Here is a 135,864-nt window from a genome sequence, read left to right as displayed (position 1 = left end):
GCCCAGTACATCACTGGGGCTAAGCTGCCTGCCATCCAGGACCTCTACACCAGGCGGTGTCAGATGAAGGCCCTAGAAATTACAGAAGACCACAGCCACCCCAGTCATAGACTGTTCTCTCTGCTACTGCATGGCAAGCGGTACCGGAGCGCCAAGTCTAGGTCCAAGAGGCTTCTCAACAGCTTTTACCACCAAGCCATAAGACTCCCGAACAGGTAATGAAATGGCTACCCCCCACCCCCTCACAAACACTTGTTTTACACTGCTGCTACTCTGTTTATCATGTATGCATAGTCACTTTAACTATACCTACATGAACATATTACCTCAATTAGCCCGACTAACCGGTGCCCCCGCACATTGACTCTGTACTGGTACCACCTGTATATAGCCTCGCTATTGCTATTTTCACTGTCATTTTACTCTTTTTTGTTATTTATTTACCGCTCTATTGTTTACCTAATACCTGTTTTTTACTTAAAAATTGTACCGTTGGTTAGGGCTTGTAAGTAAGCATTTCACTGTAAGGTGAAACACCTGTTGTATTCGGGGCACGTGACAAATAAACTTTGATTTGATTTGACTTAGAACAGCTGTAGCCAGGGGCAACTGGTTGGGAACAGGATGACTTAGGTGGCCCAGACAGAGATATAAACAGAAGAGTAGATGATGGAGAGACACCAGACAAGACACAGAGACGGCAACTGTCAATCAAACAGGCTAAACGTCAGTTTAGAGATAAAGTGGAGAAGCAATTGAATGGCTCAGACACGAGACGTATGTGGCAGGCACTACAGAAAATCACGGACTACAAAAGGAAAATGAACCACGTCGCCAAGACCGACGTCTTGCTTCCGGACAGGCTAAACACATTCTTGACACGCTTCGAGGACAATACAGTGCCACCGGCATGGCCTGCTACCAAGGTCTGTGGGCTCTACTTCTCCGTGGCCGACGTGAGTAAAACATTTAAACGTTTAAACCCCTCGCAAGGCTTTTAACCTCTTGCGGCATCCCTAGCCGTGTCCTCAGAGCATGTGCAGACCAGCTGGCTGGTGTGTTTAAGGGCATATTCAATCTATCCCAATCCCAGTCTGCTGTCCCTACATGCTTCAAGATGGCCACCATTGTTTCTGTACCCAAGAAGGCAAAGTTAACTGAACTTAATGACGATTGCCCTGTAGCACTCACTTCTGTCAAGGATCATATCACCTCCACCCTACCTGATACCCTAGACCCACTTCAATTTGCTTACCGCCCCAATAGATCCACAGATGATGCATTCACCATCACTCTGCACACTGCCCTATTCCATCTGGACAAGAGGAATACCTATGTAAGAATGCTGTTTATTGACTATAGCTCAGCATTCAACACCATAGTACCCTCCAAGCTCAACAATAAGCTCGAGGCCCTGGGTCTGAACTCCGCCCTGTGCAACTGGGTCCTGGACTTCCTGACCGGCAGCCCCCAGGTGGTAAAGGTAGGAATCATCACCTCCACTCCGCTGATCCTCAACACTGGGGCCCCACAAGGGTGCGTGTTCAGCCCCTTCCTGTACTCCCTGTTCACCCATGACTGTGTGGCCAAGCACGCCTCCAACTCAATCATCAAATTTGCAGATGACACAACAGTAGTGGGCTTGATTACCAACGATGAGGAGAGGTGATTTCTCTGGGAGTGTGGTGCCTGGAAAACAACCTCTAACTCAATGTCACAAAACAAAGGAAATGATTGGGAGATGCACCTGGAGGGTGCACCCATCTATCTACATCGACGGGACCGATGTGGAGAAGGTGGAAAGCTTCAAGTTCCTTAGCAAACACATCACTGACAAACTGAAATGGACCACCCACACAGACAGTATGGTGAAGAAGGCGCAACAGAGCCTCTTCAACCTTAGGAGGCTAAAGCAATCTGGCTTGTCACCTAAAACCCTCACAAACTTTTACAGATGCACAATTGAAAGCATCCTGTTGGGCTGTATCACCGCCTGGTACGGTAACTGCACCGCCCGCAACCGCAAGGCTCTCCAGAGGGTGGTGCGGTCTACCCAACGCGTTACTGGGGGCAAACTACCTGCCCTCCAGGCAGTGGTGTAAAGTACTTAAGTAAAAATACTTTAAAGTGCTACTTAAGTCGTTTTGGGGGGTATCTGTACTTTACTATTTATATTTTTGACTACTTTTACTTCACTACATTCCGAAAGAAAAGTATGTACTTTTTACTCCATACATTTTCCCTGACACCCAAAAAGACTAGTTACAATTTGAATGCTTAGCACTACAGGAAAAAGGTCAAATTCACACACTTATCAAGAGAACGTCCCTGGTCATCCCTACTGCCTCTGATCTGGTGGACTCACTAAACATAAATGCTTCCTTTGTAAATTATGTCTGAGTGTTGGACTTAGCCCTAGCTGTCAAAAAAAAGTTATAAAAAAATAATTTTTGCTGTTTGGTTTGCTAAATATAAGGAATTTGATGTATAGCATTTACTTTTACTTTGTACTTTTACTCAAGTATGACAATTGAGCACTTTTCCACTACTTTACTTAAGTACATTTAAAATCTGATACTTTTAGACTTTTACTCAATTAGTATTTTACTGGGTTACTTTCACTTTTACTTGAGTCATTTTAAATTAAGGTATCTTTACTTTTACTCAAATATGACAATTGAGTACTTTTTCCACCTCTGCCTCCAGGACACATACAGCGCCCGATGTCACAGGAAGGCCAAAAAGATCATCACGGACATCAACCACCCGAGCCACTGCCTGTTCACCCCGCTATCATCCAGAAGGCGAGGTCAGTACACGTGCATCAAAGCTGGTACCGAGAGACTGAAAAAAAGTTTCTATCTCAAGGCCATCAGACTATTAAACAGCCATCACTAGGACTAGAGGCTGCTGCCTATAGGCATAGACTAGCAATCACTGGCCACTTTAAGGAATGGGACACTAGTCACTAGTCACAAGGATTGCATATCTGGCATTACTCATCTCATATGTATATACTGTATTCTATACTATTCTACGGTATCTTAGTCACTTAAAAATGTTTCCATATCTGGCATCACTCATCTCATATGTACAGTTGAAGTCAGAAGTTTACATACACCTTAGCCAAATACACTTAAACTCAGTTCTTCACAATTCCTGACATTTAGTCCGAGTAAAAATGCCCTGTCCTTAGGTCAGTTAGGATCGCCACTTTATTTTAAGAATGTGAAATGTCAGAATAATAGTGGCGAGAATGATTTATTTCAGCTTTTATTTCTTTCATCACATTCCCAGTGGGTCAGAAGTTTACATACACTAAATTAGTACTTGGTTGGATTGCCTTTAAATTGTTTAACTTGGATCAAATGTTTCGGGTAGCCTTCCACAAGCTTCCCACAATCGCCAGCAGCATACCACCCTGCATACCACTACTGGCTTGCTTCTGAAGCTAAGCAGGGTTGGTCCTGGTCAGGCCCTGGATGGGAGACCAGATGCTGCTGGAAGTGGTGTTGGAGGGCCAGTAGGAGGCACTCTTTCCTCTGGTCTAAAAAATATCCCAATGCCCCAGGGCAGTGATTGGGGACACTGCCCTGTGTAGGGTGCCGTCTTTCGGATGGGACGTTAAACGGGTGTCCTGACTCTCTGAGGTCATTAAAAGATCCCATGGCACTTATCGTAAGAGTAGGGGTGTTAACCCCGGTGTCCTGGCTAAATTCCCAATCTGGCCCTCAAACCATCATGGTCACCTAATAATCCCCAGTTTACAATTGGCTCATTCATCCCCCTCCTCTCCCCTGTAACTATTCCCCAGGTCGTTGCTGCAAATGAGAACGTGTTCTCAGTCAACTTACCTGGTAAAATAACGGTAAAAAAAAAAAATAATAATAATAATAAAATAAGTTGGGTGAATTTTGGCCCATTGCTCCTGACAGAGCTTGTGTAACTGAGTCAGGTTTGTAGGCCTCCTTGCTCGCACACACTTTTTCAGTTCTGCACACAAATTATCTATAGGATTGAGGTCAGGACTTTGTGATGGCCACACCAATACCTTAACTTTGTTGTCCTTAATCAAATTTGCCACAACTTTCGAAGTAAGCTTTGGGTCATTGTCCATTTGGAAGAACCATTTGGACCAAGCTTTAACTTCCTGACAGACGTCTTGATATGTTGCTTCAATATATCCACATAATTTTCCTATCACATGATGCCATCTATTTTGTAAAGTGCACCAGTCCCTCCTGTAGCAAAGCACCCCCACAACATGATGCTGCCACCCCCATGCTTCACGGTTGGGATGGTGTTCTTCGGCTTGCAAGCATCCACCTTTTTCCTCCAAACATAACGATGGTCATTATGGCTAAACAGTTTTACTTTTGTTTCATCAGACCAGAGGACATTTCTCCAAAGTGTACGATCTTTGTCCCCATGTGCATTTGCAAACCGTAGTCTGGCTTTTTATGGCAGTTTTGGAGCAGTGGCTTCTTCCTTGCAGAGCGGCCTTTCAGGTTCTGTTGTAACTTGTTTTATTGTGGATATAGATACTTTTGTACCCGTTTCCTCCAGCTTCTTCCCAAGGTCCTTTGCTGTTGTTCTGGGATTGATTTGCCCCAAAGTACGTTCATCTCTAGGAGACAGAACGCGTCTCCTTCCTAAGCGGTATGACGGCTGCGTGGTCCCATGGTGTTTATACTTGCGTAATATTGTTTGTACAGATGAATGTGGTACCTTCAGGCGTTTGGAAATTGCTCCCAAGGATGAACCAGACTTGTGGAGGTCTACAATTTATTTTCTGAGGTCTTGGCTGATTTCTTTTGATTTTCCCATGACGTCAAGCAGAGGCACTGAGTTTGAAGGTAGGCCTTGAAATACATCCACAGGTACACCTCCAATTGACTCAAATTATGTCAATTAGCCTACCAGAAGCTTCTAAAGCCATGACATCCTTTTCTGGAATTTTCCAAGCTGTTTAACGGCACAGTCAATGTAGTATATGTAAACTTCTGACCCACTGGAATTGTGATACAGTGAATTATAAGTGAAATAATCTGTCTTTAAACAATTGTTGGAAAAATTACTTGTGTCATGCATGAAGTAGATGTCCTATCCGACTTGCCAAAACTATAGTTTGTTAATAAGAAATTTGTGGAGTGGTTGAAAAACGAGTTTTAATGACTCCAACCTAAGTGTATGTAAGCTTCAGACTTCAACTGTATATACTATTTTCTATACTCTTCTACGGTATCTTAGTTCCTTAATAATGTTTACAAATCTTGCATTACTCATCTTGTATGTATATACTGTATTCTATACTATTCTACTGTATCTTAGTCCGTTCCGCTCTGACATCGCTCGTCCATATATGTATATATAGAAGTTAAATCATTCTTTCTTAGATTTGTGTGTATTGGGTATATGGTGTGTAATTTGTTAGATATTACTCGTTAGACAATACTGCATTGCACCACCGTGCTACAAGTTTGGTTACAATACAAATATCCGTGTGATTTGTGCCAGACGATGCCCACATTGTTTATTGGTAAATTGTTTGACATACTAGTCTAGAAAATATGGCATTGAAAGACCTTGCTCCATAGATGCCATATCATAAAATTCCTCATTTTATGGTCAAGCCACTGTCTCACACCAGTCATCTTGTGTCCAGTATTCATGGAAACAGCTCTGATGATAAACAGATGGTCTGTGGAATTCAGAATCCTTTGGATGCCAATACCCCATTTGAAGTTAACATTTTTTTAAATAATTAAGGTCAGGTAGGCGATTTGGTTATGGTTTATTGTAGGGACATCCCAAAGATTCCAGATAGCACTGACCATAAACATATAGGAGCTATGGATGCAAGGACTAACGATCCATTAAATAAAAATGAAAGTTTTAGCCATGTTTTGAGGGTTGTTTTTTTTCAGTTAACCTTTCTGGCGCAGGCGTTCCGCTAGCGACCCACCTCGACAACATCCGGTGAAATTGCAGAGCGCCAAATTCAAAATACAGGAATAGTCATACTAAACATTCATAAAAAATATAACTGTTATACATCGGCTGAAAGTTGAACTTCTTGTTCTTTGTCAGATTTCAAAAAGGCTTTACGGCGAAAGCATACCATGCGATTATCTGAGGACAGCGCCCCGCATACAAAAGCATGAAAAACATTTTCCAACCAAACCGATGCATCACGAAAGTCAGAAATATCGATAAAATAAATTGCTTACCTTTTGAAGATCTTCATCTTTTTGCAATCCCAAAGGTTTCAGTTACACAATGAATGGTCGTTTTTTTCGATAAAGTCCTTCTTTATATCCCAAAAATGTCCATTTTATTTGGCGCGTTTGATTCAGAAATACACCGATTCCAACTCGCCCAACATGCCTACAAAGGATCTACTAAGTTAACTGTAAACTTGGTCCAAACATTTCAAACAACGTTTCTAATCCAACCTCAGGAACCCTAAAATGTAAATAATCGATCAAATTTAAGACGGAATAAACTGTTTCCAATACCGGAGAAAAACAACACGGAGCGAGCTCTCATTCACACGCACCAAAAGACTAGAGTCCACCTGAGTGACACTTTGAAAGAATACAACTACTTCTATATAAATAAAATATTAAGAATACAGAACAATTTCTAAAGACAGTTGACATATAGTGGAAGCCATAGGAACTGCAATCTGGGTCCTAATAATTCAGCTTCCCCATAGAAAACATTGGAAAATCCAATGACCTCAACAACAACTAAAAATCCTGGATGGATTGTCCTCTGGGTTTCGCCTGCCAAATCGGTTCTGTTATACTCAAAGATAGTATTTTAACAGTTTTAGAAACTTTAGAGTTTTCTAATCAATACTACCATGTATATGCGTATGCTAGCTTCTGGGCCTGAGTAACAGGCAGTTTAATTTGGGCACCTCAGTCATCCAATCTTCCAAATACGTCCCCCTATCCCTAAGAAGTTTAAACAGGCCTATGTTTGGTCCTGATGGGGCAGAACAGTTCAACTAAGCTCAACAATCCTTTATAACTTATTTTATTCAAGAATCAGAAGCGTTTGGACAAGAAAATGTTGAGTAATAACTGCTGTGTCACATACATTTCTGTCTGTGAACAGTGAGTTTTTGGCCGCATGGTGGTGGAAGGTGGAGACAGGAGAGGCTGACGGGAAGACAAACAAGAAAATTGTCGAACACATCCCTTTACATGGGGTTTAAGTGAGGAATGGGATAAGCTGGAAACACTAATCACTCAACCTGTAGAAGTTTTTGTTTATTTTTTATAGATTTGCCTTCAATGATAGACAGCAGCTGATTCATTCACCCATTTACCACCGGTCCTGGCAACCCATCATTATGCACACCTGCGCCCCATCATTAGGCACAAAGGACTTCATCACTTCCCTGATTTAGTTCCCCTTTTATCTAGCACTCTGTAGCATTACTCTTCAGGCAGTATTGGTTGTTTTCTTGTCCAGACGCGTCTCTTGTTTTGCATCTCTCCATGTTCGTTATTATTAAACTCACCAACTGCACCTGCTTCCTGACTTTGCAAAACGATTTATTGTTTTGTGGTCGACCACTAGCTAGATTAAAATAATTCAGGTAGATAAAGTTACAGAACCACGAGACCATATGTACAAAAATAATTGTATGCGTTACTGTAATTCAGAATTTAGTTGCCATAGTACACATGAAAATAAATGTATCATTGACTCGCTCTTTGTCATCTCCGCTCGAGACCAGATGAGTTTGCACAAGTTATTTTGTGACTCACTGGACATAGCTAGTGTAGCTAACTGCTGTGACTATTAGCTGGCTATGTTAACAGGGTGCTTTCTTGCCTAGTCTTAGCTACAGTAGACTACTGATTTACAAAAAAAAATATTAGCTAGCTCAATTAGCTACCAAATGTCACATAGCTAGCTACCTCTACCCTAAGAGTTAGCTGACGTTAACGGAGAAACTTTGACAACTATGACCAGTCCAAAAATGAAGGTAGCTACAATGTCACAAACTAACTACTGCTACAAAATACACTACAAATACAATAGCTACAATTACCTAGTTTGACCTTTTTGGTATCTCCTCCTGCTGGCCTCGACTGTTAAAACTTCTTAAGGCTAGGCAACATCCGCTGAAAAGGCAGAGCGCAAAATTCAAAAATATTTTTTGGTAATATTTAACTTTCATACATTCACAAGTGCAATACACCAAATAAAATCTTAACTTCTTGTTAATCTACGCATCGTGTCCGATTTCAAAAAGGCTTTACAGCGAAAGCACACCATATGATTATGTTAGGTCAGAGCCTAGTCACCAAAAAACATACAGCCATTTTCCAGCCAAAGAGGAGTCACAAAAAGCAGAAGAGAAATTAATCACTAACCTTTGAAGATCTTCATCAGATGGCACTCATAGGACTTCATGTTACACAATACATGTATGTTTTGTTTGATAAAGTTCATATTTTTATCCAAAAATATCAGTTTACATTGGCGCGTTATGTTCAGTAATGTTGTGCCTCGAAAACATCCGGCGAATTTGCAGAGAGCCACATCAATTTACAGAAATATTCATAAACTTTGATAAAAGATACAAGTGTTATGCACAGAATTAAAGATATACTTCTCCTACATGCAACCGATGTGTCAGATTTCAAGCTTAATGGAAAAAGCACACCATGCAATAATCTGAGTACAGCGCTCAGACACAAAATCAAGCCATACAGATACCCGCCATGTTATGGAGTCAGTAAAAGTCAGAAATAGCGTTATAAATATTCACTTACCTTTGATCTTCATTAGAATGCACTCCCAGTTCCACAATAAATGTTTGTTTTGTCCGATAAAGTCCATCATTTATGTCCAAATACCTCTTTTTTTTTTTGCGCGTTTAGATCACCAATCTGAATTCACACGGCAAGTCCAGGCGAAAGTTCAGACAAAGTCCAAAAAGTTCTATTACAGTTCGTAGAAACATGTCAAACGATGTATAGAATCAATCTTTAGGATGTTTTTATCATAAATCTTCAATGATCTTTCAACCGGACAATACCTTTGTCTTTAGAAATGAAAAGGAACGCAGCTCGCTCTCACGGCCGCGCGCATGATTTAGCTCATGGCCTTCTGCCAGACCCCTTAGTCAAACAGCTCTTATTCGCTCCCCCTTCACAGTAGAAGCCTGAAACAAGTTTCTAAAGACTGTTGACATCTAGTGGAAGCCTTAGGAAGTGCAATATGACCCCATTTACACTATCTTGGAAAGGCAATGAGCTGAAAAACTACAAACCTCAGATTTCCCACTTCCTGGTTGGATTTTTCTCAGGTTTTTGCCTGCCATATGAGTTCTGTTATACTCACAGACATGATTCAAACAGTTTTAAAAACTTAAGAGTGTTTTCTAATCAAATCCACTAATAATATGCATAGATTAGCTTCTGGGCCTGAGTAGCAGGCAGTTTACTCTGGGCATGCTTTTCATCCGAACGTGAAAATGCTGCCCCCTATCCCAAACAGGTTCAAAGTCAAGCGGCGAGGCCGGCTTGAGCTACAAGGCAGACGGCTCGAGCAGCACAGGTCACCGCTGCTGGATCGTGTGTTTTTGGTTCCTTTAGAGATAATGCTAGCTCCCTATTAAGGATACTTCAGCAAGCATTGATGTTGGCAATAGACAATTTTGAAAATTACAATCACAGATTTGTAAAACAATGTGAGGTCTCAATCTTGAATTAAACTTAGTCTACATTCCGGTTCAGCAAAAATGTGGCATGCAACCTTGGGTTATGACAAACACTGTGACAAAGTTACACAGTTGGTGATACAATTCATAACTTACCTAGTTTAGATCCTCTGTTTTATTTTCTTCCATCTTATCAGAATGTGCAGGCAGCCCTGCTACTGTCAAAAGTTCCATGCAGAAATGTTTTCGATGTCTCATAAATATGAGGTGTGCAAAAATAATAAATGTGACATTAAACAGACACCGTTATCCATGCATTAATATTCTGTTCGTGGTCCCAGGAATTGAACCCACAATCATGGTCCTTATTTATTTTGTTAATATATTTTTTATTTAACTAAGTCAGTTACGAACAAATTCTTATTTACAATGACAGCCTACCCCGGCCAAACCTGTATGACAGTGGGCCAATTGTATGCCGCCCTATTGCATCCGACCCAATCACAGCCGGATGTGATGCAGCCTGGCTTTGAACCAGGGACTGTAGTGACGCCTCTTGCACTGAGATGCAGTTCCTTAGACCGCTGTGCCACTCAGGAGCCCAATAGGCTATAGACTAAATATGTAACAGTTTAATAGGCTATTGCAATAATTCAACATGCATGGTTGTAGGCTGCATCACCCCTTCAGCCTAGGTAGCAGATTATCACAGTGCAATGAGGAATGTATTATTGTTAGTACACAATTATTGTCTTGGGTAAACTGCAGTGATGTAGACTAATTTGAATAAGAACTCAAATGTCCTTTTGTATTTATTGCCGAAATAAAGCCCTGATTATACAATCATTTGAATCAGATATGGGTTTATTCTCTACAGTTTACCGGGTACTGAAAATTACATTAGGCCACTCATATGGTGCATTTTGTCAGGATGTGTCAGCGTTTAGAGCTAGGCCTACCAGAGAAAAATAGACTATATATAGCCTATGACACTGATGTGCCATGGATCATGTATCCAAAGTTGTCCTTTAATTAATGTGGCCACCAGCATATGCCTAAAAATTGTGTGGAGTTCCCCCTCCAAAAAATCTGGAGTAAAATCTAATTCATTTGTAGCATAGATTCTCTAGTGTATCCTTCTCCATCTAATAGCCTAATGGTCCGAATTTTAGCTTGCAATTTCGAGGTTAAATTATTTCCTTCATTTGTTTTTTATTCTTCCATCACCTTCCGAATAAAAACCTCAGATGTCCCTACTTCTGAAAAAGTTAATCAAGCCAGATATGCTGAAGTTGACTCGGCCCGAGGACAATTAGCTGGAACCCGAGAGTAATATCATTCTGCCGGACTCGGGAAGAGTATGAAGCCCCCCGTGTGCAAGTCGATGTCGAGTCCCCCGACTCTCAAATGGAATAGGCCCGAACTCACCATGTTGACTGGGAAATGTTCTAATTTCTCAATGTTAATCTCTGTTGAAATTCTGCTCTTTTTTTCCGGGGGAGGATGCCCCGGACCCCCCTACTGGCTTTGGCCCTATATTGGCTTCTAATCCTAGAATTAGCCATGCTGGCAATTCATGTGTAGTGAATTTTATCCCCGAGAGCCTGTTTGTAGACAGACTGAATGGGTTATAATGTTGTACAGCAAGATTGGGCCCAACTAGTTAGGCAGTATGTTAAGTGGGGGAGTATCATAGTACAGCTTTGCTACCTCAGTAGTCACAATTTTGTATGAATCGGAAAATAGCTAGGTTGAGTTACCTTTTTCACCTGCTTTTTAAAAAGAGAGGTTGGAATCAAGTATGATGCCTATGTACTTAAAATCAGACACCACTTGGAGCTTCTCCCCTGACACACAGACATCTGGCTCAGTTGTCCTCTTTGTGAAGAACATGCAGACTGTTTTTTCCCACATTGAGATGCAAACATGAGTCACTGAGCCACTTTGTAACCTGGACCATTACAGTAGTGAGTTGCATGCACATATCACTGTATCATCTGCATACATTTGAACTTCAGACCAAGCATAGACAGAAGGCAGATCATTAATGTACAGTCTGGCTGAATAGGAGGGGCCCCAGTATTGAGCCTTGGGGCACGCCCACATCATAGAGTGGGCGACAGCTCATTGCTAACTGACACACTGGGTTGTCTTCAAGGTATGATTCCATCCACCTCATTCCTTTCATTGTTTACACATTCCTGGGGTCTCTTTAAGTGAAAGTGGACCTATTGGTGAATGTGATGAAAGTGATTATCTTGATATGAATATGGTGCTTATTACCTATTGATGAGGAACAATGGTCCAGAATGGTACATTCAGGGATTGATGGTGTATGGAGTTGTATTGAGGTTAAATATGTATAATGTTGGCCTCTCTCCTCTCCCCTGATTATTGAGAGCCTGTTCTGTTCTGCTGGGAGATTTAACCCACCTGCAGTCTGCGTGTGGTCGACGTATTTGCAAAGCCCAGTGATGCCCAACAGAGCTGTGTGTCTGTGTGTTCAGCTGAGCCTCTGTATTGGCAATTTTCCAGCTGGCATTTGGTTCCTTTTCAACAAACGAAAAAAAGAACTGCTTCCATTAAAGATGTTGAAAGACATTGCATGACTGTGCTCTCCTCGTCACCAGTGTTGTTTAAAAACCTTTTGTCGCATAACTTCAAATTGAATGTTTGTTAAAAAACATTTTGACCTGTTGAACATTTCATTGAAGTGCTTTTGAAAAGTGTATTTTTGTAATACAATCTTTTATTAAGCAGTTATTTGTTGGAATAAAATACCATCCACCTTTGTTACTAAGACAAAAGCCAGCAGACTTAGGGCTGTTGTAGCAGTATATTGTTTTGGCACAGTTTTCCAGAACTGAGATTGATTAATAGGTTCTCATATCAATATGTATACACCTATACTTATTGGTACTGTATATCTGTCATTTAGGAATAAAGAGTATCATTTTACTACTGTAAGCTATATAACAACATTGTCTCAGCGGGCCTAATATGACAGTTAAATCTGGTCTCCCATTATAACCTGGTCGTGTTGACTGTTAACTGTTTCCACCATCTGTGACTGAGCATCAGCTCGCGCTGGTTGTCACGGTGTAGGGGAGATTCCAGGATGGGATTGGTCGGATTCCAGGATGGATGAGTTCATGGATATTGTCATGGTGGACCTCGACAGAGACGAACAAATGGGCCTTTTGACAGACGTAGCTCCCCGACAGAGGAAGAGGAGATTGACAGCCCTATAAATGTAACAAACGATAAATGCAAATCGGGTTAATCGCAGGATTTGCTGCGATTAATCACGATTTATTGCAAATTCAGAATTTGCTTAAAAGTAAGCTGTAATTTAAGATTGAAAATCATTACAATCATTTTTGTCTTGATTTGGTCCAAAGTAATGCTTAGCAAAATCAGGTCAATTGATAAAGCACACTTTATTTAACTGTTTTTAGCTCTCTGAATGATGATTAGTGTATTTCAAATCCTTTCAGACAATACGATTAATCACGGAAAAAAATATGTTGCACTAAAATTGCACAAAAGGTTAACTCAAGTTGACAGCCCTATTTGTTGTTAACCATAATTGCCTTAGTATTTACTGAAGATTACAAAGTAAATGGTTATGTAGTAATTGCTGGGGAAAGGAATTGGATAATTCATTGAGGTATTGTACGAGTCATCTCTAAGGTAATAAATTATTGTTTTCCATTACTATTCATGCGCTTTGGCAAGATTAAATGTTATTGCCAACAAAATACACAATAAAGAACTCACCTCTCCTGTGGCTTCTGATATCCATTTCCCGTAAAACCTGTTGAGCGGAAGATAAGCAATATGTCGGAATTCACACAACAGTAGGCAAATCACAATATCTCTCGCAGTGAAGTCACAACTTTTCTCTTATAGTGAAGTCACAACTTTTCTCTCGCAGTGAAGTCACAACTTTTCTCTTATAGTGAAGTCACAACTTTTTCCTCTCAACTTTATAACTCTCCTTAAAAACACACTCACTGTATCATGATAAACCCCCACTTCACAAAAAAAAAAAAAGCCTTACCTGTGTGCAGGGATAGTCACATAACAGCTGAACTGCTGCTCTGAAGAGGGATGCTTGTGCTCTCTCGGGATGAGTCTTGATTGAGGGAGAAGCTCTCACACACAGACACGCACGCCAAAGTAAAATCTTGGTCCTGTTTACAGGTGAAGCTATCCCATCACTCAGAGTTGAATCAGCAGCGATGTAAGTGAATGTGGTGTTATGTTGAACAGGTGCATCTTACAGCTCTACGCAGGTCAAATCTGATTTCCTGTCTAATTGTCACTCCCTCCCGCTCTCCCTCCGGCAGGAGAAACTGGTGTCACAGCCGCTCAGCTCAAGAGATAGCGGGGGGGGTGGGCGAGAGCAGATGGGGAATTATCCACCTGAGAACGCAGACAGCAGTTAACATCTATTTAAAGAGAGTATGGATATTGAGATTCTTGAGAAACCCTGGCCTATATAAAAAGGCAATGTTCCCGCGTTGGCAGAGACTGCAGTCACGGTAAACGCTGCGTGTATGTCAGCTCAATCGGAAATGACCTTTAAATGGCAAAAACGCACTATGACGCGCAATTCCGGCGATACGGATTGAATCAAGCCCTAGGTTTGTTTCGTTTGAGGAGTGTGGACATAGATCTGAAAAACAATCAGAAAAAAACAAAGGAGATCTTTGATTGGACCTTTAAAAAAAAAAAAAACCAGTCAATGGATCATCAACACCAGTTAACATAATCATTTCTAAAATGTACAAAGCATAACGGTGAAAGCAATGAAAAGGGATATTGTCAGGCTGTTCTACCCTGATCCAGAATTTAACCCACCATTATCATACACGAGTGCTTTAAGGGTTGCCATCTCTCCAACAATGGGCTCCCGAGTGGCGCAGCGGTCTAAGGCAATGCCTCTTGAGTGCTAGAGGCGTCATTACAGACACCCTCGTTTGATTCCATGCTGTATCACAAACGGCCGCGATTGGAGAGTCCCATAGGGCAGAGCACAATTGGCCCAGCGTCGTCCGGGTTTGGCCGGCGTAGGCCGTCATTGTAAATAAGAATTTGTTCTTAACTGACTTGCTTAGTTAAATAAAGGTTAAAAGAAAACTACTTACTGTAGATGAAGACCATGCCAGAATGTACATGTTATTGAGCTGTGTCATGAGTAACACACTGCACATTTTTATTGACAGAGGTTCTCATTGCTTCTTTCACTAAAATGTAACATACTGCACTGTTAAGTTGTTTTAAGTAATTTTTTAAAATGTATTTTCCCCCAGAGATGACAAGCGCTATTGTCACACAATATACAGCGGGCCAGTCACAAAGCACTGGTGCAGAAATACGTAGTGGTTTTTCCAAACAGGCAAATCATACATAAATTACAGAGCAAAAAAAAGAAGAACAGAGAGGTTGAAAGAAAATAAGAAGTTAAGCTGGACACCAAGACATTTCTCCTATATTAGTTCGGTTTGTGAAAATTTGGCAAGGAACCGAGAGCTTACCTGAACATGTGACCTTATAGCTTTTAACTATGGCCCAGGGTTATACCTGGGTGTTGAAAAATGATAGTGACGATAATCATGACAACGTACAACCATTTTAACGTTAAAAAACACCTTTGAATAAACAAAGAGATATTTAGACTCAACAACAATACATGTGATGCTCTTCTCTATGGTGCTCTACAGAAAACAGCTGTTTCAAATCTGTTATAATGACTTTCCCCCTTAAATATATACAGCCGAAGTCTGACTTTAAACAGGAATGAATATTTCCCACATTATTTTAGACTATTCCTTCATACCAGTCCTTTCCCCAGGATAAACAATTGAGAATGGTAATTAGGTGATAATAAAAATAATAAAAAACCTATATTTCTGCTAGCAACAGTATTAAATAAAGACACTACTCAACACATGAGGGTGCTGAGTACATCTGCATGCTGACACTACTTAGTATGCTGACATCTCTATCAGTGTGATCACTAATCCATTCCAGGTGGATCACATTTTTGTTTCAGCCCAGCACTAACACACCTGATTCAACTAATCAATGGCTTGGTGACTGGTTGAGCAATTGAACAGTAGAATCAGATGTGTTAGTGTTGAGCTAGAACAAAAATGTGCACCTCAAGAATAGAAACACTGTTCTATAAGATCTGTACAGGAAACTCAGGGTAAACTGGATGATAGTTGTGTCATGCAGGGATGGATGATGTCAGGTTTAGAAGAGTGCAGTGAGCTACAGGGATCTTATTTACCTAATGTGGGGCACTATTGGCTTATCCTTATCTTTTACAGGTCCTGGGTGAATAAATTGGGAGTCTTGGGCACACATTGTCCAAACAGTGTCCATGGGTGGCAAACCAGCACAGCCAAATCCAGCCCAGCCAAGCCATGCCAAGCCTGGCCATGTCCGGTCCACTCCAGTCCATCCTAGTCCGGTCCATCTCAGCCAGACACTGTCACTTTAAGGAGACCAGGTACAATGCCATCGTCAGACAGGTTATCGCCACAGCATGGTGGAGTCTAGTCCCAATCACTGCAGCTGAAAGACGAAAGAGAGAGGGAGGGAGAGACCAAGGAAGACAGAAGGGGGAGAGAGAATGGGGGTGCAAGAGAGAGAGAGATACAGAGAGGGGAGAGAGATACAGAGTGGGGAGGGATGGACAGATAGGGGGGAAATAGAATGGGGGAATGAGGGAGAAAAAAACAGTAGATCAGAAGTAGGAGTAAGTGGACCTCTCTGCTTCAGACTATGATGAAACTGTAGCATAGCTTTTTGGCTGTAGTTAGAAACAAACCCAGTATTTATATCCCATTCTTCTATTACATAGATGGAAATTGCTGCTTGATTGATTGATGGCTTACCTTTATAGAACACTCCCCACACACCTTTCTTTTCTGAGAGTAGCCAGCTGTTGAGGCGAGGCACCTTCTTGAGGTATGCACATGTACAGATGAACAGAATCCCAAATACCACAATCCCATCCAACGAGTACACTGAGGAGAAAAAACACATCATTTGGTCTGAAGATGACATCTGGAGATATGGATGGTGGTTCAATTATCAAAGATGAACTATCATTGCCTTGGATAGTTGAATATTTTATTGACAACAATAGATTGACAGATTGTATCTTGTTGTAGCTAGCACACAATCACTTCTTGATGTGTACAGCAATGGTAAAATACCATTGCCAGTGAAACCAGATTGACAGCTCGGCTACACTTGATACCTGTGTGATTAGCTTGCTAGATACCTAGCTATGTCAACATCAATTACAAAAGCAGGGTTGCATAAACGACAGTAATAGCTACGTGAAACATGTCACAACATAGATAGCTAGATACCAGATGGACGTATTAGAATGCAAACTGACGATGCACTTTTCAGTTCATAAATCAAAATGTTACGAAATTGATGTTGACTAGCTACAGTACGGTCTGTAGCCACGTCTACAGAACCATATGGTAGCTAGCTAGCAAAGTAGCTGGCACAATGGTAATGAATCGAATCACAAAGGGATAGCTAGCTAACTGAAGCTACAGTACATCGCTAACGTCTGCTTCTTTACTTTGAAAACAGTGCATCTCCTGTAAGATGACCTATAAAACGTCACATTAAACTTACCATTTGTCATGTTTGCAGTTTGCTGTTGTCCAAGACTGTGTTGAAGTCTCAGTTATTTTCAAAGGTCCATGTTGTTGTCAAACGGTGTCCTCCTTTCCTGTGTTAGTCAGCAGCATGACCAATCGAGCGACAACTAATGGATGGAAAACAAATGACATATCCGGGTTCATCAGGACAGAGCAATGGAACTCAGATATTGGGAGTGACAAAGCCAAACCAAAGATGGTTTAGAAACTCTGTGGACAAACTGGGTTAGTAATGTATTTTTCTTAAATGTTTAAATGTTTGTATTTTTAATCTACTGTCTCCTCCACATTAAAGGGACAATTCACACCAAAATCAAAGTTGGTCAGGTGATCTTTGTCCCAGCCAATTGTGTATCAAGGAGAGATGCAGTATATTGAAAAATATTGGAGGGTTATGGAGCTTCACAGTGGAGTGTCTGTAAGAACACTAGGATCTCAGTGCTCTATCGTTGCACCCATAAAAATCTGTCAGTTTAAGCTAGAGAATCTGTGTTGTTGCATGGGCTGCGTCTCAATCCACTTAATCAGCCTTCCACAAATGTGGTGGACGGTTTGACCCACTAACTAATATGGCCACTCTATGGAAGGAAGAAACGCTCACAAAGCCCAGGAGGACTCGTATGAAGGTAACCTGGTACTGGTTTAAAAAATGAATGGAAGTATGGAGGTTGAACAGGTTTTTGCTGCCGAGTAGGAAAAATCTGAGTCAGTAAAAAGAGCAAACTTTCCATCACTAATTGGAAGCATGTGAGCCTAATTAACATGTGTTGGGGGAGGACGTTAGCCCCGTACGAACCATCCTGATTTCGCGAGCTCAAATTCTGTTTTGCTCTATCCGTGTAGCGAGCTAGTGAGATCAGGATAGTTTGTATGAGGCTAGGGGGACATACAGCCCCTGTAGAAACCTGGAAATGGGGGTGGTTGGTGGAAATGTGTGGAGGATTTTCAACATACTGCATATAAAGCTAAACAAATAGGGTGTAATGAGTGTCTTTGATATAAATGTATATGTATGCTGTAACCTAATTAAACTAACAGCTAGGCCTATGATTACTGCAAGTAAAAATGTATGCAGCAGGTTTGTCCAGATGGCAATTCAAAATATTGGGGAAACATCAAGATAGTAAGGCCATCATAACACTGTGATATATTAAATAAGCCCAACGGGTCAATCACTATTGCAAACGTAATTTTTTTTCAACATTTCAACACAGAGTTTCTAAACCTGTCTTTGATTTCAACATGTAGCCTACAGTAAAAGGCAAAGGATATCAGGAATTACCACATATTTCAGTGGGATTTCCCCATCTGCCAAACTCAAATCACGAGAGATGTGTGAATAGGGACGGGGTAGTACTTCAGGGCTTATTAAAACCGATTCTGTTGCAAAACGTTTCTTAAACGGAAGCAACCTGAACAAAATGGGTAGGGCCCTACCTGAGTTTGTTCAATAGAAAAACGTATTTTTTTCAACTGTTTGGACTAATGATTACACCCAGTTCACGTTCCGTCTCAACACAGTCAGGTTTGAGTGACTAAAGCAACCGACAGACAAATGTCGAGGAGTAAAATTGGGGGAGGTGCAGCTGTGACAGCCGAAAGTCAGACACTAATGTGGGTTTTCAACATGGCAGTGTTGCAATTGTTTATACAAGTGTTTTACATTGTACAGCCAATTAGCGAGAGAGAAACTCAAATATCACCGTTATTTGTATATATCCACTGTTCGACATGAATGGCAGCAACGTTGGTTAATTCGAGCCTCCCATAATGCAGGGATGGCTGCAGGATGAAGTTGGTGAAGAGCCTAGAGATAGATAAGGGACTTATCTTTATATTTGTAGATATATACATTTTGTATATATACTTTAAAATGGCAGAAGCATGGTGGAAGCCCTCAATGTAGGCCGTCATTGTAAATACGATTTCTTTCCGACTTGCCTAGTTAAATAAAGGTTCAATAAAACAAAAAAATGGGGCTGACAATGCTAAAATATCCCTTTGGCCACTAGAGGACTCTATTGTCCTCTATGGTGAAGAGCAACTGCAAAAACTTGCATTGACTGCAGTCAAAACGTCATGACCTTTGATCGCATGATTTTTGTGAAATTCATGTAGGCGCAAATCGATTTTTTAAAACCACATTATGCAATGCATTTTGAAAGTCGACTTGACGAAAGTGATCCGCTGAACGTACCCATAAACAAGATCGGAATCTGCAGAGAGGAGAAATCAATCATAGCTCACTGTGTTCCGGCTCTGCGGTTCTCATGTGGTGCACGGGATAAAGTTTGCACAGTCCGGAATGCGCGAGACCAAATTCGTCTGTCGGTTGGGTCAACAATAGTTATCGTAGTATTGAGTTTTAGGCACCACCAGCATCACTAGTACCACGCAAACGAGGAAACCGAAGTTACGACGGGCTTGTTTGTCTGCATTCTGCAGGGAATGTCTCACAAGGAGAGACCCACTTTCTACCGACAGGAGCTCAACAAGACGATATGGGAGGTCCCGGAGCGGTACCAGACCCTGTCCCCGGTCGGCTCGGGAGCCTACGGATCCGTCTGGTAGGTACCTTTCCAGTAAATCAACAATATCTACGAGAACTAGAGCCTGCTTAGTAAACTCTGCTCCGTCCTACGAAAGATATTCCATCCATATTACAAGGATCTTAACGAGAGCTACTATAGAGTTACCCCGTTCATAGTCGCTAAATGCTTATGCCCCTATTGAAGGTATAAATATTCTGACGGAGGTTTGCTTTCCCTTGCGGTACAGTTTTGGAGAGATAAAAAAAAAAAATAATCACATCAGTAAAAAAAGGTTAAATTACTACACACTCAAGCCTTTTAGGGGCGTAAGTAAGTTTTTGTTGGGGGCTCACCTTGTCAGCAGAGAGAAATTGAAGTTTTAAAGTAAATTTCCTGCAATTCTACACATTTTGCCAAAGGCGTAGAGAACATTTTACAGTTTTAAAGCAAGTTTTCTGCTATTGTACACATTTTGTCATTTGGGCAGAGAGAAAATATATCAATTTTATAACACATTTTATGCAATTATACTAATTTTGCCATGGGGCAGAGAACAAAATTGCAATATGTAACTTTTTGGGAGACCTGACCAAATTTACATAGAAATGTGAGATATAGATCTGTCATTTACGTTGAAAGCAATTTTAAGAAGTGGTAGATCAGTTCTATGTGTTTCTATTTCTATGTTTCCCTTAAGTTTTGTTTTTGCCTCTTTTACTTTCGATTTTCTACACCAGTTTCAAAAAGCTGAAAATACAATATTTTGGGTTATGGAAAATATATTTCGTAGGGATTTAGATGGTACAATGATTCTCAACATATCAAATGTTATTTGTCACGTGCCGAATACAACAGGTATTTAACCTGACAGTGAAATGCTAACTTACAAGCCCTTAACCAACAATGCAGTTTTAAGAAAATTACCAAAAATATTAATAAAAAAAAGTAACAAATAATTAAAGAGCAACAGTAGAATAACAATATATACAGGGGGTACCTGTACAGAGTCAATGTGCGGGGGCACCGGTTAGTCGAGGTAATATATACATGTAGGTATAATTATTAAAGTGACTTATGCATAGATAATGACATAGTGTAGCAACAGCATAGAAGAGAGGGAGAGGGGGGTAGCCATTTGATTATGGGTAGCCATTTGATTAGATGTTAAGTAGTCTTTATGGCCTGGGGGTAGAAGCTGTTTAGAAACCTCTTGGACCTAGACTTGGCACTCGGGTACTGCTTGCCGTGCGGTAGCAGAGAGAACAGTCTATGACTAGGGTGGCTGGAGTCCTTGACTATTTTTAGAGCCTTCCTCTAACACCGCCTGGTATAGAGGTTCTGGATGGCAGGAGGCTTGTCCCCGGTGATGTACTGGGCCGTACGCACTACCCTCTGTAGTGCCTTGCGGTCGGAGGCCGAGCAGTTGCCATACCAGGCGGTGATGCAACCAGTCAGGATGCTCTCGATGGTGCAGCTATAGAACCCTTTGAGGATCTGAGGACTCATGCCAACTCTTTTCAGTCTCCTGGGGGGGAATAGGTTTTGTCGTGCCCTCTTCACAACTGTCTTGGTGTGCTTGGACCATGTTAGTTTGTTGGTGATGTGGACACTCAAACTGCGCTCAACCTGCTCCACTACAGCCCTGTCGATGAGAAGGGGGGCTTTTTTGTCACATAAACTGAAATTAGGCAAACTATTAGAATTTTAACAACCACGAAATGGTGGGGCGATTTCTGCATATTACACCTATAAAGCCAATTTCCTGTAATTCTACACATTTTGCCATGACTTACAGTGCTTTGTAAGTATTCATCCCTCTTGGCGTTTTTCCTATTTTGTTGCATTACAACCTCTAATTTAAATGGATTTTTATTTGGATTTCATGTAATGGATATACACAAAAGAGTCCAAATTGGTGAAGTGAAAGGAAAAAAATAACGCGGTACACAGCGTTGTACGAGATCTTCAGTTTCTTGGCAATTTCTCACATGGAATAGCCTTCATTTCTCAGAACAAGAATAGACTGACACGTTTCAGAAGAAAGGTCTTTGTTTCTGGCCATTTTGAGCCTGTAATCGAACCCACAAATGCTGGTGCTCCAGATACTCAACTAGTCTAAAGAAGGCCAGTTTTATTGCATCTTTAATCAGCACAACACTTTTCAGCTGAGCTAACATAATTGCAAAAGGGTTTTCTAATGATCAATTTAGCCTTTTAGAATGATAACCTTGGATTAGCTAACACAACGTGACATTGGGACACAGGAGTGATGGTTGCTGATAATGGGCCTCTGTATGCCTAAACAGATATTCCATAAAAAATCTGCCGTTTCTAGCTACAATAGTAATTTACAACATTAACAATGTCTGCACTGTATTTCTGATCTATTTGATGTTATTTTAATGGACAAAAAAATTGCTTTTCTTTCAAAAACAAGGATATATCTAAGTGACCCCAAACTTTTGAACGGTAGTGTGTGTATACATGCATACATACATAAATAAACTCAGAAAAAAAAGAAACGGCCCCTTTTCAGGACTGTCTTTCAAAGATAATTCGTAAAAATTGTAAAGGGTTTAAACACTGTTCCCCATGCTTGTTCAATGAACCATAAACAACGGTCGTTAAGACATTAACAGCTTACAGATGGTAGGCAATTAAGGTCACATTTATATAAACTTAGGACACTAAAGAGGCCTTTTTACTGTTTCTGGAAAAACACCAAAAGAAAGATGCCCAGCGTCACTGCTCATCTGCGTGAACGTGCCTTAGGCATGCTGCAAGGAGGCATGAGGACTGCAGATATGGCCAGGGCAATAAATTGCAATGTCCGTACTGTGAGATGCATAAGACGGCGCTACATGGAGACACGACGGACAGCTGATATTCCTCGCAGTGGCAGACCACGTGTAACAACACCTGCACAGGATCGGTACATCCGAACAGCACACCTGCGGGACAGGTACAGGATGGCAACAACAACTGCCCGAGTTACACCAGGAATGCACAATCCCTCCATCAGTGCTCAGACTGTCCGCAATAGGCTGAGAGAGGCTGGACTGAGGGCTTGTAGGCCTGTTGTAAGGCAGGTCCTCACCAGACATCACCCGCAACAATGTCACCTATGGGCACAAACCCACCGTCGCTGGACCAGACAGGACTGGCAAAAAGTGCTCTTCACTGACGAGTCACAGTTTTGTCTCACCAGGGGGAATGGTCGATTCGCGTGTATCGTCTAAGAAATGAGCATTACACCGAGGCCTGTACTCTGTAGTGGGATCGATTTGGAGGTGGAGGGTCCGTCATGGTCTGGGGCAGTGTGTCACAGCATCAGACTTAGCTTGTTGTCATTGCAGGCAATCTCAACGCTGTGCGTTACAGGAAAGACATCCTCCTCCCTCATGTGGTACACTTCCTGCAGGCTCATTTTGACATGACCCTCCAGCATGACAATGCCACCAGTCATACTGCTCGTTCTGTGCGTGATTTCCTGCAAGTTTACATACATACAGGCATGCATACATGCACAGTACCAGTCAAAAGTTTGGACACACCTACTCATTCAAGGGTTTTTCTTTATTTGAATGATAGTGAAGACATCAACTATTAAATAACACACATGGAATCATGTAGTAACCAAAAAAGAGTTAAACAAATCAAAAAATATATTTTATACTTGAGATTATTCAAAGTAGCCACCCTTTGCCTTGATGACAGCTTTGCACACTCTTGTTGGAGCTAGAAACACAAGCATTTCGCTACACCCGCGATACACATGTTTAGCAGATGCTATGATACAAATAAAAATTGATTAGATTTTTTTGAACTATTGCACAGTGTAGCAATCTGCAATGTTTCAAATCCCAAAATCAGGCCAGGGGATACTTTGTTTCTCAGCATTTTACGATAGCTGCCTACGAAGTGTCAGTCAGTGTAAAAATGAGGTTACTGTAACCAGATTGCTGTGCTACGCACTCTTCTGAGTGGCTTGGGTCTGACTGTCTTTCAAACATCAGATTATCTTTGTTCTTGTGCAGATAGGTTTTCCTGGTGAACAACATCCTGTAAACAAAAATGGATTAGCCAGCTTTTTCATTTACGAGCATTTAACAGTCTAGACGAAAGACTTCAGTCGCCTATTCACTACTGCCTCTCAAGTAAACAAAAAGGCACCACTGAAATTGTTTTTGAGGAAGTGTTTATGGTGCAGATTGATATGGATGTTTATGCAGAAGCCTACTTATCGGTGGGGACGCAGTGCCCCGGTGCTGTCAGTGAGCATTGTCTTCCAACAGGTGGTGTCACTCCTACACGACGCTTGTCCCTACCCTAAACTCTATCCCTAACCATAACATTAATCATTTTAAATTTCAACTTCAGTGGGGTGACGTCAGAGTTGGATGTTCCAAGGATCCCAGATAGCAAGGAACCTCAACTGTCTGCAGGTTGAATCGTCACGCTATGACAGTGGTTACGCCCGGAAGGATTGCCGACGCTACCAACAGCACATAAACAACAACGTTAATGCATCATCTGTCAGTTGTAGAAACCCGAATATGTGTGTGTGTTTTGTGCCTATCCCAAATCAAAACTTTGGCATTCATGATTAGGCTACTGAATGAAAAACATTTTATGCATGATGGTAACAATGTAGGCTAGGCATACGGGTTGGGTATTCGATTTGCCCCACAAGATGTTGCTTGAACTTGGCTAAATCATTATGCTTACATCTGAATGTAATCAGAAAGTGGCTGAAACTGTACGGAGGTTTCTAGTTACATCACCTTGTGCCCAATAGCCCCTTGCTCCCTTCACATCCCTGCATGTTCTCGAAGCGCACTCTAAGCCAGGCCAGCAGGCAGTGTGACGGATAGAAAGTCACGTGGTTGCCGGGCAGAAAGCGGCCCCACCTCCCCAGTCAGTGGAGTAATGAGCATTCAATTCTATAGGCATCTGCTGCCCTGCCGGTGATGAGTCTGGAATGATGTCATCTTTTCCCGTTGTGTGTGTGTGTGTGTACACTGATGAGTCATAGCTGCGAGATTAGGTAGCCTAGTCTCTTCAGCTCTGTTTTGGTTGAGTCATCCTGCTGTAGTCTCCTTTTGACAAGAAGACTTCATTATAATGTAATTATAACACAGCCGCTCCTGTCCTGTGAGAGAATAGTTATTCCTCTGGACATGCTGAGTGTGTGTCTCACTGTTACGTTGTTTTGTACAGTAGCAGCTGCTGATGCATCATTTTGCTTTCAGTTGGAAAGCGATGAATTGATCCTTTTGTCACTAGATGGCCATGCTAGAAAGGACAAAGGTGACAATGGCAATATCATCAGCAATGGTGGAAAAAGTACCCAATTGTCCTACTTGAGTAAAAGTAAAGATACCTTTTTAATAGAAAATGACTCAAGTAAAAGTGGAAGTCACCCGGTAAATTACTACTAGAGTAAAAGTCTAAAAGTATAAATCATTTCAAATTCCTTATATTAAGCAAACCAGACGGCATTGTTGTTTTTTCTTTACGGATAGCAAGGGGCACACTCCAACACTGACATGATTTACAATTGAAGAATTTGTGTTTAGTGAGTCTGCCAGATCAGAGGCAATAGGGATGACCAGGGTTGTTCTCTTGATAAGTGTGTGAATTTGACAATTTTCCTTTCCTGCTAGCCATTCAAAATGGAATGAGTACCTTTTGTGTGTCAGGGGAAATTGTGTAAAAAGTACCTTATTTTCTTTAGTAAAGTAAAAGTTACCCCAAAAAACGACTTAAGTAATACTTTAAAGTAGTTTTACTTAAGTACTTTATACCACTGATCATCAGAAAGTGAGCAGAAAATATATGAGCTATTTGCACTTTAATTTGCGTTTAGGGTTAGTGGTAAGGGTAGCGGTAAGGGTTAATGTTAAGTTAGGGTCAGCGGTTGAAGGCTCTGAACTTCTGTCTCTGTATTATAGCCAAATATTGATGAGCTGCTGCGTCTCACATTGCGTCTCCTGGACAGTGCAGTTGCAGTAAATTGTGGGACACTGCAGTAGGTTAAATTAGACTTATAGTGCTGGCAGGCGTGAGCTAAAACGTTGTCATAGGACTACACTGCTCAGTGCTCTCAGAGCCTCAGAGTATACTCTATAGGCCTAAGTACTGTACCTTCCTGGGCGGTGCAGTGAAACATACTTTGAGAGTGCGTTGAGGTCGTTGAGAGAAAAGCATCGTTGAGAGAGCGCGGCAGTGCAGTACTGCATAATGGGAGAGTTGGGGGGTATTAATAGACTAGATATGTGCCTGAAATGGCACTATAGATAGTGCACTACTTTTTGACCAGAGTTATATGGTCAAGGAGTGTGCTATGTAGGGAATAAGGTGCCATTTGGGACACAGTCCGTCCTTCCAGTTGTCTTGGCTATTCCATGAGTCAGTTCCTGTAGTCCTGTCTGCAGTCAGTCAGTCGGTTGCCCGGCCAGTCGGGCCAATCAGACAGTTGTTCAGGGAAGTCAGTCAATCAGTGGCTGCGTTTTCTAGGTTTTACGTTTTTGCAGTCCCGCTGCTCAGATGATCAGATCTCACATCGCCTGGAGAAATGTCTAGCATATCACGTTAAAGTGGTTCCTGATACGGCGAATGGATCTTATCATATGCCCAGCAGGACTGCAAAGAAAGACAAGCTGGTAATGCCAAACCTTTCAGCCAGTCGGTGAGCGTTAATGTGTGTATTTGTTCCTGCCACCAGGCTGCCCCTCCCTCGCAGTCCTCGGTGTGAACTCTGCCTGACAAAGGAATGTAACGCACCATGTTAGGGATTCTAGATTCTACCCCATCTGTCATTCCAAGCCTTCTTGAGAAAGCCACTCCCATGTTTCTCTATTCCTGCTCTGTTCTTGGAATGGGTTCTTTAGAAAGTGGAAGTCACCCAGGAGTTCACGCAAAGAGTGTTCAGAGTTATTAATAATATAGATTGGTAAGACTTTACTTTAAGACATTTAAGGGGGGGAGGTTGTAAATGTTTTATTAAAGGTAGTTCATAGATAGTTAATAGTTGGTTAAATATGAAGTTTATAAAAAAATGTGTAAATAGATATTGCCTGGGCCTCATTAGAGTAGTTTGCTTTAGGTGTTGGTACAGTGGGTAGTGCTATGGCATGCAGTGCCCTCAGAGCCAGCCACTAAGCCAAGCTTACACACAAATGCATTTATAATACATTAAACAATAGTACTAAGATGACCACGGAAAAGTTTGCCTTCTTTGATAAGACCATATGTAGTTGTGGTAACACGTTTACTCTCAGAGGGGAAAACCAGCTTCTGTGCGTATCTGACTTCGTAGGAACTTGCTTCCTTGTTCCTTGGTATTTGGAGGGCAAACTCTACACGTAGTTGTTTAGTTTATCAGGATCCCATTAGCTACTGCACATGCAGCCGCTACTCGTCTTATGGTCCACATAAAACGTACCAATACATTACAAAGTGCAGAACAGTAATAGACAAGAACAATATGAGATAATAATACATTAAATAATTATAGAATTTAAAAAAAGTATATATAGGGAAGACACCAAGAGACAACAAAAATAATATTGACACACTATTCATATATACAGTACCAGTCAAAGTTTGGACACACCTACTCATTCAAGGGTTTTGATTTGTTTAACACTTTTTTTTTTTGGTTACTACATGTGTTATTTCATAGTTTTGATGTCTTCACTATTATTGTACAATGTAGGAAATAAAGAAAAACCTTTTGAATGAGTAGGTGTGTCTAAACATTTGACTGGTACTGTACATATTCTTATATACAGTACAGTTAAATTAGGTCTTTTCGAAAGAGGAGAGGTACTGTGATACAATATGTTTTTATTTGTTTTTTAAAGCTGAACTAGCTGTTTGCCTGAGTAACCACTGGTGTGAGGGCATTGCACGATGACACGACTATATATAATGTGACGCATTAAATCTGTTTTTGGTTATGGTACTGTGAAGAAACTCATAGTGGCGGGTCTGGTGGGGTATGTATGCCTGAAGTGTATGCAAATAGACTATAGAACTGGTTAGACATTTTCAACACACAAATGTTTCTTAAAAAGACTAGAAGGGAAGCAGTCAATTTCTCCTCAACCATGAAAGACTGTCATACATGTTGTTGATGTTAGTTCTGTGTGTGCAGTTAAGGGCAAGGCGTGCTGCTTTGTTTTGAGCCAGCTGCGGCTTTCTTAGGTCTTACTTTGCTGCACCTGATCATATTACCGGGCATTAATCAAGTTGGGATCTAAGCCTGAACAACTAGTACAGTTGTGTAAAAAAAAATGCATAACATCATTTTATAACAGACATGCCTCTCCCCATCTTCACAACAATTTTGTCAATATGACTTGACCATATTAACTGGACAGCCAGTGTTACTCCTAGGAGTTCAGATTCTTCAACTTGTTCCATGGTCACACCTTTTATATTCCTAACTCCAGTTGAGGTGTAGGTCTAAGAGTTATGCTTTGAACCAAATATAATACTTTTGGTTTTAGATGTATTTAAGGCCAGTTTATTGTTCTTTAGCCATTCTAACACTGACTGTAACTCCTTGCTAAGAGTCTCAGTGAGCTCACTGGCTCTAAGTGCTGATGTGTAGTGTGCAATCGTCAGCATACATAGTCATTTTAGCTTGTAAGACAAGTGGCAAATAATTTTGTAAATATAGAGAAGAGTAACGGCCCAAGGCAACTGCCCTGGGGAATAACGCACTGTACATTTCTGATGTTAGAGAAGCTTCCATTGAAGAATACTCTGAGTTCAATTGGATAAATAACTCCAACCATGTGATGACGGGTGACGTAAAGCCATAACAAGTGTTTTTTCAATAATAAGTGATAATCAATAGCATCAAAAGCTGCACTGAAATCTAACAATACAGCTCCAACTATCATCTGATTATCCATTTATTTTAGCCAATCATCAGTCATCTAAGTCAGTGCAGTACAAGTTGAGTGCCATTCCCTATATGCCTGCTGAAAGTCAGTAAGTAACTTGTTCTTTAACAAATATCATTGTATTTGTTCAAACACAATTCTCTCTATCAGTTTACTAAGAACAGTCAGTGGAATTACTTTCGCTTCCTTACGCTCCTATGGACACACAGGACATATGGACACATTTTTCCCATTTTTTATATATATATATATATATATATATATATATATATATATATATATATATATATATATATATATATATATATATATATATATATATATATATATATATATATATTTTTTTTTATATTATATATATCATATATATATATTTTTTTTTTTGTCACAATTTTTCAATTGACAATATGTCAACCAATCAGCTGAGCAGCCTGACTTGTTTGCCACTTTGCTCTTTTTTTTTCATCCTTTGAACCATGCAATTTTTAAATTCATCATCGGATCCAGGGGGCTCTAACAGTTCTCAGTGAGTTTTTTAGCAGCTGCATTTTTGTCGAACATTATGTCAAGAATAATTTTACAAATACTTAAAGTGCTGCATTGTTGGTCTGAATAATGTGGAAGGGCACAACTCCACATGGCAACAGGGTGGACATAGTGATTTTGGTGTTAGGGAATCTCTCTGCTGCTCTGGCTGCCACTTGTTGCGTTGCAGGAGCTACACACCCTCTCATTGCCATCAGATCAATATAACCTGTGTGAATTATGTGTTTAGTAGGTCTGTTTTAGGCTAGTGCTGTTTATTAATACTGGTATTTTAGTACCGTATTGTACTAAATACCTGTATTTATGCACGGACCGGTTTGGGTTTTTACTTTACCTTGAATAACGGTATTTCAATGTTTGATTTGTTAAATATGTTAAAGCACTCCGCCGCGTGTAATGTCAGTTTTTATGCTCCTTGACTCGTCTCGCCTTCCACACACAAGGAGAGCAGTTTTTCTGCTCTACCAGGTGTCAAAACCACTTGCAATCTTCATGGTCAATTCTGAAGATGCAACAAGGTGTTGGTAACACTGATGCTTCTTTCCATTTTTGCTTCTTAATATAAATCCACAAGAGTTCTATAATTACACTATTAGTTTTTGTATCTTACTGTCTGCAAAGAGCTAGTTTGTCTTTTCTTAGTAAGTTGTGGCTAAAATAAATTGTGTTAGCCGTTAATGCTAATCGCTAGTTAGCTAGCTAAATGTACTTAGTCAGAGCAAACATACTTAGCAAAAAAAAGAAACGTACCTTTTTCAGGACCCCAAAGATAATTTGTAAAAATTCAAATAACTTCACAGATCTTCATTGTAAAGGGTTTAAGCACTGTTTCCCATGCTTGTTCAATGAACCATAAACAATGAATGCACATGCACCTGTGGAACGGTCGTTAAGACACAAACAGCCTACAGACGGTAAGCAATTAAGGTCACAGTTATGAAAACTAAGGACACTATAGAGGCCTTTCTACTGACTCTGAAAAACACCAAAAGAAAGATGCCCAGGGTCACTGCGCATCTGCGTGAACGTGCCTTAGGCATGCTGCAAGGAGGCATGAGGACTGCAGATGTGGCCAGGGCAATAAATTGCAATGTCCGTACTTTGAGACGCTTAAGACAGCGCTACAGGGAGACTGGACGGACAGCTGATCGTCCTCGCAGTGGCAGACCACATGTAACAACACCTGCACAGGATTGTTACAGCGGGACAGGTACAGGATGGCAACAACAACTGCCTAAGTTACACCAGGAATGAACAATCCCTCCATCAGTGCTCAGACTGTTCGCACTAGGCTGAGAGAGGCTGGACTGAGGGCTTGTAGGCCTGTTGTAAGGCAGGTCCTCACCAGACATCACCCGCAACAATGTCACCTATGGGCACAAACCCACCGTCGCTGGACCAGACAGGACTGGCAAAAAGTGCTCTTCACTGACGAGTCACGGTTTTGTCTCACCAGGGGTGATGGTCGGCTTCGCGTTTATCGTCGAAGAAATGAGCGTTACACCGAGGCCAGTACTCTGGAGCGGGATCGATTTGGAGGTGGAGTGTCCGTCATGGTCTGGGGTGGTGTGTCACAGCATCATCAGACTGAGCTTGTTTTCATTGCAGGCAATCTCAATGCTGTGCGTTACAGGGAAGACATCCTCCTCCCTCATGTGGTACCCTTCCTGCAGGCTTATCCTGACATGACCCTCCAGCATGACAATGCCACCAGCCATACTGCTCGTTCTGTGCGTGATTTCCTGCAAGACCGGAATGTCAGTGTTCTGCCATGGCCAGCGAAGAGCCCGGATCTCAATCCCATTGAGCAAGTCTGGGACCTGTTGAATCGGAGGGTGAGGGCTAGGGCCATTCCCCCCAGAAATGTCCAGGAACTTGCAGGTGCCTTAGTGGAAGAGTGGGGTAACATCTCACAGCAAGAACTGGAAAATCTGGTGCAGTCCATGAGGAGGAGATGCACTGCAGTACTTAATGCAGCTGGTGGACACACCTGATACTAACTGTTACTTTTTGATTTTGACCCCCCCTTTGTTCAGGGACACATTATTAAATTTCTGTTAGTCACACGTCTGTGGAACTTGTTCAGTTTATGCCTCAGTTGTTGAATCTTATGTTCATACAAATATTTACACATGTTAAGTTTGCTGAGTTTAGCTAGCAAATACAGCCTGACACCCAGTTCTGATGTAGGCCTAGATCAGCATGTTGTTTGTGCAATGGTATATTCTAAATCGGAGAACAATAGGTGAGCATTAATATTTTAGCTTCATCAAAGCTAGCTATATCAAGTAAAAAAAAATGAGAGAAATATTGTGATATGATATTTTGGTCATTTGCCCAGTCCTACTTTAGGCTACATGGTATATGTAATGTGTCGGAAAATGTTTGTCGGGAAATGTCACTGCAGCAATAGGCTATATCTCTGATGAATATCAGATTTGTGTGTGTGTGTGTGTGTGTGTGACTCAGATGGGGCGAGGCAGAGAAGGGCAGGGCATGTTCAACACCTACTGCTCTCCATGTTCTGTATCAGGGTGTGGACATGGCATGTGCTGCTGAGGAATCACTGTAGCATGGATGTGTCACTGTGCGTGCGTATCATACACATCCTCCCCTTAGCTCCATACAGACAGACAGTAACATGGGTGAATCCTAAGTCATGCGTTGCTGTCAATGGGAGACTAGTTATATGACTTAAAGGACAACTCCGCCACTTATAACATTTGGGTTGTTATTATGAAGTATTTAGTGTCCTACACAGTTTGTGTAATTTTATGATTTCATGTCCATTGACTGTTTAGTGATTTGCAAAACTGCAAATTGCTTCTCTGTTGCGTTTTTCAAGTAGGATCCCTGAGATGACTAATACAAAAAATTCAGCGATCTATATAACCCGCCTGTAGATTTCTGATCGTATTGGATCTCCGTGCTACATACATTGCATTCATTAAGAATTCAGTCCCCTTGACTTTTTCCTCATTGTGTTACGTTACCACAGTATTCTAAAATGGATTCAATAGTTTTTTCCCCCTCATCAATCTACACACAATTCCCCATAATGCCAAAACAAAACCAGGTTTTACAAATGTGTGCAAATGTATTAAAAAAATCAAAATCTGATATTACATTTGCATAAATATTCAGACACTTTACTCAGTACTTTGTTGAAGCACCTTTGGCAGCAATTACTGCCTCAACTGTTTTTGGGTATGACACTAAAAGCTTGGCACACCTGTATTTGAGGAGTTTCTCACATTCTTCCCTGCAGATCCTCTCAAGCTCTGTCAGGTTGGATGGGGAGCGTGGCTGCACATCTATTTTCAGGTCTCTCCAGAGATGTTGATCGTGTTCAAGTCCTGGCTCTGGCTGGGCCACTCAAGGACATTGAGACTTGTCCCGAAGCCACGCTAGCGTTGTTTTGGCTATGTGCTTAGGGTTTTTGTCCTTTTGGAAGGTGAACTTTCGCGCCAGTCTGAGGTTCTGAGCGCGCTGGAACAGGTTTTCATCATGGACCTCCTTGTACTTTGCTCTGTTCATCTTTCCCTCGATCCTGACTAGTCTCCCAGCCACTGCTGCTGAAAAACATCCCCACAGTGTGATACTGCCACCACCATGCTTCACCGTAGGGATGGTGCCAGGTTTCCTCCAGACATGATGCTTCCCATTCAGGCCAAAGAGTTCAATCTTGGTTTCATCAGACCAGAGAGTCTCTTGTTTCTCATGGTCTGAGAGTCTTTAGGTGCCTTTTGGCAAACTGCAAGCAGTCTTTTACTGAGGAGTGGCTTCCGTCTGGCCACTCTACAATAAAGGCCTGATTGGTGGAGTTCTGCAGAGATGGTTGTCTTTCTGGAATGTTCCCCCATCTCCACAGAGGAACACTGGAACGCTATCAGAGAGACCACTGGGTTCTTGGTCAGCTCCCTGACCCCATAATGTCAAAGTGAAATTATGTTTTTCAACATTTTTACAAGTTTCCCATAAGGATCTATACGCTCTGCCCATTCACAAAAGGTGAACATTTTGAAAGGGTGACTACTTATAAGCAGTGTAATTCCATACATATACAGTTGACAATAATGTTTTTTTTAAATAAATTTTTGCATTCCAACCGGAGCATTCCTTCATGTCTGTAGAAGTTATGGAACGCAAGGCGATATCATGAGGAAAGCACGTGACCAGGAACTGGCAATCTGCCAGACCACTGACTCATTACCCTCCCATCCGGCCCCACAACACAGCATAAGCTTCATTCCACGTTCTACAGACTGACATCTAGTGGAAGGCGTAGGAAGTGGAAACAGATCCATATCTTAAAGCGAATTGAATCGGCGATGAGTTGAACATTGACCAGTCTCAGAATTCTCACTTCCTGTTTGGATTTTGTTTCTGGTTTTTGCCTGCCATATGAGTTCTGTTATACTCACAGACATGATTTAAACAGTTTTAGAAACTTCAGAGTGTTTTATATCCAATAGTAATAATAATATGCATATATTAGCATCTGGGACAGAGTAGGAGGCAGTTCACTATGGGCACGCAATTCATCCAAAAGTGAAAATGCTGCCCCCTATCATAAAGAAGTTTTTTACATGATTTTTAAATGACTACCTCATCTATGTACCCCACACATACAGATAATTAAGGTCCCTCAGTCGAGCAGTGAATTTTAAACACAGACCAGGGAGGTTCTCCTATGGTTCACAAAAAGGGCACATATTGGTTTATGGGTAAAAAAAAAAGAGCAGACATTGGCTATCCCTTTGAGCATTTTTTTATTTATCCTTTATTTAACCAGGTGGGCCAGTTGAGAACAAGTTCTCATTTACACCTGCGACCTGGCCAAGATTAAAGAAAAACAGTGCGACATAAACAACACAGAGTTACACATGGGATAAACAAACATACAGTCAATAATACGATAGAAAAATCTATATACAGTGTGTGCAAATGTAGTAAGATTCGGGAGGTAAGGCAATAAATTGGCCATAGTGGCGAAATAATTACAATTTAGCAATAAACACTGGAGTGATAGATGTGCAGAAGATGAATGTGCAAGTAGAGATACTAGGGTGCAAAGGAACAAAAAAAACTATATGAGACGATGCAGTTGGGTGGGCTATTTACAGATGGGCTGTGTACAGGTGCAGTGATCGGTAAGCTGCTCTGACAGCTGATGCTTAACGTTAGTGAGGGAGATATAAGTCTCCAGCTTCAGTGATTTTTGCATTTCGTTCCAGTCATTGGCAGCAGAGAACTGGAAGGAAAGGCGGCCAAAGGGGGTGTTGGCTTTGGGCATGACCAGTGAAATATAGCTGATGGAGCGTGTGCTACAGGTGGGTGTTGCTATGGTGACCAGTGAGCTGAGATAAGGCAGGGCTTTACCTAGCAAAGACTTATAGATGACCTGAAGCCAATGGGTTTGGCGACAAATATATAGCGAGGGCCAGCCAACGAGAGCATACAGGTCGCAGTGGTGGGTGGTATATGGGGCTTTGGTGACAAAACAAATGGCACTGTGATAGACTGCATCCAGTTTGCTGAGTAGAGTGTTGAAGGCTATTTTGTAAATGACATCGCCGAAGTCGAGGATCGGTAGGATAGTCAGTTTTACGAGGGTATGTTTGGCAGCGTGAGTGAAGGAGCCTTTGTTGCAAAATAGGAAGCCGATTCTAGATTTAATTTTGGATTGGAGATGCTTAATGTAAGTCTGGAAGGAGAGTTTACAGTCTAACCAGACACCTAGGTATTTGTAGTTGTCCACATATTCTAAGTCCAGAACCGTCCAGAGTAGTGATGCTAGTCGGGCGGGCGGGGGCGGGCAGCGATCGTTTGAAGAACATTCATTTAGTATTTTACTAGCATTTAAGAGCAGTTGGAGACGACGGAAGAAGTGACTGCATGGTGATGTCATTTATTTTACACTTTGGATGGTGTATCAATACACCCAGTCACCGCAAAGATACAGGCACCCTTCCTAACTCAGTTGCCAGAGAGGAAGGACACCACTGAAGGATTTCACCATGAGGCCAATGGTGTCTTTAAAACAGTTACAGAGTTTAATGGCTGTGATAGGTGATAACCTGAGGATGGATCAACAACTTTGTAGTTACTCCACAATACTAACCTAAATGACAGAGTGAAAAGAAGGACGCATGTACAGAATAAGAATGTTCGAAAACATGCATCCTGTTTGCAATAAGGCACTAAAGTAGTACTGCAAAAAATGTGGAGTATAACAAAACAAGAAAATCCCCAAAAACAAAGCAATTTGTTTGGGGCGAATTCAACACATCACTGAGTACCACTCTATATATTTTTAAGAATGGTGGTGGCTGCATCATGTTATGGGTATGTCATAGAAAGCCATTTTCAAGTCTCTCAATAGATTTTCAACTAAATTTAAGTCCAGACTGTAACTAGGCCACTCAGGAACATTCAATGTCATCTTGGTAAGCAACTCCAGTATATATTTGGCGTAGTGTTGTAGGTTAAAGTCCTATTGAAAGGTGAATTTGTCTCGCAGTGTCTTTTGAAAAGGATTAGACAACCAGGTTTTCCTATAGGATGTTGCCTTTGCTTAGCTCCACTCCTTTTCTATTTATCCTAAAAAAATCCTTAAATCAAATATATTTATAAAACCCTTCTTACATCAGCTGATATCACAAAGTGCTGTACAGAAACCCAGCATAAAACCCCAAACAGCAAGCAATGCAGGTGTAGAAGCACGGTGGCTAGGAAAAACTCCCTAGAAATGCCAGAACCTAGGAAGAAACCTAGAGAGGAACCAGGCTATGAGGGATGGCCAGTCCTCTTCTGGCTGTGCCGGGTGGAGATTATAACAGAACATGGCCAAGATGTTCAAATGTTCATAGATGACCAGCAGGGTCAAATAAAAATAATCACAGTGGTTGTCGAGGGTGCAACAGGTCAGCACCTCCTTAACATGGGTTTGTCATAAAATGCAAACAATAATGCAAAATATATCCTTATTTCAAAGCTGAGTGTCAGCAAAAACCATAGTCATTGCCAAAACTTCACTTCGTCTCCCTTGCATCAGTCACGTCTCTCTGTCCGTGTGTGTGAATGACATCATTAGGGCTGAGACAGCGTGCACTTTAAAAAAAGAGAGAGCTTCTTCTATGCAAATGCTGTTGGTCAGTACAATAAAATAAGTCTCAAATGGAAAGGAAACAGATTTGTTTTTCATCTGTAGCCCCATGAAATCAGCCAAAACACGCTCCATACACCTCTATGCATGCACACACTCCTATTGAATAGGCATTCACGTCACCAATACAGACTTACCATTTTAAGTAAATTATAACCGTTATGTTTTTATGTAGATTGGTTAGAACAAAGTCAAATTGGTTGTATAATTGATTCATTCATGCACACAAGGGTGTCTCAGAATTGACATCAAACATTTCAAATGTAGTGATATATCGATGTTAAAGGATCTGTCTGGATCAAGTGCCATTTTGACTGTGACTTTGGCTAATACGCCGTCTTTTTTTTGTTGCTTTGGTACCGTTTAGGTGTCGCGATGGTATCGCGATACTAAGCCTGGTATCGGTAGCGAAGTCGAATGATGCGCTGCGTCATTCGTGGGGGACGACGTACTGTCGCCTTGCTTTACATTTGCCATAACTGGGCTGTGTTACATGCGGCAGGAAGGGAGGGCTACTGCATTGATACGAAGCACTGCAAAATGCCCAAGGCTACAACAATCATGATGTTTAATAAAACACCTTTGTACAGCGCCTCTCCAGGTCCCAAGGACCACTTAACACAATATTACATTTGAATAATTGTTTATTTAAATTTCTGGTTGAAAGTAGCATACAATCGAAATAAGAGGAATGTAGTTTTGAATTGTTGCTGTAACGTCTTTACTGTGATAACAGGAATGTCATGTTATATCAGTAATATTATATAAGTGTATCTCTTGAGGTGTGTGTGTGTGTGCTCTTTGACACTGCGCAGCTCGTCATACGACGTGAGGTCGGGGCTGAAGATCGCGGTGAAGAAGCTGTCGAGGCCGTTCCAGTCCATCATGCACGCTAAGAGGACCTACAGAGAACTACGACTCCTCAAACACATGAAACACGAGAACGTGAGTTGACCCCGTCCACACACACACACACATCTCCCGGAGCATGCGAGTTAACCTTTCCTTGACCTTTTACTGATCTACCAGTCCAACTTTGCAAAAGTTACCGGTATTTTTCACAAGTCCCAGTTTGAGCCTAGAGGATTCCCTCCCTGCTTATTCAAGTTCCAATAACCCTCCAACCGGGATTTCTGAAAAATCTGCTGTGTGTGTACGCGCTCATGCATGTGTCTGTCGTCGCCATCTGCCTCCACTCTGGGTAAAGCTCACCTGACCTCAGAGTGAGAGTTACTGACTGCGGGTACTGTATCTGTGCGTTATGAAAGGCTATTGATTGCTATCTCTTAATCTAAAGAGCAGATGGAGTAGCCGTGTCTGTTTTTGTGTGTGTGTGTGTGTGAAGGGAGTAGAGTGGACGAAGTATGTGTTTTATATGATCCTCCAGCTCCTGTTGTAACCATGCACTGGGAGCTTCTCTCTGAGTGATCAAACAGGTCAGTGTCACATAGAACAGGTCAGTGTCACATCCATAGAACGACATTCACTTGAGCCGACAAAGGCCCCTGGCTTTTTTTAGGACGAGAAATGTCAAAGTGGCATTGACTAAATACTGTAGAATAGATTACAGTAGATACTTCTTTACTCATCTCATATATATATGTACAAATTATTAAAGTGACTCGTGTTCCATTATTTAAAGTTGCCAGTGATTCCATGTCTGTGTATATACGGCAACCCTAAGGTGCAGGGTTGTGTAGCTGGGTGGTACCCGGCTAGTGATGGCTATTTAACATTATGGCCTTGAGATAGAAGCTGTTTTTCAGTTTCCCGGTCCCAGCTTTGATGCACCTGTACTGACCTCGCCTTCTGGATGATAGCGGGGTGAACAGGCGGTGGCTCGGGTGGTTGATGACCTTGATGATCTTTTCGGCGTTCCTGTGACATCGGGTGCTGGGTGACCTGAAGGGCAGGCAGTGTGTCCCCGGTGATGCGTTGGGCAGACCGCACCACCCTCATGAGAGCCCTGCGGTTGCGGCCGGTGCTGTAGCCGTACTGGCGTTGATACAGCCCGACAGGATGCTCTCAATTGTGCATCTGTAAAAGTTTGAGGGTCATAGGGGCCAAGCTGAATTTCTGCAGCCTCCTGAGCTTGAAGAGGTACTGATGCGCCTTCTTCGCCACATTGTCTGTGTGGGTGGACCATTTCAGATTGTCAGTGATGTGTACGCCGAGGAACTTGAAGCTTTCCACCTTCTCTACTGTGGTCCCGTCGATGTGGACAGGAGCGTTCTCCCTCTGCTGTTTCCTGAAGTCCATGTTCAGCTCCTTAGTTTTGTTGACGTTGAGAGATTATTTTCCTGGCCGCACTCTGCCAGGGCCCTCACTTCCTCCCTGTAGGCTGTCTCGTCATTGTTGGTAATCAGGCCTACTACTGTTGTCGTCGGCAAACTTGATGATTGAGTTGGAGGCGTGCATGGCCACGCAGTCATGGGTGAACAGGGAGTACAGGAGGGGGCTGAGCACGCACCCTTGTGGGGCCCCTGTGTTGAGGATCAGCAAAGTGGAGGGGTTGTTTCCTACCTTCACCACCTAAGGGAGGCCCGTCAGGAAGTCCAGGACACAGTTGCACAGGGCGAGGTTCAGACCCAGGGCCCTGAGCTTAATGATGAGCTTGGAGGGTAGTATGGTGTTGAAGGCTGAGCTATAGTCATTGAACAGCATTCTGACGTAGGTATTCCTCTTGTCCAGATGGTATAGGGCAGTGTGCAGTGCGATGGCTATTGTATCGTCTGTGGATCTATTGGGGCGGAAAGCAAATTGAAGTGGGTGTCGGGTAAGATCTTTCACTAGCCTCTCAAAGCACTTCATGATGACAGAAGTGAGTGCTACGGGGCGATCGTCATTTAGTTCAGTTGGCCACCCACCAGAGTACCTTGACTTAAGTGGAAATGTTAGACTATTCTAGTCGTTCTAATTCTATGGTCACATCCCCTCTCTAACGTTGAGTCACCTATAGGAGAGCTAAGTTGTAGGAAGTGAAGAAGCCCCTCACCGCTTATTCAAACATCAGTCCTGCTCACTGATTTCACTCTCACGGTGGTATGGTGCTGAAAACCCAACACTTCACCCTCACAACCACTGGTTACATCCGATATTATGCCTGTTATGTTTGTGGGGCGAAGGGAAGTTAACTCTGCATAAACCAGTGGTGTAAACAACACTGCAGCAAATTTCTTCCTTCAGGGGTGTGGGGTTTCACTGAATGATTCAGTGGTGGTGAGGCTGAACACACTAGGTCAACTGCTGTGTGTCGTGGTCAAGTTGAAGATGATAGGAGGTTTGACCCAGAGTCTAACTTAAGAGGTACCATGCTGCTGCACCGAAAGCAAATACCACCAAGCTGTGGTTGTGTGTGGCAAATGGCAATAAATGAATCTTAATCTGACAATGCCGACAGTGGTGATTGTGGACATGGTCTTTTCAAAATCGAAATGTTATCTCTCTGTGACTTTAGGTAACTCTCAACTGCAGGCAACAGCAGGATACACCTGCCACAGAGAGTGTGTGGGTTTGAGTTGTTAACTTCTCGTTTGAGTTCAGGTAACAGTTAGCGCTTAGCAGCAGGTAAGGGAACAGTAGAGGAGATACATGTGTCAGTTTGATCACAGCTCTTGAGTCTTGACCCACTTCTTCTCTGTTCTTCTCTGAGTGAATTTCCCCGCTGTTGCCTGGTTACACTGCAGGCTGTGGTTTTTGGAAAGCCTGAGTCAGCCAATCACTTTTTGTTTTGGCTAGAGTCCACCAATCGCAGAGGGCTCTGCCCTGCGTGGACGGTGTCGAGTCGTGTTGTTACGACACCCACCCACATCAGTCAGTTTCTCTAGAGGGGGGCACACTGGGTCTGGCACCGATGTCCGCTTCCTCCCTCTGTCCGCTCTCCTCAACTCCTCTCTAGCCACCCACACAGTGCCTGCATGCTAGCTCTTCTTTCTCTATGCCTCTTTCCCTCTCGTTCACTCTCCCTTTCGGTCACGCTGGCTCTCGTTCTCTCTCCCTCTCTCTCTCTCTCTCCTTTTCCCTCTCATTCCCTTGTTCTCTGGCTCTCTCTTTCTGTCTATTGTATTCTGCATGATTTCCTGTAAAGTTCAGTCATCACTTTCTCCTGTGTTAACAGCAACACAAGACACACACACACACACACACACACACACACACACACACACACACACACACACACACACACACACACACACACACACACAAACTATGAGTGCATTAGCCTGTGTCACAGAGCCCTGACTGTCACTGTGTACTGTCTGTCCTGTGTTGAGAGCAGAACAGTGGTTCAGGCTCTGTTCCAAAGCTTTAGAACGACCTGCCATGACTGCATCCAAAAATCCATCAACTTTGTTTGATGAAACGTGATGTTGTTGGTTGTCAAAGCGACCTTTTATCTGATGGCTGTTAAACACAGTGAAAGACCATGTCAAGGGCAACGGGCGGCAGCACAGTCTCACACTACGAAGGCTCTACTTTTCTTTGCACAAAGACAAATGCATAAACCATTCTCTTCTGTGTGTGCGCTTTGCACATTTGCCTCAATCACCCTGAGGGATTTTAGCAGTTGGAAGAAGACCACATGTTGTGGTGTTTATTGTTTTGTCTGTAGTGTGAGCCTTTTCTGTAGCATGAGTTATGTTTGCAACGTGAGTTGTGTCTGTTGTATTTAGAATGTTGTCTAACCTTTGACCTCCTCTTTTCTGTCAGGTGATCGGCCTGTTGGATGTGTTTACGCCCGCTACCAGCCTAGAGGAGTTCAACGATGTGTGAGTAACATCTTTCTTGTTCTCTCTCTTGCTCGCCATTTCTAACCCCCTTGCTCTGGCATTTCAAATAGCTGTTGTATAGGAGTTCAAGTTGCCTAGCAGAACACATACAAATGTATATGTTATAGGGATGGGGGGGGGGGGACGATACGGTAGGCTTGGGCGGTTCCAGATTGTTGTACTGTCCATCTCTCATACCGGGATTTGTGGTATTACCAGCATAGCACACAAGTGGGCACTAAAAACACAATAAAAGCCCATTGGGCCTCCGTTATCAGAATGCTAACAAAATTGGCACAAACTAATAACGAAATCACATAGACTCTGTTAGCTAAATGCTAACGAGCGAAAAACTAACAAACTAATTGTGAAGACGGACAAATCCAGCTCCATAAAGTCATACAAGCATAGCTACAAGCGAAAGTGAACGAGATAAATTGTGCAAATGAACCAAGTTGTGACGCATGCTTTTTCTGAAGGAAGTGCAACATGTGTACATGGAGAAGAACTGAGGAGGGGGGGAAAAACGCTAGTAGGAAACGCAGGGGAAAAAATGACTCATCCAGAGCTCTTTGTCTTCTGGCAGGAAGCCGTTATCAGATATCTGATGGCAAACATTTAGTTGTGAATTGCGTACAAGTATAACTTTATCACCTCATTTGCGCCACACAGAGAGACTCTCCAATAGAAATAGAACGCTATGGATTTAGCAGCTCGCTTTCTCCCGTTGTGCTATTTTACAAACAAACACAGTGACTGGCTCAACTGTTTTGGGGATCTACCGTAAGCTTAATAATTTAAAGTAATGTGACCGGTGAAATGAAGAACGCAGTCTGCTTTATCTCCTTAAGGTATTGCACAAGTTGACTGCAAGGTAATAACTTAAGTAGCTACAAATTTTCAAATGTATTGAAAAGCTTTGGACTGTATTGAAAAACCATCCCGTGGCTATTTCCAAATACCCCGGTATACGGTTTATACAGTATACCACCCAAGCTAACAGTAGAGTATTGCGATGTTATTTTTGACGATTTTATGTCGATACTGTGGGCTCCATTTTAACAAACTTAACGCAATGGTACATCTAAGCGCTGGTGGTAGTGCCATAGGTTCGGGGATGTGTCAAATATTTTTGCTATTTTCACAACCGGAATTATGGGCACAGATGCTGGCGGTGGCGTGAAAGAGCTGCGTTTTGATGAATAAACAAGTTGTGGATGTGTCGAGGCTTAAAACTGGCCAATCAGAACGTGCTCCATGGCTAAATATGTGGTTGCTTCAAGTTGTGTATTTACAGTATTTTAAGAATTGCGTTGTCATCAACTCCAATTAGAATGTTAGTCCATTGTAGCCTAATTTGTTAAATAACCTACAGAAACAAAATAACAAAATGTATGTAAGCCTATCCCATCTTTGCTAAATCCACATTGTAAGATGTCCAATTGCATGACTTCAATATGGAAATATATTGTTAAACATAGCATTCGCTGTGATCTAGAGGCTAGGCCTACTGTAAATCAAATCAAATCAAATTTTATTTGTCACATACACATGGTTAGCAGATGTTAATGCGAGTGTAGCGAAATGCTTGTGCTTCTAGTTCCGACAATGCAGTAATAACCAACAAGTAATCTAACCTAACAATTCCATAACTACTACCTTATACACACAAGTGTAAAGGGATAAAGAATATGTACATAAAGATATATGAATGAGTGATGGTACAGAACGGCATAGGCAAGATGCAGTAGATGGTATAGAGTACAGCATATACATATGAGATGAGTAATGTAGGGTATGTAAACATAAAGTGGCATAGTTTAAAGTGGCTAGTGATACATGTATTACATAAAGATGGCAAGATGCAGTAGATGATATAGAGTACAGTATATACATATACATATGAGATGAGTAATGTAGGGTATGTAAACATTATATTAAGTGGCATTGTTTAAAGTAGCTAGTGGTACATTTTTACATAATTTCCATCAATTCCCATTATTAAAGTGGCTGGAGTTGAGTCAGTATGTTGGCAGCGGCCACTAAATGTTAGTGGTGGCTGTTTAACAGTCTGATGGCCTTGAGATAGAAGCTGTTTTTCAGTCTCTCGGTCCCTGCTTTGATGCACCTGTACTGACCTCGCCTTCTGGATGATAGCGGGGTGAACAGGCAGTGGCTTGGGTGGTTGTTGTCCTTGATGATCTTTATGGCCTTCCTGTGACATCGGGTGGTGTAGGTGACCTGGAGGGCGGGTAGTTTTCCCCCGGTGATGCGTTGTGCAGACCTCACTACCCTCTGGAGAGCCTTACGGTTGTGGGCGGAGCAGTTGCCGTACCAGGCGGTGATACAGCCCGACAGGATGCTCTCGATTGTGCATCTGTAGAGGTTTGTGAGTGCTTTTGGTGACAAGCCGAATTTCTTCAGCCTCCTGAGGTTGAAGAGGCGCTGCTGCGCCTTCTTCACAACGCTGTCTGTGTGGGTGGACCAATTCAGTTTGTCCGTGATGTGTACACCGAGGAACTTAAAACTTTCCACCTTCTCCACTACTGTCCCGTCGATGTGGATAGGGGGGTGCTCCCTCTGCTGTTTCCTGAAGTCCACAATCATCTCCTTTGTTTTGTTGACGTTGAGTGTGAGGTTATTTTCCTGACACCACACTCCGAGGGCCCTCACCTCCTCCCTGTAGGCCGTCTCGTCGTTGTTGGTAAACAAGCCTACCACTGTAGTGTCGTCCGCAAACTTGATGATTGAGTTGGAGGCGTGCATAGCCACGCAGTCGTGGGTGAACAGGGAGTACAGGAGAGGGCTCAGAACGCACCCTTGTGGGGCCCCGGTGTTGAGGATCAGCGGGGTGGAGATGTTGTTACCTACCCTCACCACCTGGGGGCGGCCCGTCAGGAAGTCCAGGACCCAGTTGCACAGGGCGGGGTCGAGACCCAGGGTCTCGAGCTTGATGACGAGTTTGGAGGGTACTATGGTGTTAAATGCTGAGCTGTAGTCGATGAACAGCATTCTCACATAGGTATTCCTCTTGTCCAGATGGGTTAGGGCAGTGTGGTTGCGATTGCGTCGTCTGTGGACCTATTGGGTCGGTAAGCAAATTGGAGTGGGTCTAGGGTGTCAGGTAGGGTGGAGGTGATATGGTCCTTTACTAGTCTCTCAAAGCACTTCATGATGACGGAAGTGAGTGCTACGGGGCGGTAGTCGTTTAGCTCAGTTACCTTAGCTTTCTTGGGAACAGGAACAATGGTGGCCCTCTTGAAGCATGTGGGAACAGCAGACTGGGATAAGGATTGATTGAATATGTCCTTAAACACACCAGCCAGCTGGTCTGTGCATGCTCTGAGGACGCGGCTGGGAATGCCGTCTGGGCCTGCAGCCTTGCGAGGGTTAACACGTTTAAATGTTTTACTCACCTCGGCTGCAGTGAAGGAGAGCCCGCAGGTTTTGGTAGCGGGCCGTGTCAGTGGCACTGTATTGTCCTCAAAGCGAGCAAAAATTTATTTAGCATGTCTGGGAGCAAGACATCCTGGTCCGCAACGGGGCTGGTTTTCTTTTTGTAATCCGTGATTGACTGTAGACCCTGCCACATACCTCTTGTGTCTGAGCTGTTGAATTGCGACTCTACTTTGTCTCTATACTGGGACTTAGCTTGTTTGATTGCCTTGCGGAGAGAATAGCTACACTGTTTGTATTCGGTCATGTTTCCGGTCACCTTGCCCTGGTTAAAAGCAGTGGTTCGCACTTTCAGTTTCACGCGAATGCTGCCATCAATCCACGGTTTCTGGTTTGGGCATGTTTTAATCGTTGCTGTGGGTACGACATCGTCAATGCACTTTCTAATGAACTCGCTCACCGAATCAGCGTATTCGTCAATATTGTTGTTGGACGCAATGCGGAACATATCCCAATCCACGTGAGCGAAGCAGTCTTGAAGCGTGGAATCAGATTGGTCGGACCAGCGTTGAACAGACCTGAGCGAGGGAGCTTGTTGTTTTAGTTTCTGTTTGTAGGCTGGAAGCAACAAAATGGAGTCGTGGTCAGCTTTTCCGAAAGGAGGGCGGGGGAGGGCCTTATATGCGTCGCGGAAGTTAGTATAACAATGATCCAAGGTTTTACCAGCCCTGGTAGCACAATCGATATGCTGATAGAATTTAGGGAGTTTTGTTTTCAGATTAGCCTTGTTAAAATCCCCAGCTACGATGAATGCAGCCTCAGGGTGTGTGGTTTCCAGTTTACAAAGAGTCAGATAAAGTTCGTTCAGGGCCATCGATGTGTCTGCTTGGGGGGGGATATATACGGCTGTGATTATAATCGAAGAGAATTCCCTTGGTAGATAATGCGGTCGACATTTGATTGTGAGGAATTCTAGATCAGGTGAACAGAATGACTTGAGTTCCTGTAAGTTGTTATGATCACACCACGTCTCGTTAATCATAAGGCATACAGCCCGCCCCTCTTCTTACCAGAAAGATGTTTGTTTTTGTCGGCACGATGCGTGAAGAAACCAGCTGGCTGCACCGACTCCGTTAGCGTCTCTTGAGTGAGCCATGTTTCCGTGAAGCAGAGAACGTTACAATCCCTGATGTCTCTCTGGAATGTTACCCGTGCTCGGATTTCATCAACCTTATTGTCAAGAGACTGGACATTGGCGAGTAGTATGCTAGGGAGTGGAGCGCGATGTGCCCGTCTCCGAAGCCTGACCAGGAGACCGCTTCGTTTGCCCCTTTTTCGGCGTCGCTTAGGGTCGCCGGCTGGGATCAGATCCATTGTATTGGGTGGAAGGCAAAACACTGGATCCGCTTCGGGAAAGTCATATTCCTGGTTGTAACGATGGTGAGTTGACGTTGCTCTTATATTCAGTAGTTCCTCCCGACTGTATGTAATGAAACCTAAGATTACCTGGGGTACCAATGTAAGGAATAACACATAAAAAAACAAAATACTGCATATTTTCCTAGGAACGCGAAGCGAGGCAGCCATCTCGGTCAGCGCCGGAAGTCACTCCGGCGCCGACACTGACTACAGTGCATTCGTAAAGTATTCAGACCTCTTGACTTTTCCCACATTTTGTTACAGTCTTATTCTAAAATGGATTAAATAAACAATCCTCAGCAATCTACACACAATACCCCATAATGACAAAGCAAAAACAGTTTTTGGGAAATTTTGCAAGTTATTTAAAATAAAAAGCTGAAATAGCACATTTACATAAGTATTTAGACCCTTTACTCAGTACTTTGTTGGAGCACCTTTGGCAGCGATTACAGCTTAGTCTGCTTGGGTATGACTCTACAAGCTTGGCACACCTGTATTTGGGGAGTTTCTCCCATTCTTCTCTGCAGATTTTCTCAAGCTCTGTCAGGTTGGATGTGGAGTGTCACTGTACAGCTATTTTCAGGTCTCTCCAGAGATGTTTGATTGGATTCAATTCCGGGCACTGGCTGGGCCACTCAAGCCACGCTTGCGTTTTCTTGGCTGTGTGCTTAGGGTTGTTGTCCTGTTGGAAGGTAAACCTTCGCCCCGGTCTGAGGTCCTGAGCGCTATGGAGCAGGTTTTCGTCAAGGATCTCTTTGCACTTTGCCATTCATCTTTCCCTCAATCCTGACTAGTCTCTCAGTCCCTGCCGCTGAAAAACATCCCCACAGCATGATGCTTCACCGTAGGGATGGTGCCAGGTTTCCTCCAGGCGTGACGCTTGGCATTCAGGCCAAGTTTCATCAGACCAGACAATCTTGTTTTTCATGGTCTGAGAGTCTTTAGGTGCCTTTTGGAAAAGTCCAAGCTGGCTGTCATGTGCCTTTTACTGAGGAGTGGCTTCCGTCTGGCAACTCTACCATAAAGGCCTGATTTGTGGAGTGCTGCAGAGATGGTTGTCCTTCTGGAATGTTCTTCCATCTCCACAGAGGAACACTGGAGCTCTATCAGAGAGACCATCGGGTTCTTGGTCAGCTCCCTGACACCAAGGCCCTTCTCCCCCGATTGCTCAGCCCTAGGAAGAGTCATGGTGTTTAAGAATGATGGAGGCAACGGTGTTCTTGGGAACCGTTCGATGCTGTTTTGGTGTCCTTCCCCAGATCTATGCCTCGACACAATCATGTCCGTAGAGCTCCGAGAAAATTCCTTCGACCTCATGGCTTGGTTTTTGCTCTGACATGCACTGTCAACTGTGGGACCTTATATAGAGAGGTGTGTGCCTTTCCAAATCATGTCCAATCAATTGAATTTACCACAGGTGCACTCCAATCAAGTTGTAGAAACATCTCAAGGAGGATCAACTAGAACAGGATCTACCTTAGCTCAAGTTTCCTAGCCAAGGGTCTAAATACTAATGTAAATAAGGTATCTGTTTTTAATTTTGACTACATTTGCGAAAAAGTCTAAAACCCCGTTTTCGCTTTGTCATTATGGGCTGTTGTGTGTAGATTGAGGAGGAAAAATATCAACGTAATCCATTTTAGAATAAGGCTGCAACGTAACAACATGTGGAATAAGTAAAAGGGTCTGAATAGTTTCCGAATTCACTTGAAATTGCGTTATGTCTTTAATGTCTGAGCCATGGATATGCCAAACGTTGTGAATAAGCCAGATTAAATGCACTATTGATGAGGCTTAAAATGAGAGTTAATCATTCGAATCAAATTCGAATCAAAATAAAACAACTTGTTTTAAATTGTCTATGTTTAAATACAGTTACAGGCACCATAATTGCTCCCCGTGGGCATATACTATTAAGACTATTGAGGCTTTTACGCACATCAAAAATAAAGAATAATGGGAGCTGGCTAAAATAATGATAAAAAGGGGACGTCCACTCACTGTTTTGCTGCTCCCAAACTTGATCTTTCACTAAAGCTTTGGTGATTAATAGTTATTTCAAAGCACTCTCACGAGCCAAACCCTTTATTGAAAGTCTGCTATTTGGCATGACAAAAAAAAAAACAGCCTTCATTGAGGGGAGGCTATGATTTCTTGTTTTTCGTTTCATCATTGGAGTCTGTTTCTGACCGTTTGAGCAGACACATGCACATTTGTGGCCTGCTGGAGGTCATTTTGCAGGGCTCTGGCAGTGCTACTCCTTGCACAAAGGCGGAGGTAGCGGTCCTGCTGCTGGGTTGTTGCCCTCCTACGGCCTCCTCCACGTCTCCTGATGTACTGGCCTGTCTCCTGGTAGCGCCTCCATGCTCTGGACACTACGCTGACAGACACAGCAAACCTTCTTGCCACAGCTCACATTGATGTGCCATCCTGGATGAGCTGCACTACCTGAGCCACTTGTGTGGGTTGTAGACTCCGTCTCATGCTACCACTAGAGTGAGAGCACCGCCAGCATTCAAAAGTGTCCAAAACATCAGCCAGGAAGCATAGGAACTGAGAAGTGGTCTGTGGTCACCACCTGCAGAATCACTCCTTTATTGGGGGTGTCTTGCTAATTGCCTATAATTTCCACCTTTTGTCTATTCCATTTGCACAACAGCATGTGAAATTTATTGTCAATCAGTGTTGCTTCCTAAGTGGACAGTTTGATTTCACAGAAGTGTGATTGACTTGGAGTTACATTGTGTTGTTTAAGTGTTCCCTTTATTTTTTTGAGCAGTGTATATATATATAACTATCCCTGGTTCACCCTACATGAGCTGTAAAGCACTTAGCGGTGTTTACTGCTTGCAATTTGTAGTACTGGTAGAGACATCTCTCTCTACACCAATTGTGTTTCCCCTAGGATTTTTTTCAGCAGCGGTTGTGGGTGGCCAATGCACTGTTTTAAAGCACATTTCCTGCAATCATACAAATTTTGCCATTACTTTTTTGGGGTTGTGATTGGCAGGTACCTGGTGACCCACCTGATGGGGGCGGACCTCAACAATATCGTCAAGTGTCAGAAACTGACGGACGACCACGTTCAATTCCTCATATACCAGATCCTCCGGGGTCTCAAGGTAGGCGTGTGTGTGTGTGTGTGTGTGTGTGTGTGTGTGTGTGTGTGTGTGTGTGTGTTTTCATAGGTGCAGGTATAGGTTTTCATAGGTATGCAGTTGTAAATAGTTGTCTGTTTTTGTTTTTGCAGTATATCCATTCAGCAGACATCATCCACAGAGTAAGTTACATCAAACTTACAGTACCAGTTAAACGTTTGTACACACCTACTCATTCAAGTTTTTAAAAATTGTATTTACTATTTTCTACATTGTAGAATAAGAGTGTGCAAAGATGTCATCAAGGCAAAGGGTGGCTACTTTGAAGAATCTCAAATCTAAAATACATTTTGATTTGTTTAACACTTTGTTGATTACTCCATGATTCCAAATGTGTTATTTCATAGTTTCGATGTCTTCACTATTATTCTACGTTGTAGAAAATAATAAAAAAAGAGAGAGAAAAAACAAAGAAAAACCCTTGAATGAGTAGGTGTGTCCAAACTTTTGACTGGTACTGTACGTCGATCTTTACGTCAAGATGCTTGCAGTTGTCGGAGGGTGAAAACAGGAATACCTGACAGTGTTATTAGTGTATAGTCAATACCTGCCTTTATTTTCCTCTCTCTCATTCCCCTCCACAGGATCTGAAGCCCAGTAACTTGGCAGTGAATGAGGACTGTGAGCTCAAGGTGAGGAAAGTTTTTCGACCCATTATACCAGTCTGCCTAACTAAAAGGGATGGTTCAACTACCCTGAACTGCTTCTCCTCTCCAGCTAGGAAGAGATTTAATTTTATACAGTATTCAACACAACAGTCACCAACATGAAACATACAGTATAACTCAATCAATTACAGTTGTTAGATATTTCGTTCAGACTGATGAAAATGCACGCATGAAGTGGTGGGCTGCTCATGAAGTTGCTACTTGCAAAATGCTACAGTCTACCCACTGTATTGAGCTATTTTCTGCATATGCGATGTTCTATCGAAGGCCAAACCCACCATTTGTGTGCATGGCCAAAGGGCTTTACTTTCACGTCATCTAAGCAGAGCACCGCTTGGAGTTTGCTAAACGGCATTGGCACTTGGATTGGAACCAGTGCTATGGTCATATGACATGAAAATATACGTATTTGGCCACGTACACCGGTGGTGGGTTTGGCCTTCAAAAGAACATTGCATATGCAGAAAATACTCATCCGTACTGTAAAATATGGTGGTGGATCTTTGCTGTTATGGGGATATTTTGTGTCCACTGGTCGCGGGGCCCTTGTTAAGGACAATGGCATCATGAACTTTACCAAGTACCAGTGTACATTTTAGCTAAAAACCTGGTTACCTTTGCCAGGAGAATTAAACTTGGGCGCAATGACTCAACACACCTCCAGGCTGTGTAAGAGCTTTTTGAACAAGAAAGAGAGTGATGGAGTGCTGCATCAGATGACCTGGCCTCCACAATCCCCCAACCTCAACCCAGTTGAGATGGTTTGGGATGAGTCGGACTGCAGAGTGAAGGAAAAGCAGCCAACAAGTGCTCAGCATATGTGGGAACTCCTTCAAGACTGTTGTAAAAGCATTCAAGGTGAAGCTGGTTGAGAGAATGCCAAGAGTGTGCTGTCATCAAGGCAAAGGGTGGCTACTTTGAAGAATCTCAAATATATAAATATATTTTGATTTGTTTAACACTTTTTTGTGTTTCATAGTTTTGATGTCTTCACTATTATTCTACAATGTAGAAAATAGTAAAAAATGAGTAGGTGTGTCCAACCTTTTGACTGGTTATTTTTATATATATAAAGTTGAAGTCGGAAGTTTACGTATACTTAGGTTGGAGTCATAAAAACTTGTTTTTCAACCACTCCACAAGTTTCTTGTTAACAAACTATAGTTTTGGCAAATCGGTTAGGACATCTACTTTGTGCATGACAAGTAATTTTTCCAGCAATTGTTTACAGACAGATTATTTCACTTATAATTCACTATCACAATTCCAGTGGGTCAGAAGTTTACTTACACTAAGCTGCCTTTAAACAGCTTGGAAAATTCCAGAAAAGGATGTCATGGCTTTAGAAGCTTCTGTTAGTCTAATTGACATAATTTGAGTCAATTGGAGGTGTACCTGTGGATGTATTTCAAGACCTACCTTCAAACTCAGTGCCTCTTTGCTTGACATCATGGGAAAATCAAAAGAAATCAGCCAAAACCTCAGAAAATAAATTGTTTACCTCCACAAGTCTGGATCATCCTTGGGCGCAATATCCAAACGCCTGAAGGTACCACGTTCATCTGTATAAACAATAGTACGCAAGTATAAACAACATGGGACCACGCAGCCGTCATACCGCTCAGGAAGGAGACGCGTTCTGTCTCCTAGAGAGGAATGTACTTTGGTGTGAAAAGTGCAAATCAATCCCAGAACAACAGCAAAGGACCTTGTGAAGATGCTGGAGGAAACGGGTACAAAAGTATCTATATCCACAGTAAAAACGAGTCCTATATCGACATAACCTGAAAGGCCGCTCAGCAAGGAAGAAGCCACTGTTCCAAAACTGCCATAAAAAAGCCAGACTACGGTTTGCAACTGCACATGGGGACAAAGATCATACTTTTGGAGAACTGTTTGGCCATAATGACCATTGTTATGTTTGGAGGAAAAAGGGGGAGACTTGCAAGCCGAAGAACACATCCCAACCGTGAAGCACGGGGGTTTCAGCATCATGTTATGGGGTGCTTTGCTGCAGGAGGGACTGGTGCACTTCACAAAATAGATGGCATCATGAGGGAGGAAAATTATGTGGATATATTGAAGCAACATCTCAAGACATCAATCAGTTCGCAAATGGGTCTTCCAAATGGACAATGACCCCAAGCATACTTCCAAAGTTGTGGCAAAATGGCTTAAGGACAACAAAGTCAAGGTATTGGGGTGGCCATCACAAAGCCCTGACCTCAATCCTATAGAAAATCTGTGTGCAGAACTGAAAAAGTGTGTGTGAGCAAGGAGGCCTACAAATCTGACTCAGTTACACCAGCTCTGTCAGGAAGAATGTCCAAAACAGATTCAACCACAAAGACCAGGGAGGTTTTCCAATGCCTTTCAAAGAAGATAACCTATTGGTTGATGGATAAAAATAAATGCAAACATTGAATACCCTTTTGAGCATGGTGAAGTCATTAATTTCACTTTGTGTGGTGTATCAATACACCCAGCCACTACAAAGTACAGTAGTCCTTCCTAACTCAGTTGCCAGAGAGGAAGGAAACAGCTCAGGGATTTCACCATGAGGCCAATGGTGACTTTAAAACAGTTAAGAGTTTAATGGCTGTGATAGAAGAAAACTGAGGATGGATCAACAACATAGTTATTACTCCACAATATTAACCTAATTGGCAGAGTGAAAATAAAAAAGCCTGTACAGAATACAAATATTAAACGACGTGCATCCTGTTTGCAACAAGGCACTAAAGTAATACCAAAAAATATGTTAAAGAAATGTACCATTTTGTCCTGAATGCAAAGTATTATGTTTGGGGCAAATCCAATTCAACAAATTACTGAGTAACACTCTACGTATTTTCAAGTGTGGTGGTGGCTGCATCATGTTATGCTTGTAATCATTAAGGACAGGGGAGTTTTTCAGGATAGGAAAGAAACATAATGGACATGCACATGCAAAAGAGGAAACCTGGTTGCCTGAATTCACCTTTCAGCAGGACAATAACCTAAACCCCAAGGCCAAATCTACACTGGAGTTTCTTACCAATAAGACATTGAATATTCCTGAGTGGCTGTTACAGTTTTGACTTAAATCAACTTGAAAATCTATGTCAAGACCTGAAAATGGTTGTCTAGCAATGATCAACAACCAATTTGACAGAGCTTGAAGCAAATGTTGTATAATCCAGGTGTGGAAAGCTCTTAGAGACTTACCCAGAAAGACTCCCAGCTGTAATCTCTACCAAAGGTGCTTCTACAAAGTATTGACTCAGGGGTGTGAATACAAAACAAACAACAACAAAAAATACATGTTTTCACTTTGTCAATATGGGGTATTGTGTGAAAATTCAGTCTCTAACACAACAAAATGTGGAATAAGCCAAGTGGTATGAACACTTTTTTTTCTAAAGGCACTGTAAATACCAGGGGTGGGAAGATGTCACTATTATTTGAGTCACAAGCAAGGTCCGAGTCTCATGTTGAGTCCCAAGTAGAACGTCTCGAGTCAAGGCCAAGCCGTGGATTCTAAGAGCAAGTTGAGTCATACGTTTTTTTTTCAAGTCAAGTAAAAAGGTTATCAATACATGCAATGTGTTGTTCATTAATAAATATTTTTCTATTTATTGAGGTTACCAGACAGCCCTTTTCATTATTTTGTCTACAACATATTTTGATTGTGCTAATTAATGTTTACAATAAATTCCAAATGCAAGCTTCATAAGTCAATGGTAAATGTCAAGCAATTTCATACCAAAAGACCAGTAGGCCTACGCTAGTAATTGTTGCTTGATGCCCCATTGCTGGTGAGCTTGCAACGTAAACAGTTCATATGTTTGATCACCAACATTTTTTGGAGCTGCATATTTAATTTTGGCAGTCCTCTCTCCCTATAATTTTACATTTGCACTGCAACCGATCCTATAGCTGTACAGCAAATCAGTCCGAGGTGGCACAACAGGTCCCAGAGTGGTGGGGCAAATTGTTTTCCTTTGGGCCCACAGTTTTTCCTAATCTGGTAACCTAACCATGTATATATCCGGACCCTATAGGGTATAACTGTCACACCCTGATCTGTTTCACCTGTCTTTGTGATTGTCTCCACCCCACTCCAGGTGTCGCCCATCTTCCCCATTATCCCCTGTATATTTATACCTGTGTTCTCTGTTTGTCTGTTGCCAATTCAAGTCGAGTCCCGATGTCTTTAGGCTCCAAGTTCAAGTCATTTTATTTTCTATCAAGTTAAGTCTTGAAGTTATGAAATGTGTAACTCAAGTCCAGGTCATGTGACTTGAGTCCACACCTTTTGATACATACAACCATCTCTCGTGCACACACATGCATACACACACACTCACTTTTGCCCTCTCTCTCTTTCCACCCGTCAGATCCTGGACTTTGGTTTGGCAAGACACACTGATGATGAGATGACGGGTTACGTAGCAACCAGGTGGTACCGCGCCCCAGAGATCATGCTTAACTGGATGCACTACAACATGACAGGTAATAATATACTATAATAGAGTGCGTTCAGAATGTATTCAGACCCCTTAATTTTTTCCACATTTTGTTACGTTACAGCCTTATTCTAAAATGAATAAAACAAAAAAGGTTCCTCATCAATCTACACACAATACCCTGTGAAAACCGTTAAAAAAAGAAAAATTTACATAAGTCTTCTGACCCTTTCCTATGAGGCTCAGGTGCATCCTGTTTCCATTGATCATCTTCGAGAGGTTTCTACAACTTGATTGTCAATTGATTGGACAGGATTTGGAAAAGCACACACCTGTCTATATAAGGTTCTGCAGTTGGCAGTGCATGGCAGAGCAAAAACCAATCCATGAGGTCAAAGGAATTATCCGTAGAGCTCCGAGACAGGATTGTGTCGAGGCACATGTGGTGAAGGCAGGAAACAACATCTCCACTTCGCTGACCCTCAACACTGGGGCCCACAAGGGTGCGTGCTCAGCCCCCTCCTGTACTCCCTGTTCACCCACGACTGCGTGGCCATGCACACCTCCAACTCAATCATTACTGCACTGTCGGAACTAGAAGCACAAGCATTTCGCTACACTCGCATTAACATCTGCTAACCATGTGTATGTGGCCAATAACATTTTATTTGATTTGGGAAGGGTACCAAAAAGTTTCTGCAGCATTGAAGGTTCCCAAGAACACCGTGATCTCCATCATTCTGAAGTTTGGAACCACCAAGACTCTTTCTAGAGCTGGCCACCCGGCCAAACTGAGCAATTGGGGGAGAAGGGCCAAGGTCAGGGAGGTGAACCCCATGGTCACTCTGATAGAGCTCCAGAGTTCCCCTGTGGAGATGGTTGTCCTTATGGAAGTTTTTATTTTATGTCACCTTTATTTAACCAGGTAGGCCAGTTGAGAACACGTTCTCATTTACAACTGCGACCTGGCCAAGATAAAGCAAAGCAGTGCGACACAAACAACAGGGAATAAACAAATGTACAGTCAATAACACAATAGAAAAAGTCTATATACAGTGTGTGCAAATGGCGTAAGGAGGTAAGGCAACAAATAGACCATAGTAGCGAAGTAATTACAATTTAGCAAATTATCACTGTAGTGATAGATGTGCAGATGATGATGTGCAAGTAGAAATACTGGTGTGCAAAAGAGAAAAAAAAGTACAATAACTATATGGGGATGAGGTAGTTGGATGGGCTATTTACAGATGGGCTGGGTACAGCAGCAGCGATCGGTTATCTGCTCAGATAGCTGATGCTTAAAGTTAGTGGGGGAGATATAAGTCTCCAATTTCAGTGATTTTTGCAATTTGTTCCAGTATTTGGCAGCAGAGAACTGGAAGGAAAGGCGGCCAAAGGAGGTGTTGGCTTTGGGGATGACCAGTGAAATATACCTGCTGGAGCGCGTGCTACGTGTGGGTGTTATGGTGACCAGTGAGCTGAGATGAGGCGGTGCTTTACCTAGCAAAGACTTATAGATGACCTGGAGCCAGGGGGTCTGGCGACGAATATGTAGCGGGCGCCAGCCGACGAGAGCATACAGGTCGCAGTGGTGGGTGGTATATGGGGCTTTGGTGAGAAAACGGATGGCACTGTGATCGATTGCATCCAATTTGCTGAGTAGAGTGTTGGAGGCTATTTTGTAAGTGACAACGCCGAAGTCGAGGATCAGTAGGGTAGTCAGTTTTACTAGGGTATGTTTGGCAGCGTGAGTGAAGGAGGCTTTGTTGCAAAATAGGAAGCCGATTCTAGATTTAATTTTGGATTGGAGATGTTTAATATGAGTCTGGAAGGAAAGTTTACAGTCTAGCCAGACACCTGGGTATTTGTAGTCGTCCACATATTCTAAGTCAGAACCGTCCAGAGTAGTGATGCTAGTCGGGTGGGCGGGTGCGGGCAGCGATCGGTTGAAAAGCATGCATTTAGTTTTACTAACGTTTAAGAGCAGTTGGAGGCCACGGAAGGAGTGTTGTATGGCATTGAAGCTCGTTTGGAAGTTTGTTAACACAGTTTCCAAAGAAGGGCCAGATGTATACAGAATGGTGTCGTCTGCGTAGAGGTGGATCAAGGAATCACCCGCATCAAGAGGGACATTGTTTATATATACAGAGAAAAGAGTCGGCCCAAGAATTGAACCCTGTGGTACCCCCCCATAGAGACTGCCAGAGGTACGGACAACAGGCTCTCCGATTTGACCAACTGTACTCTGTCTGAGAAGTAGTTGGTGAACCAGGCGAGGCAGTTATTTGAGAAACCAAGGCTGTTGAGTCTGCCGATAAGAATACGGTGATTGACAAAGTCGAAAGCCTTGGCCAGGTCGATGAAGACGGCCGCACAGTACTGTCTTTTATCAATGGCGGTTATGATATCGTTTAGTACCTTGAGCGTGGCTGAGGTGCACCCGTGACCAGCTAGGAAACCAGATTGCACAGCGGAGAAGGTACGGTGGGATACGAAATGGTTGGTGATCTGTTTGTTAACTTGGCTTTCGAAGACTAGTTAGAAAGGTAGGGCAGGATGGATATAGGTCTAACAGTTTGGGTCTGGAGTGTCACCCCATTTGAAGCGGGGGATGACCGCGGCAGCTTTCCAATCTTTTGGGATCTCGGACGACACGAAACAGCGGTTGGACAGACTGGTAATAGGGGTTGCAACAATGGCGGCGGATAATTTTAGAAAGAGAGGGTCCAGATTGTCTAGCCCAGCTGATTAGTACGGGTCCAGGTTTTGCAACTCTTTCAGAACATCTGCTATCTGGATTTGGGTGAAGGAGAAGCTGGGGAGGCTTGGGCAAGTAGCTGCGGGGGGTGCGGCGCTGTTTGTTGGGATAGCCAGGAGGAAAGCATGGCCAGCCGTAGAGAAATGCTTATTGAAATTCTCGATTATCGGTGGTGACAGTGTTTCCTAGCCTCAGTGCAGTGGGCAGCTGGGAGGAGGTGCTCTTATTCTCCATGGACTTTAGTGTCCCAAAACATTTTGGTGTAAGAGCTACAGGATGCAAATTTCTGTTTGAAAAAGCTAGTTGAAGTTTCTCCCATCTCTGCAGCACTCCACTAATCAGGCCTTTATGGTAGAGTGGCCAGACGGAAGCCACTCCTCAGTAAAAGGCACATGATAGCCCGCTTGGAGTTTTCCAAAAGGCACCTAAAGGACTCTCAGACCATGAGAAACAAGATTCTCTGGTCTGATGAAACCAAGATTGAACTCTTTGGCCCTAATGCCAAGCGTCATGTCTAGAGGAAACCTAGCACCATCCCTATGGTGAAGCATGGTGGTGGCAGCATCATGCTTTGGGGATGTTTTTCAATGGTAGGGACTAGGAGACTAGTCAGGATCAGGGGAAAGATGAACAGAGCAAAGTACAGAGAGATCCTTGATTAAAACCCTGCTCCAGAGTTCTCTGGATCTCCGACTGGGGCGAAGGATCACCTTCCACAAGGACAACAACCCTAAACACACAGCCAAGACAATGAAGAAGTGGGTTTTGAGACGATCTACAGAGAAGAATGGGAGAAACTCCTCAATTACAGGTGTGCTAAGCTTGTAGCGTCATACCCAAGAAGACTCGAGGCTGTAATCGCTGCCAAAGGTGCTTCAACTAAGTACCGAGTAGTCTGAAAACTTATGTAAATGTGATATTTCAGTTTTTTATTTTTAATAAATTTGCCAACATTTCTAAAACTGTTATTGCTTTGTCATTATGGGGTATTGTGTGTAGATTGATGAGAAAAAACTGTTTTAATCAATTTTAGAATAAGGCTGTAATGTAACAAAATGTTGAAAAAGTGAAGGGGTCTGAATACTTTCCGAATCCACTGTATATTACACTATCTCTGCAATATGACAGGTGTGACCTATAAGTAATATACTGTATATCCCATAGGCCAGGTTTTATTGTATTTTTTTACACCCCAAAAAGTAATTTTGCAGTTAATGGTTGTACCAAATGATTTTACGGATATGTGTTTCTAGCTGAACACTAACTTTGTTGTTGTAGTTGACATCTGGTCGGTGGGCTGCATAATGGCGGAGCTGCTAACTGGAAGGACGTTATTTCCCGGCACCGACCGTATCCTTTCACTGTTGTCATGGTGACATAGAAAAGTGTAGCACTTGTTGTCATGGCCCAATTCCATATTGACCCCTGTCCCCTACACCCAGTTGAAGTGTGCACTTAGCTAAATAACTAACTGCATGCATGGGCAAACCAAGTAGTATATGTCTGAGGTTCTCATAGAAGTATCCCTCCTCCTACTTCTCCCTCCTATTTTTCCCTACCCTCCCATCCCTTCCTTCTCACCCTCCTTCCATCCCATCCCTCAGTTTTCCCTTGATGTTGGTATGGTATAGACATTGGTCAGTTGAAGCTTATAATGATCCTCATGGGAACCCCGGAACCTGAGCTCTTGATGAAAAATCTCCTGAGTCTGTGAGTGTTCCACCATGTTCTGTTCCACTCCGCCCTCGCCCGTTTCTATAACAACCTCCTTATTGAGCTGCTACTACTACTATACTCTCTTCCTGTCGTGCCATTATATAGCCACTGTAAATCAACCCCACTTCCTGTGTACTTACAGCTACATGGGCAGCTGTTTCAGAAGCCAAGAGAACCTTGACCTAGTTGTCATTGAGTAGAGCTGCCCCCTTGAGCCCTCTCGTCTTGAGTTGCTCTGTTCTTCTGACACTCGTTCCTCTGCTGGCTTTGTTCTCAAAGCATGTTGTTTTGTCTCTATTCAATAATACCTCATACAGCATGTCAACTTTTCCCCTTCCCTCTCATCCCCTTATCTTCCCCCCCCCCCCCCCCCCCCCTTCTCCCCACGAAACAAAATTATTCAGTATTTAGTTTAGGGACACTTTGACATCCCTGTGACCCTCTCACCTGTGTGACAGTATGACCTATGACCCTTGACCCTGGGCTGCTGTAGATATTAACCAGCTGCAGCAGATCATGAGGCTGACAGGAACGCCCCCGGACTCTGTCATTAGCCGGATGCCCAGCCACGAGGTGAGACACTATGAGATGTCCTTCCCAAGGTCCCAAATTGTTTTTCCAGGAAAACAAAAATGTTGACATTTATGGTAGTTGACTTATATTTTAGATACTATTTATACAGAAAATGCATATAAAACCGTATGAACTGTATTTATGATTGTATGACAATATTTTAGGTTAAATTCTATTACACAATTTCTGATGTCACATGTCTTCCTTTATTTTCCTGCATAAGTAAAATCAGGATTATGCCTCTACTGCCATCCTTTCCGATTAGACTGGTTTGGATTTCTCCCTGACCAATATGGCTACCCCATCCTGGAATTTTGAAGGTTTATGACATAGCCCCTCTAGTAATTTAAATGGATCTCTATGATGCCCCCAGTCTTTTGTTAGGCCCCACAGAGCTCTTCCAACCCTCCCCTACTCTCTGCACCCGACTGCTTTTTGTCTGACATGCATCTCTGACGCAATCTCACCACTTTCCAGAGTGCTTTGCAATCCCTAATTCCTGACTACTTTTTCTGGCCTTGCCCCTCTGTGATCTGGAGTGTCCTGATGGTATATGATGTGTTTGGTCGTTGTGTACAGCGGTTCTCTTCCAAACTACAGCTCCAGACTGCAGTATTCTTTATAACCCTTTAGATGTGCTCTATGGGGCCATTTATCAAGCGTCTCAGAGTAGGCGTTCTGATCTACGATCAGGTTCCCCGACCATGTAATCCTATTCAATGTGATGTAAAAGGCTAAACTGATCTTAAATCGGCACTCCTACACTGAGACGCTTGATACACAGGGCACGTAACTGAGTCTCCTATTGGCATCAATGCGGGATTTACACATTCTGGTCTCAAGTTAGGAATCGAGCCCTAAGTGTACCGAAATCATCTGTCTTCACTGCCGACGTGTGGTGTCGGTTGATTTCAGAAGCAGTTCAAGTGTTGAAGTCACCTGTGTTTTCCCCATCCAGTGTGTGTTGAACTGTTCTGTGTATCTCTCTAACAGGCCAGAAACTACATTAACTCCCTTCCCCAGATGCCCAAGAGGAACTTTGCTGATGTGTTCGTTGGCGCTAACCCACTAGGTAATAATGGGGTAGTCTGTCTAGTGTGTCACCAACACACACATTCACACTGTCTAAACAGACACTCCGTTTACATTCTCTCTCTCTCTTTCTCTCTCCCCCTTCCAGCAGTGGATCTGTTAGAGAAGATGTTGGTTCTGGACACTGATAAGCGGATCACAGCGTCAGAGACCCTGGCCCACCCCTACTTCTCCCAGTACCACGACCCAGACGATGAACCAGAGTCTGAGCCATACGACCAGAGCTTTGAGAGCCGTGAGCTGGAGATAGAGGAGTGGAAAAGTATGTGAGGGGGGATGGCTCCGTGTGTGGAGGGAGGATGATAAAACCATTTAGGTGTAACATAACATGGTACTCGCACTAAACTAGGTAGATGTCTACTCCGGCCACTTCTGATCTCTCTCTTTCTCTCAGGGTTGACCTATGAGGAGGTTTGCAGCTTCGAGCCCCTGCCATTCGACGGAGATGAGATGGAGTCCTGAGGGAACTAGGGTGACGTCATTGATAATCTCGCCTCCTTCTCTTATGGAATTGTGTTGAGGAGGAAGTGGCATGTAGACATTGAACTCGGGCCAGTGATGCGTTTCCTCCCCTAATGGTTTAGGTTAGGATCTGGGAGTAGGTTGAGCTTATCTTAGAGGCAACTTCCTGCCAGAGCACACAACCTTGTGTGAGGACTATCAACTCCCCGGACTATTTAACAAACAAACAAACGGGAAACCACGACATTCAAGTGTCTGCCGTCGTTCATTTCTGGGGTCACTCTCGGGTTAGAGGTCAAGGGTTAAAGGTGACCGATCCCACCCTCCAGGTTGCTGTATTATGTTATATTGTCTGTGTTTTGGTCTCTGGGCCGAACTGGGGGAAATTACTTTGTAATATTGTATCTACTGTTTGTGTGTTTTAGAATATCTGTTAAGTTAGCATCAGATTTTCACATTGTTTGCAAATAAGTATCTTATTTAAAAAATTCCTGGAAAAAGGTGCTCAGTTCAATATGGCAAAAACAATCAACCACTAGTACCTTCAAACATCTATTTATGATTTTAGGTTGGTAGTGTATAGCCAGATGTTATTTTACCCCCTTTTGGATCGAATTCAGTAGGAAACCCAACAGTGGAAATCACCTCTGTCCTTCTATGACAAACGTTCTGTCTCCACAGTCAATCTGTACGCTGTTGTTATGCCTGCCAGTGTTTTACAGATGTAAATAAGGCTGCACTCTTGTAAATAAATGATACTATGCACACAGTAATACTGCCTAGAAGCCGCTATCATAATAGAGCACATAGCCCCACTCACCCTTTTCTCACTGGTTAGAACACTGCCCCTAGTGACAGGAACCGTTTAGGAATGACTGGCAGGTTCCATGCCCAATCAGGTGGATTCTTCTCAGAATGGTGTGTCCCTTATGAGAAAGACGATACAACCTTTTGATGTCCACCTTTTCTCTCTAATTCAATCACACAGAAAGAGAGAGGGGGGGTAGAGGGCCGGGGAGTTTTGTATTTGCTTATCCTGCCCCTTTTAACTTATTTAAAATCTTTTTCTTTCTACCCATCTCTCTGTGTTTCTTTTTCACTCCCTCTTTGTATCATTGCCTCCTCGGACACGTGTTACGCTGTCCTGTCCTCTGTTCTGTTTGTAGTCTATTAGAAGTGAGGGGAGAGCTGTTATGTCACTGTCACACAATGTTATTTGATAGAATGTTGTATTTTAAAATCCTCCATCCCCAAATCACAAGACGCATGATGAAATCAGAATATGGTTTCCCTGGCATCTATAGTGTAGGACTTCAAGGTTGAGTCGGAGAGAAGCTCCCCCATAGCAATAGAGTACCAAACTTGGACATAAAGCGCCAAGCTGTGTTGTGTGTGTGTGTGTGCGTGCATGCGTTTGCGTGCAATTCTTTCAATCTTGCGACTCTTTGAGAATGTTTTACCCAATGATGTATACAGTACCGGTCAAAAGTTTGGACACACCTTCTCATTCAAGGGTTTTCTTTATTTTTACTATTTTCTACTTTGTAGAATAATAGTGAAGACATCAAAACTATGAAATTACACATATGGAATCATGTAGTAATCAGAAAATATGTATTGTAGACACTAACATTTTGTAATTTGGGTTACTATCCCTTTAAAAATTGAAGAAATTCCTGCTTGCTCTCCACCCCTGATCTATGTTTAAGTGCTGGGTGTTTTAAATGTTATTCTTATAACAATAAAAATCCCCCAACGAATTAATATCAGTATTCAGGTAGTTTATGCCTACTAGTTGAAGATCCTTGTCGTCATCTTACTCTACATAGACGAAATATGTGTTTGAGTTGTGAGTCCCCCTAAAAAGTCTAATTATATTTCCAATGCTTATTGTATGACTTATTCAAAACTGTCGCCATACCAAATTTAAAATATGTGATTACAATGGCAAAATTGGGAAGAATTTGAATAATAAAATAACTGGGAATAACAGTGGTGTTCTTGTTGACAAGCAGAGTAATTACCCTATATGTTAGCCCATTGTTATTGATAATTGTTCCACTGATCAGACTAAATAAAGTAAATAGATTATAAACTCTCCTGAAGACAAGATGCCATATATCTAACCCAACACCCAAACCAAATTTATTTTTAAATTTATTGTCCCCCTCTAGAATCAAATGTACACTTTTTGGTTCACAATCTGTTGACAAAATTATTTTCATAGTTACAAATCAGGTCACCCTACCAAACTTCCCTGCTAAAACATACTGTAAGTCTGTCTGCTGCCTTTTTGTTGTCACAGCACAAACGCCAATCAACAAACGAGGGGACTAATGCAAATGTGGATTAAATGTACTTTAGTACATGCTGTCAAAAGGCTGCATTCTGCAATAGGGACGGGAGTAACGTCAACCTAATTTTGTTGACAGCATTGTACATTAAACAGCCCTACCGTGCTGCTCTTTTTACAGTTTTATAAACTCAGCAGAGATCTTTGTCTCTCTAATCAGATCCACTCTAATCTTGAGGGGCGTATCTTTAAAACATGCATCCAATCCCCTTGATCCCTTACATAACTAGACCAATCATGTGCTTTAATGTACCACAATTGTCAGTGCTGTGGCAAGCAGTGTTCCCAACGTAGCGACTTTATTTAGCGAGTATTCAGACCCGTCTAGCGACACATTTTCAAAAAAATCGACTAGCGACAAATCTAGCAACTTTTTCTGGTGTTATTGGAGACTTTTGGAGACTCTGACGTGAAAGCACGTATCGTTCTTACTCTTCTCAACGAGCAGCGGTTGCTGCCGTGGGCCCCACCCCGTCCCAAAGCACTCACAGGCGGACCAGTCAGAGCAGATGTTCACCCCTCCGCGTCCAGACTGCAAATGAATCGCGGATGCGGGAAGCCGCAGCTGGCTGATCCCGCCCTGGCTTACATTCAGGGAGGGATGTAAATGTAAAATATTTTTGGTCTAAAACAAATCACTGCATTTGACTCACACAGCCACAGTCACTCACCTTGTCCACTGTGTGTGTGCCTCTCTGTGACATAAGCTAAACATCTAGCTGGCTAGCTCATCATGTCTCAGTCTAAACTGTACACTCAAAAATACAGAAAGGAGTGGGAATCAAACCCTGCATTCAAAGGCTGGTTGAAGCCGTTTATTGGAGATGATACACGGGCATACTGCCTGTGTTGTAAGGCTGATTTCTATGAACAAACTTAGTGATGTAAAAAAACACATGACAACTCAAAAACATACTCAAAAGGCAAAGCCTTATAACAGTTCCACCCAAAACAACCTGCCATTTATGGTTAAAAAAATTGACTGCAAAAAAGGCTGAGGCCACCATGGCATTAGCTATCGCTGAATACTGGTCCATGCTGGCATGTGATCACATTGGAGAATCATGTAGAGCTGCTTTCTCAGACCACTGCTGCTACCCACTTCAAAATGCACAGAAATGATTAATGGTGTTCTAGCACCATACTTTCTGAAAAAGTTGGTCAGAGATGTGAGTGACCAGCGTTTCAGCCTCCTCCTTGATGAGTCCACAGATGTAAGTGTTTCTAAGTACCTGGGGGTTGTGATAAGGTACTTTAGTGACACCAAGCAGATAACTGTATCAACATTTCTGGCACTTGCTGAGTTGGAGGGAGGAGATGCCAAATAACCCGTGCTGTTGTGGCTTTCCTCGAAGTGTTGTCTTAAAAAAGAGAAACTCCTGGGGATAGGGACTGACAATGCCTCTTATGACGGGGATTAACAATGGGGTCCATAAAGTGCTGAAGGAGGAGTATGGCCTCAAATATCTGGTTCTTATTCGCTGTGTGTGCCACTCTCTGCAGCTTGCTGTAAGTCATGCTTCCAATGACACCATCCCCTGTAGTGTGGAGTACTTGGTACGAGAGACTTATAACTGGTTTTCAGTGTCTCCAAAGCGCAGGGAGGCCTACAAGGCCATATATGAGACCATCAACTGTGGGGAGAAACCTTTACAGATAACCAAGGTGTGCCACATGTTGGCTCTCCATTGAACCCGCGGTTTCACGCATTTTGGACCAGTGGAAGGAGCTTAGGCTGCATTTCGCAGTCATCAAGTCCAGTGAACACTGCTACATGGTTGAGGTTTTATACTCCATGTACAGTGATCCTCAAAACATATTGTATCTGACTTTTTGAAGTCAGTGCTCGGTGAGGTACAGTTGGCCATCAAGGCTTTTGAGGGTAGAGCAAGTAGATCCTCTTAAGCTACTTGACAGCTTGGTTAGCCCGATCAAGTCTGTGAGCAGCCGGGTACTGAATCCACTGGCAAATGTTGATGTACTCAAAGGGCCAATAGATGGATACATCAGTCCCAAAACGTACCTTGGTTACCTTTGAGTCAAAGGCAACTAAGCTCCACCTTGCGCCTGAGGATGAAAACAATGTCCGAAAGCGGTGTGTAACCTTCAACCTTCTCCCTCACTAATGAGTTGAGGGTGAGACTGCTGGACAACATCAAAGCATTGCAGTACATGTCAGTTTTCAATGTGGAGGAAACTCTAAAGCACAATAAGAGCCCTGGAGAAATATAAAAAATAGCCAAGCTCCTTGGCTACTCCCTTGCAAAGATAGACACGATTGTCCAGCAATGGCGTGCCATCCATCTTAGTAAATGGAATGAGACAAAGAACACACTGGGCTTCTGGAGTGAGATTTGGAAGCTCAGGGATGCAGCTGATATCAACCCGTTTCAAGAACTTGCCATGGCTGCTGTGTCTGTTGTCCTTGCCACACTCGAATGCTGAAGTCGAGAGAGTATTCAGCCAGATGAGTGTGGTAAAAAGCAAACTTAGAAATCGTATGTCCTTGCAGACCCTTAACTCCACCCTGTACATTCGATATGGACTGAAGCTGTCTGGTGAGGCTTGCTATGAGCACCAGCTGCCTGATAATGCTTTTTGGCACATCAGCTGCTTACTCATTTAAGTCAGCTCCCTCAGTTGCTGAACCTGTCATAGAGAGCCTTGACCAAAATGACAATGACACACTCTTCCTGTGAGCCAGCACAGCCTGTGTGTGTGGGGGGGGGGGTCTGGGAAAAAGAAACAATTGACCTGAATTAGGGCCAGACTAGTTACCACAATTCTCACATTGCCATTGACATTTTTTTTTCTATTGTCTCTTTTTGGTCCATTTAGATTAATGTAGATTGTATACAAAAAAATGTATGGTTAAAAATGTTCATGTTTTACTGTGACTTGTTGTAGGCTCCTAAATGGACCATAAGGTTAAAAACCAAACAAATTGAGAAAACAAAAAAACAAAATACTAAGGAACTCCGCCAGAGGGTCACTTTTGCCAGTCCTAGCCCAGATGAAGGAGGAGGGTTGGAATTGTGACATAAAAAAAACAAGAATCGACAGAAGAAAGTTCATTTGTAGTTCTAAACATATTTAGGGTGTTTTACTCACTTTTTGTTTCTCCCACAACGTTATTCCTCTCTCCTACAGTGTCCATCACAATTAAATGCACATTGCAAATTAGACGATGACGTCATTTAGCGACTTTTAAGACAGCCAATAGCTACTTTCCTTACTGAGGAGTTGGCAACACTGCAAGACAGAACAACGATAGAGGTTCAACTCGTGATGTTAAATTGCAGGCACAGACGCTCCGATTTCAAAACAATTTAGGGCACAGTTGAAAAATGAACGTGCTGCCTATACAATGGACTAATTAGACAAATAAAAGCAGTACTTTTCAATGCGTGAGATATAAGAGGTGTGCCATGAGAGCGTGACAAGATGGTCAAATGCTTGTGTCTCACAGCCAATGCATGAGAGTTGGCAACTCTGAATAAAAATATGTTACCTGATAGCGGTTTGTCTGAAGGAGATCAAGATGTCACCAGCTGTCTACTACATCAGATACAGATAACGTGATTGGCAGATGTGATCAGCAGAGTACCATGGATAGTACATGAGTTTGCAGTTTAGTACTCGGTGGCGTTTTCCCTGTCCAGCTAGCGAATATAAAAGTTAGTATTTCGATTTTTTTAAATATATATAATTGACATTGCTAACAAACGGAAATGTGTTCAGAATAAATAAATATACACAATATGTAAAAACCATCTCCTCCCTGGAAGAGATTGATCATAGCGGAAACTAAAGCAGATAGCACCTATTTACAAAACATTGCTTTTTTGTGTCAGTAATTCAAAATTCAAAAGGCACTCGCACACCTGAGCAATCTTTTTGCAGGTGTATGGTAACAGCTGAACAAGATGAAGGAAAAGGGAAACCGCACACTGCTCTTGATAGTATCACTGATCATTAATAAGCATACGTATCGGCCTCATGGCCTTCGTCAGAGCTTTTGAGTTAAAAAAGAAATAATTAGCACCCTTCTGTAGACCTAGCCCCATCCACATCCGTTCCACGCATCGAAAGGGGTTGGAGGCAAAGGAAAAACAACTAAGTGCTACCAAATATAACAATATACATTTAATAAATATTCGAATAAAATGTGTAAATAAGACGTATTAAACACGTCTGTAAAACCACAATGAGGACATAGACCTACCGAGCAAGTTTTCAGTCATCATTGGGTACATCATACGAAAAACATCAGAGTAATCTTAAATAGGGGCATAATTCATGTTCAAATTCACAACATAACATACATAGGCATTTCATCATTAAGACCTTTAAGAAATAATGTCTGGAGGGTGAAAATCCCAAAACATTCTCTTTTACTCAGAGTATTATTAACGTCACTTCCCCTGTCTGATATCTTAACTTTCTCTACGCCACAAAATCTAAAGGTAGAAATGTCATGCTTTAGGTCATTAAAATGTCCTGCGACTGGATAATCCCTGTCGTTTCTCCTGATTGAACTTTTATGTTCACTAATTCTCTCTTTGAGAGAACGAGAGGTTTTACCTACATAGCACAGCCCATGTGGGCATTTAATAATGTAGATAACATGGGTGGTGGAACACGTAATAATGTCATTTATTTGGAACCGTTTTCCTGTGTGTGGGTGGCAGAAATATTCACACTTCATCATATTGTTGCACTGTGCGCATCCTCGGCATCTATAGCTACCATTTGGAAGAGGACATAAAGCTATTCGCTACAATGTCTGGATGAAGCTCATCATTTGGTATTGGGGGAAAAACGAGATGAACTGCTACAAAAAAAGACCCGCTAAAGAACAGTCCGTAATGTTCACAACCACATATACTTTGAACTCCCGAAAAGTGGGTGATGCGGTCAAGAAACACTGGCATATTTTACCATCGGACCCAGCTTTGCCGGCTGAATTAAAAAAATACACCACTTATTGTGTATAGGAGAGGTCGCAATTTACGAGGTAAATTGGTTCATGCCAACTGCCAGCCACAAAAGAAAATCAGCCAGGCTCTTTTACGCCCTCTTCCAAATGGTAGCTCATATAAATGCAGAGGATGCGCACAATGTAACAATATGAAGTGTAAATATTTCTGCCAGCCACACACAGGAAAACGGTTCCAAATAAATTACATTATTACGTGTTCCACCACCCATGTTATTTACATTATTAAATGTCCATGTGGGCTGTGCTATGTAGGTAAAATCTCTCGTTCTCTCAAACAGAGAATCAGTGAACATAAATATTCAAATCATGAGAAACGACAGGGATTATCCAGTCGAAGTACATTTTAATGACCCTTCAGCGGCCACCCCCGCCCCGTGCTCTCCCCGGCAAGATGCCGCCTTAGGCGGCTGCCAATGTCGCCCGTACCTCTATGTTTAATATAACACACATACATTAATTATTAATTTCGGTTGCCTATCCTGACGTGAAGTTTGTTCTATAGAAAGTATTTGACTCTGATGTGTGCCACATAAGTATTTGACTCTAGCCACAAAATTAAGGAAATTAGAAGGGGGGGAGAATTCAGGTAGGAGGGAGATTTTCGGCACCTGTTATGCAACATATTGGATGCCACCCATCGTTAACCCCAAAGATGAAGAAGAAGAAGAACTCACACTCCAGTACAGTAGGTGGCGCTGTATGCAAATTTGAAGAAGCAGCATCTTTAACGTTAACTGGTAGCCAAAATCAAATTATATCAGTCGACATGATGACAAGTTGATTTTGTGACTGATCCAGGTTTAGTATTTTTACAACATATTTTGTAGCTAGTTAGCAATATACTTTCATGTTGCATCGCTGTCTAGAGACATAGGTGCTGTAGACATGACTTGGCCTTCTAACGTTAGCTAGCCAGAGTAAAGGCAAAAACTGCTAATAGAGATAAAATATTTGCTACTAGCTGGGCAAAGAGCTGGAATAGCCAGCCGCTAGCTAGCTCACCACATTCATTATCTTTCACTCTGCCTTATTTAGTTAGCTAGCAGAGTAATGTGTATAGCTAACTAGTTATAAAAGCTACATTCGTATTTTTGTTTGGCCAGCTGTCAGCAATCTAACGTTATCTAGCAAAACATCGACCAAATGCAGCTAGCTATATTAGCTTGCTGTGTAGCTAATGTTGATCATGTCAATAGTTATACCTAGCTAACTTTGGCTAGATAGATTGGTACTAGCTGCTGGCTAGGTGGGGTCATTTATGCCAGCCTTAGCAAAACGTTTTGATTGTTGTTCATTGCCACTCCGTGACTCATTAGAGAAACTCATTGACCATAGTTGATGCAGGTGAAGTGTCTCAACAACACAATTGAAACCATTTAACAACACCGCAGAACTGCACCGCTGTATTGAAATGAAAGTGATGACCTGCCAGTGAATCATATGATATGAATGTATCTTTTTACTTTCATTTCTTCCTCCTGACTCAGGTTGCAGATTTAGAGACGTTGGGACAGGGAGGAGAGGAGATGGGGGGATTGTGTAGGCCACTCCAGTCCTCTATGGTCTGGCTGGCCGTTCTCCTTCTGCTGCTGGGGGAGACGGTGAACACAGCCCAGGAGTTTGACCCCTACAGAGTCCTGGGGCTCACCAAGAGCGCCAGTCAAGCAGAGGTCAAGAAGGTGTACAAGAGGCTGGTCAGAGAATGGTGAGTTGGAAACACCCTGCTACTTTTTGTCTATCATACTATGAATAGGTTTGGGTAACGTGTGCGTGTGGTGCCTCTTAAGGATGGATGTGTGTTTGTCTCTAGTAATGTCTGTCAATAGGGTAGGGAGAACTTACCAGACCAATTGTCGGTCTGCCTAGTAGGGGCCATTAGCTTGCTTTCTGTCGGCACAGAGTATTATAGGGACCACTAAGTACTTTTGGCCGGCAGATGCACGACAATTCTACACAGACCTTTTTTACAAGCAGCGTGTGTGCGCCTAAGTTGGAAAAATGTATGCGCACACAAAGAAATGTAGGAACACAATTAAAAATATTGAAGGTAATAAAGCTGGAATCCTTAATTTTTCTAGGCACACTATTGTTCCTAAATTAAAATTCCAGGTCACACAGCAAAATATTTCGCCGCATATGCGACTAAAATGGTCGCACTGTAGAGCCCTGTCTTTCTTTCTCTTGAAATATAACATTTACATAAGTATTCAGACCCTTTAATCAGTACTTTTGTTGAATGACCTTTGGCAGCGATTACAGCCGTCTTGGGTTCAGTCTTCTTGGGTATGACGCTACAAGTTTGGCAAACCTGTATTTGGGGAGTTTCTTCCATTCTTCTCTGCAGATCCTCTCAAGCTCTGTCAGCTTGGATGGGGAGCGTCGCTGCACAGTTATTTTCGCGTCTCCAGAGATATTCGTTCTGGTTCAAGTCTGGGCTCTGGCTGGGCCACTCAAGGACTGTTGGAGACTTGTCCCGAAGCCACTCCTGCATTGTCTTGGCTGTGTGCTTAGGGTCATTGTCCTGTTGGAAGGTCAACCTTCACCCCATTCTGCGGTTATGAGCACTCTGGAGCAGGTTTTCATCAAGGACGTCTCTTCCGTTCATCTTGCCCTCAATCCTGACCAGTCTCCCAGTTCCTGCCGTTGAAAAACATACCCACAGCATGATCCTACTACCACCGTACTTCACCTTAGGGATGGTATTGGCATATTGATGAGCGGTGCCTGGTTTCCCACAGACATGACACTTGGCATTCAGGCAGAGAGTTCAGTCTTGATTTCATCAGACCAGGGAATCTTGTTTCTCATGGTCTAGGAGTCCTTTAGGTGTCTTTTGGAAAACTCCTAGCGGGCTGTCATGTGCCTTTTACTGAGGAGTGTCTACCATCTGGCTACTCTACCATAAAGGCCTGATTGGTGGAGTACTGCAGAGATGGTTGTCCTTCTGGAAGTTTCTTCCATTTCCACAGACGAATGCTGGAGCTCTGTCAGAGTGACGATCGGATTCTTGGTCACCTCCCTTCTCTTCCGATTGCTCAGTTTGACCAGGCAGCCAGCTCTAGAAAGAGTCTTGGTGGTTACAAACTTCTTCCATTTAAGAATGATATAGGCCACTGTGTTCTTGGGGACCTCCAATGATGCAGACATTTTTTGGTACCCTTCTACAGATCTGTTCCTCGACACAATTCTGTCTAGGAGCTCTATTGACAATTCCTTCAAACTCTTGGGTTGGTTTCTGCTCTGACATGCACTGTCAACTGCGGGACCTTATATAGACAGGTATGTGCCTTTCCAAATCATGTTCAATCAATTTAATTTACCACAGTTGGACTCCAATCAAGTTGTAGGAACATGTTAAGGAGCATCAATGGAAACAGGATGCACCTGATATCAATTTCGAGTCTCATAGCAAAGGGTCTGAATTCTTATGTACATTTTTTTTTGTTTTCACCTTTTTATTTGGGCTAGTTGAGAACAAGTTCTCATTTACAACTGCTACCTGGCCAAGATAAAGCAAAGCAGTGTGACAAACAACACAGAGTTACACATGGAATAAACAAGCGTGCAGTCAATAACACAATAGGAAAAAAAGTGTGCAAATGGTGTGAGGTAAGGCAATAAGTAGGCCATAGTAGCAAAGTAATTACAATTTAGTAAATTAACACAAGTGATAGATGAGCAAGTAGAAATACTGGTGTGCAAAAGAGCAGAAAAGTAAATAAAAACTATATGGGGATGATGTAGGTAGATTGGGTGGGCTATTTACTGATGGGCTATGTACAGCTGCAGCGATCGGTTAGTTGCTCAGATAGCTGATGTTTAAAGTTAGTGAGGGAAATATAAGTCTCCAGCTTCAGCGATTTTTGAAATTCGTTCCAATCATTGGCAACAGAGAACTGGAAGGAAAGGCGGCCAAAGAGGTGTTGGTTTTGGGGGTGATCAGTGAGATATACCTGCTGGAGAGCGTGCTACGGGTGGGTGTTGTTATCGCGACCAGTGAGCTGAGATAAGGTGGAGCTTTACCTAGCATAGACTTATAGATGACCTGGAGCCAGCGGGTCTGGCGACGAATATATTTAGCGAGGGCCAGCCGACTAGAGCATACAGGTCACAGTGGTGAGTGGTAAAAGGGGCTTTGGTGACAAAACGGATGGCACTATGATAGACTGCACCCAGTTTGCTGAGTAGAGTATTGGAAGCTATTTTGTAAATGACATCGCCGAGGATCGGTATGATAGTAAGTTTTACGACGGTATGTTTGGCGGTGTGAGTGCAGGAGGCTTTTTTGCGAAATAGGAAGCCGATTCTAGATTTAATTTTGGATTGGAGATGTTTAATATGAGTCTGGAAGGCGAGTTTACATTCTAGCCAGACACCTAGGTATTTGTAGTTGTCCACATATTCTAAGTCAGAACGTCCAGAGTAGTGATGCTAGTCGGGTGGGCGGGTGCGGGCAGCGAATGGTTGAAGAGCATGCATTCTGTTTTACTAGCGTTTAAGAGCAGTTGGAGGCCACGGAAGGAGTGTTGTATGGCATTGAAGCTCGTTTGGAGGTTTGTTAACACAGTGTCCAAAGAAGGGCCAGATGTATACAGAATGGTGTCGTCTGCGTAGAGGTGGATCAGGGAATCACCAGCAGCAAGAGCGATATTGTTGATATATACAGTGAAAATAGTCGGCCTGAGAATTGAACCCTGTGTTACCCCCACAGACTGCCAGAGGTCCGGACAACAGGCCCTCTGATTTGACACACTGAACTCTGTCTGAGAAGTAGTTGGTGAACCAGGCGAGGCAGTCATTTGAGAAACCGACGCTGTTGAGTCTGCCGATAAGAATACGGTGATTGACAGAGTCGAAAGCCTTGGCCAGGTCGATGAAGACGGCTGCGTGTAACGGATGTGAAATGGCTAGCTAGTTAGCGGGGTACGCGCTAGTAGCATTTCAATCAGTTACGTCACTTGCTCTGAGACTTTAAGTAGGGTTGCCCCTTGCTCTGCAAGAGCCGCGGCCTTTGTGGAGCGATGGGTAACGATGCTTCGTGGGCGACCGTTGTTGGTGTGCAGAAGGTCCCCGGTTCACGCCCGTGTCGGGGCGAGGGGACGACGTAAAGTTATACTGTTACATGCGCAGTACTATATTTTATCGATGGCGGTTGTGATATCGTTTAGTACCTTGAGCGTGGCTGAGGTGCACCTGTGACCAGCTCGAAAACCGGATTGCACAGCGAAGAAGGTACGGTGGGATTCGAAATGGTCAGTGATCTGTTGATTATCTTGGCTTTCGAAGACTTTAGAAAGGCAGGGCAGGATGGATATAGTTCTATAACAGTTTGGGTCTAGATTGTCACCCCCTTTGAAGAGGGGGATGACCGCGTCAGCTTTACGATCTTTAGGGATCTCGGACGATATGAGAGGTTGAACACACTGGTTATAGGGGTTGCAACAATGGCGGCGGATAATTTTAGAAAGAGAGAGTCCAGATTGTCTAGCCCAGCTGATTTGTACGGGTCCAGGTTTTGCAGATCTTTCAGGACATCTGCTATCTGGATTTGGGTGAAGGAGAAGCTGAGGAGGCTTGGGCATGTAGCTGCAGGGGGTGCGGAGCTGTTGGCCGGTGTTGGGGTAGCCAGGAGGAAAGCATGGCCAGCCGTAGAGAGATGCTTATTGAAATTCTCGATTATCGTGGTGACAGTGTTTCCTAGCCTCAGTGCAGTGGGCAGCTGGGTGGAGGTGCTCTTATTCTCCATGGACTTTAGTGTCCCAAAACGTTTTGGAGTTAGAGCTACAGGATGCAAATTTCTGTTTGAAAAAGCTAGCCTTTGCTTTCCTGACTGACTGCGTGTATTGGTTCCTGACTTCCTTGAAAAGTTGCATATCGATTCTAGTGCAGTCCGTCACAGGATGTTTTTGTGCTGGTCGAGGGCAGTCAGGTCTGAATTGAACCAAGGGCTATATCTGTTCTTAGTTCTACATTTTTTTGAAATGGGCATGCTTATTTAAGATGGTGAGGGAATTACATTTAAAGAACGACCAGGCATCCTCGACTGACGGGATGAGGTCAGTATCCTTCCAGGATACCCGGTTCAGGTCGATTAGAAAGGCCTGCTCGCAGAAGTGTTTTAGGGAGGGTTTGGCAGTGATGAGGGGTGGTTGTTTGACCACGGACCCATAGTGGATGCATGCAATGAGGCAGTGATCGCTGAGACCCTGATTTGAAAACAGCAGAAGTGTATTTGGAGGACAATTTGGTCAGGATAATATTTATGAGGGTGCCCATGTTTACGGATTTAGGGTTGTACCTGGTGGGTTCCTTGATCATTTGTGTGAGATTTGAGGGCATCTAGTTTAGATTGTAGGACTGCCGGGGTGTTAAGCATATCCCAGTTTAGGTCACCTAGCAGAGCGAACTCTGAAGATAGATGGGGGACAATCAATTCACATATGGTGTCCAAGGCACATCTGGGAGCTGAGGGGGGGTCTATAACAGGCGACAGTGAGAGACTTATTTCTGGAGAGATACATTTTTTTAATTAGAAGCTCGAACTGTTTGGGCATAGACCTGGAAAGTATGACAGAACTTTGCAGGCTATCTCTGGAGTAGATTGCAACTCCCCCTTTGGCAGTTCTATCTTGACGGAAAACGTTATAGTTGGGTATGGAAATCTCAGATTTTTTGGTGGCCTTTCTAAGCCAGGATTCAGACACAGCAAGGACATAAGGTATTTGTTTTTTTATTTTTAATGCATTTGCCAAATTGTAAACTTTTATTGCTTGTTCATTATGGGGAATTGTGTGTAGATTGAGATTTTTTTTAAATCTAATACATTTCAGAATAAGGCTGTAATATAACAACGTGGGAAAAGTGAAAGGGTCTGAATACTTTCCGAATGCACTGTATATACAGTACCAGTGAAAGTTTGGACACACCTATTCATTCAAGAGTTTTTCTTTATTTTGACTATTTCCGACATTGTATAATAATAGTGAAGACATCAAAACTATGAAATAACACATATGGAATCATGTAGTAACCAAAAAACGGTTCAATTAATCAAAATATATTTTTGATTTTACGTTCTTCAAAGTAGCCACCCTTTGCCTTGATGACAGCTTTGCACACTGTTGGCATTCTCTCAACCAGCTTCACCTGGAATGCTTTTCCAACAGTCTTGAAGGAGTTCACACATATGCTGAGCACTTGTTGGCTTCTTTTCCTAACCTCTGCAGTCTAACTCATCCCAAACCATCTCAATTGGGTTGAGGTCGGGTGATTGTGGTGGTCGGGTCATCTGATGCAGCACTCCATCACTCTCCTTCTTGGTCAAATATCCCTTACACAGCCTGTAGGTGTGTTCTTGGGAGAAAAAATAATAATTATATCCCACTAAGCGCAAACCAGATGGGATGGCGTATCGCTGCAGAATGCTGTGGTAGCCATGCTGGTTAACTTCACTAGGGTAGGAGGCAGCATTCGGAATTTTGGATGAAATGCATGCCCAAATTAAACTGCCTGCTTCTCGGGCCAAGAAGATATGATATGCATATAACTGGTAGATTTGGATAGAAAAAAAATAGTGTCTGTTAGTATAACAGAACTGATTTGGCATGCGAAAACCTGAGAAAAATCCATTCAGGAAGTAGTTTTTTTTGTTGGTTTTGTAGTTTTCTATTCAATGCCATTACAGTATCCATTCACTTAGGACTCAAATTGCAGTTTCTATGCCTTCCACTAGATCTCAACAGTCTTTAGAAATTGTTTCAGGCTTTTATTCTGAAAAATTATGAAGTAAGAGCAGTCGGAATGAGTGGACCCTAAAGTGTCACAGAGCTTTTTCATGCGTGAGACCCAGAGAATGCCTTTCTTGTTTACCTTTTAAATTTACGACGTTATTGTCCGGTTGAAATATTATCGATTATTTAGGCTAAAAATAACCTGAGGTTTGAATATAAACATCGTTTGACATGTTTCTATGAACTTTACGGATACAATTTGGATTTTTTTGTCTTCCTGTTTTGACTGCGTTTGAGCCTGTGGATTACTGAAGAAAATGCGCAAACAAAACTGAAGTTTTTGGATATAAAAGAGACTTTGTCGAACAAAAGGAACATTTATTGAGTAAATTAATATCTGCTGAGTGCAACCATATGAAGATCATCAAAGGTTAGGGATTAATTTTATCTTTATTTCCGACTTTTGTAACTGTTCTACTTGGCTGGGTACTGTTTGTAATGATTTGTCTAGTGGGCTATGTTCTCAAATAATCGTAAGGTATGCTTTCGCCGTAAAGCATTTTTTAAATCTGACACCGTGGTTGGATTCACAAGAAGTTCATCTTTAAACCTATGTAAAATATGTTTTGAAAATATGTTTTGTTTTCTGAATTTTTATAATGAGTATTTCTGTATTTGAATTTGGCGCCCAGCAGTTTCACTGGCTGTTGAAGAGGTGGGACGCTACCGTCTCACGTGCCCAAGACTGGTTAAGTGTGCCTTGAATTCTAAATAAATCACTGACAGTGTCACTAGAAAATCACCATCGCACCTCCTCCTCCATGCTTCACGGTGGGAACTACACATGCGGCAATCATCTGTTCAGCTAATGTGCATCTCACAAAGACATGGCGGTTGGAACCAAAAATTTGGACACATCAGACCAAAGGAGAGATTTCCACTGGTCTAATGTCCATTGCTCTTGTTTCTTGGCCCAAGCAAGTCTCTTCTTATTGGTGTCCTTTAGTAGTGGTTTCTTTGCAGCAATTTGACCATGAAGGCCTGATTCACGCAGTCTCTTCTGAACAGTTGTTGAGATGTGTCTGTTACTTGAACTGATCTATACTGAACTTATCCTCTGCAGCAGAGGTAACTCCTTTTCTTTCCTGTGGCAGTCCTCATGAGAGACAGTTTCATCATAGTGCTTGATGGTTTTTGTGAATGCACTTTAAAAAACGTTCAATGTTTTAGAAGTGTTCCTGGTTGACTGATCTTCATGTCTTAAGGTAATGGACTGTCATTTCTCTTTGCTTATTTGAGCTGTTCTTGCCGTTGTATGGACTTGGTATTTTACCAAATAGGGCTATCTTCTGTATACTACCCTTACTTTGTCAAAACACAACTGATTGGCTCAAACACATTAGGATGGAAAGAAATTCCACAAATGAATTTAACAAGGCACACCTGTTAATTAAAATGCATTCCAGATGACTACCTCATGAAGCTGGTTGAGAGAATGCCAAGAGTGTGCAAAAGATGTCAAGGCAATGGGTGTTTTACTTTGAAGAATCTCAAATATAAAATATTTTAATTCGTTTAACACTTTTTTGCTTACTACATGATTCTATATGTGTTATTTCATAGTTTTGATGTCTTCACTATTATTATACAATGTCGAAAATCGTAAAATAAACACTTGAATGAGTAGATGTGTTCGAAATCCACTGGTATGGGCGTTTTTAAGTGTCCCTCTGCTATATGTGTCTCTTTGCTCTGTGTTCAAGGCACCCAGACAAGAACAATGATCCTGGGGCTGAAGATATGTTCATCAAGATCACTAAATCTTATGAGGTAAACTAGTTTCACTTACCAGACACACATGCAGGCAAAAATCTTAAATGTTTAGATTCATGTTTATTCAACTAACATGGCTACATCGCATGCACTGGGTGTGTGCACTACAGATTTTGACACAGCGCAAATCTAACACCTGGCTTAACTAATCAAGAGCTTGACGATTCTGGTGCTGAATTGTTTTGGGCTTGTACAAAAGCCTGCACATCCTGACCCTGTGGGTCTCCCAAGGATCTGAATTGTATTTCAACTCTACAGTCGGGAGGAGGAGAGGAGTTCATAGTAAAGTTTGATTGGATCCCCTCCCTCAGATCCTGGGGAATGTGGAGCGTCGTACTAACTATGACCGCTACGGTCAGATGGAGGAGAACAAGCAGGGTCAGCACCAGCAGGGCTTCAACCGACACTTCCACAGCAGCTTCCATTTCGACGAGTCCTTCTTCAATTTCCCTAGGTCAGTGCAAAGGAAAAGCCGCCACGCAACTCATTTGCCAATCATAGCATGTTGTCTCGTGTCCCTTGCATTGACTGTGATATGTGTTGGTTTTACATCCCTTAATTGCACTGTCGCTCCGGGGTAAGAGCATCTGCTGAGTGATCAATACGTGAATATATTCCCACTTTGACGGGTCCCTGAATTGATTGGTCCCTGAGGCCATTTTGAAAGATACAGTATCAAAGCCTCCTTTATTTTTCTGTCTAGGGTAACCCTGACGAAGGCTACATGCTAAAAACGCATTGGGTTTAGTAGTAAAGAAGCATCTTTAATCAACTTCCATTGTCCTCCCAAGAGTGGCTAAATCTTCTCTTCCCCCAGGTCAGGCCGGGACTTCTCAGACAGCAAGTACCTGCTCGACCACGCAGGGTTCAACAGCAAGGTGCTGCCCGACAGCTTTAAGCGGCCCTACCTGATCAAGATCACCTCCGAGTGGTGCTTCGCCTGCGTTCACATCGAGCCCGTCTGGAGGGAGACGGTACAGGAGCTAGAGCCACTGGGTACGAAGTCGGCTTCCAGGAAGTCCGTGGCTGTGTCCCAAATGGCACCGTATTCCCTATATACTGCACTTCTTTTGACCAGGTACAATAGGGCTATGGTCATAAGTAGTGGACTCTGTAGGAAATGGGTGCCACTAAGAATCCGTTGGGGTTGAATCCTGATTTGAAGATTGTTAAATTCATTCACTGATGTGTGGTTTGTGACACAGGTGGAGAAACTAACCGTTGACAAGAGAACAACAGGGGAAATGGGCTCAAACCTATTAGTCAGTGGTGACTCAAATGAATCAAAACATACCATTAGACCATTGTAATCCGTTTAATACAGCTGTGTCTTTGCTTCCCTCTACTGTCCACTGGTATGTAACAACCTAACGAATGATCTCCATCACTCAGGTGTGGGTATCGGCATTGTTGACATTGGTTACGAGCGTCACCTAGCCAACCAGCTGGGTGTCCATCGCACGCCATCCATCCTGGGTGTGGTCAATGGTAGAGTGACCGTGTTCCACTACTCCGTGGTCAGAGAACACCTGCGACAGTTTGTAGAAGACCTGCTGCCTCAGAGGCTGGTGGAAAAGGTAGGCCTGCTGTTAACAATATTGCAACGTATCCAGTATGACTTCTAGTATTAATAATGGGTGCTAGCGAGCGTGCTAGGTATCAACAGCCAATCCAGTAGAGACTGGAAGCTATAGTAGGCTTTGATTGGTCAATCTTGATGCGATATCGCTGAGAATTCAGCTTTCCCCAACTTTGGTCCCGCCCTATTCACACTCTCTCACCCATGTTCGGATCTCCCAACAGTCTCCTGCCCATTTCACTTCCCTCCATTGAAAATGAATGGCTTTCGGTGTTTTATTGCCACCTGTCCTGTTCAGTTAATCCGCACCATTATACTAAATAGTCAGGAACACCTCAGACAGTTTGTAGTGGACCTGCTGCCTCCGAGGCAAACACAGGTCCAAAATAATAGCTTGTAGGGCAACTCCGCCACTTTTCAACCTCACTCATTATCTTCAGCACCAAACCAATGTCTACGTATATGTTTCTATGATCTGTGTTAAAAGAGAAGGTCCTGAAAAAATGCTTCTCTGTGACATCACAGGGTAAGGTTAAAAGTAAGGAATATTTTCAGAACCTGCAATGAGTTTTTCTAGTAAGAGGGATGGTTTTTTTCCTTGCTCCCCACGTCACTGTGAATCTCATAGTGTTTGAAAATAATGATTTGAATGTAACTTTTGATGTCATCGAGTAACTTTTTAACATAGTTTTTTTCTACAAAGCACATACACTACCGTTCAAAAGTTTGGGGTCACTTAGTAATGTTTTTGAAAGAAAAGCTAAAAAAAAAAAATGTCCATTTTAAAATGGCATAAAATTGATCAGAAATACAGTGTAGACATTGTTAATGCTGTAAATGACTATTGTAGCTGGAAACGGCTGATTTATAAAGAAAAATGGAATGGAATAGGTGTACATAGAAAGCCAGCATCCCGGAGTCGCCTCTTCACTCTTGACGTTGAGACTGGTGTTTTGCGGGTACTATTTAATGAAGCTGCCAGTTGAGGACTTGTGAGGTGTCCGTTTCTCAATTAGTCACTCTAATGTACTTGTCCTCTTGCTCAGTTGTGCGCCGGGGTTTCCCACTCCTCTTTCTATTCTGGTTAGAGCCAGTTTTCTCTGTTCTGTGAAGGGAGTAGTACACAGCGTTGTACGAGATCTTCAGTTTTTTGGCAATTTCTCACATGGAATAGCCTTCATTTCTCAGAACATGAATAGACTGACAAGTTTCAGAAGAAAGTGCTTTGTTTCTGGCCATTTTTGAGCCTGTAATCGAACCCACAAATGCTGATGCTCCAGATACTCAACTAGTCTAAGGAAGGCCACTGTTAATGCTTCTTTAATCAGCACTGCAGATTTCAGCTGTGCTAACATAGCTGACGGTTTTCTAATGGTCAATTAGCCTTTTATAATAAACTTGGATTGGCTAACACAATGTGCCATTGGAACACAAAAGTGATGGTTGCTGATAATGGACCTCTGTGTGCCTATGTAGATATTCCATATATCAGCCGTTTCCAGCTACAGTAGTCATTTACAACATTAACAATATCTACACTGTATTTCTGATCAATTTGATGTTATTTTAATGGACAAAATTGTATTTTCTTTCAAAAACAAGGACATTTCTACGTGACACCCAAACTTTTGAACGGTAGTGTATATGTGCCATCTTGACATATGTAGACGCTGCATTGGTGCTGGAGGTGATGAATATGAGGTTGAAAAGTGGCGCAGTTGCTCTGTAATAAGCTACAGTGCTTTTCATTCCAAAGTGATGCAAAGGGATATGTGAATACTTTACTCATATATTGTGTATAATTGCTGCAATTACGCAGTATCTGTAATACGTATTGTAGGTTTCCTTTTTTGCACTGCATGTCATAAAATACAGTGCATTATCAAAGTATTCAAACCCTTTGACTTTTTACACAATTTGTTACGTTACAGCCTTATTCTAAAATGGATTAAATCGTTGTTTCCCCCTTCGTCAATCTACACACAATACACGATAATGACAAAGTTAAAACAGGTTTTTTGACATTTTTGTAAATGTTTTTGTAAACAGTTAAAACTGAAATATGACATTTACATAAGTATTCAGACCCTTTACTCAGTACTTTGTTGAAGCACCTTTGGCAGCGATTACAGCCTCAAGGCTTCTTGGGTATAACGCTACAGGCTTGGCACACCTGTATTTCGGGAGTTTCTCCCAATTTTCTCTGCAGATCCTCTCAAGGTCTGTTAGGTTGGATGGGGAGCGTTGCTGCACAGCTATTTTCAGGTCTCTCCAGAGATGTTCGATCGGGTTTAAGTCCGGGCTCTGGCTGGGCCACTCAAGGACATTCAGAGACTTGTCCCGAAGCTACTCCTGCGTTGTCTTGGCTGTGTGCGTAGGGTCGTTGTCCTGTTGGAAGGTGAACTTTTGCTCCAATCTGAGGTTCTGAGCGTTCTGAAACAGGTTTTCATCAAGGATGTTTGTACTTTGCTCTGTTCTTTCCCTCGATTCTGACTAGTCTCACAGTCCCTGACTCTGGAAAAACATCCCCACAGTATGATGCTGACACCACTGTGCTTCACCGTAGGGATGGTGCCAGGTTTCCTCCAGACGTGACGCTTGGCATCTTGTTTCTGATGGTCTGCGAGTCTTTAGGTGCCTTTTAGCAAACTCCAAGCGGGCTGTCATGTGCCTTTTACTGAGGAGTGGCTTCTGTCTGGCCATTCTACCATAAAGGCCTGATTGGTGGAGTGCTGCAGAGATGTGAGAACCTTCAAGAAGGACAACCATCTCCACAGAGGAACCTTGGAGCTCTGTCAGAGTCACCTCCCTGACTAAGGCCCTTCTCCCCTGATTGCTCAGTTTGGCCGTGTGGCCAACTCTAGGAAGAGTCTTGGTGGTGCCAAACTTCTTCCATTTAAGAATGATGGAGGCCAATGTGTTCCTGTGGACCGTCAATGCTGCAGACATTTTTGTTACCCTTCCCCAGATCTGTGCCTCGACATAGTCCTGTCTCGAAGCTCTACGGACAATTCCTTCGACCTCATGGCTTAGTTTTTGCTCTGACATGGACTGCCAACTGTGGGACCTTGTATAGACATGTGTGTGCCTTTTGAAAATCATGTCCAGTCAATTGACTTTACCACAGGTAGACTTCAATCAAGTTTTAGAAACATCTCAAGAATGGAAACAGGATGTACCTGGGCTCCATTTCTAGTCTCATAGCAAAGGGTCTGAATACTTATGTAAATACATTTTTTTAGTTTCTCACTTTGTTGTTATGGGGTATTGTCTGTAGATTGAGAATTTTTATTTATTTAATCCATTTTTAACAAGGCTGCAACGTAACAAAATGTGGAAAAAATCAAGGGGTCTGAATAGTTTCCGAAGGCACTGTATGAATATATAAAGCATTTTAATCTCTCCTGTACTGAATCAGTTGTTCCATTGATGTTGTTTTCTTTTTCTTTGTCAGGTAACAGATAAGAACTATGTGTCCTTCCTGGGCAGCTGGCACGTTGAGAACAATCCCAGCGTGTTGCTGTTTGACCAAGTGCCTGCAGTGCCCCTGCTCTACAAGGTAACACACACACACGAGTGTGTCTGTGAGAAATGGTTATCTATCTGGTCATCAGTCCAACAGCTTACCCTTCTCTCTCCCTCTCTCCAGCTCACAGCGTTTGCCTTTAAGGACTATGTGCGGTTTGGTTACGTGGACCAGGGACTGACGGAGACGTCCAGACTACTGCATCAGTTCAACATCAACAGCTATGCTCCCACAATGCTGCTGTTCAAGGAGAACACTGAGCAACCTGCTGATATTATACAGGTAAACTCATGGACCAGTATTAAGATGGTTGCATGCGCTGGATCTAGAGGACTTATTCTGTTTTGGTGTCAGTGATGAAGGGGTCAGAACCACAAGACTGCCAGTTTAATACCTGATCATTGCTCTCTCTCTCTCTACCCGCCCCTTCAGGCTAAAGGGATGAAGAGACAGATCATGGAGGAGTTTGTGTCCAACAACAAGTACCTGTGTGTCCCTCGGTTGGTCAACCAGCATCTGTTCGATGAGCTCTGCCCCATCAAGCAGTTCCACCGACGCAGGAAGTAAGAACCAACTAAATCTGGCCTCTGATCTTAAAGGTCCAATGCTGCCGTTTCTATCGCCACATCAAAAATAATTTCTGGATAACAATTTAGTACCTTACTTTGATTTCTATTAAAATGGTCAAAAATAAACAAAAATATAGCTTCTTAGCAAAGTGCAATTTCTCAACCAAGAATTTTGATAGGACTATCTGGGAGTAGTCTGAGTGGGGAGGGGGAAACTGAAAACTAGCTGTTATTGGCGGAGAGGTTTGGAACTCTCTTTCTTATTGGTCTATTAATTAACTTACCGCCTGGTGATGTCACCAGGCTGGCCCAAAACGCCATCCCTTCAAAACAGAGTGAAATTTCAGGATGTCTTTTCAAACAGCTCTCACACTGAAAGGGTATTATCATTTTTTATTTTCTTATTTCACAGTATTATTCCAACCTCACTGTGGAAATATACAATACAATATTGTTAAGGGAATTATGTTCCCAAGGTTCATAAACTGAACTTCAATTAAACACTCTGTCTGTAGCCAAGAGTTTGTAAGGTTCTGGTTGAAATGAAACAGACAGAGGACAGTCACAATAGTCAGAATGTTTATTCTCCGAGAGCTCTGCCAATCATACCATGCACATAGGTATATATACCTCACATTTCGTCATAAATGTCCCTGCTCTCTGACAATGCTGTTTTTCAAGTTTATTCCAACACATATATTGCTTATCTTATGCTGCAACATGTTACACAATCTACTGCAAGCCCAACGGCTTCTCCCCTCCCCGGGTGGGGACGAGACATCTTTCCTGTTGTTAGTTTCACTGTGGTCACAAGTTGTCTGTTAACACTTCCTCTTTGCCTATGTACAAACATTCTTCATCAGACAGGGTAGAATTCTGTTAGTTACGGTCCTATCATAACTTTTAAATGTATACATCATTTAGTCATTATACATCAAATTCATAACAAATATACAGTTTATTTGGTACATCACCCTGTTCACAAATGGTTCCCTCCTAGAAACAGTGAGTCACATGGCCGTGGCTTGCTATATAAAGCAGGCAGACTGGCATCGAGGCATTCAGTTACTGTTCGATTGAATGTTAGAATGGGCAAAAGGAGTGCCCTAAGAGACTTTGAGCGTGTATGATCGTCGGTGCCAGGCACGCCGGATGTAGTATCTCGGTAACGGCCGGCCTCCTGGGCTTTTCACGCACGACAGTGTCCAGGGTTTACCAAGAATGACGCAACAACAAAAAAATAAACACGCAGTCCTGTGGGTGAAAACAGCTTGTTGATGAGAGGTCAAAGGAGAATGGCAAGAATTGTGCAAGCTAACAGGAAAATAACTGCGTAGTAAAGCAGTGACGTGCAGAACGGCATCTATTGCAGCAGACGACCATACCGGGTTCCACTCCTATCAGCTAAAAACAAGAAGTGTCTCCAGTGGGCATGCAATCACCAACACTGGTCAATTGATGGGGCCATGGCCCCATCCAGCCTGGTGTCAATGATGTAATGTGGGGAATATTTCCGTGGCACATGTTCGGTCCCTTGATTAACAATTGAGCAACGTTTGAATGCCACACCATGTAGAATCCATGCCCCGAATAATTCAGGTTGTTCTGGAGGAAAAGTTAGGTCCTACCCGGTAGTGTATGAGTGTACCTAATAAACTTAAGAAAGAAAATCACGAAAGAAAATCTGATTTTTGACTGCACTAGGCTTTAATATCCACACTAGTACCACTTAGAACAGGCCTGGGCAAATATTTTCCATGGAGGGCCACATTAGAATATATTTTTGCCATCGTGGGCCAGAATCATATAAGAGGATTATACATCATGTGTATGACTTTGTTGATAGATATCTCTTCTGTAAATCACGTCCAGATATGCCACTTATTTAACTTTAACATGCACAGAAATAAACCACGTCCATATTTTCCTTTTGGTAGGTATTTTCATTATTAATCATGCAATGAACTACACGGAGGGGAAAGTCTGATGGGCATTGACTAGAGCAGTAAAGTCAGGTATAGTTTCGTCGCTCTGCGCAGGATTGGTGAGAGTCAGTAAGAGAGGATCTGTGCCTTGACTTGTTATATTTCATCACTGAAGATGTCTGTTCACAATACATAGATTGACCCAAACAGTACAAACATGTTCTGAGCATGACTCCTAATCTTTGGAAAGTTTTGTTCATCGAGAGATGCATTGAACCTCGCCAGTGACATTGTTTTGAATAGTTCTCCAATCACTGCATCAGACTGAAGATCGATAAGCTCAAGTTGCAGGTCAGTGGGAGCGTTATCCACATTGAAGGTGAAAGGAGGGGAAACCAACAGCATGTCATTTTCCATTACTTGAAATCCTCAATACGACAGGAAAACTGACCTTTCAAAGCACCAAGCAGCGATGTATACTTCTCCCGCTGGTCATTTTGATAGGGAACAGACTAGTAGTGTCGGAAGGTGGATGAGATTGTTGGCTTCTACTTGGCGGGTCAGGAGGAGTCATTTTCCCTTGAAGGCTTTGACAAGGCTGTATATCTGATGTGGAAAAAGGCTCTTCTGTTGTGGTTTGGAATTCAGTTCATTCATGAGTGCCATGATGTCCACGGTGAAGGCAAAATCAGCCAACCATTCTTTATCTTGCAGTTGAGGGGAATCCACATATTTTCCTTTCATTTGCAAAAACCTCAGCAATCTCCGACTTCAGGTCCCACACCCTTTTTAAGCACCTTTCCCAAACTCAGCCATCTCACGTTTGTGTGGTAGGGGAGATCTGCATGACCCGACTCTCTTCCAACAGTGTGACAAACTGCCTGTGGTTTAAAGATTTTGCTCTTATGAAGTTGACCACTTTAGTGACTATCCACATGGCTCATTTTCAGAATGCATTTACAGAGCAACTCCTGATGAATAATGCAATGCAGGAAATACTTTTCTGATCTGGGTTCAGCTCTGGTACTTGATCTTGTAGCCTTTTCAAAAGGCCAACGTTTTTTCCTGTCGTTCTCTCACCCATCAGTGGTCACACTGGATAACTTTTCAAAACTCAGTCCCAGCTTTGCCACACACGTATTAACCACCTGCAATAAATCTTCCCCTGTGGTTGTGCTCTTCATTGACTACACTGAAGCAAGCTCCTTTGTAATTTCAAAGTCTGGGGTTATGCCTCGTAAGAATATCAACAACTGAGCCATGTCACGTGCCTCACTGCTCTCGTCCAGGGCCAAGGAGAAATAGGTCAAATCCTTTACCTTGTCTTTCAACTGTTCAAATCAAGTTTTATTAGTCACTTGTGCCGAATACAACAGGTGTAGACCTTGCAGTGAAATGCTTACTTATGAGCACCTAACCAACAATGCAGTACAAATAAGAAATGAAGGTAACAAATAATTAGAGCAGCAGTAAAATAACAACAGCGAGACTATATACAGGGGGGTACCGGTACAGAGTCGATGTGCGGAGGGCACCGGTTAGTCGAGGTACATGTAGGTAGCGTTATTAAAGTGACTATGCATAGATAACAGAGTAGCAAGAGGGTGGGGCAATGCAAATAGTCTGGGTAGCCATTTGATTAGATGCTCAGGAGTCTTATGGCTTGGGGGTAGAAGCTGTTTAGAAGCCTCTTGGACCTAGACTAGGCGCTCCGGTACCGCTTGCTGTGCGGTAGCAGAGAGAACAGTCTATGACTAGGGTGGCTGGAGTCTTTGACAATTTTTAGATCCTTCCTCTGACACCGCCTGGTATAGAGGTCCTGGATGGCAGGAAGCTTTGCCCCAGTAATGTACGTTGCCGTACGCACTACCCTCTGTAGTGCTTTGCGGTCGGGGGCCGAGCAGTTGTCATACCAGGCAGTGATGTAACCAAGTCAGGATGTTTTTGATGGTGCAGTTGTAGAACCTTTTGAGGATCTGAGACCCATGCAAAATCTTTTCAGTCTCCTGGGGGGGGGGGGGGGAGATTTTGTCGTGCCCTCTTCACGACTGTCTTGGTGTGCTTGGTTTGTTGGTGATGTGGACACCAAGGAACTTGAAGCGCTCAACCTGCTCCGCTACAGCCCGTTGATGAGAATTGGGATGTGCTCAGTATTTTTCCTGTATTCCACAATCATCTCCTTTTGTCTTGATCACGTTGAGGGAGAGGTTGTTGTTGTCTTGGCACCACACGGCCAGGTCTCTGACCTCCTCATTATAGGCTGTCTCGTCATTGTCTGTGATCAGGCCTACCGCTGTTGACATCGGCAAACTTAATGATGGTGTTGGATTCATGCCTAGCCTTGCAGTCATGAATGAACATGGAGTACAGGAGGAGACTGAGCACGCACCCCTGAGGGGCCCCTGTGTTGAGGATCACCGTGGCGGATGTGCTCTTACCTACCCTTACCACCTGGGGGCGGCCTGTCAGGAAATCAAGGATCCAGTTGCAGAGGGAGGTGTTTCATCCCAGGGTCCTTAAGCTTATTGATGAGCTTTTGGAACTGTTGTTCCATATTCTCTGTGACGTCCTCAACACGCCGTGTCACTGTTCGCCATGACAGGGAAACATTTTCAAACAGCTCTTTCTTGTCGGGGCAAGGTATTGCTGCAGTCAATTAAACATTCTTTAATGAATTCACCCTCAGAATGGCTTGGAATATTTAGCAATTTTGTGGGAGAGTACATAGCTAGCTCTCGCAATTCTGTTTGCTGAATGCAGTTTTGTGAAAAGTCCTTGCTGCTTTTGCAAATGAGAAAGCAACTATTTCGATGCTCTTGCCCTCTGCTCAGAAGACACTTTCCTATATTTCTCTGCATGCTTCGTCTGGAAGTGTTGGGACAAGTTGTAGTCTTTCAAGACAGTGATGCTCTCTTTGCACACTAAGCACACAGCTTTCCCTGATACCTCAATGAAGAAATATGTCAATGTCCACTCTTGCTGGAACACCCTACATTCATTGTCTACTTTCCTTTTCTTTGAAAAAGTTCATTTTTGCGCAATTTCTAGCTAGCTACTATTTGTAACTGTGACGTGTGTGTCAGCCTGTCAGTCACTGACGGTCCTCGTGCAGTTGTTATTTATACGTGCCTTCAAAATAAATGTCCCACAAGCCATGGGAGTTAAATCATTACACAAAGGCGAGTATTCATTGGGCTTTTAATTTGAATGACAAATACTTCTTTCAAAACTTTACTATCGCAAATTCTTTGATCTGAGCAGGATTCCACGGGATGCATTGAATCAGGTCGCGGGCCGCATATGGCCATCCTTTGCCCAGGCCTGACTTAGAATGAACTCATGTTTTGGGCATGTGTTCTTAATTCTAAGTGGTATGCTAATGTGGACAGAGCTCGCCTCTTGTCTTAGGTCGTTTTTATTGCAGTCTCACTGTGCACTACACATATCAGATGATTTCTATGTAACCTTTTTGTGGTTTCTGAGATGTTCAACACTTCTATACGTGTTGTGAGATCTTATCTTTGCAGTGTGACTGCAATAAAGACTCTCGGATATACTGTATATCTGCGTCGGGATAATCCTAAGGATGACGTATTGTATTGGCATGCATTCTGAGTTATAAGTGTTATGCTCGTGTGGTTATTGGAACAAAGCAGAAAGACACGTTTCTGATCCTTGAGGAAAATACAGTTAATTTTCTTCCTTATTTTCTCTCTCACTCACTCAGGTACTGTGTGCTGCTGATCACTGGTGAGGAGCCAGGGTTTGTCCCTGGTAACCAGGCCTTCCTGACCTTCGCCTCGTCCAACACTAAAGACGTCCTGCGCTTCACATATGTCTACCAGAGACAGCAACAACCACTGTGTCAGGCCTTGCTCCACAACCAGGCCCCACTGTTCGCACAGGTTAGTAAATAAACACATGCTTTGCGTACAATACACACCCACACAAATGGGCAGTAATGTATATCGTATCGTACAGTACGCACACATTATGCGCTCGTGTTTGATTGCACCATGACAGGTGGTGATACTGGAGAGGCGGAGCCCGGGAGGTAAGGCTGTGTACCGGTCTGTGATTGGTGGATGGAACGGCAGTGATGATGATAAGACCCGCCTCCACGAGCAGCTGGAGCTCCTGCAGAGAGACCCCTCCTACCTGAGCTATGACGCCACGCTACCTGAACTAAACAATGAATTGGCTCCCGTGAGTCTCACACTCACTCACACACCTGGTACACACACACACCTGCCTACTTGAGCTACAGGTAACTGCCAAAATAAAGGAAACACCAACATAGTGTCTTAATAGGGCGTTGGGCCACTACGAGTCAGAACAGCTTCAATGCACCTTGGCATAGACGCTACAAGTGTCTGGAACTTTATTGGAGGGCCCCATTCTTCCACGAGAAGTTCGATAATTTGGTGTTTTTGTTGATCGAGGTAGAAAACGCTGTCTCGGGCGCCCCTCCAGAATCTCCCATTAATGTTCAATTGGGTTGAGATCTGGTGACTGAGATGGCCATGGCACATGGTTTACATCGTTTCATGCTCATCAAACCATTCAGTGACCTTGTGCCCCGTGGATGGGCGCATTGTCATCCTATGGGGGCATAGCTACGGTAGCCAAAATAATGGTTTGCCCAGAATTTGTATACATGATGGGATATAATTGCTTAATTAACTCAGGAACCACACGTGTGAAAGCACCTGCTTTCAGTATACTTTGTATCCCTCATTTACTCAAGTGTTTCCATTATTTTGGCAGTTACCTGTATGATGCTACACTGCCGGAACTAAACAACGAACTGACCCATGTGAGACATGCACACCTGGTACACACACCCCTACCTACCTGAACTACGACGGCACTCTATCTGAACTAACCAGCAATTCCTCTCTTCTTCCCCAACTCTAGATGTTTCTGATTCAGTGGATCAATGCAGCTTACGATTATTTCCTTCAAATCTATGATGACCTTCTCTTCTCCAACTGGTAAGATAATTCTGTATTTGGTCCGTTTTCAATTGGGTTAGGTCAGCGGTTCCAAAAACGAGGGGATGTGACCCCATACGGGGTTGCCTGATATGAAAATGGGGTTCACGGGAAAATGTCCAAAAGCCTGAACTTTTAAAATATGTATATATTTAATATTGTCTTTGTATCTCAAAGTCATTGTAATGTGGTTAACCTTAGAAATCCAAATTCAAATGATTAAAATCTAAAAGACATTCAACCACTGAGAGAGCACCCTTAGATTATGGGAAAAGGCGGCACATGAATCATCCCCACAGTGAATGGCTAGGCCCGCTACGCTGCTGCAAAATGGACTGTTTTCTTATACCACCATCCTCAGTTCGGTGGCTACTGCATTAATTTAAGCCGAGGCAACTCACCAGCACAAAAGCAGAAATCGTGCTCGAAAATATGATGAAACCTACCTCGAATAAACCTACCTCACTAGCATAATAATAGTATAGAGAATTATTTATTTCAGCTTTTATTTCTTTCATCACATTCCCAGTGGATCAGAAGTTTACATACACTCAATTAGTATTTGGTAGCATTGCCTTTAAATTGTTTAACTTGGGTCAAACGTTTCGGGTAGCCTTCCACAAGCTTCCCACAATAAGTTGGGTGAATTTTGGCCCATTCCTCCTAACAGAGCTGGTGTAACTTAGTAAGGTTTGTAGGCCTCCTTTCTCGCACACGTCATTTCAGTTCTGCCCACATTGTCTATAGGATTGAGGTCAGGGCTTTGTGATGGCCACTCCAATACCTTGACTTTGTTGTCCCTAAGCCATTTTGCCACAACTTTGGAAGTATGGTTTGGGTCATTGTCCATTTGGAAGACCCATTTGCGACCAAGTTTTAACTTCCTGGCTGATGTCTTGAGATGTTGCTTCAATATATCCACATAATTTCCTTTCTCATGAAGCCATCTATTTTGTGAAGTGCACCAGTCCTTCCTGCAGCAAAGCACCCCCACAACATGATGCTGCCACCCCCGTGCTTCACGATTGGGATGGTGTTCTTCGGCTTGCAAGCTTTCCTCTTTTTCCTTTTATACTTGCATACTATTGTTTGTACAGATGAACGCGGTACCTTCAGGCGTTTGGATATTGCTCCCAAGGATGAACCAGACTTGTCGAGGTTTACAATTTCTTTTGAGGTCTTGGCTGATTTCTTTAGATTTTCCCATGATGTCAAGCAAAGAGGCACTGAGTTTGAAGGTAGGCCTTGAAATACATCCACAGGTACAGCTCCAATTTGACTCAAATTATGTCAATTAGCCTATCAGAAGCTTCTAAAGCCATGACATAATTTTCTGGAATTTTCCAAGCTGTTTAAAGGCACAGTCAACTTAGTGTATGTAACCTTCTGACGCACTGGAATTGTAATTAACTGAAATAATCTGTAAACAATTGTTGGAAAATATGACTTGTGTCATGCACAAAGTAGATGTTCTAACCGACTTGTTAACAAACTATAGTTTTAGCAAGAAATTTGTGAAGTGGTTGATAAACAAGTTTTAATGAATCCAACGTAAGTGTATGTAAACTTCCGACTTCAACTGTAGCCTACTGCATATTAGAACGTGTAGCCCTAGTCGATGCTGTTGGTTCATTGATTATGCAGGGCGGCTTACAGTTAGCTTACAATTGTATTGAATTTGTATATGATTTTGAATAGCCTAGTAATCAGAGTTTTTGTAATATTTTCATAATCAATAGGCTGACATTACGTTTTAGCTACAGAATATCTCACCGCCATGCGTTTCCAACTCCTCTCTTGTATTCCTTTCTCAAACGGCGCAGAGGGTCTGTCAACAGTTTAGTGAAATGTGCTTTGTTGTGCAAAACATGTTACTATCGATGTTCCCGAACAGATTTTTACTTGGTTTCCCAAATTTAAGCACTGGGTAGCGGCAGGAACAAGGTTGGAGAGCCCGTGGCATATGGCGTTTGGGCGGTAATATCACCTGTCGTACAGCGAGCGCGTGCTCCTCAAAGCGGTTGACGCATGGAGTGAAATAAATGGTCTATGTATTTCTCAGCTGCTCATATTATCCACAGCTCAGCTATAAAACCCAAGTAGCCCATCGAGCATCATTGGAAAACGGACAGTCAGAAAAGCCCGCGTCCTCCATTCGCTATTTGAGTGCATACAGATGACATGTATTTTGTTCCTGCCAATTCTAAATCTAGACTAGTTTGACATGTTAGTGAAGACGAAATTCAATTGAGAATAGTCTGATGGGTGAAAATATCATCACTTGATGAGAGAACTGCCGTGCAGCCTGAGGCGAGCAACCGAGCTCCCCCCCCCGACTTTCTCAAATCATCAATAGCGTATAGTCGCAGCATGCAGCTGCGGTGGAATATTCGAATCACGTGAGCGAGACTTTGTCATTTCTTCAAACCAATCATCTTGATTTAATATGAATTATTGCAATAATGAAACCGGCGACCGCACACTCCGAAATGTTGTGTTGCCGAGTGCTTAAAATCATACATATAGTATACAGGGTCTTTTTATATAGCGGACCTCAAAATGCTTTAATCATGGCTGCACCCTACCACCATGCAGATTAATTCTGGGTTCATCCTGTTGTTTATCTGCACGGGGGGGTTATTTTACTACTCTAAGTTTCCCATGAGCAACGATGAGAGCCAACACTGAAGTGTTTGTTCTATTCCTTCAGGCCATCTCGGGTCACACACACCACATCTTATCTATGAACGCGAGCTTAGTCCAATCAGAGACATATGTCTCACATGCACCACTAAGCACAGAATGGAATGTGGCTGTAAAGTTTATCACCAAGCCATCACTTAATCAGTTGCCAATCCAAGCTTCAAAGTCTCCTCTCAGTTCAATCAGAATGAAGAGCGAGAGTTCTATGAAAGCTACTCCATTGCATGAAAACAACCATGGTTTAAAACGGTATCATAATATTGTAATTTTGCTACCACACAGCCCATATGTGTTTTGATGTCGAAGACATTCTAAGGTTTGTATCATTCGCAACCAATGTTCCCTCAAACAACCAATGCCGAGTGCAAACTTGAACGTTGTGAAAATTCCAGCATGCATTTGCTGTCAACACTGAGGCTGTACCCACTTTAAGTTAGTTTTAACAGTGGCCAAGAAGGCTACTGTGGCTTTTTGATCATAATCTAGGCCTACCAGAGTGGCCTACCATCAAAAACAATGTAGAAAATGCATCCCATAATGTTTTAACATGGCTGTACTGTCATTCAGCCTACAGCCGCAGCCAATGTGTGGTGTTTAATGTAGGTCTATATATTCCATGAGACTTTTGAAAACAACAAGCAGGACTTGACATTAACCTGTTTATTCACTTGTCCTTCAGACAAGGTGACTGAAAATGTTGTTTGACGCAAGAAACCACTTTACAAAATAAAATGCAGAAAAATTCCCATACCATTATTACAGAGAATCAGACAAATTATGCTACTCTCTGCCTATTGGCTACTATGCTTATTCAAGCCTGTCTCAAAATACAACACTGCCCCTTTAAGACAAAAAAAGCTCTCTACCTCTCTTGCTTTTCAAAGATGTCTCTAAAATCTACACCTTTTGTGCTCATCGTAAGCAATCACTCCACTATTGCTGACTACAAATGATCTATAACTTGGATAATAACTCTTAGCTGGCAAAGGATATGAACAAAATGTGCACACATGGCTACATTTAGCTCTTGCTTTGATCTCAAAACAAGTGCATCTATTCATGACCACAGCTGTTAACACAGTCCAGTTCAAAGTAAATGACACAGATCCATATATGCCTATTGCTTATTTGCATATAGGCAAATGGATTGGTTATGAAAAAAAATGTGTTATGCCACACTGGTCTGTGTAGAGTACGGCCTGAGTCGTGTCCAATAGAATCCTACTCTGATGCGTTCTGCCAACAACAAAATATCTTGCGTAGTTCGTTTTGTTTTGGTATGTTGCATTGAAACTGGCTAATAATGCGTTCAATCGATAACATTTATATTAACTGACAGGGAAAACTCTAGAAAGTTGAGTTCAATCTGGTGCTTCTCTCCATGGGCTGATATTTCTTCTGCACTTTGCTCTGTAGTCCCTGGGAGCTGCGCTGCAGTCTCGGGGATCCTGCGTGTCCGTGCAAGTGCGCAGCTTAGAGGGAACATTGCTCAGAACTAAGTTGCCAATTAACTCTAAATCTAGCTTACAGGACCTGTTTTTCAAATGATCACTTTTACACTCAACATTGTCACTTCATATGTGGTCTTGCTCCAGAATGGGGGGACATATCCTTTCTATTTTATTCAACTAAGTTCAATGATATTCTTCTTATTAAAAAATCATATGAAATGATGGCACGGGACTTATAAGCATACAGTGCATTTGAAAAGTGTTCAGACCCCTTGACTTTTCAGTTTCCCCACATTTTGTTACGTTACAGACTTTTTCTAAAACCGATGAAATATTTTTTTCCCCTCGTCAATCTACACACAATATCCCATAATGACAAAGCAAATACTTTTTTGTCATTTTAACAAATTTATAAAAAAAATAACCTGAAATATCACATTTACAAAGGTATTCAGACCCTTTACTCAGTACTTTGTTGAAGCACCTTTGGCAGCGATTACAGCCTCGAGTCTTCTTGGGTATGACGCTATAAGCTTGGCACACCTGTATTTGGGGAGTTTCTCCCATTCTTCTCTGTAGATCCTCTCAAGCTCTGTTAGGTTGGATGGGGAGTGTCGCACAGCTAGTTTCAGGTCTCACCAGAGATGTTTGATCGGGTTCCAGTCCGGGCTCTGGCTGGGCCACAAGGACATTCAGAGACTTGTCCCGGAGCCAATACTGTGTTGTCTTGGCTGTGTGCTTAGGGTCGTTGTTCTGTTAGAAGGTGAACCTTCGCCCCCAGTCTGAGATCCTGAGCGCTCTGGAGCAGGTTTTCATCTAGGATCTTTCTGTATTTTTTATCAGTTCATCTTTCTCTCGATCCTGACTAGTCCCCCAGTCCCTGCCGCTGAAAAACATCCCCACAGCATGATTCTGCCACCACTGCGTTTCACCGTAGGGATAGCGGGCTGTCATGTGCCTTTTACTGAGGAATGGCTTCCGCCTGGCCACTACCATAAAGGCCTGATTTGGTGGAGTGCTGCAGAGATGGTTGTCCTTCTGGAAGTTTCTCCCATCTCCACAAGGGAACTCTATAGCTCTGTCAGATTTACCACGGAGTTCTTGGTCACCTCCTTGACCAAGGCCTTTCTCCCCCGATTGCTCAGTTTGGCCGTGCGGCCAGTTTTACTAAGAGTCTTGGTGGTTCCAAACTTCTTCCATTTAAAAATGATTGAGGCCACTGTTCTAGGGGACCTGCAATGCTGCCGAAATGTTTTGGTACCCTTCCCCAGATCTGTGCTTCGACACAATCCTGTCTCGGAGCTCTACAGACAATTTCTTCAACCTCATGGCTTGGTTATTGCTCTGACATGCACTGTCGACTGTGGGACAAGTGTGTGCCTTTTCAAATCATGTCCAATCAATTGAATTTACCACAGGTGGACTCCAATCAAGTTGTAGAAACATCTCAAGGATGATCAATGGAAACAGGATGCACAAGAGCTCAATTTCGAGTCTCATAACAGGGTCTGAATTATTATGTAAATAAGTGATTTAAATAGTTTTATTTTTATACGTTTGAAAAAACATATAACCTGTTTTCGCTTCATCATTATGGGGTATTGTGTAGATTGATGAGGGAAAAAATACATGTAATCCATTTTAAAGTAAGGCTGTTGGGTAACAATGTTAGGTAACAAAAGGTCAAGGGGTCTGAGTATTTTCAAAGTGCACTGGTATCTTGTTAGCTAAATGAACAAATGTACAGCCTATGGCATGGAGTTTAGCTAGATAATATACAGTAGGCCAACTCCATATTCTGTTCTTCTGAAATACATTTTCTTCATATCATATTGTTTCTTTAGACCTGGCTAAAAATAAATAATGGATTTATTGTGATGGTGTACAGTATATTAAATTGATTTGAGACTTTTTAAATGTAGATGTTCCAAAGGCGCACATCAGCTCAGCGGCTTGAATGCAGCTTGTATGCGTGGAGTCCTCGATATGCTCAACATTTTTTATGTTAATTAACGGCCAATTACAGTGAGACCGGCAGACTTTTGCATGACAGTAACTGGCTGACACACTTTTATGACCTCCACAGCCCTAGTCATAGCCGCAAATGAAAAGTATGAGAGTGATTGAGTTGAGGAGACAGTCAGAAATACTGATAATGTCGTGCAGTTTGACTGCCATAGCCCAAAATAAAAAAAGTTAACATTGGCTGTTGATTCTAGTTTTTTTTCACGTGGTTGGTGTTGTGGGCCAAAAAAAGTTTATCTACCCCTGGGTTAGATGGTGATGACATAATTCTGCAACACATTTATTAAACCTTTTGTTGGTGTTTTATGGTAGAAAAAAAATTGACAACGGAAGTATCATAGATTTATAGTATATCATCTAAACGTGTTGATGTTTATCTTCTAGGCGAGAGATGCTGCCCATCCTGTCTCTCATCTTTTCTGCTCTGTTCATCCTCTTTGGTACTGTCATCATCCAGGCCTTCAGGTGAGCATGGGAGCCTCCGCCTCTGGGGCTGGGACTCCAAGTTAGTTTACATACCGTAGGCCTGCTAACTTGCCTAAATATATATATATATATGAAAAATAAGCTTGAAATAGTCATGGTCTAATTGACTCAACCAAAAACACATATACAGTACCAGTCAAAAGTTTGGACACACCTGCTTATTCCAGGGCTTTTCTTTATTTTTGACTATTTTCTACATTGTAGAATAATAGTGAAGACATAAAAACGATGAAATAACACATGGAATCATGTAGTAACCAAAAAAAGTGTTCAACAAATCAAAATATATTTTATATTTGAGATTCTTCAAAGTAGCTACCCTTGCTTTGAGGACAGCTTTGCACACTCTTGGTATTCTCTCAACCAGCTCCATGAGGTAGTCACCTGGAATGCATTTCAATTAACAGGCGTGCCTTAAGTTTATTTGTGGAATTTCTTTCCTTAATGCGTTTGAGCCAATCAGTGTTGTGATAAGGTTGGGTGGTATACAGAAGACTGGCTTACTTGGTAAATGACCAAGTTCATATTATGGCAAGAACCAAGAACAGGTCAAATAATCAAAGAAACGACAGTCCATCATTACTTTAAGACATGAATGATTTGATTTGATTTGATTTGAATGGCAGTCAATCCGGAAAATTTCAAGAACTTTGAAAGTTTCTTCGAGTGCAGTCACAACCATCAAGCTTTATCTATGATGAAACTATCTCATGAGGACCGCCACAGGAAAGGAAGACCCAGAGTTACTTCTGCTGCAGAGGATCAGTTCATTAGAGTTAACTGCACATCAGATTGCAGCCCAAATAAATGCTTCACAGAGTTCAAGTAACACACACATCTCAACATCAACTGTTCAGAGGAGACTGTGAATCAGGCCTTCATGGTTGAATTGCTGCAAAGAAACCACTATTAAAGGACACCGGTAAGAAGATACTTGCTTGGGCCAGGAAACACGAGCGATGGACGTTAGACCAGTGGAAATCTGTCCTTTGGTCTGATGAGTCCAAATTTGAGATTTTTGGTTTCAACCGCCGTGTCTTTGTGAGACGCAGGTGAACGGATGATCTCCGCATGTGTGGTTTCCACCGTGAAGCATGGAGGAGGAGGTGTGATGGTGTTGGGTGCTTTGCTGGTGACACTGTCTGGGATTTATTTCGAATTCAAGGCTCACGTAACCAATATGGCTAAAACAGCATTCTGAAGCGATACGCCACCCCATCTGGTTTGCGCTTAGTGGGACTATCATTTGTATTTCAACAGGACAATGACCCAAAACACACCTCCAGGTTGTGTAAGGGCTATTTGACCAGGAAGGAGAGTGATGCATCAGATGACCTAGCCTCCACAATCACCCGACCTCAACCCAATTGAGATGGTTTGGGATGAGTTAGACCGCAGAGGTAAGGAAACAAGTGCTCATGATATGTGGGAACTCCTTCAAGACTGTTGGAAAAGCATTCTTCATGAAGCTCGTTGAGGGAATGCCAAGCCTGTGCCAAGCTGTCCTCAAGGCAAAAGGTGGCTCCTTTGAAGAATCTCACATATAAAATATGTTTTGAGTTTTCTGACACCTTTTTGATTACTACATGATTCCGTATGTGTTATTTCATAGTTTTGATGTCTTCACTGTTATTCTACAATGTAGAAAATAGCAAAAATAAAAACCCTCGAATGAGTAGGTGTGTCCAAACTTGACTGTAACTATATCTAAGTTTAGCTTTTTTTGTGAACCAGAAAATCTATAGCCAACTCATTAATTATTTTTTGTAGTATACCCCTCTGGTGTTTGCTTCCACAAAAGGCTCCACAAGCCCGGCATATATTATGTTATCAGGATTTGTTGAGACAGTATTTACAATAGAAACATGTAGAATCACATTTGTCTTTCTGAAATATACTTGGAAAGCCCATGATGCTGCATATTTTTATGTTAGGAGAGTTAACTCAACCTTACACATTGACTTTTCAGTCAGTGTCTGTAGTCGAATGATAAGTCATACGTCTTCTGATAGCAGACAGACATACAGCTGTTCTCTCACCGTTTCTTCATCACTAGTGACTCGGGTGAAGAGAAGCCTCCCCAAAAACCAAAGCCAAAGAACCCACCAAAGACTGACGACTCACCTGGTAGAGCCAATACTTCCAGGTAACAATAAAATAAGTGTGAGAATGTGGGGAGGCGTGCGTGGCATGCATGCGCAAGGATATTGCTCTTCAGTGTCATGAGTATTCACACTCTTCTCTCCTCTCTCTCCCCACCCTACCAGTCGTCCTCCTAAGAAGGACTTTGTGGAGGTGACGGAGCTGACAAACATCACCTACATCAGTAACTTGGTCAAGCTGAGACCTGGTCACATCAACGTGGTCCTAGTACTCACTGACGCTTCCAAGAATGCTCTGCTCAGGAAGTACGCCAAAGAGGTCTTCTCCTTCTCCGGGTAAGATGCAATACACTGCTTAGCCTCTCTTGCAAAATATATATTTTTTGTAATACATAAATGAGTGAGACAAACATGTATAAATAAAGGTTACAGAAAATGTACTGCGTTAGAAAATAACCTCAACACTTTATATTGTGTCAGAAATTAAATGCATTCTGTGTTATATTGTATTATGCCACACTTGCGCTAGTGATTAGTGTATTTTTGTGCTACACCCACTCTGTCTCTCTGTCTGTGATTCTGTCTCTCTATGCCCACCCTCAGGACCCAGACCCTACACTTCTCCTTCCTGAATGCAGACAAACACAGCCAGTGGATGCCATCTCTCCTGGAGTCTTGTCCTACCGCAGCCCGGGCCCTGACCCACGGAGAGGAGGAGGAGGAGGGGGGAGGAGGAGAGGGGGATGAATACTCCTCTCCGTTCTCAGGTCGTCCCAGAGACTTCACAGGCCATGTTCTGGCCCTCAATGGACACAAGAAGTACTTCTGTCTCTTCAGACCTGTCTTCACCGGGGACACGGACACTGGCGGAGAGAGCTCGAGCTCATCGTCTTCATCGTTTGACGAAGGCTCCAGGAGAAAGTCTCGGTCAAGGTCGCGATCCCAGTCGAGCTCACGTTCAAGGTCCAGGGAGGAGGGGGGTTCGTCGGGTAGGGGAGGGAGGGGTGGTGGGCGGTCCTCCAGGGCTACCAGTCTGGAGGTGCACCATAAGCTGGACAGGCTGGGGCTGTGGATGGAGAGGCTGATGGAGGGGACTCTGCCCAGGCACAGTGTCCCTGGCTGGCCTGGGCTGGACACCACCTCCCCAAGCTCCAGCCCTGCTCCCCAGAATTGAGGAACCACACTGGACTGGACCCGACCGGACCCCTATGAAGTGTAAATGACATTTCTGCAGCTTAAACGTAGCCAGTAGTCGTTATGCAAAGCCAATGAATAATACAGAAGATTTAATATAACCCTATAAAGGATACTAACCTGGTCCCAGATCTGTTTGTGCTTTCTTGCGAATGCCAACTTCAGGTGTGACAATGGTCATAGGAGTTGGCCAGACAGCACAAACTGATCCGGGAGCAGGCAAGAAACTGAAGCTCCATTTACCCTATCACAACAATCATTTTTTACTTTAGCTTTAGGGACTGTAGGTGAAGCTTCAAATGCACTGATCTTGCCATTGTCTTTCATAGGAAGCTGTTAACCCAGAATTAGGGCTTGAAACAATTGACGTGTTGCACTGACTACTGTATGTTTGGATATTTTGTTGTAAATATACACCAAGGGCCCTATTCAATAACCACTGGCTCGTACGATTTAAAGAAAAGGGGGGGGGGGGGGAGTATATTATGTGCAATTCAGAGGCGGCTGGTGGGGTGAGCTATAGGAGGACAGGCTCATTGTGATGGTTGGGATGGAATGGAGTCAAAAGTTGTTTCCATGTGTTTGGTACCATTCCGTTGATTCCATTCCAGCATTACAATGAGCCCTTCCTCCTATAGCTCCTCTCACCAGCTGCCTCTGGTTCAATTATGGGGGGGGGGGGGGGAGTACGTAGGTTAGGATCCATGTACTGAACAAAATAATGTGAAGCAAAAAAGATTTAATGTACAGTTTTAAACTAGTGTCATCCAATTTGTAAGTCGCTCTGGATAAGAGCGTCTGCTAAATGACTTAAATGTAAATGTAAATGTTCATAGGAATACATGTTTGAAACAGGATAAACAAACTCGATTTTTGTAGCACAAATTCAGGTATTACCTCCCTTTCCACGACATTTTCTCCTGTTTCATGCTTACTGAACTTTACCACAGTAACACTGGACTAAGGTCAGTTGTGCGTATTCTTTCCTAGTGGTTAGGACTTGGGGGGGTGCTTGTTTCTAGCTGGTTGAATAGAGCCCTTGGTGTTCTGTGCTGCTGCTCAGGGCCAGATCCCCAAGCTGGAGATCTCAGTAGAACTCTTTTTATAAATATTTCTTTCCCTTTGCAAATCAGGCGGAAAGGTTGAATCATCCTTCTGTTTCTTTTACTTTCGTTTCGAGTCCGTGCCCTTAAATATACCGCTCTGGGTTTTATTGCATGTCACTGTCAGAAGAATATTCTGTGTTGTCACACGAGATTTGCAAAGCGACCATCAACTTTATTCCACAACTCTTTCCTTCCTGTAACTCAGGGTGTGCTTGTGAACCGTTGCTTGTGTGATGATGAGCGACCTTGCCTGAGACCTGAAGACTTTGGTTACGGCTTTAGCTTAGCGAGCTAAACCGTGGTTGAAAGCGTATATAGTCCATGGTTCAAACCCAGTCGGTCACACTTGCACCAGGTTTGCGTAAGATGCCCTTTACTTGCGTTCTTGCGACAGAATGATTTCCCGCTTCACTAAAGTTATAGATATAAACTACGTAGATATTTCACTTTGCCTGCCTTTTTTAATTTTAATGTGTTTCTCGTGTTCAATATTGGTGCTGATGAGAGATTTGACAAAAAAACGTAAGTTTGAGATGTTGAACTGTTGGGGAGAATCGGTAGTACTGTTGTCCATTTTTAAACGATTGGAATGAAATGATGTGAATTTAGAATTATTTGATGTGCTGTTATTTATTTGATGTAGCCTATATGCTTCCTAACATGAATAAACATTTTCTAAATCTATCACTCACAGGAATAGATTGATGTGGAATAAAGTTACCAGCTAAGTGTGGCAAAATATTATACACGTATTGAATACAAATTGATCAATGTACTGTCAGTAACATATTTAAATCTCGATATACATCAACAATGAAAATGCATAAATATCCGTCTTTGACATAGCACTACTATCCAGTCCACACATGCTACATAAAATGTCATATTTCTGGATTAGAATTCTACATCCCATTACCCCCAATCTACTTTATATCAAAGATTTGTGTAAAAGATATCGATAATTTACAACTTAAGTGTATTTATCCACCCCCCCCCCCCCCCCCCCCCCCCCCCATCCAGGTGTTGTTATAACGGGTTAATACTCGTTGGGGATCTTGACGACTTTCTTCATGGACATGTCTTCGGGACCGAAGGAGACAGGAAGCAGCTCGCTGACTTTCATCTCTCTGTATGAGCCGTCTGGCTTGGTCAGGTACACGTCCCAGCTGGCCCCAAACTGGAGAAAAACACGTTGTTGTATATGGAACATCAGCAAAACTTTAGATTTAAGTTTCCTGCTCTATAACTACTTTGGTAATCAGAATGTAGGCATTGTAAAAGAAGTAGACCTACTACACCTACAGTGTAGATGAATGACAGACCATTTCTCTTCCTCCTAGGATGCAAGGCTTGAATGATGCTTTACCTCTCTCATGAACTGTCTGCAGCCACCGCATGGTGAGATGAACTGGTCATGTAAGTCACTGCAAACAAATTGATATAAAGACATTTTACAAAACTGTCAATGAGAAGAAAACTGTTGTCCTTTTCGCTGAGGACAAACTGGAATCTTCTCTGTTCTGTATCTGGCGCTGAGGACGTACTATGCAACACGCAGGTTGGCATTTATTTGGATAACTCATACTGGAGGCAGCTCTGCAGAATGGTCACTAGCTGGCACAACCACAAAGTCATATATAATCTCATTTTAAACCTAACTGTAACCTTAACCACACTGTTAACCCTAAATGTAAACCAATTATTTATTTTTTCTTAAATAAATATTTACAATATAGCCAATTTTTACTTTGCAGCTGGCCCATCTAGCGGAAACTGCTCAGTTCTGCCTCCAGGGCGAGACTCGTGACGATAAACGTCAACCTGCCTCGAACACATTTGTGTAAGAACATTGATAGTTATCAAGATGTTATAACACTTCGCTGACACTAGGAGTCAGCATTAGACTTGAATTATTGAGATGAGGAATGTACACATATCTAAATGTATTTATCACATACGCCGCATACAACAGTCGTTGACTTTACAGTGAAATGCTGGCTTATGAACTTTTACCAATGATGCAGAGTTTTACTTTTTTTTTTTTTTTTTAATCAAAAATAATAACTAACACACGGAATAAAATACTCAAGAATGGAGCTACATACAGGGAGTACCAGTATCAGGTCAATGTGCAGAGGTACTCGAGGGAGATGCATGATACAGTGCATTCGAAAAGTATCTAGACCCCTTGAATTTATCCACATCTGGTGACGTTACAGCCTTACTCTAAAATGGACTAAACACATTTTTTTCCCTCATCAATCTACACAATACCCCATAATGACAAAGCAAAAAAACGTTTAAAAAAATTGTTGCACATTTTTAACTAAATGGAATTATCACATTTACAAAAGTATTCAGACCCTTTACTCAGTACTTTGTTGAAGCGCCTTTGGCAGCGATTACAGCCTTTGGTCTTCTTGGGTATGACGCTACAAGCTTGGCACACCTGTGTTTGGGGAGTTTCTCATATTCTCTGCAGATCCTCTCAAGCTTTGTCAGGTTGGATGGGGAGCGTCGCTGCACAGCTATTTTCAGTTCTCCAGAGATGTTTGATCGGGTTCAAGTCCGGGCTCTGGCTGGGCCACTCACGGACATTCAGAGTCCGGAAGCCACTCCTGTCTTGGCTGTGTGCTTAGGGTCCTTGTCCTGTTGGAAGGTGAACCTTTGCCTCCAGTCTGAGGTCTTGAGTGCTCTGGAGCAGGTTTTCATCAAGGATCTCTCTGTACTTTTTTCCCATTCATTTTTCCCTCCATCCTGAATAGTCTCCCAGTCCCTGCTGCTGAAAAACATCCCCACAGCATGTTGATGCCACCACCATGCTTCACCGTACGGATGGTGCCAGGTTTCCTCCAGACATGACGCTTGGCATTCAGGCTAAAGAGTTCAATCTTGATTTCATCAGACCAGAGAATATTGTTTCTCATGTTCTGAGAGTCCTTTAGGTGCCTTTTTGGCAAACTCCAGGGCGGGCTGTCATGTTCCTTTTACTGAGGAGTGGCTTCCGTCTGGCCACTCTACCATAAAGGCCTGATTGGTGAGTGCTGCAGAGATGGTTGTCTTTCTGAAAGTTTCTCCCATTTCAAAGAACTCTGGAGCTCTATTAGAGACCATCAGGTTCTTGGTCACCTCCCTGACCAAGGCCTTTCTTCACCGATTGCTCACTTTGGTCGGTCGGCCAGCTCTAGGGAGAGACTCGGTGGTTCGTAACTTCTTCCATTTTGAGAATGATGGATGTCACTGTGTTCTTGGGGACCTTTAATGCTACAGAAATGTTTTAGTACCCTTCCCCAGATCTGTGCCTTGACACAATCCTGTCTTGGAGCTCTACGGACAATTGCTTCGAACTCATTGCTTGGTTTTTGCTCTGACGTGTACTGTCAACTATGGGACCTTATATAGACCTTTCCAAATCATGTCCAATCAATTGAATTTAAGTGGACTCCAAGTTGTAGAAACATCTCAAGGACAATCAATAGAAACCGGATGCACCTGAGCTCAATTTCGAGTCTCATAGCAAAGGGTCTGAATAGTTACGTTAATAGTTAGTTTCTATTTCTGTTTTTTGCTTTGTCATTATGAGGTATTGTGTGTAGATTGATGAGGAATTATTTTTGAAATCCATTTTAGAATAAGGCTGTAACGTAATATCTGGAAAAAGTCTAGGGGTCTATATACTTTCCGAATGCACTGTATATACACAGGTATGTGGACACCCCTTCAAATTAGTGGATTTGTCTGTTTCAGCCACACCCATTGCTGACAGGTGTATAAAACCAAGCACACAGCCATTGATAAACATTGGCATTAGAATGGCCTTACTGAAGAGCTTACTGAAGACTTTCAACATGGCACCATCATAGGATGCCACTTTTTTAACAAGTCAATTTGTCAAATTTCTGCCCTGCTAGAAGCCCCCGCGGTAACCTGTAAGTGCTGTTATTGTGAAGTGGAATCGTCTAGGAGCAACACCGGCACAGCCGCGAAGTGGTAGGTCATACAAGCTCATAGAACAGGACCGCCGAGTGCAGTGGTGCGTAAAAATCTTCTCAATTGCAACACTCACTACCGAGTTCCAAACTGCCTCTGGAAACAACGTCAGCACAATAACTGTTCGTCGGGAGCTTCATGAAATAGGTTTCCATGGCTGAGCAGCTGCACACAAGCCTAAGATCACAATGTCAAACGTCGGCTGGAGTGGTGTAAAGCTCGCCACCATTGGACTCTGGAGCAGTGGAAACACTTCATATGGAGTGATGAGTCACGCTTCAGCATCTGGCAGTCTGACGGACGAATCTGGGTTTGGTGGATGCCAGGAGAACGCTACCTGCCCCAATGCAGAGCGCTAACTGTAAAGTTTGGTGGATGAGGAATAATGGTCTGGGGCTGTTTTTCAAGGTTCGGGCTAGGCCCCTTAGTTCCAGTGAAGGGAAATATTTACGCTACAATGACATTGTAAATGATTCTGGGCTTCCAACTTTGTGGCAACAGTTTGGGGAAGGCCCTTTTCTGTTTCAGCATGACAGTGCCCCTCTGCGCAAAGCGAGGTCCTTACAGAAATGGATTGTCGAGATTGGAGGTAGAAGAACTTGACTGGCCTGCACATAGCCCTGACCTCAACCCCATTGAACGCCTTTGGGATGAATTGGAACGCCAACGGAGAGCCAGGTCTAATTGCCCAACATCAGTGCCCGACCTCACTAATGCTCTTGTGGCTGAATGAAAGCATGTCCCCATAGTATTGTTAGTGGTAGCTCTAGGCTTGAGCTCAGAGCGGATGTTGCCTTTAATCCATGCTTTTTGGTTGGGATACGTTCTTACAGTCACTGTGGGGACGACATCGTCTGTCCACTTACTGGTGAAGCCTGTGACTGTTGTGGTAAATGGCTCAATGTTATCGGATGAATTCCAAATCATATCCCAGTCTGTACTAGCAAACAGTCTTGTAGCCTCGCGTCTGCTTCGTCCGACCACTTTCGTATTGAGTCTATCACTGCTACTTCCTGTTTGAGCTTTTGCTTGTAATGAGGAAGCAGGAGAATGGAGTCATGGTCAGATTTGACAAAGGAAGGACAAGGGAGGGCCTTGTATGCGTTTCTGTGGGAGAATAAAAGTGGTGTATAGTTTTAACTCCACTAATGGCACGGGATAAGTGAGGTAGGATTGGTTTTAAGTCTCCCCGTGTTAGTCACCACCCACCAGAAACGCTGGGGCGAGCAGTTTCTTGTTTGTTTATTGCCCCATACAGTTCATTGAGTGCCAGAGTGGTGTTGGCTTGTGGAGGAATGTTAGACAGCCGTGTAATTATGGATGAGATCTCTCTTGGTAGATAAGAGTCTGCAGTTTACCATGAGAAATTCTTTATCGGGTGAGCAAAAGCTTGAGACAAGTTGTTATTTATGAAAAAACACATACCGTCCCCTTTCGTTTTCTAGTAAGTCAATGTCATGGGAAAGAGCAGGTGTTCTATAATACTTTGTACACTCGGTGTAGAACTACCTGGCGATAGCGATGGCCTTGAAGCTACGGCATCCCTCTGACACTGCTTTAGCGATGGCGTTCCTCTCTGCACACACACCCAGGTTGTTGCACGCGTTCTCCACATTGCAACCTGAAGAGATGACAGATCACATTTGCTGTCATGTACAGCGCTTTTCCCTTGGTTTCAAAGGGCTTAAAACAAAAGGCGAAGCAGGCAGAGCTGAAGATCTCTCCCCTGTTCTAAAGATCTTATATGATTGATCAATTGATGGATTGGTTGATTGAAAACACCAAGCATCCTCTTGCAAAAAAATGTGTCTTTAGGCCAAGGAGATTACTTGGTTTAGATAGTTTTCCCCTAGTTAATCATTAACGGGTTATGCAAAACCAGTCAGTCAAGAACACAATGTACTCAACAAAGTTATTGAAATCCTTTGAATTTACTGACTGTTCATGTATTGTTAAATAACCTAGTTATGCTTGTGCACAAAAAGGCTTCTTGCCCACTTGAGCTAAATTCCTTACTGACTAAATTCTAACTGACTAACTGATTTAATTTCTGACTGAGTAAATTCCAATGCTGAGGGAACAAGTGTGAATGATCTACAGAACTGTAGAACACAGACAGTTACATCATTCTGAACATCACAGGCCTGCTTCATATGTGGTTATTCCTTTTGGTAGTTAGTCATGACTCATGAAACAGCTTCGGGAATATTGAGAAACATTGGATTTTACACACTTACATATTCCTGCTCGTGATTAGAAGCAATCTTTATCACAAATGTTGCAGTATAAACGTTACAGGGTAATATTGTATTTTTCAGATTATGCCTATTTCCTGGTTATCTATCTATTCTAAAGTTATCGCTTAAAATGTAGACATTCTGTACATTTTTACTTTACTGTAACACATGCATCTAATGTCGGATCCTTCTCCACTAAGTCTTCCCAGTTCAATATTGTAGCTAAACGACACGGTGTTCCCAGGCAACTTACCCGGTCAAATAAACAGAACTAAACATAAACTCAATCAATAGATTGAAGTGATGGATGATATCTCACCTGTGAACACTCTGTTGTCGTGGGCCAGGAGGGCAGCCCCGACCCTGAAGTTGCTGTAGGGACAGTAGGAAAACTCCCTGGCCTCCAGGGACTGATGGATAAGCCCTTCTACCGTTACCCTGTCTGGGTGGTGGAGGAGCTGCGACCCCTGGTCCTTACCATGGAGCATCTCGATCTGCAGGTCTCCCATGCTGGCTCTGAGTCTGTCTGTGGTGTGAATCTGTGGCTGTACCTGTTGAGTTTCTCTGACTTTCTGTGGAGGTATGAGTATGTCTTGTACTGTAATATATCGGGGGGGGGGGAGGGTAGCGGGGGGGGGGCGGTTTGTTTTTTTATAGCCAATCGCCAATCCCTGGTACTTGTATATCCTCCCCCTCTCTGATGGGTCTGGGTGGGTAGGGTGTGTGTGTAGCGGGAAGGGGGTGTGTCAGCTGCATGCTGAGCTGAGTGAACTCTGTTGCGTAACCAGTAGGATGTTGCATATTGTTGCCTTGGCTTACTGTAAATGTTTTCTTTGTGGCAGTGTATAAAGTTCACAGAATGAGGTTTGTGTGCTGGTGAATTATTTTTTTAAAAAAATTTTTTGTAGATGAGTAGCTACTGATTAGTAAAGAGACAGCTTGGTAAAAATAATTATCTTTATTTTTCTGCCCCGTAGTAGGGACATGGGAAAGCACAGAGAAAAACCAAAATAACCTTACAAATGTTATAACAGATGAAATGGATAAGAAGTATGTGTTTGCTAAGACATACAAAATAACATATGAATCGAAATATGATATAGAGGGAAATATGTCAACTAACAGTGCAGACACAGAAGCTTTAGTGTGTCTTAAACGCTCGTTCTGTTTGGTGACCAGACAAAAGAAACCAATCCTTGTGTATTTTCCCGATGTTTTTCAATGGCTGTAAAGTGTACGTAGCTTTTTCTTATTCAACAAAGGATTACATGGGCTGTAGGTTTATCACATCTATACAGTAGATCAGTCTGTCTGCTGATAACACTATTACCCAGATGCTTTCTAGCAGCAGAAAGACAATATCACTCACTATTGACATATTCAGTACAGCATTCAGTAGCCATAACAGAGAAAATAGACCTGAGTGTATTTTATCCTGTTTTCTAGTAAAAAAAACTGTTGGTAATGGTTTACAGTGGGTAAGTTCAGTATCTATGTCCCATATCGATACACTGTCAGTTTCTGTACATGGTATCCCGTTGTGTTCTTTACAAAGGAGAAGACCGGCGTCGCTAGCTGTCGTTCTGAATGATCCACTTGATCCAGCTGATGTACTTCCTGACCTTGGTGTAAACACCAGGGAAGTAGGGGTTGGCACAGCTGATGCCCCAGGACACGATGCCCTCAAAGTGCCCGTTACAGATCAGAGGGCCGCCTGAGTCGCCCTGATAGAATTGATTTGCTTTAATTATCCGCATCAAGAAATTTGCTTGCCATACAGATTTACTGGGCATACGCATATCACAACATATGTTCAGACCTGGGTTAAAATACATGCGTGGTTTTTATATTATTATTTATGGTCACACTTTATTTGGATAGTCTATATTTTCGTCTGTAGATGCTCTACAGATAGAATAACCATCAATAAACTATCTGTTGATAAGCAACTGCTTGCTAAGGTTAGGGTTAGCTTTAGAATAAGGGTTAAGGTTCAGGCAAGGGTTAAGGTTAGGGGTAGAGCTAGGGTTAGTGGATAGTGGCGGTCAGTGCCGTGGAATATGAGGGAGGAACATGAGCATGGCCTTATTTCTATAACAGTATATTGGATGACCATCATTCATATTCCATTCACCCAGCTCAATGTAACATTGAAAGGTTCAGGCTGAGACATGATACTCCTATTTTCCCTCTATCCATCACGAGGTTGCTACAACCTAGCCGATGAATGAAAGTGTACGTGGGTGCACAGGTTGAGAGGATTTTGAGTAATCAAGGTGACAGACAGTGACACATTCAAGACAACTTTGCACACACTTACCTGCGTCTAGCTCGTCAAGGGTGTAACCATTAGGCATCTCATAGTCAACACAGCTACTAGAACTAACACGTTAGTAAACCCTCTACAGTCAGAAAGCAGTTTAGCAGTTACTCTGGCGCATCCCAGTATCAAGAAATTGATCAAACCCAAAGCTGACTTGGAAGAGTTCCAGTGCTGTATAGCCAGCTAGTTAACATAGCATCCCTCTCTGTTTAAGCTCTCTTTGAGTAGGCTAAACTAGCTAGCTGAATTGATGCTAGCTAAGTGAAGGTGGAAAACAAATATACTACGAAATACAGCTGGCATTGCTTCTTTATAATTTTGGAAGAAATCAACTTGTTCAAAGCTGTTCAACTATTGTCTTTCTCTTTGATTCGACTAAACTCAGCAAAAAAAGAAACGTCCTCTCACTGTCAACTGTGTTTATTTTCAGCAAACTTAACATGTGTAAATATTTGTATGAACATAAGAATCAACAACTGAGACAGAAACTGAACAAGTTCCACAGACATGTGACTAACACAAATGGAATAGAGTGTCCCTGAACAAAGGTGGGGTCAAAAGTAACAGTCAGTATCTGGTGTGGCCACCAGCTGCATTAACCTGTCTAGGATCAGCGTGGCGCTAGCGGCACACCCCCCCCCCCCCCACTGAAAAACCAGTGCCGCGAAATTCAAAAAAAATATATTTTTAAAATATTTAACTTTCACACATTAAAGTCCAATACAGCTAATGAAAGACACAGATCTTGTGAATCCAGTCAACATTTCCGATTTTTAAAATGTTTTACAGGGAAGACACAATATGTAAAGATGTACATCTATTACCTAAAAACACATTAGCATAATCCACCATCTTTTATTTGTCCACCAACACCAGTAGCCATCACCAATTCGGCTAAACTAAGATATTTATAGCCCCTAACCAACAAAAAAACTCATTAGATGACAGTCTGATAACATATTTATGGTATGGGATAGGTTTTGTTAGAAAAAAGTGCATATTTCAGGTAGATGGCATAGTTTACAATTGCACCCACCATCACAAATGGACTAGAATAATTACAATGAGCAACGTGTTTACCTAACTACTAATCATCAAACATTTCGTAAAAATACACAGCATACACGAATCGAAAGACACAGATCCTGTGAATACAGACAATATTTCAGATTTTCTAAGTGTCTTACAGCGAAAACACAATAAATCGTTATATTAGCTTAGCACATAGCAATTAGCAGCCCAGCATTGATTCTAGCCAAAGTGAGCGATAAAAGTCAACATCGCCAAAAGATATTAATTTTTTCACTAACCTTCTCAGAATTCTTCCGATGACACTCCTGTAACATCACATTACAACATGCATATACAGTTTGATCGAAAATGTTTATATTTAGCCACCAAAATCATGGTTAGACAATGTGAAATGTAACTCAGCTGGTCAGAATTTGTCCTTGCGCCACTTAGACAGTGATCTACTCTTATACATAAATACTCATAAACGTGACTAAAAAATATAGGGTGGACAGGGATTGATAGACAATTTAATTCTTAATACAATTGCGTTATTACATTTTTTAATTTATCCTTACTTTTCAATACAGTTTGCGCCAAGCGAAGCTACGTCAAAAAACATGGCGTCCTAAGCCACTAAAATGTTTCGACAGAAACACGATTTATCATAATAAAAATGTCCTACCTTGAGCTGTTCTTCCATCAGTATCTTGGGCAAAGGATCCTTTCTTGGGAGAAATCGTCTTTTGGTGGAAAGCTGTCCTCTTGCCATGTGGAAATGTCAACTACGTTCGGGATGAACTGAAAAGCGTGCCCAACTTTTCACATCGTTGCAAAAATAAATGTCCCAAAATCGCACTAAACGGATATAAATTGCTATAAAACGCTTTAAATTAACTACTTTATGATGTTTGTAACTCCTATAACGAGTGAAAAGATGACCGGAGAAATATAACAGGCTAAACTAACGCTTGGAACAGGAGAGGGTCGGTGTCTTCCACGCGCGTTACGCAGCAAGAAAAGACTTGCTAGCTAAAGGTTTTTTTCATTTGTAGGGCCTGTGAACGAGCAATCGACCCCGTTGGAATCGTCATCACGTAAAGGCATCCAGGGGAAGACGTAAGAAGTGTCCGTATAGTCATAGCAACGACAGTGCCCTTTTAACTGACTTCAGAAAAGTGGCCAACATTTCTCAAATCTGACTCCATGTCAGGGAAATTGCTGTAGAATGGGCTCTGTTCCACTTAGAGACAAAATTTCAACTCCTATAGAAACTATAGACTGTTTTCTATCCAATAATAATAATATGCATATTGTACGATCAAGGATTTTGTGGGAAGCCGTTTAAAAAATTAGCCACATTAGCATAAATAGTCTAAACAGCGCCCCCATCCCCAACAGGTTAAGTACTGCCGTGCATCTCCTCCTCATGGACTGCACCAGATTTGCCAGTTCTGTGAGATATTACCCCCCCCCCCCCCCCCTCCACTTCCACCAAGGCACCGGCGAGTTCCCAGACATTTCTGGGGGGAATGGCCCTAGCCCTCACCCTCAGAACCAACAGGTTCCAGACGTGCTCAATGGGATTGAGATCCGGGCTCTTCGCTGGCCATGGCAGAACACTGACATTCCTGTCTTGCAGGAAATCACGCACAGAACGAGCAGTATGACTGGTGGCATTGTCATGCTGGAGGGTCATATCAGGATGAGCCTGCAGGAAGTGTACCACATGAGGGAGGAGGATGTCTTCCCTGTAACTCACAGCGTTGAGATTGCCTGCAATGACGACAAGCTCAGTTCGATGATGCTGTGACACACTGCCCCAGACCATGACATACCCTCCACCTCCAAATCGATCCCGCTCCAGGGTACACGCCTCGGTGTAACGCTCATTCCTTCGATTATAAACGCGTATCCAACTATCACCCCTGGTGAGACAAAACCGTGACCCGTCAGTGAAGAGCACTTTTTGCCAGTCCTGTCTGGTCCAGCGATGGTGGGTTTGTGCCCATAGGCGATGTTGTTTGCGGTGATGTCTGGTGAGGACCTGCCTTACAACAGGCCTACAAGCCCTCAGTTGAGCCTCTCTCAGCCTATTGCGGACAGTCTGAGCACTGATGGAGGGATTGTGCGTTCCTGGTGTAACTCGGGCAGTTGTTGCCATCCTGTACCTGTCCCGCAGGTGTGCTGTTCAGATGTACCAATACTGTGCAGGTGGTGTTACACGTGGTCTGCCACTGCGAGGACGATCAGCTGTCCGTCCTGTCTCCCTGTAGCACTGTCTTAGGCATCTAACATTATGGATTGCAATTTATTGCCCCGGCCACATCTGCAGTCCTCATGCCTCCTTGCAGCATGCCTAAGGTACGTTCACGCAGATGAGCAGGGACCCTGGGCATCTTTCGTTTGGTGTTTTTCAGAGTCAGTAGAAAGGCCTCTTTTTAGTGTCCTAAGTTTTCATAACTGTGACCTTAATTGCCTACCGTCTGTAAGCTGTTAGTGTCTTGACGACCGTTCCACAGGTGCATGCTCACTGTTTATGGTTCATTGGACAAGCATGGGAACAGTGTTTAAACCCTTTACAAAGGTCTGAAGTTATTTGGATTTTTACAAATTATCTTTGGAAGACAGGGTACTGCGTTTACTCACCACATGTTATGCAGTGCTAGCTAGCTGTAACTTTTGCTTTCAGTACTACATTAATTCTCTGATCCTTTGATTGGGTGGACAACATGTCAGTTCATGCTTCAAGAGATCTGATAGGTTGGAGGATGTCCTCCGGAAGTTGTCATAATTACTGTGTAAGTCTATGGAAGGGGGTGAGAACCATGAGCCTCCTAGGTTTTCTATTGAAGTCAATGTACCCAGAGGAGGACAGACGCCAGCTGTCCTCCGGCTACACCATGGTGCTACCCTACAGAGTGCTGCTAAGGGTACTGTAGACCTTCATTGCAAAACTGTGTTTTTTAATAAATTATTTGGTCACGTGAAAATATTTAGTATAGTTTTATCTAAAAAGGTAACTTAAAAAAAAAAAAAAATTAATACTATTTTCAAATACCTGTTAATTGCATGGGAGTGTATTTGTGTATTTTCAAATACATTCCAATATTCAACTATTTAATAATTGAAATACCTTATAGTACTTGAACCCAGGTCTGCATACGTCATGACAAAAAGTACCTTACAGTCTGAAATTCAGACACAGGCTCCACATTCCTGTCTCCATTCTAGCATTCTACTTAGAATGCACAGTATGCCCGAGACGACGTTACTTAATTCCAAGTAGTATGGTAGTGTGGATCATGGACACTGAAATAGAGCCACAGATCTCTTCTCTCTCACCTGACAGGAGTCCTTCCCTCCGAAGGGAGAGCCGGCACAGAGCATGTTGTCTGTGATGCTGAAGTAGTAGAAGTTCTGGCAGTTGGTGATAACGTCAACATCCACAGCTTGGAGCACGGGGGACAGGTAGTAGCTGAAGATATTGGTGACCCCCCAGCCGCTTACCGTACAGGTCATTCCCCGTTGCAACGGGGGCGTGTCCACTCTGGGCAGGATGGCGGGCTGGATGTTGGCGTTGAGATTCACGGGCCTCTCCAGCTGATGTAGAGATGGAGAGGGAGAGAGAATTGATTCACTTGTTCATTAATTTATCCATCAATTAATCAGACCAATAGATAATATACAGAGAGGGAGTACAGGGAAACCAAAGCTACTGTCCATCGTAATCGGGTTACTTTGAGCAGCATGATGTCGTTGTCGAACGTCCTGTAGTTATACATGTAGTAGACCAGCACATTGGAGACGTTGAACTCCTGCTCAAAGCCTTCCACTCTGGATAGACTGTGCTCACTGAGTACCACTTTGATCAGGTATGCCCTGTGGATCGAGAGGAGCGGAAGTTAGGACTCCAATCTGGCAACTAGCATGAATCATTCCACTTAATTCTAAAAACACACTCTGTAAGATGCCCGCTGTTCAATGGTTATTTCAATAAACAGTATATCTATTGATTCTTGAAGAATATACATTAGAAATGCCCTACTCTGTCCCATCATAACCCCAAATCTTGTGGGTGTAGTACAAGAGGTAGTCTCACTTGGCAGAAGACTCTAACCCCGTCCCCAGGCTCAATTGCTACCGCATAGGTTCGGAGAGAGTGCCAGCTGGTGGACAAGATTAGCCAGACTCATAGAGCTCCAGACACAGTGGCTGTGGGAAGCTACTGTCCATCAAAGAAACTGTACAAGGTGAAATAGAAGTTGAATTACTCACGGTCTCCAGCAGTGGGCAGCAGACACCACCCACTGAGGGTGTATGAGGGTCCCTCCACAGTAGTGGTTTTTGTTGTACTGGATGGAGGCTTGGTATGTTATAGAGTAGGGTGTTACCTCCAGACCCCCAATGATCCTCTGGCCCAGTACTCCTAAAAGGAGAGGAGGGACAAAGGAAAGTGGCCAAGAGATAGTGGTGGGGAGGGAGGGGGGGAGAGGTAGTGAGGGAGGGGTAGGTGGTTGGGAAGGAGAGGTGGGGGGAGGGAGGAAGAGAGGGTAGGGGGTGAGGAGAGGGGGAGATGTAGGAGGGGAGAGAGAGGAGGTACTTAAAGGTAAGATTGACATCTGACGAATCATTTCTATGCCCAGTATCATACATTGGTTCTATACCTCTGATTGTGAGGATGACCAGTAGGATCAGTGATACTTGACATGATTCTGCCATGGTTATCTGGTCTCATCTGGCTTGGTCTGGTCTATTTGGACTGGATTGGTCGGTTCTAAAGCAGACAGAAAAGCACACTGGGAAATATTTTACTCCATATTTTTACTGCCATTAGACATTCAGGAACATGCCACATTAAAGACTAGATTTATAAATGTACCACTAATGTAGACATAACATATTTGTGCAATTCGGTAGCACTTAATAAAAACTCCACGTAATAAAGCATTTATATTTGATTAGTAAGTCGTTTATTTATTTATGGACCATTTAATTGTAAATGTTAGTAACCTTATTCACACATTTATAGTATAAACAGCTTTTAAAGTATTTAATAATGATTCACAAGTTCATTCATAAGATGTTTAATATAGGTCCTTATCAAACATTTACGAATCATTAGTAAAGTCATTTTATAATGTAATTTCTTACAAAAAGATGGACATTCCATTGCTAAACATTCCAGCAGTACTTCATGCTCCTAGAACATATCAATGGTTAAACAATAAGCACACAATACAGAGGATGTTTTAAGAAAATAGTCACACTCTTGTAATAGTGTGATGTGTATCTTCAGACACCCTCTTTGCTAAGTAAAATAGCGTTTTTTTGTGTCCCAAAACGCTAACATAAGCAAGTCACTCCTTAGAGCAGTGTAATCTTGGTTAACCCAGAACTAAAATCGTGTGTAAAGTTCAGAGTCCAAAAGTGAAATCATAGTTTATCAAACTACCAATTACTTCACACTAGAAGAAGTTAAGATACACCAAAGCTACCCTTAAGAAAAATATATTTAGAGCTACTTTAAAAAAGAAAAAAAAAGTAGTACACTACATCCTAGCTACTTCGGGAAAAATTCAGTGGAGGCTGCTGAAGGGAGGACGGCTCGTAATAATGACTGGAACTGAGCGAACAGAATGGCATCAAAACACATGTAAACCATGTGTTTGATGTATTTGATACCATTCCACCTATTCCTCTCCAGCCATTACCACGAGCCCGTCCTCCCCAATTAAGATGCCACCAACCTCCTGTGAAAAAGTTATATCTTAATCAGAAATGTCAGACTGCATATTGCATTAACAGATCACTCTGGAGTCAGATGTAAAGAGAATGTGTCTATTAAACACAAAAACGATGTTCCAGTGAGGATTAGGCAGGTCCGATGCCGAAAAAGATGGGACATTCATGCCTATTTCACCCTGTTCTTAGTGTGTAGTTCCAGTAGTTAGCTACCCTGCTACATGGCACAAAAAAAGCTATTAACTACTGAAAACTCTACCAAGTTTTGAATTAAGTTCAACTACCACCAAGCTTCTGCAAAATAAAGTTGAATTGCTAGTTGAACAGCATGTAGTTCACTACTTCCCAACACAGGTTGGGAGTTGGCGTCTCCACCCTCTCAAAAGGAAACTCTGTCAAAGCCGCCTCCCTCTTTCGCTAATTTCACCACACATGCGAAGCAATCAAAGTTTAAGCACCTCCCTCTCCAAATTAATATATCCAAATAATCAGTGACGAAAACCCAGGTTTGGGGTTAATGAAGAGATGGCTGGATGTAGGTTCCGTGTTTTCCGATGAAGCTAGCCGTAATGAGGGAGAGGTGGGCGTCGAGGAAGATTGACGTCAAGTACAAACGGAATGAGCTTTACTCCAGTAGCTCTGGAGGTGAATTAGAAGAGAATGAGGATGAAATACTTGAGGTGTTGTGAGGAATCTGGTCCAGCAAGAGTTATTTTTTTAAGTGGACCCCTGCCTTTTGGCTGACCCATATGTGGTTTCAGGTTGGGTGAAAAAGGACTTGGGTACTGTTGAATCGGTGAAGGTAACCCGACGTGATACATTTCTGTTTCTTCCACCCAGAGGAAGCAGGTGCTCTGCGCCACGTAAATTGTGAAAATACCTGTTACTTGCTTTGCTTTCAGCAAAGGGTGCTATTGGAAGGAGTGATTACTGGGGTGTGGGTGGAGGTTGATCAACTGAAGTTGAAGATTGCCGGTGTCAGTGACGCCTGCCATTTGGTGCGATGCAGGCCCGGTGGCGAGCGTTTTTAATGAAATATGCTTCAGTAAGGTTGGCTTTTTAGTGTTCGTTGCCATGGTTATCAACTGTACTGCAGAAATGGAACGTAAATCACAGGAAATAGGTGTGGTGGTGGCGGCAGCTGTGAGAAGTACTTGGGATTACGAGATTTTACTGCAGAGGAGTTACATGGAGTGTTGAATTGTAGTATCCCGTCCTCCCAGGCTGTTGGCCTGGTGTAGGATCAGAAAGGGTCAAAGTAGTGGAATGGGGTGGTGGGATTTATTTAGTTTACTTAATACGTGAAAGGTTAGTTGGCAGGGTAATTGTTTTTCCATTTATTTATTTGTTTTTTTGTATCACAAAGGGGAATAGATTTACACTCCCGTCCAGGCAGTAATGCAAATTTTGGTTGCCAACCTGCATTTAAAAAACAAACGCAAAGAAGAATAAGAGGAGAATATTCTGTTTATGCACTGTTAATCTGTCCACAAGACATTAACAGCAGTCCATATACTGCTTACCAGGTATGGTTAAAGAGTTTATACATTTTTAAAGGTCCAGTAACTGACAAAGCCACGTGTGAAAATAGTCTGTGGTTAAAAGACTGAAGCACTGGAAGCATCTAGATGTTATACATGGAACATTTCTACCAGCAGTTTCGTGTAGGCTACATCTTCCTTTTTTTATGATTAGTTTGCCTTCGAGGTTCACAACATTATCATGACTGTTCTGAGACCTTAAGGAGCGTCAGCTACTGCTGGAATGTCTACCAAAGGCATGTCCATCTTTTTGTGAGAAATTACACTGGTCACAAACATTTCTGAAGCATAAATATCCCACACTTTAGATGACGCCATGCAACAAGACTTAATGATTAGTCAATTGTTCATAAGGACGTATATTAAACATATATTATGAATGGAGTAATGATCAATAAAGTATTTACGTTATAAATGCTTTATTACATGGAGTTATTGTAAAGTGGTACCTGCAATTCTCATCCATAAAACCATACGACCATATCCATAAAAAAAGTATAATCTTGTCCACTATTATCACATTTTGATAATAGAACATTCTATGCATGCTCAGACTCTGTGCATCTAGAAAATACACTAATTGGGATCTATCTGTAGTGCATTCAATATTATATCTCTCATGTATTCTACAATTCTGTAATATTTCACCCAAGACCAAACAACAGAAGTTATATTGTCTTCAAGCCTACTCACCTTAACGAGAGTAAGCCGAGCACTGCAGACAGGTTCGTGCACACTCCTCTCACACCCCAGACATAACACCTGAAAAACCTCCACCGCCTTTTATATTGTAACCACACCTGCTCCCCCCTATTGTTAGTGCTTTTGTCCACCTTACACCATATCTACCTGTCCTGTTCATCAGGGTACACAGTAGCAACAAGTTTTGCAACGATAAACAAACATTTTTGTTTCCTATTACACAAGTGCAGGTAGGTCCTCCCTGTTTCAGTCTGTTTTCTCCCGTTTGGTGCCTCATGAAAATGCCCCTGGGTCTGAGATGGTTATGTGACAGGCACAAAACGGAGACTGACCTAGTACATCACAAAGACAGCCATATTCTCTCCTTTATTATTTCTCCCTGGCCTTTCTAGGGACTCGCCTTTGATTATTTGTGTTCTGTCATTCATTGTCTGCTATTAGTGAGGAGGAAAAGAGATTCTTTAGAGAGGGGGAACTGAATACGTCGTCTCAGTCTCCAGACTTGTTTGTTATTGTGTTGTTTGGTTGGATGCATGAGTGTCAGTGAGCGAGAGGAGGGGAAAAGGACAGTGGCGTTATTGGATGAATTAATTGCTGTTATTTATCACGTTTGCACGCCGCTAATTTTGATCCAAGATGGAGGTTGAGTTGTCACAAACCTGAAAGAGGTGGAGAGTGACCACCTGGACTATTTGTATCTTCTACAAATGTATTTGACATCTCAATCTTCTGTCTTTTAGTCCCTCCTTCGCTCAATCCATTCCACCCTCTGTATTGTCTTCCTTCTTTTCACCCTTCCTTAGATTGCCTATGATCTGAAAGGTGATGGTGTTACGGTTGAAATTGTATACAAATGCCACACACACGTGACTTATGTGACATTTGTCTCTCTCCGTTTTTAAAGTGAAGGCGTTAAACTTGGTGCGTTTGTCAAGTTTTTATGCAGAAGTAACATCCTTCCTGTGGTTTTTGTTTTGTGTCTGTGCTCTGTGGGTCCCCATGTTTCTCTCCCGTGTCCTGTTCCCATCATGGATCAATACAATACAAACTCGCTGGCTGTGTGGGTTGACGCGATCCGTAGTGTGCAAGCCGTGTCGTGTCCCAAGTGTCTCCCTTACAGTGAAGGTGAAAGATGATAGTGTGTTCCCCTCTCCTCAGAGAACTTTGCTACAGGCAAAAACAGGGTGTGTGTATGTGTCACGTGCTACCCTCCCTTGTTCCCCCCCCCCCCCCAATTGGAAACAAGCCCCCTTTTTGTGTGTATTTATGACTTATTTTGAGTTTGCAGTGATCTTTTATTATGTCTACCTTATTCTAATTTGCATGAATTTCTATGGTTTCCTGTAGCTCTCCCTCCTTTTGTGTTTTCTAATTGATTTATTGTAGACTCCTCCGTCTTGGCTTGGAGACGGGAGTTGGCCCAGGTCTGCCTGAGATCCTTAAAATGGAGCGTCCAGTTCACTCTCGGCCTACGAAGCTGAACTAGAGAGAGATCATGGCGGAGGTTGATGTCGAGGGTGAAATGAGTCTAGTAGAGTTGTGGGAGTGCTTTGGTCCAATCTATCACATTTGGTTCCTTGGATGTTGTGGTAATATATGTTTTTGGTTTCCCATTAGATCTGGGAACAAAGCCATAAGTTTTCTGACCGGTAAAATAGAATGTTTTTTTAGTTTTCTGAGAACAGAAGTGAACATTTCGCCTGTTCTGGGAAAGTACATTTTTAGGTTGCAGGGAGGTTCCTTTTACTACAGTTCCCTGAAAGATTCCCTGAAAGCAACGTTTTATTAGCGTTCTGAGAACGAAAATGTTAAGTTATTTGAAGGTAATTTAAATAACTTTCTGAAACCATGTTTCTATAAGACTGTCAAGTACGCTGTTAGCTTAGTTTAACAGTTGGGAACTCCAAGCACAGATAGGACAGATGGAAACGAATTTGCATCGACATTAACCATGCAAATATTTATTTTTTATTGTGGCATGGCATAAATGAGATTTAGAATACAGGATCTTCTGTTCTCTATCCATGGAATTTGTCCATTGCGCCACCAGGATGGAGCTAGCTATGTTTGTATTACTTGTACAAAGCTGTTTATCATCTCCAGCACCATCCCCAACATCAACATACATTTGAAGTTGGAAATTTACATACACTTAGGTTGGAGTCATTAACTCGTTTTTTTTCGGTTAGGACATCTACATTGTGCATGACACAAGTCATTTTTCCGACAATTGTTTACAGACATTATTTAACTTATAATTCACTGTATCACAATTCCAGTGGGACAGAAGTTTACATACACTAAGTTGACTGTGCCTTTAAACAGCTTGGAAAATTACAGAAAATGATGTCATGGCTTTAGAAGCTACTGATAGGCTAATTGACATCATTTGAGTCAATTGGAGGTGTACCTGTGGATATATTCCATGGCCTACCTTCAAACTTTGCTTGAAATCATGGGAAAATCAAAAGAAATCAGCCAAGACCTCAGAATAAATTGTAGACCTCCACAAGTCTGGTTCATCCTTGGGAGCGTTTCCAAACGCCTCAATCCCAGAACAACAGCAAAGGACCTTGTGAAGATGCTGGAGGAAACAGGTACAAAAGTATCTATATCCACAGTAAAACAAGTCCTATATTGACATAACCTGAATGGCCGCTCAGCAAGGAAGAAGCCACTGTTCCAAAAAACTTGGACTACGGTTAGCAACTGCACATGGGGACAAAGATCGTACTTTTTGGAGAAATGTCCTCTGGTCAACAATTGAACCATTTGGCCATAATGACCATCATTTCGTTTGGAGAAAAAGGGGGGACGTTTGCAAGCCGAAGAACACCATCCCAACTGTGAAGCACGGGGGTGGCAGCATCATGTTGTGGGGGTGCTTTGCTGCAGGAGGGTCTGGTGCACTTCACAAAATAGATGGCATCATGAGGGAGGACAATTATGTGGATATATTGAAGCAACATCTCAAGACATCAGTCAGGAAGTTAAAGCTTGTCGCAAATGGGCCTTCCAAATGGACAATGACCCCAAGCACACTTCCAAAGTTGTGGCAAAAATGGCTTAAGGACAACAAAGTCAAGGTATTGGAGTGGACATCACAAAGCCCTGACCTCAATCCTATAGAAAATTTGTGGGCAGATCTGAAAAAGCGTGTGCGAGCAAGGAGGCCTACAAACTGATTCAGTTACACCAGCTCTGTCAGGAGGAATGGGCCAAAATTCACCCAACTTATTGTGGGAAGCTTGTGGAAGGCTACCCGAAACGTTTGACCCAAGTTAAACAATTTAAAGGCAATGCTACCAAATACTAATTGAGTGTATGTTAACTTCTGACCCACTAGGAATGTGATGAAAGTAATAAAAACTGAAATATATGATTCTCTCTACCATTATTCTGACATTTCACATTCTTAAAATAAAGTGGTGATCCTAACTGACCTAAGAGAGAGAATTTTTACTAGGATTAAATGTCAGGAATTGTGAAAAACTGAGTTTAAATGTATTTGGCTAAGGTATATGTAAACTTCCGACTTCAACTGTATGTATCATGATATTCGTGATGACGATATTCATCATGATAATATTGTAAAGTTTGCTGAAGTCCTGAAATTCCTGCAGAAGAACATTGTTTCTTAACGTTCTCTGAACAATTTGAGAACACAACTTTCAAAAGAACCATGAGGAAACCTGTAGGAAACGTTATGCTGAAGTACTGAAATTCCCACCTAAGAAACATATGGTTCCCAGAACGTTATGTGCTGACTGGGTATCCTGCACCATTCCCAGAATGTTTGCAAAATAACCATAGGACAACCACGTTCTCACCAAGCTCTAGGAAACATATGGTTCTCTGAACATTATGTGCTAGTTGGGTGTGATGCCTGTCAAAATGTCAGCTGGGCTACAGTTCTGTAGTGGTACACTACCTGGCCACTGGCCACACTATCCCCTCTGATTCCTATAGCAGGAAGGAGGACATTTCATTGGACAGCGACTGTCCTCAGTTCTGATTTCAGTTACCATGGCCACACTGTCCAGATACAATATAGGATTGAGAGACACAGAGAGAGAGAAGAGAAAAAGAGGGAAACAAAGTGCACTTTCATAAACTGACCCCTCCTCTGACCCCCTGACTTCAGAGGCCCTTATATTATGGTGTCTCCATAGCAACACACTGTACTCATCTCAAAGGTCAAATAGGGGTGCTTATATTTGTCCTGTTTCACTGCATGTAGAAGTGGCTACTCTGTGTGAGGAGTGAAATGGAAATGTGTTTTTTGCATATCCCAACTCCTCCTGACATTTTATAAGTCCTGTGTCATCAGTTGTGTGGACGGTGTCAATAGACCACTGTGTCAGAGGAGGCTGCTGAGGGGAGGATGGCTCATCATAATGGTCGGAACAGAGTAAATGGATACCAGTCCACATATTCCGCTCCATTACCACGTGTTAATGAGCAGACTGGAGACAGGCGAGGTGCGGTAGTGTGTATTCATGGAGGCCAAGGGAAGCCAAGCTGTTGTGGAAATTCTACACAGGGACACTCGATGTCAATCTTAAATGAATCATTCTTTATTATCAGAGCACTGGAGAGGTTCCAACCAACTCAATACACCATGTACACGCCGATCAGGAGCTCCACTCGGGGCAGTCCCGTTAGATCCTTATATACTGGTTACAGACACATCACATAAGCATAGTTCATAGGGTTGGTTCCGGCATGTATCTGGCACCATCTCCTATCTTAAGGATTCGCCCCTTTTTTCAAATTTTTGCCTTAAATGACATACCTAAATCTAACTGCCTGTAGCTCAGGCCCTGAAGCAAGGATATGCATATTCTTGGCACCATTTGAAACGGAACACTTTGAAGTTGATCTAAATGTGAAAGGAATGTAGTAGAATATAACAATATATCTGGTAAAAGATAATACAAAGAAAAAAACAACCGTTCTTTTGTATTTTTTGGTACTATCATCTTTGAAATGCAAGAGAAAGGTGATAATGTATTATTCCAGCCAAGGTGTATTTTAGATTTTGGCCACAGATGGCAGCAGTGTATGTGCAAAGTTTTAGACTGATCCAATGAACCATTGTATTTCTGTTCAAAATTTTGTATCAAGACTGCCCAAATGTGCCTAACATTTTTATTAGTAACTTTTCATGTTCAAAATTGTGCACTCTCCTCAAACAATAGCATGGTATGTTAGCTCAACCGTCCCGTGGAAGGGACACCGATCCCTTACAGAATATATTCTGGGCATTCTGCCAGATGGACCTTATCTTTACCAAGCACAGGCAGGAACCAAGGATTATTTATGACACTAAAACAAGAAGAACATTTTCAAGGCTGTCTTTTCACAAGATAAACATGTCAATCATATTCCATCCTCTTATCACTTGTGTGAAAGTAATCATTACATTTTAATGCAAGCATTTAGATTTTAGCTCCTATATCATGTTAAAAAACCTGGCTCAAGATTGTACCAATGGAAAACCACACACTGAGTAAAGGAATAACCAAATTAATTCATTACATAAATAAAGTAAACATTCACAACAATAATCAGATGAGGCATGAAGGTCAGTAACTTAGGTCCCAACTGCCAAAGCCACAACGAAACAACCAAAGGTATGCATGAAGAGAGGAATCTCTTGCTGAATGGGGAATGCCACAGCTGAGCTTTCACAGGTGTGCCCCATCAGCACTGACTACCCTCACAGCTCTACCCACCTCTCCTACTCCACCCACCAATCTCCTGCGGGAAGTAAGCACAGCAAAACCCAATAGATAGAGCAGGGAGGGGCAGTCACAATCAAAATACATCATTATAATAAATCATAATAAAGGTTATACTTAATCAACACATAAAATCAAAGACACTTTCAAACCCTTCATTCTGGGTTGTACAATCATTCTGGGTTGTACTTGTAATACCATTGCAGTAGAATGTTTTAACTTAAGACCTTCGCTTCATACAGTTACACATATGCTTCATTACACAATTGAATTTATGGATTCTGGCAATGACATTTCAGATGGAGCTTTTGTTGCGAGTGGCAAGGTAATGACAGATCGGTATCGCAATGCATTTCTAGTCTAAAGTACTATAAATGTTCCAGTGTGCACACCTCCAAAATCAACTTGATACCCCAAATATATAATTTTGGATAAGCGTAAATTAATTACAGGCACGGTTGAGCACCCCCCTCCCTCCTGGCACTCATTCTTCTGATGTTTCAGTTTGTCCTCCCAATGGCACATGTTCAAATTGGATGGCCCTCACCTGAGCCCCCAATGTCCTTTACAGTCCATTATGTCTTGTCCATTTTCCTACCAGTACATCACCAGCATGAGAGAAGTTTGGACGGGATCTCTCCATGCTCACTCCACGTGGACTCATGTCACAATCCTGTGAGAAAAGGCATGAGAGAAAAAGCAGTTCATAGCTTCGACTGAATGCTGTGTACAGGTTGCTGGCTCGGACTCAGGTCTCACGGTAGACGTGGTGAAGGACAGGGCCATAGTGAATGCCATTTTCTTCAGCCAGTTAGAGGGGGTGAGGTTTACACTGTTCTTGTTCAAATGATCCCTTCCATGCATCTAGATACCAGCTGTGGTCACCTTCACCATAACCTTGAGAAAGGACAGACCAGAACAACAGTTTAGTTTAGGGCATTTCTGATTCAGGAAATCCAGACAAATTATTCCCTGTATGACAAATTATTACTACTACCAATATTGTTAATAAAGATTGTCAAATGTCAAAGAGAATAGCAACACAGAATTTAAACTTTTTTTTAAAAATGATTGGCTTTTACTCCCCTATCAACTTGGCGATCTCGCTGCAGAGTTACAGGGTCAGGGAGTTAGAGGACTAATCCTTAAAGTGAAATCCCGATAATCCAGCAAACCCAATCTGGTGAGATTTGTTATTGAAGCAAGACAAAAACAAAGAAAAATGTGATTAAACAACAAGAGCAATACACAAATTTGTGCGAATTCGTGCGTGCCAAAAAAACAACAACACTGCCTGTTAAATAAAAATTACAAATAAAATTACAACACTTGATAACTCCATTAGGAAATAATTGTATCCCATAAGGTAATGGTAAAATAGACTAGAGACAGGTGTCCCTCATTCAGGGGCAGCACAGTACATAGTTCATTTAAATCTCACTCAATGTCTCTAGTCTTTCTAGTGAGGGTGATCAGGCCTCACCAGAAAGTCAGAAGTCAGTCAGCCCTATTAATTTCTTTGGGACAGGGGGGCAGTATTGAGTAGCTTGGATAAAAAGGTGCCCAGAGTAAACTGCCTGCTACTCTGTCCTAAAAGCTAGAATATGCATATAATTAGTAGATTTGGATAGAAAACAGTCTGGAGTTTCTAAAACTGTTTGAATGCTGTCTGTGAGTATACCATAACTCATATGGATGGCAAAAACCTGAGAAAAAATCCAACCAGAAAGTGGGAAATCTGAGGTTTGTAGTGTTTCAACTTTTCGCCTATCCAAGATACAGTGTAAATTGGATCATGTTGCACTTCCTAAGGCTTCCACTAGATGTCAACAGTATTTAGAACCTTGTTTGATGCTTCTACTATAAAGGAGGGGGGATTGAGTCAGAGGTCTGGCAGAGTGCCACGAGCTGGCCACGCGCATTCACATGAGGTAGCTTAAGTTCCATAGCATTTCTGAAGACAAAGGAATTCTACGGTTGGAACATTATTGAAGATTTAAGATAAAAACATCCTAAAGATTGATTCTATACTTAGTTTGACATGTTTCTACGGACTGTAATATGACTTTTCGTCTGAACTTTCGCCTGGACCTGCCAGCGCGTCGTCAGTTTGGATTGTGTACTAAACGAGCGAACAAAAGGAGTTATTTGGACACAAATTATGGACTTTATCGAACAAATCAAACATTTATTGTGGAACTGGGATTCCTGGGAGTGCATTCTGTTGAAGATCATCAAGGTAAGGGAATATTTATAATGCTATTTCTAACTTTGTTGACTCCACAACATGGCGGATATCTCTTTGGTTTGTTTAGGCTCTGAGCGCTGTACTCAGATTATTGCGTGGTGTGCTTTTTCGGTAAAGCTTTTTTGAAATCTGACACAGCGGTTGCATTAAGGAGAAGTTTATCTAAAGTTCCATGCCTAACACATGTATTTTCATCAACATTTATAATGAGTATTTCTGTAAATTGATGTGGCTCTCTGCAAAATCCCCGGATGTTTTGGAAGCAAAACATTACTGAACGTAAAGCGCCAAAGTAAACTGAGATTTTCGGATATAAATATGAACTTTATCGAACAAAACATACATGTATTGTGTAACATGAAGTCCTATGAGTGTCATCTGATGAAGATCATCAACGGTTAGGGATTAATTTTATCTCTATTTATGCTTTTTGTGACTCCTCTCTTTGGCTGGAAAAATGGCTGTGTTTTTCTGTGGCTATGTACTGACCTAACATAATCGTTTGATGTGCCTTCGTCGTAAAGCCTTTTTTAAATCTTACATGTTGGCTGGATTCACAACAAGTGTAGCTTTAATTTGGTGTATTGCATGTGTGATTTCATGAAAGTTAATTTTATAGTAATTTATTTGAATTTGGCGCTCTGCATTTTCACTGGATGTTGGCCATGCGGGACGCTAGCGTCCCACATATCCCAGAGAGGTTTTAACCTCTAATTCCCCCCAAACCCGGATCCGGGAGCACCCCCATCAGTAAAAAAGCTGACTAGCATAGCCTAGCATAGCGTCACAAGTAAATACTAGCATCTAAATATCATTAAATCACAAGTCCAAGACACCAGATGAAAGATACACATCTTGTGAATCCAGCCATCATTTCTGATTTTTAGAAACAACTTCATCAGATGACAGTCTGATAACATATTTATTGTATAGCATATGTTTTGTTAGAAAAATGTGCATATTTCATGTATAAATCATAGTTTACCATTGCAGCCACCATCACAACTCTCACCAAAGCGACTAGAATAACTACAGAGACCATCGTGTATTACCTAATTACTCATCATAAAACATTTCTTAAAAATACACAGCGTACAGCAAATGAAAGACACAGATCTTGTGAATCCAGACAATATTTCAGATTTTCTAAGTGTTTTACAGCGAAAACACAATATAGCGTTATATTAGCTTACCACAATAGCAAACATCACAACAGCATTGATTCAAGCCAAACATAGCGATAACGTATAAACGACCAAAATATATTAATTTTTTCACTAACCTTCTCAGAATTCTTCAGATGACAGTCCTATAATATCAGATTACACAATGCATATAGAGTTTGTTCGAAAATGTGCATATTTTGCGGCACAAATCGTGGTTATACAATGTGATTAGTGGCCAAAACTTCAAGCAATCTGTCCGGCGCCATCTTGGAGAGGCACGTAATCTAATCGAAAACTATTCATAAACTTGACTAAAAAATACAGATTGGACAGCAAATGAAAGATAAATTAGTTCTTTAATGCAATCGCTGTGTTATATCTTTTAAATTAACGTTACTGCGCAATACAGCATGCGCTAAAGCGAGACCGCACTGAAATTCATGGCGGAATTATTATTTGACATTTGTCAACATAAATACGAATTAACAGCATAAAGACTGCTTACTATTTGCTGAGCTTCCATCAGAATCTTGGGCAAGGTGTCCTTTCTCCAGAACAATCGTCTTTTGGTTGAAAGATGTCCTCTTCTCCTGTCGAAATAGCAGCTAACGATAGCCACCCACTGGAGAGGTGTCCAACTCGTGAAAGCGCATGACAAAAAAATGTCAGAAAATCGCAATAAACTGATATAAACTGCTATAAGTCGGTTTAAATTAACTACCTTATGATGTCTTTAACAACTATAACGAATAAAAACATGACCGGAGATACAGAACTGCTAAAACGAAAGCTTTGCAGGAGACCATTGTGATGTCCCTGATGCGCCAGGCGCCCCGTTGAAAAGAACGGTACTTCCGTTCCACGGTCTTATATAGGGTCCTAGATTGCGCAATCCACTCCATTCAAATTCTCCCCGCTTACTGACATCTAGAGGAAGACGTATGCAGTGCATGTAGCCCGATGGCTTACATGGGGACTTATAAACTGGCCTCAGAACAGGGACCTCGATTTCTGAAATCTCACTCCCTGACAGGAAATGTGCTGCAGAATGAGTTCTGTTTCACTCAGAGAAATAATTCAAACGGTTTTAGAAACTAGAGTGTTTTCTATCCAATAGTAATAATAATATACATATTGTACGAGCAAGAATTGAGTACGAGGCAGTTTAATTTGGGAACGAATTTTTACAAAGTCGAAATGGCGCCCCCCTAGTGTCAAGAGGTTTTAAGTGAGTGTTTCTTTCCCTGTACCTCAGACATTATTTAAAGATATTTCAAACATTTCGTGTATCAGGTTTACATTGGGTTTTTCAGTACATTTCTTATCACGAGAATATATATATGTGCAACCAAACTCTGACAAACTTCAGAGAATTTCATTTGTGTACCCTTTAAGTTGCATCCTTTCTAAACTGTGAAAAACCCACTAAAACAAAAATGAAAAGATGCCACACAATAAATAAAACAGAGTATTAACAACTAACAAATATTCATTAACAGGTGGGTTGTGTGTGGGTGCTGTCATGTGTGTGGTAAAAAACGTATAAAACGGCCAGGCCTTACCCGTCAAGCTGAATATGCACCTTCTAAAGTAAACAAACCGAAACTCTCTTGTAATCATTGTCATTTTGACCTGTTGCATTGACATAGTTCTGTACAAACTGTCCCGGGGACATAAACTAGTCAAAATATGAAACATGTTGTTTAACCAATCTGCTAGGACCTTCAAAGAGTTGGTGCTGGCTTATCAACTCAATATTCTGTACTAAAACATTTACTTGGATGTACTTATTCTGGACACAGTTCCATGTATTGGAAACAGATCATTTTTTTTAGATGACATTACATTCTTACTTAAATCACTGGTGCTACCCAAACTATAGAATTGAGTAGTAAATTGTCAAAAACGTGTCTTTTTCAATTATTCATACCTCTTGTCCCAAATTTCCCCACAGCCTGTTTGAGTTTAGTGTGTACTGGCGGCTATCTATTGTTACCGGAAGCTTATCTCTGACCGAAACACCAGATGGCGGTCTCATTTAATATCAGTCCCGATGCTCAATCTCTCTGTTAATCATGTGACCTAGTATTGAAACATTTCATTCTTCAAATTACTAAGAAATTGTGTAACAGTTGTTAAAGTGCTGTGTGAATTTCACCAGGTTCATATACACTGCTCAAAAAAATAAAGGGAACACTTAAACAACACAATGTAACTCCAAGTCAATCACACTTCTGTGAAATCAAACTGTCCACTTAGGAAGCAGCACTGATTGACAATAAATTTCACATGCTGTTGTGCAAATGGAATAGACAAAAGGTGGAAATTATAGGCAATTAGCAAGACACCCCCAATAAAGGACTGGTTCTGCAGGTGGTGACCACAGACCACTTCTCAGTTCCTATGCTTCCTGGCTGATGTTTTGGTCACTTTTGAATGCTGGCGGTGCTCTCACTCTAGTGGTAGCATGAGACGGAGTCTACAACCCACACAAGTGTCTCAGGTAGTGCAGTTCATCCAGGATGGCACATCAATGCGAGCTGTGGCAAAAAGGTTTGCTGTGTCTGTCAGCGTAGTGTCCAGAGCATGGAGGCACTACCAGGAGACAGGCCAGTACATCAGGAGACGTGGAGGAGGCCGTAGGAGGGCAACAACCCAGCAGCAGGACCGCTACCTCCGCCTTTGTGCAAGGAGGTGCAAGAGGAGCACTGCCAGAGCCCTGCAAAATGACCTCCAGCAGGCCACAAATGTGCATGTGTCTGCTCAAAGGGTCAGAAACAGACTCCATGAGGGTGGTATGAGGGCCCGACGTCCACAGGTGGGGGTTGTGCTTACAGCACAGCCCTCCATGTGCTCGCCAGAGGTAGCCTGACTGCCATTAGGTACCGAGATGAGATCCTCAGACCCCTTGTGAGACCATATGCTGGTGCGGTTGGCCCTGGGTTCCTCCTAATGCAAGACAATGCTAGACCTCATGTGGCTGGAGTGTGTCAGCAGTTCCTGCAAAGGGAAGGCATTGATGCTATGGACTGGCCCGCCCGTTCCCCAGACCTGAATCCAATTGAGCACATCTGGGACAACATGTCTCATTCCATCCACCAACGTCACGTTGCACCACAGACTGTCCAGGAGTTGGCGGATGCTTTAGTCCAGGTCTGGGAGGAGATCCCTCAGGAGACCATCCGCCACCTCATCAGGAGCATGCCCAGGCATTGTAGGGAGGTCATACAGGCACGTGGAGGCCACACACACTACTGAGCCTCATTTTGACTTGTTTTAAGGACATTACATCAAAGTTGGATCAGCCTGTAGTGTGGTTTTCCACTTTAATTTTGAGTGTGACTCCAAATCCAGACCTCCATGGGTTGATAAATTTGATTTCCATTGATAATTTTTGTGTGATTTTGTTGTCAGCACATTCAACTATGTAAAGAAAGTATTTAATAAGAATATTTCATTCATTCAGATCTAGGATGTGTTATTTTAGTGTTCCCTTTTTTTTTTTTGAGCAGTGTATTAATATGTCATGTTGATCTGTTATTATGCATGCCTGCATCCTGGAAGTAGGGGAGTGTGTACTTACGTTGTGCTCGTGCTCAAATCATTTTGATGCACTATGAGAGGTAGGCCCGCTTTTTCTGTCGTCTTCAGAAAAGTTTGATTCTTTTAAGCACAAAGTCATACACACAGTGTTTTGTTCATGAATAATGTTGTATATTTAGAGGTTACTCATAAGTGGATGGTATTGTTAAGATGCACTTGTAATTGTACTTTTTAGGATGATATCAACATTCTGAATTCAACATGTGGTTAATAGCTAGCTAAGGTATTAGCATGTGTATGTGTGAACGATGGCTAGCTCCCCAAATGATCCCAATCCCTTGTATTGTGCATCTGTTGTAGAAAGAGGCAACGATTCGCAGAACATATGTGCTCTCCAAATGTTTTATTTTCTTTTGGATGCAGGTATGTGGTTTTATCTATGTAAAATATGTTACGTATAATAAGGAGAGGCTGTACTAATGTTTGTATTAAAAAATCATTTTGATGCACTATGAAAGAAAGAAGCAACGATTCGCAGAACATATATGCTCTACAAATCTTTTATTTTCTTTTGAATGCAGATGCAGGATGCAGAGAGTAAATTCTGCTTGATTAAAACTATCTGATCTCCAAAGTCCACGTCTATAGTCTCAATCAACCACACACAACGCAGAGTTACAGCGGTGCAGTACAGCACCGGTTACAATTGCATTATTAGAGTGCTATCTGAAAGGCAATTACCATTCATTTTGTTACTTCACACTTATTAGATGTCTATTATTCATATGTAATGCTTTGGAGGGATCAATATGTATTAAGTGGGCTGGCACTGTCTATCAGTCCCCTGTAGATGGCATGGTGCTCTGTCTATAATTAGTCTACCTAGAAAGTTAAACGGTTGAGTAGGTGAACACAGAAAATCATTGCGGCTTTTTAACAGGGTATGTGGTTTATTTCAAAATGTATTAACAGGGTGGATGAAATCTCATAAGCATTTATAGTTTTATTGGTTAGGGGTAAGTCAAGTCCCGTACAATGCTTTAACCTTGTCTTTATCGAATGATTCATAAAGGGACCACTCTGAACATTTCTCAGAAATCTTTTTTACACCACTTACGTACATCTAAGTGTGGGTGTGCACGTTGTATATTATTATACTTTTTTTTATATTGTTACTTCATCAGATCTCTAGTAACCGATTATACTCAATGTCATGTTACTTTATCTCTAGTAACCCATTATGCGTAATACTTCATATCCACATTTCAATCAATCAACTTATTATCCAAATTTAAGTCAGCTTGATATGTCATATCACACAACTTTCACATACAGTACCAGTCAAAAGTTTGGACACACCTACACATTCAAGCGTTGTTTTTTTTAAATAGAGTGAAAACTCTAAAAACACACATTGTAACCAAAAAAGTGTTAAACAAATCAAAATATATTTTATATTTGAGATTCTTAAAAATTAGCCACCTTTGCCTTGATGACTGCGTTGCACACGCTTGGCATTCTCTCAACCAGATTCACCTGGAATGCTTTTCCAACAGTCTTGAAGGAGTTCCCACATATGCTGAGCACCTGTTGGCTGCTTTTCCTTCACTCTGCAGTCCAACTCATCCCAAACCATCTCAATTGGGTTGAGGTCGGGTGATTGTGGAGGCCAGGTCATCTGATGCAGCACTCCATCACTCTCCTTCTTGGTAAAATAGCCCTTACACAGCCAGGTGGTGTGTTGGATCAAAAACAAATGATAGTCCCACTAAGTGCAAACCAGATGGGATGGTGTATAGCTGCAGAATGCTGTGGTAGCGATGCTGGTTAAGTGTGCCTTGAATTCAAAATAATTCCCTGACCGTGTCACCAGCAAAGCACCCCGAACACCATCACACCTCCTCCTCCATGCTTCACGGTGGGAACCACACATGCAGAGATCATCCATTCACCTACTCTTTGTCTCACAAAGACACAGCGGTTGAAATCAAAAATCTCAAATTTGGACTCATCAGACCAAAGGACAGATTTCCACCGGTCTAATGTCCATTGCTCGTGTTTCTTGGCCTAAGCAAGTCTCTTCTTCTTATTGGTGTCCTTTAGTAGTGGTTTCTTTGCAGCAATTCGCCCATGAAGGCCTGATTCACACAGTCTCCTCTGAACAGTTGATGTTGAGATGTGTCTGTTACTTACATCTGCTATCTGGTTTTGGCCAACAGCTCCGCCCCCCCCCCCCCGCTGCTACTCGCCCAAGCCTCCCCAGCTTCTCCTTTACCCAAATCCAGATAGCAGATGTTCTGAAAGAGCTGCAAAACCTGGACCCATACAATTCAGCTGGGCTTGACAATCTGTACCCCCTATTTCTGAAACTGTCCGCCGCCATTGTCACACCCCCTATTACCAGCCTGTTCAACCTCTCCTTCGTATCATCTGAGATCCCCAAGGATTGGAAAGCTGCCGCGGTCATCCCCCTCTTCAAAGGGGGAGACACCCTGGACCCAAACTGTTACAGACCTCGGTTTTTTTAATGACTGCCTTGCCTGGTTCACCAACTACTTTGCAGACAGAGTTCAGTGTGTCAAATCGGAGGGCATGTTGTCCGGTCCTCTGGCAGTCTCTATGGGGGTACCACAGGGTTCAATTCTCGGGCCGACTCTTTTCTCTGTATATATATCAATGATGTTGCTCTTGCTGCGGGCGATTCCCTGATCCACCTCTACGCAGACGACACCATTCTGTATACTTCTGGCCCTTCCTTGGACACTGTGCTATCTAACCTCCAAACGAGCTTCAATGCCATACAACTCTCCTTCCGTGGCCTCCAACTGCTCTTAAACGCTAGTAAAACCAAATGCATGCTTTTCAACCGTTCGCTGCCTGCACCCGCACGCCCGACTAGCATCACCACCCTGGACGGTTCCGACCTAGAATATGTGGACATCTATAAGTACCTAGGTGTCTGGCTAGACTGCAAACTCTCCTTCCAGACTCATATCAAACATCTCCAAAATCAAATCTAGAGTCGGCTTTCTATTTCGCAACAAAGCCTCCTTCACTCACGCCGCCAAACTTACCCTAGTAAAACTGACTATCCTACCGATCCTCGACTTCGGCGATGTCATCTACAAAATAGCTTCCAATACTCTACTCAGCAAACTGGATGCAGTTTATCACAGTGCCATCCGTTTTGTTACTAAAGCACCTTATACGACCCACCACTGCGACCTGTATGCCCTAGTCGGCTGGCCCTCGCTACATGTTCGTCGTCAGACCCACTGGCTCCAGGTCATCTACAAGGCTATGCTAGGTAAAGTGCCGCCTTATCTCAGTTCACTGGTCACGATGGCTACACCCACCCGTAGCACGCGCTCCAGCAGGTGTATCTCACTGATCATCCCTAAAGCTAAAACCTCATTTGGCCGCCTTTCCTTCCAGTTCTCTGCTGCCTGCGACTGGAGCGAATTGCAAAAATCTCTGAAGTTGGAGACTTTTATCTCCCTCAACAACTTTAAACATCTGCTATCTGAGCAGCTAACCGATCGCTGCAGCTGTACATAGTCCATCGGTATATAGCCCGCCCAATTTACCTACCTCACCCCATACTGATTTTTTTTATTTACTTTTCTGCTCTTTTGCACACCAGTATCTCTACTTGCACATGATCATCTGATGATTTATCACTCCAGTGTTAATCTGCTAAATTGTAATTATTCGATTTATTGCCTACCTCCTCATGCCTTTTGCACACATTGTATATAGATTTTCTTTTTTCTACCATGTTATTGACTTGTTTATTGTTTACTCCATGTGTAAGTCTGTGTTGTTGTCTGTTCACAATGCTATGCTTTATCTTGGCCAGGTCGCAGTTGCAAATGAGAACTTGTTCTCAACTAGCCTACCTGGTTAAATAAAGGTGAATTTAGAAAAACTTGAACTCTGTGAAGCATTTATTTGGGTTGCAATTTCTGAGGCTGGTAGCTCAAATTAACTTATCCTCTGCAGCAAAGGTAACTCTGAGTCTTC

General features: G+C 42.5%; 5 protein-coding genes across 7 annotated transcripts; 2 read left to right on the top strand and 3 right to left on the bottom strand.

The window, feature by feature from the left end:
- Positions 1-14,866: 14,866 nt before the first annotated feature.
- LOC129814858 (protein kish-B-like) lies at positions 14,867-17,495 on the bottom strand. The gene is made up of 3 exons (XM_055867954.1): positions 17,363-17,495; positions 16,600-16,731; positions 14,867-16,276 (listed from the first exon to the last, which is right to left on the bottom strand). Exons 1-3 carry the CDS (start codon positions 17,370-17,372, stop codon positions 16,194-16,196), a joined length of 225 nt encoding a protein of 74 aa, XP_055723929.1. The 5' UTR covers positions 17,373-17,495; the 3' UTR covers positions 14,867-16,193.
- Positions 17,496-17,526: 31 nt separating this feature from the next.
- On the top strand, positions 17,527-62,777 carry LOC129814857 (mitogen-activated protein kinase 14A-like). 3 transcript variants are annotated; one of them, XM_055867953.1, is made up of 13 exons: positions 17,527-17,613; positions 19,834-19,955; positions 37,367-37,496; positions 41,262-41,320; positions 49,149-49,260; positions 49,389-49,418; positions 49,881-49,928; positions 54,344-54,458; positions 58,449-58,520; positions 59,380-59,459; positions 60,453-60,531; positions 60,640-60,813; positions 60,946-62,777. In XM_055867953.1, the coding sequence occupies exons 2-13, from the start codon at positions 19,837-19,839 to the stop codon at positions 61,011-61,013; spliced, it is 1,086 nt and encodes a 361-aa protein (XP_055723928.1). In that variant the 5' UTR covers positions 17,527-17,613; positions 19,834-19,836; the 3' UTR covers positions 61,014-62,777. The 3 variants fall into 3 exon arrangements, with proteins under 3 accessions (XP_055723928.1, XP_055723927.1, XP_055723926.1); XM_055867952.1 differs by lacking the exon at positions 17,527-17,613 and adding an exon at positions 17,756-18,014 and having other exon boundaries at positions 19,873-19,955; XM_055867951.1 differs by lacking the exon at positions 17,527-17,613 and adding an exon at positions 17,756-18,014.
- A 6,282-nt stretch (positions 62,778-69,059) lies between these two features.
- Positions 69,060-102,275, top strand: LOC129814855 (dnaJ homolog subfamily C member 16-like). The gene is made up of 16 exons (XM_055867948.1): positions 69,060-69,166; positions 69,856-70,073; positions 77,862-77,928; positions 78,243-78,385; positions 78,749-78,927; positions 79,324-79,508; positions 82,965-83,069; positions 83,160-83,318; positions 83,469-83,599; positions 89,258-89,435; positions 89,554-89,736; positions 90,448-90,524; positions 97,088-97,168; positions 99,246-99,335; positions 99,457-99,627; positions 99,895-102,275. The coding sequence occupies exons 2-16, from the start codon at positions 69,895-69,897 to the stop codon at positions 100,463-100,465; spliced, it is 2,499 nt and encodes an 832-aa protein (XP_055723923.1). The 5' UTR covers positions 69,060-69,166; positions 69,856-69,894; the 3' UTR covers positions 100,466-102,275.
- Positions 102,276-102,364: 89 nt separating this feature from the next.
- On the bottom strand, positions 102,365-108,399 carry LOC129814856 (cytidine deaminase-like). The gene is made up of 4 exons (XM_055867950.1): positions 108,138-108,399; positions 107,091-107,202; positions 102,958-103,015; positions 102,365-102,768 (listed from the first exon to the last, which is right to left on the bottom strand). The coding sequence occupies exons 1-4, from the start codon at positions 108,325-108,327 to the stop codon at positions 102,628-102,630; spliced, it is 501 nt and encodes a 166-aa protein (XP_055723925.1). The 5' UTR covers positions 108,328-108,399; the 3' UTR covers positions 102,365-102,627.
- A 990-nt stretch (positions 108,400-109,389) lies between these two features.
- si:dkey-33m11.8 (trypsin) lies at positions 109,390-115,874 on the bottom strand. Its single transcript, XM_055867947.1, has 5 exons — positions 115,820-115,874; positions 115,431-115,581; positions 114,893-115,034; positions 114,498-114,755; positions 109,390-109,542 (listed from the first exon to the last, which is right to left on the bottom strand). Exons 1-5 carry the CDS (start codon positions 115,872-115,874, stop codon positions 109,390-109,392), a joined length of 759 nt encoding a protein of 252 aa, XP_055723922.1.
- Positions 115,875-135,864: the final 19,990 nt, after the last annotated feature.

This window comes from Salvelinus fontinalis, chromosome 18 (genome assembly GCF_029448725.1).
Source record: "Salvelinus fontinalis isolate EN_2023a chromosome 18, ASM2944872v1, whole genome shotgun sequence".
NCBI lineage: Eukaryota > Metazoa > Chordata > Actinopteri > Salmoniformes > Salmonidae > Salvelinus > Salvelinus fontinalis.
The sequence above is the reverse complement of the archived record's forward strand: the minus strand, read 5'-3'. Positions and strand labels throughout refer to the sequence as shown.

Bases quoted from the DNA above. Each gene is read 5' to 3' on its own strand.
- LOC129814856 (XM_055867950.1), bottom strand. From the start codon at position 108,327: ATGGGAGACCTGCAGATCGAGATGCTCCATGGTAAGGACCAGGGGTCG. The intron at 107,203-108,137 runs GTGAGATATCAT...TCATCTCTTCAG, and splicing joins CGACAACAGAGTGTTCACAG to GTTGCAATGTGGAGAACGCG. The intron at 102,769-102,957 runs GTAAAGCATCAT...GTTTTTCTCCAG, and splicing joins GCAGACAGTTCATGAGAGAG to TTTGGGGCCAGCTGGGACGT.
- LOC129814857 (XM_055867951.1), top strand. From the start codon at position 17,958: ATGGCCACTCTATGGAAGGAAGAAACGCTCACAAAGCCCAGGAGGACT. The intron at 19,956-37,366 runs GTAGGTACCTTT...GACACTGCGCAG, and splicing joins GGAGCCTACGGATCCGTCTG to CTCGTCATACGACGTGAGGT. The intron at 54,459-58,448 runs GTAATAATATAC...TTGTTGTTGTAG, and splicing joins GATGCACTACAACATGACAG to TTGACATCTGGTCGGTGGGC.
- LOC129814855 (XM_055867948.1), top strand. From the start codon at position 69,895: ATGGGGGGATTGTGTAGGCCACTCCAGTCCTCTATGGTCTGGCTGGCC. The intron at 83,319-83,468 runs GTAAACTCATGG...CCGCCCCTTCAG, and splicing joins AACCTGCTGATATTATACAG to GCTAAAGGGATGAAGAGACA. The intron at 99,336-99,456 runs GTAACAATAAAA...CCACCCTACCAG, and splicing joins GGTAGAGCCAATACTTCCAG to TCGTCCTCCTAAGAAGGACT.
- LOC129814858 (XM_055867954.1), bottom strand. The intron at 16,277-16,599 runs GTAAGCCATCAA...TTCGTCTTTCAG, and splicing joins GTGGGGAGTGTTCTATAAAG to CTGCAGTGATTGGGACTAGA.
- si:dkey-33m11.8 (XM_055867947.1), bottom strand. From the start codon at position 115,874: ATGGCAGAATCATGTCAAGTATCACTGATCCTACTGGTCATCCTCACA. The intron at 114,756-114,892 runs GTAACCCGATTA...TCTCTACATCAG, and splicing joins ACGACATCATGCTGCTCAAA to CTGGAGAGGCCCGTGAATCT. The intron at 109,543-114,497 runs GTGAGAGAGAAG...CAATTCTATCAG, and splicing joins GAGGGAAGGACTCCTGTCAG to GGCGACTCAGGCGGCCCTCT.